Source organism: Mesoplodon bidens, assembly GCF_964165515.1.
Source record: "Mesoplodon bidens genome assembly, chromosome: 3".
Lineage (NCBI taxonomy): Eukaryota > Metazoa > Chordata > Mammalia > Artiodactyla > Ziphiidae > Mesoplodon > Mesoplodon bidens.
Genome location: NC_138178.1, coordinates 137234029 through 137378207, shown reverse-complemented (window position 1 = coordinate 137378207; position 144179 = coordinate 137234029). Strand labels below are relative to the sequence as shown.

General features: G+C 39.3%; 2 protein-coding genes across 4 annotated transcripts; one reads left to right on the top strand and one right to left on the bottom strand.

Annotated features, from left to right (window-relative positions):
* Window positions 1-81117: 81117 nt before the first annotated feature.
* On the top strand, window positions 81118-97811 carry DHRS7 (dehydrogenase/reductase 7). Its single transcript, XM_081230279.1, has 7 exons — window positions 81118-81343; window positions 87705-87857; window positions 89695-89801; window positions 90271-90510; window positions 93067-93189; window positions 94409-94624; window positions 97303-97811. The coding sequence occupies exons 1-7, from the start codon at window positions 81211-81213 to the stop codon at window positions 97348-97350; spliced, it is 1020 nt and encodes a 339-aa protein (XP_081086405.1). The 5' UTR covers window positions 81118-81210; the 3' UTR covers window positions 97351-97811.
* Window positions 83967-140808, bottom strand: PCNX4 (pecanex 4). 3 transcript variants are annotated; one of them, XM_081230276.1, is made up of 13 exons: window positions 140383-140808; window positions 130096-130840; window positions 126365-126544; window positions 125761-126275; window positions 125414-125514; window positions 125166-125288; window positions 120094-120454; window positions 117187-117290; window positions 113099-114135; window positions 112548-112734; window positions 102053-102131; window positions 85302-85522; window positions 83967-84661 (listed from the first exon to the last, which is right to left on the bottom strand). In XM_081230276.1, exons 2-12 carry the CDS (start codon window positions 130782-130784, stop codon window positions 85518-85520), a joined length of 3381 nt encoding a protein of 1126 aa, XP_081086402.1. In that variant the 5' UTR covers window positions 130785-130840; window positions 140383-140808; the 3' UTR covers window positions 83967-84661; window positions 85302-85517. The 3 variants fall into 3 exon arrangements, with proteins under 3 accessions (XP_081086402.1, XP_081086401.1, XP_081086403.1); XM_081230275.1 differs by lacking the exons at window positions 83967-84661; window positions 85302-85522 and having other exon boundaries at window positions 101422-102131; window positions 140383-140807; XM_081230277.1 differs by lacking the exons at window positions 83967-84661; window positions 85302-85522; window positions 130096-130840 and having other exon boundaries at window positions 101422-102131; window positions 140383-140807.
* Window positions 140809-144179: the final 3371 nt, after the last annotated feature.

Here is a 144179-nt window from a genome sequence, read left to right as displayed (position 1 = left end):
GGTGGGAGAAGAGTTATATTGCATATTACACAGCAAAATATTTCTAAGCTCCATGTAAAATCATCACTTATCCTAGAGTTTTGCTTCCAGCCATCACTTCCTCCATTCTCCTGCTTTTTCCACTCCCAGAAAACTTCTCTCTTCCCTTCTCCTAACACACTGTCCTTTCTTTTGGGCACAATCGTTATAAATCCCACTTAGCAAGACAAAAACTAACATAACACCTATCGACCCCCACCCCACATGTCCTTGGAGAGCCTCTGCAATTGGTACAAACAAGGCAGAGGTCTCTTTGTAGAGAAGCAGCAGGTAGTAGGAAGAATCAGGTTAGCATCATAGACTGAAAACTAAAGAGCCTGGGGCCAAGCAGGTGTACTCCACGTGTGAGATCAGGCTGGGTATAACACAATAGGCAGTGGTGAGAACTGTGGAGAAGGAGAGCATATTTATTCCATATGAAGACATCCAAAACGATAGGTGTTTAATGTTTTAAGCATGTTGGAACCAAAGAGGATATCCCAAAGCCTATCTCTGCTGTCTAGTCTGTGGACAAGTTGTTTAACCTCTCTCAGACTTGGCTTCCTCATCTGGAACATGGGAATAATCAACTTGCAGAAACAGATGAAATCCTACACTTAACGTGCCACATTGCCCTATACCATGGTGTGTAGACACACAAAAAGATGTAACCATTACTTTAAAGCACATCATGTGATATTTTTAACAGTGGCAACATACCATGCATGCAATATTTTCTCTCTCCTACAGGCCTAAGTCTAGGCCTGTAGGAGAGAGAAAAGTTGCCAGTTATAGGACTAAACTCATTGTTTTCAAGACTTGTTTTAACTTCTAGTTCTTTGGCTTGGTGAGGCCTGTGGGAACTTCTGCATGACCTATGACAAGGATCTTCTGCTGGAGGGTTCTGCCTCCCTGACCAACGTTGACCCTTTTCGTGTGAGTTTCTCCTTCACACCTCCTGCACCAAAGGCAACCGTTTGGTCCTGAACCTAAACTCTAGATTGTTCTTCTTACAGTGCTTTGAAAGGACTCCGAGCCCTATATTATATGTGTCATAGTATTTATAATTTTTATATTATATATTTGAGTCTCCATACATTTTATTCGATCAAAGCATCTTGAATATGCCAGGCATTCCTCTAGATCCTGGGGATATTGTAGTGAGAAAGAGAGGTAGTTTTCATGGAACTTACTCGGGGTCAATAGATAATAAGCAAGGTCATTGCAGAGGGATACGTACCATAAAGGATGTAAAGCAGAGTATGATGTGGGCAAGCAGTATGGGAGAGGGGGCCAAGGAAAGGTTACTTTAGACCGGTTGATCAGAGACAGCCTGTTAGAAGAGGTGGCAGTTGAGCAGGACTGAATAACGGGAGGAAGCCACCATGTGAAAATCTAGGGGAAGAGTGTCCCAGACAAAAGCAAAGGCTCTGGGGTGGCAGTGAGCTTGGCATGTCAAGGACCAGACAGAACTCTGGGATGTTTGGGGCATGGTCATGGAGGGAGAGAGAGCTATTTAGGCAGGGTGACTTTAGGCCACAGTAAGGATTTTGATTTTATCTTAAGTGTGATGGAAAACCACTGGTGGTTTTTATGTAGGGGAGTGATGTGATCTAATTTGTTTTGCTCGTGCTGCAGTATGGAGAAGAGATTTTAGAAAAGCAAAAGTGGAAGTAGAAAAATCCTTTCATGTCAGTTTCATAAATCCTTAAAGAGGAAGTGAAATTAGCTTTCAGCTTTAAATGGCACAGTGATTACATTTTGGTGGTAGGAATGTGGTCTTTTAGAGAGTTCTTGTTACTGGGGCTCATGTTTTCTTTCTCTGGGAACTATACTTAGATATTTTTACGAATGACTCATCCAGTAACCTTTCTTGGTAAGTTTAGTGAATTGTAGCAAAGAGTACCTTGCAGGAAAAGCCAAGTTAAGAGTAGGTAAAATAGACACCCACTTAAGTGTTCAATTTCAGGTGAATACTTAGTGTCCTCAAAAATATTCTCTAAGAACCTCATTACTCTCTCCCTCTCCACTCACCATGCTCCCAACACACACCTGAAGGCTGAAGACTAAAATTCTGCTAGTTAATTTATGCCTTGTGCTATCCAGTGAGGATGATAGTTTAGGCGTCCCTTACTTAAGGCAGACATTTACATCTTAATATGAAAGTTTTTACATCGTTTTCAGAGTAAAGTTTTAATACTCTAGAAGCAAGTTGCCTTGACACACATTGGTAAGATAGGGTAAAAGAAATTTAAGAAGGAATTTAGTAAAGACCTCAATAACACCACAGATGAATTGTATGTCCACAACCATACCCAGGTTCCCTCTTGCTCATGGAGCTGTGAAAGAAATACATACACTTCACATGTTCAGTCTTCTCATTGGATACTGGGTCTTCTTCATTTAATTTGATGGTCATATATTAGTTGTCTTCCAAGTAAACCAAGAATAGACCTTTGGGAAAGGACCATGACAAATTTTATGTTTAATCTTATAACTAGTACATTATAGATATCCAAGAATTATTTCATAATAAAAAGTATTATGGATATTATATACTATATATTACATTTGTAGAATCTGTAGCCTTCACATTGATGTGCCAAATAACAATTTCTGCCCATAGTGCCGAATTCAGCCTAGTACTAGGTGGTGTAAATCATAAGAACCTACCACTGGAAAGAATAATTCATCATTCAAAACCAAGTACTGATTAAAAACCTACCATGTGTCAAACTCCATTAAATATAGAGAGGGATACAAATAATAGCTGCCGTAATCTATTGCAAAGCTCCTATATACCAGACTCTTAAATATGGCATATAAATTCTATTAAAAATATCTGTTAGATATAATTTGTTGTTTAAATCAAATTTTATGGCAATTATAAGTTCTTGAAAGAAAGAATTAATAAAATATATGAAGCTGTTGGGCTTCCCTGGTGGCGCAGTGGTTGAGAATCCGCCTGCCAATGCAGGGGACATGGGTTCGAGCCCTGGTCTGGGAAGATCCCACATGCCGCAGAGCAACTAGGCCCGTGAGCCACAACTACTGAGCCTGCGTGTCTGGAGCCTGTGCTCCACAACAAGAGAGGCTGCGATAGTGAGAGACCCGTGCATCGTGATGAAGGGTGGCCCCTGCTTGCTGCAACTAGAGAAAGCCCTCGCACAGAAACGAAGACCCAACACAGCCATAAATAAATAAATAAAATTAAAAATATATATATATATGAAGCTGTACTTTTAAAGTACCATGTGTAAAGTACTTTTACTTGGGGGTCAGTAAAAGTACTGACCTCTGTCCAAGTAGGAAAGACATACAAAACTCTTTTGTGTTGTCAATCACAACAAAAGTATGGAAAGGTTAAAGGGAACAATGTGAGTACTTGAAACATGTGATGCCAAAAGAAAAATTTTGGCTTGATATAAAATACCAGTGACTTATACGGCCTAGTGAGTCATGTTTACCATATCTGGGTTATGTACCCATAAACACTGGCTTCAGGGAAGTCAGACTCTTTAGACTGTCATCACTAAACTCATCACGTGTCAGTCCTGCTTGAATTCAAAAGCAAAAACTAAAATACAGAAAAACATGGAATTGAGAACATATAAAATTTCTGCTGTTCTACACTTAAGATTCCCAAAGGCAATGTTACAAAAGGGTGTTTAAAAGGCCAAGATTGTAATTCTATCTAATTTGGGTTAGTTAGATCCTTCTTGGTTGTTTAATATTTCTTTGAAGCCTGTTAAGGGCAAGAACTTTTGCTGTCTTCTCAATAAAAATACTCTAATAAACCCCCACCTATGAAAAGAATTAAGTTAATCAAACACCAAATATAGGATAAAAACAAAGTATGTGACAAACCCTACTGAACATGGCAAGAGATACAAATAATAGCTACCATTTATTGAGCACTTTCTGTTTTCTAGAATCTTTATTTCTATAGTATCTAATTTACTCCTGACAATAGCTCCTCAAGATAGCTTTTATCACTATATTTTACAGACGAGAAATGGAGGCTTAGAGGAGTTAAGTCACTTGTCCAAATTCTTAGAGCAAGTGAGTGGATAAAATCTGAACGCCATATGACTGCAATTTTTGCTATTTTTTATAATGCAAAGCTGAAGGTTAACATATAATCTTGGTGTCTATTCAGGCATCGGGCTATACAAAAATCCTCTGGCCTGGGGTGTCAGAACACAGGGTTTAGTCTTGGCTCTGATGCTTCGCCACTGTGTGCAACTCAGGAGAGTCATTCCATCTTTTTGAATTTCAAGTTTCCACATATGTAAGATAAAGGTGGTGAACAAAGTAATTTTTACAGTCCCTTCCAGCTTCAACATTCCACCACTCTAGCAAGGAAAAAACCCTGAATCTGGAAATGGACATCTATTTCCCCAGACTAGTAACACATTAATCCACATTTCTTTAGGGGAAAACATCTCTTCCTCTCTCTCAGTATAATTTCTTCCTCTGATCTCAGAATCTGTTGCAGTTTGGGCACATGACCCAAGTGGACCAGTTAGAGTAAATCCCAGGAATTATTTGGGAGACATTAGAGAAAAGACACCCTATTTCTCTGTGATTGCTAGAAGGAATGATGACGAGAGTTTGGCGCTTCCAGGGGCATGCCCAAAGCTAGCTCCTTTTCTGGAATGTTCAGTTTCTTGAGGCAATAAATTCTGTTCTGTTAAGTCAGTTTAAATTGGGGTTTCTGTCTCTTGGTTCATAGACGTCATGATAGGGGTAATCCTTGAAAGATGGGTTAGATTTTCATTAGAAGGATACTTTTTTGTTTTGTTTTGTTTTTTGCGGTACGCGGGCCTCTCACTGTTGTGGCCTCTCCCGTTGCGGAGCACAGGACGCGCAGGCTCAGCGGCCATGGCTCACGGGCCCAGCTGCTCCGCGGCATGTGGGATCTTCCCGGACGGACCGGGGCACGAACCCGTGTCCCCTGCATAGGCAGGCGGACTCTCAACCACTGCGCCACCAGGGAAGCCCAGGAGGATACTTTTAAGTAGGGGGAAACTATGCCCAGAATCCTTGAGATGGAAATGACTCCCTTAACTGAATTGGAAGCAAAGTGTGGACAGGCAATTAGATATCTTGAAGGAAAAGTAGTATGAGACCAAACTATCAAAGGTTTTGAAAACCTCCTGGAGGACTTCAGACTCGATGGTTATGTCAGACTTATTTTTCAAAAGAGGCCCTTATGATATTTGTGTTTTGAAAAATTCTATTTCTCCTTTTCCAAGCCTTGCTATTCTCCCATCAAGATCTTGGGAGAGTCTTTACAACTGCCTCAACAAATAGGATATGATTGAAGTGACACTGCATTACTTCCAAGGCTAGGTCATAAAAGGCAATATAGTTTCTACTTGGTTCTCTTTCTCTCAGGACATTTATCCTTAGAACCATACTACCATGTTGTAAAGAAGCCCAGGTAAACTGGAGAGGCCATGTGTAGGTGTTCTAGTTGACAGCCTGTATAATAAAGTATTTGGCCTTTGTCCCCAGTTCCTGGGAAGTAGCCTCTAAAACTCTGGAATTTCCCCAGTAATAGCAGAGTCTTTGTTATTTGTCATGTTCCCTGATCGCTTATGCTGATGAGATGACTCTAATGGTAGGCGCTTAGACAGTTTAAATAAACGAGATGACTCAGGATGGAAGCTGCCTGGGCCAGAAAGACCAACCATGTGATTAGAGCATTGGGGTTTTGAATTGGGTAATATTATGCCAACCTATGGGAAGAAGAGGGGATCTGCAGATTGAGTCACATGGCCAAGGATTAATTAATCATGCTTATGTAATTGAATCCTAATAAAAACTCTGGACACTGAAGTTTGGGTGAGCTTCTACAGTTGGCAATACTCTGCATATCTTCACACATTGATGTGCTGGGAGAGTGACATGTCCTAACTCTGTGGGGAGAGGATAATGAAAGCTTCACATTTGGAACTCTCCCAAACCTCACCTTAAGTGTCTCTCCCTTTGGCTGCTTCTGATTTGTATCCTTTAATTGAATCATAAGTACAGCACTTTCCTGAGTTCTGTGACTCATACTAGTGAAGTACCCATCCTGAAGGGGTAGTGGGAACCCCTGAATTTGTAGCCAGCTGGTCGGAAATGAGGATGACCTGGAGATCCCCAAACTTATCACTGGTATCTGAAGTGAGTGTAGTCTTATGGAGGACTGTGCCCTTAACCTGTGAGGTTGGCCCAACTCTGGGTAGTTGGTGTCTGAAGTCATTGTACAGCCATAGCTAAGGTCCAAACTAACAGTAAGAGAATCAATCATCAGACATGAGAGTGAATAAGCCTTTAGCTGATTTCCCAGCCATCAAGTTACCCCTAGCCTCTGGGCCATCCAGCTGATGCCCTAGACAACATGGACCAGAGAGAAGTCATCTCAACTGCATCCTGCCCAAATTCCTTACCCATAGAATCCTTCAGCATAATAGAGAATTGTTTTATGCCACTACTTATTAGGGATATTTGTTACAGAGCAAAAGATAACAGGACCATATTTTTGTACTTCTGATTGGGGTGGAATTGTAACAAAACCTAAAACATGAGGCAATGGCTTTCAGACTAAGTGGCAGGCAGAAGGTGAAAGGACCTTGACAAGAGTTAAAGTCTAAAGGGTCTTGAAGACCCTGTTAGCGGAAGTTTGTGGTCCTCAAGAAGCCAATTAATAAAGGATTAAAGAAAGTGAGGAAAATGTTATTGGAAGCTAAAGGAAAATAGACTCTTTTCATGTGATGGCAGAAAATTTAACAACACTGTTGACTGCAGTAAAGTAGAACAAAGAGAATTTACCTAATTGACTGGATGATCTAGCCAAAAAGACTTCCAGGCAGAGTGATAAATATGACCCATGGCTTTTTCTAGGTGCCTTAGTAAAATGTGACAGGAGAGAGATAAGCTAAAGAAAGAGCTGTAAATATAAAGAGCCAGGACTTGCTGGGTTTAAAAAACAAAAACAACAACCAAAAAAAACCACAACAAAACTGTTTCTCATTCCGAGTGTCTCTAGACAGCAAATGATGCCAAAGTAAGAAATGGTTTCTTGGAAGAAATCAAATCAAGGGTTCTTACACGAAGATGCAGTCTAAAAAAGAAGTCAAAAGTGCAACTTTAAACGTTTTTTAAGAATTTAGAAAGATTTAATGTGGTGCCTCATAGACCATTTCAAATAATCACAAGACCATCTAAGAATCTTAATGGCATGCCCCACAGATCCTCTCCATTAAAAAATAGAGTGTCCACCTAAAGCAATTAGAGAAAGAAGATCAAAAAAAGTTAGCAAAGTTAGCAGAAGGAAAGAAATCATAAAGATCATATCAGAAATAAATGAAAAAGAAAAGAAGGAAATAATAGCAAAGATCAATTAAACTAAAAGCTGGTTCTTTGAGAAGGTAAACAAAATTGATAAGCCATTAGCCAGACTCATCAAGCAAAAAAAGGGAGAAGACTCAGATCACCAGAATTAGAAATGAAAAAGGAGAAGTAACAACTGACACTGCAGAAATACAAAGGATCATGAGAGATTACTACAAGCAAAAATATGCCAATAAAATGGACAACCTGGAAGAAATGGACAAATTCTTAGAAAGGTATAACCTCCCAAGACTGAAGCAGGAAGAAACAGAAAATACGAACAGACCAATCACAAGCACTGAAGTTGAAACTGTGATTAAAAATCTTGCAACAAACAAAAGCCCAGGATCAGATGGCTTCATAGGTGAATTCTCTCAAACATTTGGAGAAGAGCCAACACCTATCCTTCTCAAACTCTTCCAAAATATAGCAGAGGCAGGAACACTCCCAAACTCATTCTACAAGGCCACCATCACCCTGATACCAAAACCAGACAAAGATGTCACACAAAAAGAAAACTACAGGCCAATATCACTGATGAACATAGATGCACAAATCCTCAACAAAATACTAGCAAACAGAATCCAACAGCACATTAAAAGGATCATACACCATGATCAAGTGGTGTTTATCCCAGGAATGCAAGGATTCTTCAGTATACACAAATCAATCAGTGTAATAAACCATAGGAACAAATTGAAGTATAAAACCATATGATCAACTCAATAGATGCAGAAAAAGCTTTCGACAAAATTCAACACCCATTTATGATAAAAACTCTCCAGAAAGTAGACATAGAGGGAACCTACCTCAACATAATAAAGGCCATATATGACAAACCACAGCCAACATCGTTCTCAATGGTGAAAAACTGAAGCCGTTTCCTCTAAGATCAGGAACAAGACAAGGTTTCCCACTCTCACCACGATTATTCAACATAGTTTTGGAAGTTTTAGCCATAGCAATCAGAGAAGAAAAAGAAATAAAAGGAATCCAAATCAGAAAAGAAGAAGTAAAGCTGTCACTGTTTGCAGATGACATGATACTATACATAGAGAATTCTAAAGATGTTACCAGAAAACTACTAAAGCTAATCAATGAATTGGGTAAAGTAGCAGGATACAAAATTAATGCACAGAAATCTCTTACATTCCTATACACGAAGAATGAAAAATCTGAAAGAAAAATTAAGGAAACACTCCCATTCACTACTGCAACAAAAAGAATAAAATACCTAGGAATAAACTTACCTAAGGAGACAAAAGACCTGTATGCAGAAAACTATGAAACACTAATGAAAGAAATTAAAGACAATACAAACAGATAGAGAGATATGTCATGTTTTTGGATTGGAAGAATCAACATTGTGAAAATGACTATACTACCCAAAGGAATCTACAGATTCAACGCAATCCCTATCAAACTACCACTGGCATTTTTCACAGAACTAGAACAAAAAATTTTACAATTTGTATGGTAACACAAAAGACCCCAAATAGCCAAAGCAATCTTGAAAAGGAAAAACAGAGCTGGAGGAATCAGGCTCCCTGACCTCAGACTCTACTACAAAGCCACAGTAATCAAGACACTATGGTACTGGCACAAAAACAGAAATATAGATCAATGGAACAGGATAGAAAGCCCAGAGATAAACCCATGCACATATGGTCACCTTATCTTTGATAAAGGAGGAAAGAATATACAGTGGAGAAAAGACAGCCTCTTCAATAAGCAGTGCTGGGAAAACTGAACAGCTACATGTAAAAGAATGAAATTAGAACACTTTCTAATGGGGCTTCCCTGGTGGTGCAGTGGTTAAGAATCCACCTGCCAATGCAGGGAACACAAGTTCGAGCCCTGGTCTAGGAAGATCCCACATGCTGCGGAGCAACAAAGCCCATGAGCCACAATTACTGAGCCTGCACTCTAGAGCCTGCGAGCCACAACTACTGAGCCCATGTGCCACAGCTACTGAAGCCTGTGCACCTACAGCCTGTGCTCTGCAACAAGAGAAGCCACTGCAATGAGAAGCCCGCACACCACAATGAAGAGTAGCCCCTGCTTGCAGCAGCCAGAGAAAGCCCGCGTGCAGCAACGAAGGCCCAACACAGCCCAAAATTAATTAATTAATTAAAAAAATTTTTAATTTATTAAAAAAAGAACACTTCCTAACACCATACACAAAAATAAACTCAACATGGATTAAAGACCTAAATGTAAGGCCAGACAGTATAAAACTCTTAGAGGAAAACATAGGCAGAACATTCTATGACATAAACCACAGCAAGATCTTTTTGACCCACCTCCAGAGAAATGGAAATAAAAACAATAATAAACAAATGGGACCTAATGAAACTTAAAAGCTTTTGCACAGCAAAGGAAACCATAAACAAGACCAAAAGACAACCCTCAGAATGGGAGAAAATATTTGCAAACAAAGCAACAGACAAAGGATTAATCTCCAAAATATACAAGCAGCTCATGCAGCTCAATATCAAAAAAAACCCAACCCAATCCAAAAATGGGTGGAAGACCTAAATAGACATTTCTCCAAAGAAGATATACAGATTGCCAACAAACACATGAAAGGATGCTCAACATCACTAATCATTAGAGAAAGGCAAATCAAAACTACAATGAGGTATCACTTCACACCGGTCAGAATGGCCATCATCAAAAAATCTACAACCCATAAATGCTGGAGAGGGTGTGGAGAAAAGGGAAACCTCTTGCACTGTTGGTGGGAATGTAAATTGATACGGCCACTATGAAGAACAGTATGGAGGTTCCTTAAAAAACTAAAAATAGAACTACCATATGACCCAGCACTCCAACTACTGGGCCTATACCCTGAGAAAACCATAATTCAATGTTCATTGCAGCACTATTTACAATAGCCAGGTGATGGAAGCAACCTAAATGCCCATCGACAAACAAATGGATAAAGAAGATGTGGCACATATACACAATGGGATATTACTCAGCTGTAAAAAGAAATGAAATTGAGTTATTTGTAGTGAGGTGGATGGACCTGGAGTCTGTCATACAGAGTGAAGTAAGTCAGAAAGAGAAAAAGAGGGGCTTCCCTGGTGGCACAGTGGTTGAGAATCTGCCTGCTAATGCAGGGGACACGGGTTCGAGCCCTGGTCTGGGAGGATCCCACATGCTGTGGAGCGGCTAAGCCCATGCGCCACAACTACTGAGCCTACGCGTCTGGAGCCTGTGCTCCGCAACAGGAGAGGCCGCGATAGTAAGAGGCCCGTGCACCGCGATGAAGAGTGGCCCCCGCTTGCCACAAGTAGAGAAAGCCCTCGCACAGAAACGAAGACCCAACACAGCAAAAATAAGTAAATAAATTAATAAACTCCTACTCCCAACATCTAAAAAAAAAAAAGAGAGAGAGAAAGAAATAATGTATGCTAACACATATATATATGGAAGCTAAAAAAAAATGGTTCTGATGAACCTAAGGGCAGGACAGGAATAAAGATGTAGATGTAGAGAATGGACTTGAGGTCATGGGCAGGGGAAGGGGTAAGCTGGGATGAAGTGAGAGAGTAGCACTGACATATGTACACTACCAACTGTAAAATAGGTAGCTAGTGGGAAGCAGCTCCATAGCACAGGGAGATCAGCTCAGTGCTTTGTGACCACCTAGAGGGGTGGGATAGGGAGGGTGGGAGGGAGATGCAAGAGGGAGGGGATATAGGGATATATGTATATGTATAGCTGATTCACTTTGTTATACAGCAGAAACTAACACAACGTTGTAAAGCAATTATACTCCATTAAAGATGCTAAAAAAAAAATAGTGTCCAAGAATCTTAAGGGTGTTTCCCACAGCAGCTGTACAGACAGCCCAAGGTAGGGAAGGACTTACCTCAATGAAATGGATTCAGGTACAAACTGATACACAGAAATCCACAGAGTTTTAATAGAATTTTATCAGCTTGTAAAAAATGAGACAGAAACAGCAAAAAAATTAAAAGAGGACTCTGCATACCTGAACTTCTATGGGCCAGAAGCAAGCTGAGAAAATAATTTATCTGCAAATCCAAACTAATTATGAAAAAGGAAAATAATACAGAGAGTGGAACCGAGAGCTTAGGGAATAAAGCCAAGAGCTACGGAACATCATTTCTAGGTAAATGACTGAGCCATAATTAAAGAACTGGCAACATGTGCCCAGCTGGACTTCAGTATTACTATGGGCCAATGACTACTTTGTGCCTCTTATTTCTCCTTTTTTGAATGGAGCATCTATAGCAATTATCTTAATATTATACTTGAGGTATGTACAGGGCAGATAACTTGACTGTTTAGTTTGCAGGTCTGTAGATCAAAGGATCAAAGATACTCAAGGAGCTATGACTAAGGAGCCATGCACGAGAAATATCATCCATTCCTAGAGGTGATTTATATGATGAAATTCTGAACTTTAAACCTGATGCTGATGCCTTAATAGTAATAATATTTTAGGGGTTCTTGGGGAAGGGGTTAGGGAATTTTGCATGTGGGAGAGTTGTGAATTATTATGGTTAGAGGATGGACTGTGGCAAATTGTATTTTCCTAAAATAACCAAAACAATATTTCTAGTCCCATATGTTCTTCTAGAACCTCACCATTCCCCCATAAAAAGTCTCTTTTCCTTAAAATTGGTAGTGCTTTTATAACTGCCTTAATAAGAGAATATGGCAGAAGTGACACTATGTCTATTGATTAAAATGATAATCTTAGGTTTTAGAAGTTGCTACAAGATGCCAGTAAAAATGGTGGAGTAAGGACCTCTGAAAATCCTCTCCTCCATAAAAGCAATAAGAACACTGGGAAAATTGTCAGCATCAGTTTTTTCAGGACTCTGAAAAAAACCAAAGGCCTGAAACAGTCTTGGGAATATTTATTCAAGAAAAATTATTGAATCTTGGTAAGAACAGTGAGCTTTGTGGTGTTTTAACTTGCTCTATTCACATGCCCTCCTCTCCAGCTCTGTGGTAGCCTTGAAAACCAACAACCATGCAATTATGGTGAAAATCAGCAGCCTGACAACCACTGGAGGGGGTCAGAATAGGGCTGAACCTCCTTCAGAGTCCCATTCCCAGAGAATTGTCGTCATTTGACCTGTATGTTGGTTCCCTAGAAGACCCCATTCTCATGGTTGCCTTTATTTGACCTGACTCAAAGCTTGCTCAGCACAAATAACCATTTCTCTGGGGAATTTTGTCAAAAATAATCAACAACAATTGTTTAACATCATGGTAACCTGAAGCAGTTGATAAGAGTTGGAGCAAACATTAGGCCAATCAAAAAGATTAAAAGGAACAGTTTGGGAATGAAATGTCCATAAGGGGCTTTGAAAAGTGCCAACATACACTTGAGAATCTAGAAGTCCATGCAGATCCACATCTGCGTGCTGTGCATCTGCCCAGGGCTAAGTGCATATTCATGAAAGATCTGAGAAAGCCCTAAACTATCACCTCTGGCTAACTTTGAGTCTCCTCAAAAGCAGGCAGTAAAACCAAAGGCAAAATTGTGTACTGCCTGGTTAAGTGGGCCCCAATATGCATACAGAGACCCTTAGCAAACACTGGAAGACCTATCAGTCCCAGGCATTTAAGGAAATTTCTGTCCAGTGATTAGCTGACTTCTAAGCTAACTGAGCAGAGACTTCAGTGGCCACATGTGACAAAGAATATCGACTTTACAGAACTAGTTCAGAAAGTTGCTAAACCAACAGACAACAACCACCAGCAATAAAAACAAACCCCTGGGAAGAGGGGCAAATCTGATTTCTAGAGTTGCCATATTACATTATTTAAAATGTCCAGTTTTCAATAAAAAAATTATAAGATATGATGTATTAGTCAGGGATCTCCAGAGAAACAGAACCTATAGGAGATAGATATGTAGAGATTTATTACAAGGAATTGGCCCATGTAATTATGGAGTCTGAGGAACCCCACCAGAATCTCCATTTGACAGCTGGAGACTCAGGAAAGTTTGTAGCGGAGTTCAGTCTGAGTCTGAAGGCCTGAGACTCAGGAGAACTAATGGTGTTAGTTCTAGTCAGAGTCAAGGGCCTGAGAACTGGAGGGTCAATGGTATAAATTCCAGTCTGAGTCTGAAGGCCTAAGACCCAGGTGTGCTGATTGTGTAAGTCTGAGGGCAGGAGATGGATGCCACAGTTCAAACAGTCAGGCAGAGGGAGGGAGAGAGAGAGAGAGAAAGAGAACTCTCTCTTTCTGTACATTTTCGTTCTATTCAGGCCTTCAACAGATGGGATGATGTTCACTAGCATTGAGGGAGGCAGTCTGCTCTTTACTAAGTATGGAAAATCCCAAATATCCACAAAAAAGATACTAGGACAAATACATGAATTCAGGAAAGTTGTAGGGTACAGGATCCACAAACAAAAATTAGTTGTGCTTCTATACCCCAACACTGAATAATACAAAAATGAAATTAAGAAAACAATTTGATTTACAATAGCACCTCCCAAGAGCACTTGATTTCCCTTTTGGGGAGCCTTTTGTGTAGTCTAGGTCAGAAGTACTTGCATCTTGCTACAGAGCCTGAAAGGTCATCCTCCGTGGCAGTATAGTTGACATAGATTGGGCCAGTTTGATGCATACTTCCAGAACTCTGAATCTTGAACCATTAATAAATACTAATGCTAATCCAAATTATTTCCTCAGTTTTGTGCCTCCATTTTTTCTTCTGTAAAATGAAGACAATTTATCTTTCCATGGCGCCTGACAATCTGCTTCACAGGCATGTTTTATTAACTGGGAATCCATGTGGATAAGACATTTTGATAAGACATAGTTGAAAAGTGAGTGAAAAACACCATTTTAAAACAAAAAATATCATTGCTCTTGAAGTAGAGTCCCTAAGAGCCTATATCTTTACACCAGTTTCTAGATCTAGGCACTTTAAAATGAACAGCTGGCATCAAGGGAAGGCTACATTTGCAATCCAATACATGTAACGGTCTATGTCAATCTAGGAGCATCTTTTTTTTTTTTTTTTTTTTTTTTTGCAGTAGGCGGGCCTCTCACTGTTGTGGCCTCTCCCCTTGCAGAGCACAGGCTCCGGATGCGCAGGCTCAGCAGCCATGGCTCACGGGCCTAGCCGCTCTGCGGCATGTGGGATCTTCCCAGACCGGGGCACGAACCCGTGTCCCCTGCATCGGCAGGCGGACTCTCAACCACTGCGCCACCAGGGAAGCCCAGGAGCATCTTTATATCCTGATTAAATTCACTGTCTTTGCTTACAAATAGGGCCCCCAAAATTGTGCAGGCAAGACTGGCATCATGACCATGTGAGCTGCGTGGTCACACAGTTCTGGGGTGTCATGCTCAAAAAGGCCCTGTGCTTGATTTAATGCTATGTTGTCATCATCTTGGAATTCTTAATAACTTCTAAACAAGAGCCCCACATTTTCATTTTGTCCTGGGCCTAGCAAATTATGTAGCTGCTCCTGTGTATTAGACATAGATGTAATTTTAAGAATCACATGGAAGTGCAAATTTTTGTGTATATGATTTTTATTCATTTGTTTGTCCAGAGAGTTGGTCACAAATATTTATTGAACACTTACTATATGCTAGGGCCAGGAAATAATCAAGAATAAGACATGGTCTCAGCCCAATGGAGCTTATATTTTATTGTAGTGTTTTTCAAACTTTTTTTGGACTGTGACCTAGCACAAACATGTGTGTGTGTGTGTGTGTGTGTGTCTGCGTGTGTATGTGTGGAAAGAGCTAGAGAGACAGAAAGAGACAGAGAGAAAATTGCTTCACTTTACACATAAATATATGACATTTTAAATTTATCAATTTGCATAATATATATATACACATTTATATAAAAATAAACTGAAGAAAAATGAAACACATAGACACCCCTACTAGATGAGACAAACGTCGGGTTTTTTTTTTCTTTTTTTAAACTGAAGTATATTTGATGTACAATAGAACTCTGATTATTTTGTATTATCTTATTCTTTTAAACACTTTTGGTTATAATTTACTAATTTGATTTTACAACCCACTAATGGCTTGAAATACCTTGCTGTAGAGGAGTAATGGATGAATAAATGAGCAACTATAATAGATGCAATGTGATAAGATGGGGGAAAACTGAGTACTATAGGAACATTGTAAAATAAATATACAGACTCTTCTGAGATCAGAATAAATCAGTCACCTAAGCATACAATTATTATATAAAGTCCCATGACAGAAATATGCACATAAACTGTGGATTGAATCAAGTTAACAAGGAGGAGGAAGTGGTGGTGTGAGGGGGCAGGCAGGGGGATAGATTTCAAACAGAAATAGCATTTGTGGGCTTCCCTGGTGGCGCAGTGGTTGAGAGGCCGCCTGCCGATGCAGGGGACACGGGTTCGTGCCCCGGTCCGGGAAGATCCCACATGCCGCAGAGCGGCAAGGCCCGTGAGCCATGGCCGTTGAGCCTGCACGTCCGGAGCCTGTGTTCTGCAACGGGAGAGGCCACAAGAGTGAGAGGCCCGCATACCGCAAAAAAAAAAAAAAAAAAAAAAAAAAAGCATTTGTACAAAGTCTAGGGTAAGAAATCATGAAGTTCTCAAGCAACTTTAAATAATTCAATAATGCCTGGCTATTTTGTGTGGGAGGGTGGGCAAAGCGGTAAAAAATTATGGGGGAAAGGTGGGCCTCAGCTGGTCACTGAGGTCCTCGCATGCTATGTGCAAGTTTTACTGAAGGGCGTCGATGAGCCATACAAGAGTAAGCAGGGAAATGATGGGCTTAGATAAGCAGTTTGGGAATATTACACTGATGGGAATGTGGAATTTGGACTGGAAGGCAGCAATCCTGGAGGTATAACGTTATGCACACAGTTGGAAGTCATTGAGGAGTTTATCAGCATCTAAAAACATACTGGAAATGACAGGGTCAAAAAGCTAGCTGCGGGCCTCCCTGGTGGCGCAGTGGTTGAGAGTCCGCCTGCCGATGCAGGGGATACGGGTTCGTGCCCCGGTCTGGGAGGATCCCATATGCCGCGGAGCGGCTGGGCCCGTGAGCTGTGGCCGCTGGGCCTGCGCGTCCGGAGCCTGTGCTCCGCAACGGGAGAGGCCACAACAGTGAGAGGCCCGCATACCACAAAAAGGAAAAAAAAAAAAAAAAAAAAAAAAAAAAAAAAGCTAGCTGCATCCATTCCTGTAGTGATAATGACACACCCAGTGTGTCTGACAGCCAGAACTAAGGAAAAAGTCATAAAGCAATGGAACAGGAGGAGCCCAAGAAGCCCATCAGAAGTAGATCCCTATCTTTATACTTAACATCTGTAGTAGACAGCCTTCTAAGATGGCTATAACAATCCCCACCTCCGGGTATTCACATCTTTGAGGAATCTCCTCCCCTTGAGTGTGGGCTGGACTTAGTGACTGCTTTCTGACAAACAGAATGTGGCAAAAGTGATGAGATATCACTTCCAAGATTAGGCTACAAAAGACTGAGGTTTCTGTCTTGCTGGAACTCTCTCTTGCCCTCTCGCTCGTTCACACTGAAGAAGGAAGCTAGCATGGTGTGAGCCATCCTCTACATAGAGAGGTCCATTTGGCAGGGAACTAAGGGCAGCCTTCAGCCAACAGCAAGCAAGGAACTGAGGCCCTTTGTCCAACAGCCTGTGAGAAGCTGAATCCTGCCAACAACCACACGAATGAGGTTGGAAAGAGAGCCATCCCCGGTTGAGCCTTGAGATAACTGCAGCTCCAGCCAGCGTCTTGATAGAAGACTGTGAGAGCCCTTGAGCCAGAGGACCCAGCTAAGGACACAGATAACTGACCAGAAACTGTGAGATAAGACATATATGTTGGCTTAAGCCACAAAGTTTTGAGGACAAATTTAAAGCAGCAAAAGATAACTAATGTAACATCTGAGCCCGTGATTTCTACCCCACCTCCTAGCAATATTATAATGTATTGATGCTTGAAATTCTTTTTTTTTTGTAACACAGTTTTTTCTATCTCCCAAAATATATATGCCACTTTTTAAAAAAATTTAAGGTAAAAAAAAAATTCACCTTGATACAGTTTTGAAAATTTAACCACATCTTTTGAAGTAGAGAAATCCTGCAGTGTCCCAAACCCAGGCTCTGTAATTTTGAAAACTAAAATGGACTGAAACATCTCTTCTTTTCCAAAACATCCAACTAACTAGAAAGTTTATTCCAAAATTGCTATTTGTAAATTGCTAGCTCTTAATTGTAAATCAGAACGTAGAGAGGACAGCCCTGCAAGTTACCATAGGCATAAAGAGTCCAGAACTGTAAATAAGGAGGGTGTTGGTCATTAGTGTCTTACAATAATAATTCTTTAATTCAAAAAAATATATATATATATATTTAAAGCAAACATTCTTACACTCTGGTAAACAGATAATGGTCCTGCCAAAATGTTCACATCTAATCCCTGCAAACTGCAAGTATATTACCTTACATAGTACAAGAAACTTTGCAGAAGTCTTTAGGTTAAGTATATTGAAATGGGAAGATCATCATGAATTGTCCAAGTAGGCGCAATGTAAGAGGGGGACAGGAGGGGCAGAATCAGAGGACAAGTGATGATGGAAGCAGAGGCCAGACTGATATGAAGAAGAGGTCACAAGCCAAGGAGTCAGGTGGTCTCTACAAGAGGGAAAATGCAAGGAAACTGATTCTTCCCTGGAGCCTCCAGAAGGAACACGGCACCACAGACAGATCTTACTATTTCTGACCTACAGAACTGTACGATAATAAATTTGTGTTGCTTTAAGCCACTAGTTTATGGTAATTTGTTACAGCAGCAATTGGAAACTAATATATATACTTTACTCCTTTTGGATCTTGGTTTGCTTTTTATTGCTATCAGGTGATATTTTCAAATCTAATTGAATAATGTCCTTTTATTACAGAAAACCCTCTGATTATCAAAATCACTTGGAAAGCATTTTGAACATACATTTTCCTGAGCTTCATCCCCAGAGATTCTAGGCTGGGAATTATTTTTCTTAAATAAGCACTGATGGAAGGGAGAGTCCACTCTAATAGGGTGATGGTTAAAGTGTAAATGGCAACTTTAAGCTCATTTATGGTTAGGGTATATTTTTAATGAGACTTTTACAATCCTACTGATTTTTTTTTTTAAACCTAGGATCTGGACTTCTCTAGCATTCACAGACTTTCTTTATAATCATCTTTCTCTGATGAGTGAACTTGGATGCAAGAAAGCATCACAGAGGGCAGCTGATTGCAATCCAGTGATGGTAAAAAATACCTCGAGGGGACTGTTAATAGGTACTGACACAGCGGTACCAGTGCCACACTGCAGAGGGGATTGTGTTACTTTCCCAGAGCTACCACAACAAAGTACCACAAACTGGCTGGCTGAAGCAACCAAAATTTATTGTTTTACAGTTTGGGAGCCACAAGTCCAAAATGAAGGTGTCCTCAGGGCCATGCTCCCTCCAAAGGTAGGAGGCAAGGATCTCTTCCAGGCCTCTTTCTCCCTGTTTGTGTCTGTCTCCAAATTTCCCCTTTAGGAAGATACCAGTCATTTCGGATGAGGGGCCCACTCTACTTCAGTATGACCTCATCTCAACTCATGACATTTGGGTTATTTCCTAATAAGGTCACATCCTGAGCCACTGTGGGTTAGGACTTGAACACAGGAATTTTGGGAGGACGCAGTTCAATCCACAACAGACACGTAGGTCCCCGGAGACTAAAAACAAGGCTTGTCAAGGATGTGGGCAGCGTAATAATAACAGCTACCTTTCATTCTCCCAGGGACTCTCTGAGACAGGTGTCTTTAGCTCAGCCTCAGAGATGAGGAAACGAAGGCTGAGAGGGGCTAGGCAATTTCTCCAAGTTCACACAGTTTGGTAGGGCCAGAGCAGGGTGCATACCCAGGTTTGTCTGGCTCCAAAGCCCAAGCTTTTCATTACTTTGCTCTGCCATCTCCAGGAACAGTCAAAAGAGCAGAAGACCTGGTTTCCAGGCTCAGCTCTGCCACAGAGTGAGCATGAGACATTCAATAAATCATTTACCTTCTCTAGGGCTTAGTTTTCTCTCCAGTAAAATGAGCCTAATAATAATATATGGGGAAGTACAAGTACTTCATAAACTGTAAAGCATTCTGCCACTGTAATAAATGTTATTAAGAGCAGCATCAGCATGAGGGAAAGACAATTAACATGTTCTCAGTGGAAAATTATGATATATTTGTGTTCCCTAGGTTTTTAGAGTTTGTGTTGCTTCTATGACTATCCACCCTTCCTACGTGGGCCCTCCAACTGTCCATACGCCTATCTTCTGATCTTTCCCCCAGTTGAGACCTCCTGCCTTGAGCAGACAACTGAATTCCAGGCTACTTCTTTTTAAAACAAGTTTTCTAAGTTAAAACTATTGTTTTATTGAGACAGTTCTTTTGGCAGTTGTGAAAAAAATATAGTATCTTAGCTCAGGCTGCTGTAACAAAGTACCTTAGACTGGGTGGTTTATAAACAACAGAAATTTATTTCTCAAAGTTCTGGAGGCTGGGAAGTCCAAGATCAAGCTGTCAGCAGATTAGGTGTCTGGTGAGGGCCTGCTTTCTGGTTGACTGACTTTTCACTGTGTCCTACATGGCAGAAAGATTGAGAGAGCTCCGTGGAGTCTTTTTTATAAGGGCACTAATCCCATTCATAAGGCCTTCACTCTCATGACCAAGTCACCTCCTAAAGACCCCACTTCCAAATACCACCACTTTCAGGCTTAGGATTTCCACATATGAATTTTGGGAGGATGCATACATTCAGTCTATAGCATACAGAGAATGGAGTTTAGGTCCCTTTAGAAGTTTGTTAAAGGTGTTCCTGTCCTTTGCAAGTTGAAGCTCTATTACCAAACTGCTAAAAGCAAACACACAACCAAACAAAAGACCAATTAACCCACTGGACAATTTCAAATAAATCTATTTTTTAAATTTAGCTTTTGTTTACTTTTGTGATATTGGCAAAAATACACATTCATTATAAAGGATTAAAAGATACACAATAAATGAAAGGAACATAAACCTTACCAATAATCCCATATCCTACATTTCTTTCCAAGAGAAAGTGACTGTTTACATTTTAGTTATTTATGAAAAATTGGACTTTCACTGAAAATCGCCTTTTTAAATAGTATAATAAGTACTATTTTCACATCTTTTAATATTCTTTAAGAACATGAGTTTTAATTACTATATAATATTTCACACTACAGATGTATTATTACCCATTTAACCAATTCCCTATGGTAGAACATTCGGATCATTCCTGTGTTTTCGTTATTCTAAACATTTAAGTAAAAGGATATTTTAAGAAGAATACCCTTTTACTTAAATATGCACATTTCTAGTTATGTTCTTAGGATATGTCCTGAGAAGTGAAATTATTGGATTGGAGAGCTTTCTTTATTTATTACTATACCAGACAAGCAGCAGAAACTGCTGCAGGAATTTACCGCAAGGTGCTGGGCAGCCCACAAATTTGTCAGGAAAGCTACAGCCTCAGGCTTAGATAATGGGCAGGAGCAGAGGAAGGCTGTGCAGCCAGAGCTGCAGCCAAAGCCTCCCCACAGAGCCAGTGAGCAAGGACTCCTCTGCCATTGCCACCGAGGCTGAATGGGAGTGTGCACTTGCTTTGCTGCCACTTCTGGCACTGAGCCTGGACATTGGACACTGGATATCAGACACCATGCTGGCACCACTGCCCCAGCAGCTCCTGGAAACTGGGTGTTGCTGCTGCAGCCAGAAGGAGTTCTGCTCTCTCCCACGTTCTCAGCATGACAAGGAACAGACACACAATCTTGGGTCATTACATCTGAGTGACCCAGCTTAGGGACTGAAAATGAGAGTATCTTGTCTTTGCACTTTCTATAGAGAGAAGAGCCCTGCCTTCCACCAAGATCTGCAAGGTAGGAGAGTCCACTCACTGTCAATATTTTTTTTTAAACATCTTTATTGGAGTATAATTGCTTTACAATGGTGTCTTAGTTTCTGCTTTATAACAAAGTGAATCAGTTATACATATACATATGTTCCCATATCTGTTCCCTCTTGCATATCCCTCCCACCCTCCCTATCCCACCCCTTTAGGTGGTCACAAAGCACCGAGCTGATCTCCCTGTGCTATGCAGATACTTCCCACTAGCTATCTATTTTACTTTTGGTAGTGTATATATGTCCATGCCACTCTCTCACTTTGTCCCAGCTTACCCTTCTCCCTCCCTGCATCCTCAAGTCCATTCTCTAGTAGGTCTGCATCTTTATTCCCGTCTTGCCCCTACGTTCTTCTGATCTTTTTTTTTCTTTTTTTTTAGATTCCATATATATGTGTTAGCATACGGTATTTGTTTTTCTCTTTCTGACTTACTTCACTCTGTATGACAGTCTCTAGGTCCATCCACCTTACTACAAATAACTCAGTTTCATTCCTTTTCATGGCTGAGTAATATTCCATTGTATATATGTGCCACATCTTCTTTATCCATTCATCCGATGATGGACACTTAGGTTGCTTCCATGTCCTGGCTATTGTAAAAAGAGCTGCAATGAATATTTTGGTACATGAATCTTTTTGAATTATGGTTTTCTCAGGGTATATGCCCAGTAGTGGGATTGCTGGGTCATATGGTAGTTCTATTTGTAGTTTCTTAAGGAACCTCCATACTGTTCTCCATAGTGGCTGTATCAATTTACATTCCCACCAACAGTGCAAGAAGGTTCCCTTTTCTCCACACCCTCTCCAGCATTTACTGTTTGTAGATTTTTTGATGATGGCCATTCTGACCAGTGTGAGATGATATCTCATTGTAGTTTTGATTTGCATTTCTCTAATGATTAATGATGTTGAGCATTCTTTCATGTGTTTGTTGGCATTCTGTATATCTTCTTTGGAGAAATGTCTGTTTAGGTCTTCTGCCCATTTTTGGATTGGGCTGTTTTCTTGATATTGAGCTGCATGAGTTGTTTGTATGCTTTGGGGATTAATCCTTTGTCCGTTGCTTCATTTGCAAATATTTTCTCCCATTCTGAGGGCTGTCTTTTGGTCTTGTTTACGGTTTCCTTTGCTGGGCAAAAGCTTTCAAGTTTCATTAGGTCCCATTTGTTTATTTTTGTTTTTATTTCCATTTCTCTAGGAGGTGGGTCAGAAAGGATCTTGCTGTGGTTTATGTCACAGAATGTTCTGCCTATGTTTTCCTCTAAGAGTTTGATGGTGTCTGGCCTTACATTTAGGTCTTTAATCCATTTTGAGTTTATTTTTGTGTATGGTGTTAGGGAATGTTCTAATTTCATTCTTTTACATGTAGCTGTTCAGTTTTCCCAGCACCACTTATTGAAGAGGCTGTCTTTTCTCCAATGTATATTCTTGACTCCTTTATCAAAGATAAGGTGACTATATGTGCATGGGTTTATTTCTGGGCTTTCAATCCTGTTCCATTCATCTATATTTCTGTTTTTGTGCCAGTATCATACTGTCTTGATTACTGTAGCTTTGTAGTATAGTCTGAAGTCAGGGAGCCTGATTCCTCCAGCTCCGTTTTTCCTTCTCAAGATTGCTTTGGTTATTCGGGGTCTTTTGTGTATCCATACAACTTATGAATTTTTTTGTTCTAGTTCTGTGAAAAATGCCAGTGGTAGTTTGATAGGGATTGCGTTGAATCTGTAGATTGCTTTGGGTAGTAGAGTCATTTTCACAATGTTGATTCTTCCAATACAAAAACATGGTATATCTCTCCACATATTTGTATCATCTTTAATTTCTTTCATCAGTGTATTATAATTTTCTGCATACACGTCTTTTGTCTCCTTAGGTAGGTTTATTCCTAGATATTTTATTCTTTTTTTGCAATGGTAAATGGGAGTGTTTTCTTAATTTCACTTTCAGATGTTTCATCATTAGTGCATAGGAATGCCAGAGATTTCTGTGCATTAATTTTGTATCCTGCTACTTTACTAAATTCATTGATTAGCTCTAGTAGTTTTCTGGTAGCATCTTTAGGATTCTCTATGTATAGTATCATGTTCCCTGCAAACAATGACAGCTTTACTTCTTTTTTCTGATTTGGATTCTTTTTATTTCTTTTTCTTCTCTGATTGCTATGGCTAAAAATTCCAAAACTATGTTGAATAATAGTGGTGAGAGTGGGATCCTTGTCTTGTTCCTGATCATAGTGGAAATGGTTGCAGTTTTTCACCATTGAGGATGATGTTGGCTGTGGGTTTGTCATATATGGCCTTTATTATGTTGAGGAAAGTTCCCTCTATGCCTACTTTCTGGAGGGCATTTATCATAAATGGGTGTTGAATTTTGTTGAAAGATTTCTCTGCATCTACTGATATGATCATATGGTTTTTCTCCTTCAATTTGTTAATACGGTGTATCACGTTGATTGATTTGCATATATTGAAGAATCCTTGCATTCCTGGGATAAACCCCACTTGATCATGGTATATGATCCTTTTAATGTGCTGTTGGATTCTGTTTGCTAGTATTTTGTTGAGGATTTTTGCATCTATGTTCATCAGTGATATTAGCTTATAGTTTTCTTTTTGTGTGACATCTTTGTCTGTTTTTGGTATCAGAGTGATGGTGGCCTCGTAGAATGAGTTTGGGAGTGTTCCTGCCTCTGCTATATTTTGGAAGAGTTTGAGAAGGATAGGTATTAGCTGTTCTCTAAATGTTTGATAGAATTCGCCTGTGAAGCCATCTGATCCTGGGCTTTTGTTTTTTGGAAGATTTTTAATCACAGTTTCAATTTCAGTGCTTGTGATTGGTCTGTTCATATTTTCTATTTCTTCCTGATTCAGTCTTGGCAGGTTGTGCATTTCTAAGAATTTGTCCATTTTATTGGCATAGAGTTGCTTGTAGTAATCTCTCATGCTCCTTTGTATTTCTGCAGTGTCAGTTATTACTTCTCCTTTTTCATTTCTAATTCTGGTGATCTGAGTCTTCTCTCTTTTTTTCTTGATGAGTCTGGCTAATGGTTTATCAATTTTATTTATCTTCTCAAAGAACCAGCTTTTAGTTTTATTGATCTTTGCTATCGTTTCCTTCATTTCTTTTTCATTTATTTCTGATCTGATCTTTATGATTTTTTTCCTTCTGCTAACTTTGGGGTTCTTTTGTTCTTCTTTATCTAATTGCTTTAGGTGTAAGGTTAGGTTGTTTGAGATGTTTATTGTTTCTTAAGGTAGGCTTGTATAGCTATAAACTTCCCTCTTAGAACTGCTTTTGCTATATTCCATAGGTTTTGGGTTGTTGTGATTTCATTGTCATTTGTTTCTAGGTATTTTTCGATTTCCTCTTTGATTTCTTCAGTGATCTCTTGGTTATTAAGTAGTGTGTTGTTTAGCCTCCAGGTGTTTGTCTTCCTTACAGACTCTTTCCTGTAATTGATATATAGTCTCATAGCATTGTGGTCAGAAAAGATACTTGATACAATTTCAATTTTCTTAAATTTACCAAGGCTTGATTTGTGACCCAAGATATGAGCTATCCTGGGGAATGTTCCATGAGGACTTGAGAAGAACGCGTATTCTGTTGTTTTTGGATGGAATGTCCTATAAATATCAATTAAATCCATCTTGTTTAATGTATCATTTAAAGCTTGTGTTTCCTTATTTATTTTCATTTTGGATGATCTGTCCATTGGTGAAAGTGGGGTGTGAAAGTCCCCTAATTTGATTGTGTTACTGTCTATTTCCCCTTTTATGGCTGTTAGTATTTGCCTTATGTATTGAGATGCTCCTATGCTGGGTGCATAAATATTTACAATTGTTATATCTTCTTCTTGGATTGATCCCTTGATCATTATGTAGTGTCCTTCTTTGTCTCTTGTAATAGTCTTTGTTTTAAAGTCTATTTTTTTCTGATATGAGAATTGCTACTCCATCTTTCTTTTGATTTCCATTCACATGGAATATCTTTTTCCACCCCCTCACTTTCAGCCTGTATGTGTCCCTAGGTCTGAAGTGGGTTTCTTGTAGACAGCATATATACAGGTCTTGTTTTAGTATCCATTCAGCCAGTCTATGTCTTTTGGTTGGAGCATTTAATCCATTTACATTTGAGGTAATTATCAATATGTATGTTCCTATTACCATTTTCTTCATTGTTTTGGGTTTACTATTGTAGGTCTTTTCCTTCTCTTGTGTTTCCTGCCTATAGAAGTTCCTTTAGCATTTGTTGTAAAGCTGGTTTGGTGGTGCTGAATTCTCTTAGCTTTTGCCTGTCTGTAAAGCTTTTAATTTCTCCATGAAATCTGAATGAGATCTTTGCTGGGTAGAGTAATCTTGGTTGTAGGTTTTTCTCTTTCATCACTTTAAATATGTCCTGCCACTCCCGTCTGGCTTGTAGAATTTCTGCTGAAAGATCAGCTGTTAACCTTATGGGGATTCCCTTATGTGTTACTTTTTGTTTTCCCCTTGCTGCTTTTAAATTTTTTCTTTGTATTTAATTTTTGACAGTTTGATTAATATGTGTGTTGGTGTGTTTCTCCTTGGATTTATCCTGTATGGGACTCTCTGTGCTTTCTGGACTTGATTAACTATTTCCTTTCCCATATTAGGGAATTTTTCAACCATAATCTCTTCAAATATTTTCTCAGTCCCTTTCTTTTTCTCTTCCTCTTTTGGGACCCCTATAATTCAAATGTTGGTGCATTTAATGTTGTTCCAGAGGTCTCTGAGACTGTCCTCAATTCTTTTCATTTTTTTTCTTTATTCTGCTCTGTAGTAGTTATTTCCACTATTTTATCTTCCAGGTCACTTATCCGTTCTTCTGCCTCAGTTATTCTGCTATTGATCCCTTCTAGAGAATTTTTAATTTCATTTATTGTGTTGTTCATCTCTGTTTGTTTGCTCTTTAGTTCTTCTAGGTCCTTGTTAAATGTTTCTTGTATTTTCCCCATTCTATTTCCAAGATTTTGGATCATCTTTACTATCATTATTCTGAATCCTTTTTCAGGTAGACTGCCTCTTTCCTCTTCATTTGTTAGGTCTGGTGGGTTTTTGCCTTGCTCCTTTATCACTGTCAATTTGATGGGCAAAAATTAGCACCTAGCCTTACTTTAATTTGCATTTATTTGTTTGCTAGAGAGGATGGACATTTTAGATCGAACTATTGGTTGGTTGTGATTCCTCTTTTGTTAACTGCCTAATCACATCTTTTGATGATTTTCTACTGGAATAGTTAGCTTTCTTTTTTTTTTTAATTTTACTGATGTATAGTTGATTTACAATGTTGTGTTAGTTTCTGCTGTACAACAAAATGACTCAGTTATATATATTCTTTTTCATATTCTTTTCCATTATGGTTTATCACAGGATATTGGACATAGTTCCCAGTGCTGTACAGTAGGACCTTGTTGTTTATCCATCCTGTGTATAATAGTTTGCCTCTGCTAATGCCAAACTCCCAATCCATCCCTCCCCTACCCACCCCCCTTGGCAATCACAAGTCTGTTCTCCATATCTGTGAGTCTGTTTTTGTTTCATAGATAAGTTCATTTGTATCATATTTTTAGATTCCACATATAAGTGATATTATATGGTATGGAATGGTTAGCTTTCTGTTGGAGCATATATCTATCCTTTTTGTGAGTGCTTCTTTAACAGTAAGATCATCAACTCTTTGACAGCCATGTATGTTTTATCTTTTCCCCAATTTGTCCTTTAACTTCATTTAGGAATTTTTAATTCTAGCCACCAGAAGTTTACCTACTTTATAAAGTTAACTCTCTCACCTTTTCCCATTATGTTTTCTTACTTTGCTTTCAAACTTAGGCCTTCCCTGATCAGGAGTTAGGTAACTATTCACCTACATTTTCTGGCTAATCCAAATAAATATAATTTCTAAATCTTCAGGTGAACTGGTCAAACTGTCATAAAGTTGAAGAAGGGAGATCTGCATCCTAGAATGTGGAAGGAATCCACCAAAATTCAGTAGAGGCAACACAGGAGGGATGTTCTTTCTCTTTTGTTGCTCCTGAGGGCATGTCAAAGCCCCCTGCAAAAACCGCACACCAGTAGTAGCTTGGTCAGTTAATAATGTACTCTACTACGACTATACTTTAGTCAGATTAAGTGTTGCAACAAAGTGAAAAAATAAGTGGCTTCTAATTCAGAGTAGTGTTTTGTGTGTGTGTTTTTAAGGTATACCACTATATAACTATCTGACATTTGAGTCTCCATGGCAAAAACTCCCTTTACTCTCAGGATATGTGTGGATGACCCTCAGGGTGGTAGGGTGGATATAGTAAAATATTAAAGAGGGTTTGGATAGTATTCATGTTGCCAGAGAAAAAAAGGGAAATCCTCAAATATTATTTTTTATTGACCTGAAAGAGGTTGCTTCTGAATTTCTCCCATGTTGTCAGTGTTGTAAGAGTTGGTAACATGCTGAGTGTAAAGCATTGAAGGTGGGCAAGTATGGGAAAATGCGGCCTACAGCACTCCAGAGGGGCAGCAGAAGGAGTGAAAAGTCTGCAGAAACAGGTGCAGCTTAGGAGTGCTGAGAAAGGGGCACAAGAACACCCATTTCAGGAATGATGTGGGCATAGCTGTTTTAATCGCCTCCTCTTCACCCCACTGGTGAGGGAGGGATTCCTACCCTGGGATTATGGGGGTGGCCGCACACCTAACGCCTGACACTGTACAGATGTGATGAACTGCACCTTCTTAGTCATACATACTTAAAGCCTGGGGGCGGAGAACACTGCCTGCTGTGCAGGGCCACATGGGGGTTGTACTTGGGGACAGGGTGAGCAAGCGGGGGCTGTGGGAGGCAGGTTTTGTAGCATCAGGAGGGTGAGGTGTCCCCTGGTCCTGTGGAACAATGTGACTGGACTGGCTGGATAATTCTGTGAGCTGGCAGGGACTGAAACCTGCTACTCAGGGATAAGTAGGCACTGGGCCTGGTCCCTCTGATAAGGCATGTTGTTTGGCTAGGAGGTTTGGTCCCAATGAATAGTGACAGGAACTTGCAGTTAGGCCATCTGAGGACCCCTGGACTTTACAGAATATCAAGGCAGTATATAATATTGAGCCTAATTTCAAGGCTTACACCACAAGAGCACTTCAGGACATTGGCTGATGGTGGATTCCAGTGGTTAGAAGAAGAGAAAATTCCAAGAGAGAAACTCAGGTCCTGGGCAGAAGTTACTTTATACCTTCAGAAATCGGGGATCTCACAACAAAATGGCAGAAGAGAGACAAATTCTCAAGACAAGTTGGGAGGGGGTGGAGTGTGGGCAAAATGGGTGAAGGTAGTCAAAATGTACAAACTTCCAGTTATAAAATAAATAAGTCATAGGGACGTAAAGTACAGCATGGTGACTATAGTTAATAACACTGTATTGCATAGTTGAAAGTTACTAAAAGAGTTGATCTTAAAAGTTCTCATAAACAGAAAAAAAATTGTAACTATGTATGGTATGTGGGCATAGCTGGATGGTTGGATGGATGTTAACTGCAGACGGTCCTAGACTTATGATGGGGTTATATCCCAATAAACCCAGCTGAAAATACCATAAGCCAAAAATGCATTTAATACACCTAACCAACCAAACCCCGTAACTTAGCCTAGCCTAACTTAAATGTGCTCAGAACACTTAGCCTATAGTTGAGGAAAATCATCTAACACAAAGCCTATTTCATATTAAAGTATTGGATATCTCATGTAACTTATTGAATACTGTGCTAAAAGTGAAAAACAGAATGGCTGTATGGGTGCAGAATGGTTGTAAGTGTATGGGTTGTTTACTCTCATGACCGTGTGGCTGACTGGGAGCTGAGGCTCAGCACTGCCACTGCCCAGCATCACGAGAGAGGATCGTACTGCCTATTGCTAGCCCGGGAAAAGACCAAAATTCAAAATTCAAAGTACAGTTTCTACTGAATGCGTAATGCTTTCCCACCATTGTAAAGTTGAAAAATTGTAAGTTAAACCATCATAAGTCAGGGACTGTCTGTAGACTTCGTGTGGCGATCATTTCACAATATATACAAATATTGAATCATTACATTGTATACCTGAAACTAATATAATGTCAATTATATGTCAATTAAAAAACAAGAGAAGAAAGAGGGGAAATAATGTAGGTTGGGAGTCAGATGATTGAGCTAAGATGGATCCCACCCATGGTAGCAGTCAGGAGACTGCTTATTGCCCCAAACCCGTACCCAGCAAATTGGGCAACGGAGACAGTGTCTGTCTGTAATTTAACCTACCTTCTACAAAAAGTATGTACTCTTCAGTCAACAATGTACATGTTGCACTGTGAGGAAAGGGGAAGAGAAAATGAATTCCATCAGCCTGGTCTCTACAGACCCACATATCCTGCCACAGGTAATGGCAGCAGTAGAAAGCAGCCAGAGAATTTCTAGGGGCTTCCCAGGGATGTTTTGTCATAGTTTGATGTAAGGTGTTGGATGGTACTTTCCAAAGGAGCCAGCCCTATCTTGGACACAGGGCTAGCAGCATAAAGTACAAGGTCCCACATTATTCAATATTTCATCAAGTATTTGATGAGTTCCTACCAAATACCCAGAATTCTGTGTAGGACAGAGTCCCTTTCCTCAAGGAGTTCCTAATCTTCTTGGGAAAATAACATAATTTTATATGAAAAAGAAATATAAGAAAGTGTATAAATATGTTCCAAGATGAAAAGAATGGAAAATATAGTATATTTTTCTTATAATTACAGTAGGCCCTCTGTATCTGCAAGTTCCACATCCACAGATTCAACCAACCACACTGATGGAAAACATTTAGAAATAAAAATTCCAGAAAGTTTTGAAAAATGAAACTTGAATTCGCCATACACTGGCAACTATTTACATAGCATTTACGTTGTACTTACAACTATTTACATAGCATTTGTATTGTATTAGGTATCATATAGAGATGATTTAAAGTATACAGGGTGATGTGTATAGGTTATTTGCAAATACTATGTCATTTTATACAAGGGACTTGAGCATTCACAGATTTTTGTGTCCACAGGGGTGCTGGAACCAATGCTCTGAGATACCAAGGGACAACTGTATATTGCTTATATTCTACACATTAACTTATTATACAAAACACATCATGTGGCAAGACACTTTCTTGACCTATGAGCTGAATCTCTCATGTACCCACAACCAATAACGGCTAAAGTTTCCTGTTGCTCTAGCACGTGTCCATTTTAGTCTAAGTACATATAGCCATGGTTAAGACAGGTACAGCAGAGAAGTCTCCTCACTCACTTCTCACTTTGTTCTGCATACACCGTTTGACAGCCCCTGAGCCTGGGGGTGTTCAATCTCTCCAGTCCATCAGCCAACCTTGCTGTGGCCATTCTCCTTGATCTCTCCCACCCCCACCCCAAAGCTGCTCTTCGGAGATACCTGCGGACAACCATTAGAGGAATAAATGGACTTTGGGTCATTTGGAGGATAATTCAGTTAAATCTAGAAGGTTTAATCCAGTTGGAGACTTTCCTAATATATCTTTTCCCACTTCAACCAAACTCCTGTCCAAGGGTACAATTTGAATCCCACCTGGTAGGTTTCTGTCCTTTCCATCCATAGAACCTAATGATATCAGTGTCAGCCCCAGAGAATTCTGCCCCAACTCTGGGTCAGTCTTGGTCCCTTGGTCACTGGTGGGCAGTCACCTGTGAGGGTTTTAACTATACAGGCCAAGTTCCTGTCCCTGGAGTTGCTGATTGGGGAGACTGAGGCTTGCCTATGAAATCTCTACGTGTCAGGGTTGAGATGAAGAGCAGGCATCCAATTAATGGAAAGGGAAAACTTTAAACAATTATAACCGATTGATAATGTAATCCTTTCTGTGAACTCATTGTTACTGGATATTTTCCAGCAGAGGCCAAATTTATGAACAATTACTCCTCTTTCTTTATCATAAAACATAACTATACCCTAAAGCATCTTTCTACATTTCCTCATTAATCTGCCCGTGTCCTATGAGATAGGTGCCATTATTATTCTCATTTTGAAAATGAGAAAAGTGAGACGCAGGGAGTGTAAATGACTTGCCTAAGATCCAATAGCCAAGAAAAGATGACAGCAGGACTACCCTGAGGATTATTCCTGATCTATTACCCATGTGGTCTCAATTCTGAAGACATGCCCTGGCCCAGGAAGGTGGCTGACAGCCTAGGCCACTTGTCAGTTCATTCAGAGACCCTTAGATCTGATTGGAGATCAGAGTGGGAATGGCTGGGGTCACCAGAGCCAGAGACACACTGCTGCAGATTTTCTTTGCTAGTCCTTCCTGCTTATTTACCTCGGGCACTTGACTGCTTAGCAGTCACTGACAAAATCTTTCCTATCATTTATTAAGGGCTTACCATGTGCTCAGAACTTTGTGAACTGATTTATATGAGGTCACTTAATCATTACAACAATCCCAGCAGATAAGTATTAGATCCACTTTACAGATGTGGAAACTGAGGCTGAATGTCTTACGCACAGTCACGTAACAAGGCCATGAATCAAACTCAGATGTATGCATGTTCAAAGCCTGTGTCCTACAGAAGGGTTGCTTTGGGGGCAGTGATATTTTGAAGGGCAGGTAGGATCAAAAGGAATTAGTTGCACCCTTGGAGTCTCCCGCTCTCTCCCTGAGTAAGCCAGTGGGCATTAGCATGGTTAGCGCAAGGGAGTATCCTGAGGGATATTTCAGCCCCAAAGATGACATACCATTGGGGTGTCTCCAACCAGAACCATTACCATATACAAGAGGCTCCAGGGTTCCTGGAACTCAGCTGGCTCTTAGGGCCACAGCAGGCACAAGATGCAATGTGCTGAAATGGAAAGAATTGTGTGTGTGTGTGTACTCATACACATGCACACATATGCATACAATTGTACGGTGTAGAGGATGTCAGGAGCACGGAGTTCTGGCCCCGCCCACCACTCTACATTTAAGAAAATCCAGAGCGGAAGTAGGGCAGACCTAGGGCTTTTTGAGGACGGGCTTTTACTCTACAGATGAAGCAGGCCACCAGACTCTGAGATCTTCTAAAAAGCCTTGAAGCCAACTCCCCTCTCCTCACCCTCCAGTCTCAAGCACTCTTTGGAAGCTAAGAATCTCCTTGGGCCACATCCGTATCACCAACCCCTCTCTCTGTGAGCCCTGGAGCTTCCCAGAGCAGGTCCGGGGTCTGCAGTGCAGGCATGGAGGCTCCTGGGAGGCCACAAGCTTATGCTCCTGGGGTGTCTAAAGGCCTCTTTCAGGGCTCAGAACCATAGGGAAATCAGGACCTCAAAAGGGCACTCTGGGCTTCCCTTCTCCACTTGGGAGCACAGCCTAGTTTACAGTATGAAGTGGAGAACTGTGTCCACTTTTGGTACTTAGAACTGTACTTCGAGTCCTGAAGGGTGGCTTATGGTGTCCTACTCCCATGCTTTCTAACACTGAATGTGACATCTGTGTCTGTCATCCTCCGGACACAGAACCCTTCGGGAACTAGGTGCTCTGGGAGGGAACGCATGATGTCACAGGCCTTCTGAGCAGGCAGTGGTCTTCAGAAGGATGTTAGTTTGCCACATGGTTTTGGACTCAGACAGACTTTGAGTTTAAATCCAGATTCTGTCCCTGAGTAGCTCTTGGGAAGGTCACATGCTCCTCTGACCTTTGTTTCCTTTCCTGGAGAAAGGGGGCACTAATGCCTGCGGTGCAGCCCAGGACCTGGCAAATGCCCAAGGCAGCGGTGGTGTGATTTCAGCAGCACTGAGAAGGACACTCGGACAAAAACAAATCCTTCCCCAGCCAACTTCCTGACATGATCTGGCCTCTTCGCACCTCCTTAACCTCCGCCAGGAAGAAGGCTCTCAATCTACTTCCTTGAATAGCACCGTGCTTCCTCCTGTTGCCCAATATTTGTCCCTGCGTCCCCTCTTTCTAGAACATTGTTCCCCTCAAACTTCCTCCCCATCATCTGGTTAACACCTGCCTCCAGGTGTCCTCAGTCACCTGGAAGAGAACTTTTCAGGGCTGCCCTGGCCATGGCCATATCCTTGCTTGTGTGATTATTTTATTAATGTTTATTAATTAATTATACAACAAACTGTAGGGGAGATGAACTGATTAAAGAATATAAGCTTCATGAAGGTGACTATTTTACCCATTGGTGCCTGGCACACACTGGGCCTCAATAACCATTTGTTGAAAGAATGAATGAATGAGAGGTGCATTCATTTAACTTAAAGAAACATGTTTGTCACAGTGCTAGTGCCCCCTGAAAATGTTAAGTGATTCTGAGGGCACAAAGAGGTCCATGGTCAAATAAATTTGGGTAAAACACTTGTGGTAAAACAAAGTTAGGCAGGTTCCTTTTCTGTGGGACTTCTCAATACCTTAATATGCTAATGTGGATTGTGAATTTCCAGTAGGAGGAGGGTCAAAACCGAACAAGCAGCCACATTTATCACTTACGCCTCATTGTGAATGAGTTTAATCAAAAGCTTGCCCACGGAGTGAGTAATGAGGAAGTAGAGATTGTGGGCTCTGAAGGTGAGGAGCTCTGCCAGTCTCTAGCCTGCGCCCAAACCCAGAGTGCCTGGAATCCTGGGAGCAGAATCAAGTCATCTGGTATAACCGAATTAGGTGGGCTGTTCACAACTCACCCTCCACAACTGAATCTTGGCCCAGCAATCTCAACCTGGACCCTAGTTCTCTTTACTACTATTCTTACCAAAAGACGTCTTACGTCAGTGATGGAGGGAATTTATCTGTTTGTCATCTTCAGTAAAAAGTGACTCTGGCAATGTGGTGTAAGGTTGATATGTCCTAAGAAATGGACCCGTTCTCTGTCTGGTTTTGTTTTCTTTTATTGCTTTTGAAATCCAGCATTCCTCTTTTCGTTGCTGGCTCAGGCTACAGGGCAGTTGATTGAAGTTGGAGTTGATTGAAAAAACAAAACTGGCTAAAAGAAGGGTCAGGCCAGTCCTAGAGATAATTACAATAGAAATAAAAGGATGACACATAAACTGGACGGGTATCCAAAACCTGGTTGCTTTCTATATTTCAAATACTGACTTCTGAGAAGCTGTGTTTGAATGTGAGCATGGGGCAAGTCCTGAAACCTCACAATGGATGCAGCGTGTGAATGAGGTTGAATAGAACAGAGCTGAAATGTTGGCTCTGATCCCTGGTGCTTACAAGATGTCCCCACAGTATCAGGGAGAATGTTTACAGGCTGGGCAAAACTGCTAAGTAGGAAGAGTTTGTTACCAGCCCTTCTTTCCCACATCCAGCTGGAGAACTCAGGCTGCTTGCTCCCTCACTAAAGGGGCTGTAGCTGCTTCCCACCTCAGCCTGACCCAGCAGCTAACTTATTTCCATCTCATTCATTCAATGTCCTGAATCTGCTTTTAAAACTAGTGCTTTAAACATATGACTTTCTCCTCCAAAAATATTTGAATTTTAACAAGAGTCTTCTGGCTGAAACCAGGCGAGTCACTCTAGTGGGAAGTCAGGCAGCAGGATAGATACTTCAGGGCAGATTGTCCTTTAGTTCCCTTCAGGCCCTACACAGAGGCAGCTGTCTGCTCTGGCTTGTAGGACTGGTGCAGCTTCAGATCTTTGCTGTGCAGTAAAGGTAGGTTAAAGGGCAACAGGGCACCAAATGGAACCGAGAATAGCAAACAGCACATGGAGATGGTATTTTGTCCATGGATTGGGGATTACTATCCTAAGCTGCCAGGATTTTTCCAGTAGAGTTTTACACAATAAAATAAATGTGTTCTGCACTTTTAGTGTTTAAATAAACATGGAGGATTTATTTCTAGCCATAATGTAAATTGGTGATGTGGAAAGTTATGAGAATGCATGCTAAAACTTCAGACCTCCTGGTTTCTGTCACCGCTCTGTGTGCTTAAACAACACTGATTTCTACATAAATAACTTACCTCTTATACAGTATTTGTATAAGAATTTACCCACCCACCTCCACTTAAAAAAAAAAAGCTGTTAATGTGAACCAAGGTTTATGGAAACTAACATAAGCAAACCAAGGCCAAAGTGCAATATATGTATAGATTTATTTTTTTTCCCTGTTGAAGCTTTTGATTTCCTATATTTGTGTTTAAAACTACAATTGAAAAATGTGACCCAAGATAGCCCTTCCTAAAATACACCCTGAAATAATGTCTTTCCAAACTTCTTTGACTTTGACCTGAAATAATAAATCTATTTTAGCTTATGACCCAACACACACACACACACGACTGAAATCAAAGTTTCATAAAACAGAATTTACTCTTATTATGTGCAATGTACTCTAGTATTTTCTATTTGCTTCTATTTATTTTTCTTTCTTCTTTTTTAAAAAATTGATATTACTAACCACCAGCAATTTGGGACCCACAGTTTGAAAAACACTGCCTTAGAGAAACTCTTTTGCACACATATCAAAATGTTCATAGCAACACTATTTGAAATAGCAAAAAAGTGGGAAAATGCATATGGCAAATGATCAAGATTGTGTATAGAGTAATGGCAGGGGTAGAACTTGGATTGCGATATTAGGAAAGGATTTTCTGAGGAAATGACATTTAAAATCAGACTAGAAGACAAAGCTTGGCAAAGAGTATTGTACACTGAGCAGGCTTTGAATAAACAAAGAACTTGGCACCCTCAAGGAACTGAAGGAGGCTAATGCGGTTGGGTCAAGGCGAGAGCTGAGGACAGAAACATGTGATGAGATTGGGATGGTAGGTTGGAGATAAATTATGCAATGCCTTGAAGGCAATATTAAAGATAGTGGATTTTTATCGAAGTGCAATGGGTTGCCATTGAAGGGTTTAAACTGGGAAATGGCACGATCAAGTTTATCTTTTCAACCATTGCCCCAGCTCTTGAGTGAAGAATGGTTTAGAGAAAGGATAGAGGAAAATCAGTTAAGAAGCTATCGTTAAAGTCTTTGGTGGTTTGGTATGGACGAACTTATTCACAAAGCAGAAAAAGAGACACAGATGTGGAGAACAAATATATGGATACCAAGGGGGGAAGGAGGGGGTGGGGTGAATTGGGAGATTGGGATTGACATATATACACTACTATGTATAAAATAGATAACTAATGAGAACCTACTGTATAGCACAGGGGACTCTACTCAATGCTCTGTGGTGACCTAAATGGGAAAGAAATCTAAAAAAGAGGAGATATATGTATATGTATAACTGATTCACTTTGCTGTTCAGTAGAAACTAACACAACATTAAAGCAACTATACTTCAGTAAAAATTAATTTAAAAAAAAGTCTTTAGTGGTTTGAATTGTGGCTAGGAGTGGAAGCAGAGAGAAGTGGATTGATACAGGGAATATTTTAGAGGTATAACATATAGGACCTGGAGATGCCTTATTTGGGATTGAAGTTGGGGTTGAGGGAAGGAGGTGAGATTGAAGATAAGGGCTATGTCAAGGATGACGCACCCACTGTTCTAGCAAGGACATCTGAGTAGATGAATGTCATTTATTGATGTAGAAGACCAAAGGAGGAGCTCCTCTGAGTGAGTCAAGATTAAGAGTTTGGTCTTGTAAATCTTAAGTCTGAGATGCTTGTGAGCTATCCAGATAGAGAAATCAGGTTAGCAATGATCTATGCAAAGCTGGAGCTCAGCAAGCAGATCAGACTGAAGTTATATTGCCAAAAAGTTCATTCCGGTTTTCCCATAAGATGTTATGGAAAAATCCGAACGAACTTTTTGGCCAACCTAATACATTTGAGAGTTAGCAGCCTATACAGATCATTCTGGGATGACAGAGTAGAGAACAAGAAGAGGAGACAGCCCAGGATAAAGCCATGAGGAGTCCTGATGTTCAGAAGCAGCTTGAGAAGAAGGAATCAGAACAGGAGTCTGTGGAGCCAGAGCCACAGGCTTGGTAGTAAGCCAGGAGTGTGTGGTCTTATAGGAGACAAAGAGAATAATTTAAAAATTGGTCAGTAATCAACAGCGTCAAATGCTGCTAAGAAGGTAAATATGACGAAATCGAGAAGCGTTAGATTTAACAACACGAATGTCATGGTGACCTTAGCAAGAGCTGTTTTTCTAGATTGGTGGGGTAGAAGAAAGAAAGGAAGGAGAGGAAGTAGAGTTAGTGAGTGTAGATAACTCTTTGAAACTCGGCTGGCAAGGAGAGAAGAGTGATGGGAATACAGGCAGAGGAGAATGTATAATCAGGAAGGTATTTTTGTTTGTTTGAGGGTGAAAGGTATAAGAGGATGTTTGAAAGCTGTTTGGAAGGTTTGGGTGGAGAATAAGAGGCTAAATATTCAAAATAGAGGATAACAACCAGAGCAATGTCCTCAGATGAAAGGCAAACCATGGGTGGCTGAATGGCTTTGGACCAGAAGAGGGATGTTCTCCTCCACTGTGGCAAAAGGAGAGAGAGTGTGTTTGGGTCCAGGAAATTCTGTGGGATTGATGGTGGGGAGTTACTGTCTGACGAATGCAAAGTGAGTCAGTTTTGGATGGTTTGGCTGCAAGAAACAGAATATTCAACCAAAAGAGGCCTAAACAAATAAAGGTTTATTTTTCTCCCTTAATATAAAGTCCAGAACTGAACAGTTAGAATTGTTAGAATTGAATATCTTCATCTGAAATGATGAAGTCAGCTTTATATCCTACATTGCACTTAATGAACTTATTGTCCTACACTTGCATATAGGTAGAAATTCTACTTTTCAGAGTGCAGTTGAATGTACTTTGTGAAAATTTACAGAAAGTAAGAGAGAAAGAGGAGTGAAAGATAGCAGGCCCTTGTAAATTCAGTCTTACAAAAGGATCATTAGTGATTGTTGTTAATAGGGCTGCCTGGAAATTGTGCCCCCTGGGGTTGGGCAATGTTGCAGCACTAGCTGTTAAGCGCATAGTAGAATCCACTATGAACCCCTGTAGGGATAGTCCAGAACATGGAAGAGGATGGTAGGTATAAATAAACTAGCAAGGAAGTATCTGTTGCTGACAGCCAGTAGGAGGTGTTCAATTAAGGAAAAATGAATGTGGATTTACAATATCCAATAATCTTTTGGTAAATATTACTGAAAATGTTTTCCTACTCGTCTGAGTGAAAAAAAATTAACTTTGATCCACGTCATTTTACTCTAAGTTCTATTGCTTATGTGCGGGAAGTCAGCATGGAAATTTCCACCTCTTCTTCCTTGAAATCCAACAAAATATGCAACTGAGGCACAATCATAGACACAGATAAAGAAAAGCATTCATCTGACACTTTCTCACTACCGTGAATGGTGAAGAGTCATAGAGACAAGCTTTGATGCAGATTGGTATTTGCCAGCATGCTTTTTACAGCCTTGAGTACATGAATTCCAAGATAGACAGAAATCCTGGAGCCTTGCCATGGATAAAATAAGGTACGCTGTATTCAACATTTCTTCCATATCGTTAAATGAAAATTGTCATTTCTCCCACTGCCACACTCTACAATGTATCTTAATTCAAAACATCCCAATGTAGGCCAAATGCCCCATTTCTAAATCTATGCTTCACTCTTAATGGAAATATGTTATAAAGACATGAATCCCTATTATGAGTTTATGGTGCCTTAATTAAAAAGAAAGCTTCTCTGATATCAATATTTCAAAATATCCCTTGATTTAGTATATCAGATTTTGTATCACTGTGTAATTCCCCACAGTAAGATTTTTTAAAGGTGAAATGTATAAATTTCTTCTGCAAAGTTGAAGAAGAGTATTGTGATACTAATCCAGATTGGTTTTGTGATTTTTATGACAATACTCAGTTGCTCAGGCATTGACACAGGAGGTGGACGATGGAGTTCATGCAGGACTGGGGTCAGATGTTGTGAAAGAAGAGGCCAAGTGAACCCAGCATATTTGCAATAGGATAATTGTAATGATGGCCTAGGAATCTAAGCTGGTGTCAGGGTAGGGAGGGCAAAAGGGTATGATGAAAAAAAAAATAAAAAGATGAAAGGATCCATGGATTGAAAATGTTTGATGATGGGATTAACATATATACACTACTATATATAAAAGAGATAATCAGCAAGGACCTACTGTATAGCACAGGGAACTCAACTCAATATTCTGTAATGACCTATATGGGCAAAGAATCTGAAAAAGAATGGATATATGTATAACTGAACCACTTTGCTGTACACCTGAAACCAACACAACATTGTAAATCAACTATACCCCAATATAAAATAAAAATTAAATTAAAAAAAGAGAAAAAGCTCAATGAGGCCAAGTAGAAAAGCTGGAAAGAGGAGGTTGTGGCTGAGAATGGGATGTTAAAAGTTGTGATTTGTGAGGTGTTGAGTTTCTGGTGGTATAAAGGAGCAGGGTGTGATCATGGGTGGCTGTGGAGGAATGGAGGAGATCATCAGGAATCAGGAGGTTAAGGAACTGAGATGCAAGGATACTGGATGGGTCATGCCCTTGCATAATGAGATCTTCAAGGGTAATGGTGGAAGCAACGTGGAGAGGAGGGCTGTAAACCAGTCCCTCAGTCAGTGTGAGCAGGAAGCAAAGGAGTGAGCAGCAGATGGTTGTTCCGAGGTGGGTGGGCATGTGTAGTCTGTACAGGGTGAACCTTAGAGAAGAGCTTTTTATAAGAGCGTAGATGGAGAGGAATAGTCTGAAAGTGGCTCTAGAGAACAAGAAAGAGAACTTGTTCACTTCCCAATCCTAAGCCATATGGTGCTTACTGGATTTCATAAACTCTTTATATGCTAAACAGAATCCCACTTCCCTTCCTATAGATGAAGTATACTGTGATTGTAGCTCTCATGGGGCTAACCCTGAAACTTTGCATACCCAACACTGAGAAATAAAATCTAAGTGGAAAAGATATTTAAAAATTTGCATTTTCCAAATGTAGAGAAACAAATGGAAATGTAATGGACAGGTGTTTATTTTATAGAGACAACACGAGGAAGGTCCCTATATTTTTCAATTTTCAGTCATGTCTTTGGTACCCTTTTTTCCTGGATTTAGGTAAGACTTAGGCCTTCTCATTCAATGGAAAGATATTGAAATACAATTTATTTTCTTCAATTTCTGACAACAGAATATTTTTGGATTCAGTGGCCTGTACCTACTTCTTCCTGTACTTACATGAACACTTGGTGAATGCCAGGTACTATGCTAGGCACAGAGTCAGCAGTTAACAATACATAGTCCTCCCCTCAAGCAGCTTAATCTAATAAGAATGATAGTGTAGATTACCATAAGATATCTCATTAATTTATTTACCTATCCACACATTGATTTATCCATCATTCATCCATTCAACCATTCATCAACAAACATTTATTAATCACCCAATTTGGGCATAGCACTGCCTTAGCAACTTTGACCACTGTGCATCTACAGAGATCCATAAACTGTCATTGTGGGTCTGATCTGTAAAGATAATTTCTGGTATTCATTAAGGTAAAAAGAACATTTTATTAATACTTGACAGTGGATAAGGAGCAGGTGGATGATCACAAAAATGCTCTAGGAGGCAGTATAATGTGGCTAAGAGCCTGGACCTTGAAGTCAGATAGATTTGGATTTAAATCTTCAGGCACGTTTAATCGCTATGCTCTTCAATTTCCTCATCTATAGATTGAGAATAATACCTATCTCACAGAGTTGTTGAAATTCAGTGAGATGATATCCATATAGTACTTAGCAAAACAGTGCTTATTAAATGCCATGATGCCATTGAAAAATCATTGTGGCAAATAGAAACAGACAAGACTGTATGGCAGTACTCCATCACTCCTTCCTTGTCTTCTTGAGTGTCAAATTCAGTGACAACCACTTTGAAAACAAAGTGTATGAAAACACACACATGCACACACACAGTGCACATACACACAAATTTGTGAATCCACAGGTAGAGTGGAGAGCCCTGACAGCCCAACTGGTTCATGTAACCTCTCTGACAAAAGGCTTTTTCCATTTTACTAAGGGATGAGTTGTTCAGAGCACCAGTAGTAAAATTCAGTTGTCTAACAGAATTAGAATTCCATTGGTGAGATGCTTTACCTGGGACTGAGAAAGCCACCGGTTCACAGCCTGCAGTGTCAGAATTTTGCCACATATCAGTTGGTAGGTGCTTCAGCATAAGATGTCCTGGCTTCCACCTGATAATGATAAAATTGAGTGGAGGTTATACTTTCTGTGGGTTAACTAATACATTAACTTTCACTTGAGTAGAGGCTTTACAACTTGCCTGCACACTGGAATGGCTGTGGAGCTGTTAAAAAGTTTGGATGCCAGGTCTCATCCCCAGAGATTCTGACTTAATTGGTCTGGGATACAGCCTGGAAATAAGGATTTTTTAAAGCTGCGCAAGTGATTCTAATGAGCAGCTAAGGAGAGAACCCCTGCCCTAAAGCCTAAGCTCCAGCTTAAGGCACAGAGGAGTTCCCATCTATATTGCATGAAGCAGATGGTGCCTGTACACACACACACACACACACACACACACACACACATATACAGACACTCCAGTCACCTGCTATCCTGGTAACCTTACTGAGAAGCCACAAGGTTTGTGTCTGGTCAGCAGGGCGGTAGAGTGCAAGGCTGAGCGTTTCCATCTTACTATTCGGCACACAGAAGAGGAGCTCAAGGCATTATCATTCTCAAGTTTTTCTCTTGAGCTACAATTACAAAAGTGCCATGAGCAACAGTAGCTGCTCTCGGCATGAGAAAAACCATCAGAGTCTCTTCACAGGCTGTGGGGAAGACAGGGCATATGGACTGTGAGGTCCAGATTAGTGGCAAGAGCTGGATAGAAGAGGTGTATGTTTGATTTGACTGTAGGAGCCATCTTGCTTTGGTCAGAGCTAGACATGGTTCTTTTTATGGTTTATAATGGGAAGCTGCTGATACTCGTTGGGGTAAATGCTACAGTGCAGAATCCAGACAATTGTGGATATAGAAATCTCTTGGGGGGGTACTCATTAGAGTGCAGATTCCTGGGCCTCACCTTCTCTTCACATTCTGATTCATTAACTCTAGGACAGGGTCAAAGAGTCAGCATTGTAACAGGTGCAATAGGTGGTTTTTATGCAGATGGTCCAGGATTCACTGATGTTGGAGGACCCTAAGCAAATCAGTTGTCAATTATATTTGATACATTGAAAATATGAAGTTGCTTTTGAGTAGCATACAGTCCAGTTGCTGTTAGAGGATCTGTGTGTATGAGTGTAAGGAACAAGGACCTTATAACAGTAGATAGGATATGATGACGGCCATACAGAGATGCAAACCAACACATGGGCAGTGAAATGAAACAGATGTCACATTTGACTGAGAGGATCGCAAACACTTCATGAAAGAGGTGGTACTGAATTGGGTTTGGAAGTATGAGTAGGAATTCTATAGGTAGCAATGGGATAGAGCAGAGTATTGCTGTACCAGAGACGTCAGTCATTTCCTGCCCACCCACAGTCCCTTCTAAGGGAACCTGATCCACCTACAGCCCTAGCTGACTGGGCAGTATATCACGTGGTTTCACCTTCTGGTTGGAGTTGATTGGACCACATATATCTACTTGATTAGGGCTAGCTCACTTATGGGCTTGCCAGCTGTCTGTCCCTGATGTGGCCGGGCACACGAAAATGTGCTCTTCTCTTGGGAGTGGGGAATTAGGAAACTGAGAGACTGAATCACTTAAAAGCAAGGTCATGACAAGGTAAATTATTTGGAGTTATTGAGAATGATTTTGGGACATAAAAAGCAATTCATTTTCTGGAGGATTTTAAAAATTATTATTCCGTATATTAAAGTTATACAACTGTATTAAATGAGGTTTGATTAAGTAGGACAAATATAGGAGGATATTCTGATGATAGCAAGACAATTGGGAGGCCACTGTGACTGTCTAAGGAAGAATTAATTACAGCTAGCATTTATTTAGCATTTATTAGATTCCAGGCATAGTACTTGACAAGTGTGATTAATGCCAACAACAACCCTATTGGGAAAGGCCTATTATTATTTCCATTCAAAATGGGAAATGAAGCTCAGAGCAGGTAAGCAATTTGCCCAAGGTTACAGCTTATAAGTAGTGGAGGCAGAACCAGAGTCTGAACCCAATATGCCTAATTCCAGAACCTGTGCTTGGAACCACCACTTGATGCTCCCTAGATTGCAAACTGAGGGCCTCATGGCAAAAGTGACAATGGATACAGAAAGAATGACAGCAGGAGGCAGCATCCACTGCAGCACTGCCATGAGTACAACGGTGGAATGTAAGGGTGGAAACAGATGTTAGAGTTCATCTAGCACCACAGCCTCCCTATGGACAAGGCTGTAAGACCCTGAAAGGAAAACACTTCTTCCCCCATGAGCTCATCAGGCTACAAGAAAAGTCTTAACATGAAAACTAATGTCAGGGCTAAGGGAGAAGGTAGAATCAACAATACTTCTGAGGTTTGGCATCAGATTACCAAGAAAATAGAGGTCGGGGCAGACAGTGATGAGGTACTGAGAGAACATAAAGGTTGAGATGTCCCATGGACTATAGGCTAAGTTTAAAGATTCACTGAAGTCAGAGGAAAGGTTAGATCATTGGAAACACCTAAAAGAGAGAAATGAAGAGCCAGGGCAGAGTGAGGGAGGATGACAGAGAAGGATCAGTGACAGAGAAAGGAGGATATTCAGAAAGCGTATGGTCACTAAAGACAACATAAGAGACATTTCATGAGGGAGAGGATTTAGTTTCAAATCCTGCAAAGAGCTAAGGGAGGGTGCTACTGAGAATGGGCCTTTGCATGGTGAAGAGGACAGGTTTCTTAGCAACAAACAATGCAAACCAACTCTGGCTAACTTCAGCAGAAAAAGGTGTCTTGGAAGAATATTGGATAACTCAAGAGAACCAGACTGAGAACACTGGCAGGAAACCAAAGAAACTGGGGAATCAAGGAACATGGCTGGGGTCTTGCCCAAGAAATTGTCTGGTGAAGACATTGCCACTACCTTCCCCACTCTGAGGTATTCACTGCATTCACCAGAAACTTCAGTGTCACCCCTCCTGTTATGACTAATCTCTAACTGACGTTGTGTTCTTGCTTCATGCTCTCCAAAACCAAATTTCCTTCCGCAAATTTGGCCAATCCTATTGGCCAAACCTAGATCATGTACTTACACTCTAACAGGGAGAAAGACAAGTCTGATCCTCTTCAACGTTCATAAAAGGCCAAAGGAGTCTGCATCCACCAGTCCTCATGAATAGGAGAGTTCTCACATATGAAGCTGTTTCTGTGCTGAATATCCTGGAACGGCCATCATATCACTTGAGACATTTGAAACCATAATTTCAAACAAGGCTCTAGTGGCAAAGTCTGGTTAAAGAGTGAATACATACTAAGGAAGTTTTTACTATGGTATAAACTATTCCCCAAAAAGGGAGGACATAGTTGAAGGAAGAAATTCTTTAGAATGGAGAAAGCCTGAGACAGTTTGTATGCAAGGGAGAAGGTATTCACAGAGAGAAAGGAGCAATATAGGTCTCATTTGCCACTGGATTTTCAGCACCTAGAATGGGAAGAAGGAAGGACGGAGAAGGAGCAAGAAGAAGAGAAAGAAAGAGAGGGCCATAAGAAGCAAAGATGCACAGATTTATGAAGTCTTTCTGGGAAGAGAGAAGATGCAGTTGATGTTAGGCACATATCTGTTGGGTTGCCATCACTTGAATTTGTGACTTTCTTCGGCAGCCCCACCTCAACATTGTCAAGAATAATGAAACTTTTTTTGCAATACGTGGGCCTCTCACTGTCGTGGCCTCTCCCGCTGAGGAGCACAGGCTCCGGACATGCAGGCCCAGCGGCCATGGCTCACAGGCCCAGCTGCTCCACGGCATGTGGGATCCTCCCAGACCGGGGCACGAACCCATGTCCCCTGCATCGGCAGGCGGACTCTCAACCACTGCGCCACCAGGGAAGCCCCAAGAATAATCAAACTTTTGACTGAGATTTTGAAGACCCTCCTCCCCTGACTCAGCACATTTTCTTTTTCTCTCTTTTTTTTTTTCCTTCTCCTATTGATTTTACAATAGGCACCATGGCCTGATTCTCAGTCCAGTCCAGCTGAGCCAGCAGTCCATGAACTGAGCATAATACGTGCTAATTTACTCTTACCTTATGCTGCTACTCTTTGAGTGGGACCAATAGATCTGCCCAGGTGCCATCCACGTGGTCTTGGTTGGGCTTCTCCTATTCTCCAGCTCTCATTTATTAAGTCTGGCAAGGTTTAAATGTATAATAGGCACTGAGGAAGAAAATGCAGCTAAGTGACCCAGGAAGAGATTACATACAATACTGTGTGTGCAGCACAAAGGGGAAGGGCAGTCATTGGTCTCAGAAGCTCTGAACCAGATTCTCTCATGTGGTCCAAGATAATCAAGCCTAAAAACGTATACTTGTCTCCCTAACTCATTTGCACCAAAACAGTCTTAAGGCAAATTCAATTATATGTCAATGAACACCGAGCACATAGAGCTTCACTCCTCTGTTGCGGTAGCCTTTTCATGTACATTTCTCATGTTCCAGTATCTTGATGTCTGATGCTCCTAGAAAGATTTCTTTAAGATCTAAAGAATAAAAGATACTCCTAAATTTGAGAATCTCTGAGTATCCTATTAACCTGACAAATGTTCTACCAACTGTGAAATGCAATCAGGAACAATAGGAGGAGTTTAAAATGATTCCTGATAAAAGCTGAACATGACCAAAAGTCATGGCAAAGGATATAAACAAGAACCAGAGATATCAAAATATGTAGTAAAATTTAATATGTGTGTGATTTGGTTTAGCAAATATTTTCTTAAGAAGTTAATACTTTGGGAGCAATCAGTTCAAGGATAATGTATAATAGAAAGAAATTGTAATGACCTAAATGTCCATCAGCTGGGTTTGTTGAATAAATTAGGGTACAGCAAATATAGTGGAATACTATGGAACGATTAATAAAGTTGATGGAGTGCTACATCTGTTGAAACAAAGAGGTATCCACAGTATTATGCTAAGGAAAAATGTCGATGGCAGAACAGTGTGATACAATTTTGAAAAATCTGGAAGAGACCCATTACAATGTGTAGGTTGAGAAGAGAATCTCACTTTCTTCATTTTCTATGTCATTGATTTTTTACAGTAAGCATTCATTGCTCTGACAATCAGCAGAGCCACTAAAGTTGTTCTACATACAACCCCATAAAACAAAAAGAAAGAAAAAGGGTCTGTGTGAGCTAGTAAGCATTTACATAAAAGGTGAGCTACAACTTTTTTCCCAGATATTGGAATTCAAGGTCAGCACCACTGAGGCAGTGACAAATGGGGGAAGGGTTGTTAAAGGCATGATGTTCCGAGAACTTTGCTGAAGAAATTCACAGGCCTGAGGATCTGAAGAAAGTCTAAAAAGCTGTCTCCTTTTATGGTGCTGTGTGTATGTTTGCATGCCCTTAGACATAACTTCTCATGCATCTTTTCCAATGAACCTCAGAGCCTCTGGGTGAATGTCAAGGGTGTGGACTCTTTTTTCACATTCCCTCCCTCCCTCCCTGATCCCCAGAGGGATCCCCTCCTTTTAGAATGCTCAGCTCCACCCGGCATCAGTCCTGGGAGAACCTCGAGTAGAGGAGGCCCTCCTCACATCCTCTCCACGGGACCCTCTTCCTCCTCCCAACCTCCTCTCTCACCGCCCTCTGTCACCTGAGGCTATTCTCCAACTGCCTGCTTTTGTCAACTGTGGTCTCCCACCACGTGTACCTTCCTCTCACAGCCCCCCTTCTCTCCAGGCTCCAGAGTAGCATTGCCTTTTATTCCCATCTCCCTGTGGGACCACAACACCTCCTATTATGTCGGGACTCGTTTCTCGGTTAGGAGCAAGGGAAATCACACCACAGTATAGATAATCCATACCCTGACAAGTATTATGTCACTAGAGCTAGTTACGTCTTAGAGAGTTAACCTAGAGTAATCAATCTCTAAAAGTGGAATTTTAGCCAGAGTTACAGACTAGTTAGGAAGATATTTTAGGTGGGGGGAAGCTTGTTAGCAACAAAACAAGGACTAGAAGCCTTGTTTCCCTCTTGCCCAGTCCAGGACCCTTCTGGTAATAGGTGGCTGCCTCTTCTTTTCCCCTTTGTTAAGATTCAGCACTCTTAGCACTATTTTATAATTTAAAGAAAACTCCATCTTTCATCACTTTAAAGGGAAACAATATATTGCTATAGAATATGCATACGAAGCTGATTTGAACAGTGTTTTTAGGCATCGTGGTGTCTCAAAGGCTTATCCCATTATACTAGTATTTCCAGTTTAAAGCAAAAAAATCAAGATAACATGAATCCCTGCTAAACTGTTTGACAGATAGTGAGCTCTGGAGCCAACTGCCTGGATTTAGTGAGTATATTATATGCAACAGCTAGCTGAGCCACAGGCTGGCTTTGTGACCTTGGGCAAGTTTACTTCACCTCTCTGTGCTTCCATTTTCTCTTCCATTAAACACAGAAAGAGTACCCACCTGATAGGGTTACTGCTAGCATTAAATGAGTTGATGCATATCAAAACACTGAGAACAGTGCCTGGCACAAGCAGTCAATAGATGTTCCCTATTACAAACAGCAGTTGAAGAAATCTAAGCATAGGTTATACCTACATATATGTTTAGTTGGACGCTCGAGTCAGCAAAAAAATCTGTCAAATATATTGGTGAATATATTATAGATATAAATGGTGAAAATAGTCAGGAAAAGTTTTAAAAGAACAGTAATAAAATGAAGGCTTGGGCTTCCCTCGTGGCGCAGTGGTTGAGAGTCCGCCTGCCGATGCAAGGGACACGGGTTCGTGCCCCGGTCTGGGAAGATCCTACATGCCGTGGAGCGGCTGGGCCTGTGAGCCATGGCCGCTGAGCCTGCGCGTGTGGAGCCTGTGCTCCGCAACGGGAGAGGCACAGCAGTGAGAGGCCCGCGTACCGCAAAAAAAAAAAAAAAAAAATCTTCCAGCAACAAAAGTCCAGGACCAAATGGCTTCACAGGCGAATTCTATCAAACATTTAGAGAAGAGCTAACACCCATCCTTTTCAAACTCTTCCAAAACATTGCAGAGGGAGACACACTCCCAATTTCATTCTACAAAACCACCATCACTCTGATACCAAAACCAGAAAAAGTTCACAAAAAAAGAAAATTATAGACAAATATCACTGATGAACATAGATGCAAAAAATCCTCAACAAAATACTAGCAAACAGAATCCAACAGCACATTAAAAGGATCATACACTACGATCAGGTGGGGTTTATGCCAGGAATGCAAGGATTCTTTAATATGCACAAATCAATCAATGTGATACACCATATTAACAAAATGAAGGATAAAAACCATGTGATCATCTCAATAGATGCAGAAAAAGCTTTTGACAAAAGGCATAACCAACTTATGATAAAAAACTCTTCAGAAAGTAGGCATAGAGGGAACCTACCTCAACATAATAAAGGCCATATATGACAAACCTACAGCAAGCATCATACTCAATGGTGAAAAACTGAAAGCATTTCCACTAAGATCAGGAACAAGACAAGGGTCTGCCTGCCGATGCAGGGAACACGGGTTCGTGCCCCGGTCCGTCCGGGAAGATCCCACATGCCGCGGAGCGGCTGGGCCCGTGAGCCATGGCCGCTGAGCCTGTGCGTCCGGAGCCTGTGCTCCGCAACGAGAGAGGCCACAACAGTGAAAGGCCCGCGTACCGCAAATAAATAAATAAATAAATAAATAAATAAATAAATAAACTAAGATTAACATAAAAATCAGAAACTAATCAGTTGCAGACAGCAAACCCCAAAACTACCATTGCTCCCAAAGTCCACCGCCTCAGTTTTGGGACAATTCGTTGTCTGTTCAGGTATTCCACAGATGCAGGGTACATCAAGTTGATTGTGGGGATTGAATCCGCTGCTCCTGAGGCTGCACAGAGAAATTTCCCTTTCTCTTCTTTCTTCGCACAGCTCCTGAGGTTCAGGTTTGGTTGGCCACACCTCTGTGTGTAGGTCACCCTCAGGCATCTCTTCCCCACCCAGACAGGAGGGGCGTAAAGCCACGGCTGATTAGGGCGCTCTTGCTCACTCAGGCGGGGGGGAGGGAGAGGTATGGTAGTCATAACTGGAATGCGGGGCGAGCCTGCGGCAGCAGAGGCTAGTGAGGTCCACCGTGTGTTCTTCCAGGGAAGTTGTCTCTGGATCACGGGACCCTGTTAGTGGTGGGCTGCACAGTCTCCTGGGAGGGGGTGTGTGGATAGTGACCTGCACTTGCACACAGGATTCTTGGTGGCAGCAGCAGCATTAGCGTTTCATGCCCGTCTCTGGGGTCCGCGCTGACAGCCGCGGCTTGCGCCCGTCTCTGGAGCTTCAGGTGTTGCTCTGCCTTCTGTGGGCACAAGGGGAAGCAATCCCCTCTCCTCGCACACCCCGAAACAATGGTCTCTTGCCTCTTAGGCTGGTTCAGACATTTTCCCAGACTCCCTCCCGGCTGTGGCGTACTAGCTCCCTTCAGGCTGTGTTCATGCAGCCAACCCCAGTCCTCTCCCTGGAATCTGACCTCCAAAGCCTGAGCCTCAGCTCCCAGCCCCCATCTGCCGAGAGCTTCCTAGTGAGTGGAAACGTTTCCTCCTTCACAGCTCCCTCCCAGAGGTGCAGTTCTTTTGTCTCTGTTTTTTCTTTTGCCCTACTCAGGTACGTGGGGGATATTCTTGCCTTTTGGGAGGTCTGAGGTCTTTTGCCAGCGTTCAGTAGGTGGTCTGTAGGAGTTCTTCCACATGTAGATGTATTTTTGATGTATTTGTGGGAGGAAGGAGATCTCTGTCTTACACCTCCACCATCTTGAAGATCCCTCGCGTCTTGCACTTTAAATGATCGATTTCAAATGCACAGGTAATCGATACAAACTTGGGGTTCTTGGCCGATTGTTTAGCTTGGGGCTGACCATCCAGTCGATGCTGACCAATCAACGAATAAATTGCTAAGTATTTGCTTTCCAAGTCAGTTTGAGGAAGGCTTCATAAGCTTCCCTTAAATCTTCCAGGGCAACAGTTTCTAATGAGGGCAGTGAGTCAGGTGTCTACATTGGTCATGGCAAAATATAGTGACAACTCCCTACTGCTTACTACTCCACCATTCTAGGTTCCATTTAAAATTGTTGGAATCCTGTCTCCAGGCTAGCAGTCCCTGAGATGTTTTCCCCTACATCTCAGAGCACTTTCATGGGCCACAAAGCCCTATGGGGATTGGCCAGTTAGAACACATGCCTGTGTTCATGACTCTTCATGACAGCAATGGACAACCCTAATTCAGATCCAGAAGCTGCAACCTCAACTTCTCTGTTGTCCGGAGACGGCAGTGGCGTGAACTAAAAGAGGACTCCTTCTCCTGGGGCACCAACCTTCAGGACCTGCACGGGGCTCTCATTTCCACTGTTTGGAGCCTTTCAAATGCACAATTCCTGGTGGTCTATCTAATACCTTGTTTGCGGAATTCAAAAGCTTACATTTATTCATGAAGTAGTGTTTCTGAGCCATGCTCCTGGATAACCAGCTCCTGGAGGTGGCTCCATTTCATTAATCAAGGTCTCGACTAACTTCTCCACCCTTCAACCTCTACTTCAATGAAATGAAGGTGGTTTCTGTTTCTAGAAGAGGTGCCTTCTCAACCTCCTCAGCCCTGACAGACACCCCTGACACACTAGAGTCTGCTCTCTTTCTTTTTTTCAAAACATGAACTATCGTGTACACAAAGAAAGGAGTGTAAAACACAAACGTACCACTGTTTAATGTGAAATTATGGAGTGAAAATCTGCAAAACACCATTAATCAAGGAATAACATTGCCAGCCCAGAAGCCCCAGTGTGCCCCTTTCCAAACACAACTCCTTCTCCCTCCCCAGAGGTAACTACTATCTTGACATTTGAATTCATTATTTCCTTACTTTACTTTGTAGTTTTACCAATTTTGTATGCATACCTAAATAGCATAGTTTAATTTTGCCTACTTTTAAATTTTTTATGAATGCAGTCATACCATATATCTTGCTTTTCATTCATCGTTATGTTTATGAGCTTTATTCATTTTGTTGAGTCTAAATGTAGTTTGTATATATTCATTGTCCCATTTTTTATTCATTCTACTGTTGATGAACATTGACATTTTTTCAGTTTTTAGTGAATAGGAACATAAACTGTAAAGATTCTTGCACATATTTACAGGTGCAAATGTGCCAATAGTTTCTCCAGGGTAAATACCTAGGAGTAGAATTTCTGGGTCATAGTGTAAGGATATCTCTGACTTTAGTAGATAATGCCAAAGAGGTCTGCCAATTTACTCTCCCAGCAGTCCCCGTAACTCCATGTGAGCAGTTATATTTTTAGAGTTCTGATGGAAAGGCCTATGTGGCTGGTGATTTCATGGAGTAATGCTTTTTGCCTTTGCTCCCATGGATCCATGCATGTCAAAAGTAGCCAGGTTACCCAGAGCCCAGATTGAGTATAACTCCACTAAAAGACAATAGGTGTCAAAGTCAACCTCACTGAGCAGGTGGCCGTATTGCCACAATATCATGGACACACTGACAAAGAAAAGATATAATTTTGAACACTTAAGATAATTTTGTAAAGCATAAAAATATTTGTTGCATTAAATGATATTAGCAGAAAACAAGAACAAAATATTTATTGACAATTCTGCCACTCAACGAATCATATTGTCTTTCTGTGTTTCCTTCCAGACCTGGCTCAATTTACTATTATCATTTTTTTACACTACTGCAGTCACAACATAGATATAATTTTGTGCTTTGCTCTATTCCCTTCACAAGATACCATGAGCACTTTTTTCCTACCTTGCTATATAAACTTCCTAATAATTATTTTATTCACTGTGCATTATACTGCCAATAGTGGCAGCTCTGGAGCATAGTTGGGGCAGGTTTTAGTGCCCCCCAATTCCATTCTCCATTCCCCACAGAAAGCCTCAAATAAATATTTAGCCCAAGTAAAAAGAGCATGCGCTCTGTTGAAATGCAGCTTTTTTTTTTTTTTTTTTTTTTTTTGCGGTACGCGGGTGTCTCACTGTTGTGGTCTCTCTCCCGTTGCGGAACACAGGCTCCGGAAGCGCAGGCTCAGCGGCCATGGCTCACGGGCCTAGCCGCTCCGCGGCATGTGGAATCTTCCCGGACCGGGGCACAAGCCCATGTGCCCTGTATCGGCAGGTGGACTCTCAACAACTGCGCCACCAGGGAAGCCCTGAAATGCAGCTTTAAGCCCCCAACCTCCCTCCAACAAAATTGTGTATCCCAAACCCTTATCATGCAGAAATGCTGAGATTCTACTGACTACCAAGGGTATACCATAACTGATTTAATTGTTCCCCTGTTGGTGAGCCTTCAGGTTGTTCCTAATCCCTAGAAATTTTAAATCATGCCCATTCATAGGGCCATTTTCCTTCTTTTGGGCTATTTCTCTAGCATAAATTCTTAGAAGAGGGTTAATGAGTCAGAGATGAATGTTTTTTCTGGATCTTGATATATAATACTACAGCACTTTACAGAAGTGGTGTTGCAATTTATATTTGCATGGAGAATGTATGAATGTGTGTACTATATTAATCAAAGTCTTTAGTTGCAAACTAAAGAATTACTGGCCCTTCCAGAGGTCCAGGGAATATGTCTTGGAGGCTCCACAGCCATGAAGAATGCCTACACCACACTATAGGACAGTTCCAGAGAAGATTCTGTTGTTGTCATCAGGAGACACCACTGCAGCTCACCTGCTGAGTCTGGGTACTGGTTGGTGATAGAAACTCTGCTCTCTCCAAAGCTGTACACCTCTGCTGTCATCTCCATCAGAAAGTGAATTCTGTGCATTATCTGCTTCCTCCTGTTTCCCTCTTCTATACCAAGTTCTTAATTGGATGTATTTGTAAGTTACAAGTCTATATCCCTGTTGCAAAGGAGCTTGGGAAAATGAGTTCTGTATTTTCCCTTAAGAGGTAGGACTTATAACTTGACAACTTCCTCAAATATAAAAAGATTGTTCAAAAGATGCTGGTGGCCACAGACATAATATGAATATGTGTCTGCCTCACCTTCCATAACTGCCAGCATTGCTTTTGCTAACCAGTTAAAAAATCGTTCTTTTTTCATTTATCTGATTACTAATTAAATTTTCTTTCAAGTTTCTGTATACTGTTTTTATATCAACTCACATAAACTATCAGTCCACCTTCTTCATCTTTTAGAAACACCTGTGAATATATTTATTAATACATTTCTCATGGATGTAGAGGAACTTTTATATGCGATAGAGATTAACCTTACAGGTCAGTGTTTTCATCTCTCAGCATCTAAATGTCACACTCATTTCTATGCAGGGCAAAGGTTAGGTAGGCTCAGCTTATTTGGCCTTTGTGCCCTTTTATTGCCAAGATATTTATTCTAATAAGCAGCTAGTCTCTTGATAAATGTCCAGAGAATTCCAAGTAACTCCAAGAAGAGAAGAAAAAAAGAATCCAAAAATCGCAAATACTTGTTTTAAGCCTTTGCACATTTCATGGATCTAGTTATTCTAGGAGGCATGAGAACACTGTGCGCTTAAGTGGCTGAGATGGATTCTCATCATGTCTCAGGTGGTATTTTTTGAACCAGACAGACAGACTTGACCTTGACATTTTTCTCCCGTTTTCATTATAGATTGATGAAACGAAGGAAATAATATTTGTTCTTTATGTCCAATCTTTCACCCAAAGGATCATTAGTTTACAAACATTGACCTCAAGATGAACCCAAGCTCTAATTCTACACTCTGTAAGGGGCCATTTTACATATGGGGGAAAACAGCCAAGTTATTTTATTAAGGTTATAAATACTTTATCAACAGAGTCAGGAATTGTCCCTTTCTCAATTTTGGTCGCTTACTATTATTATCTCATATGCCCCTTATACAGAATTGTACAACTGCCAAATCACATTCTCAATGGCCAGGGAATTACGCAGCATTCTTTGGATACTCTAGGACATGATTTTCTCCTCTACCATAAAAGTACAAAAGGTGCAGCTTACCTCATAGACCACTGGACAAATGCCTAAATCTTTCTGGATTAGATATGCCCATGTTTTCTGACACATATGGATTTGCCCTAGCTAATGCTGCCCATGATTGGGAATGTCTCTGGAAGGACTCTGACGGATGAATGGCTCTTTCCACTACTTGGTGAATTGTGTGCTCCCATGGATAATAAAATAAATCCAACCGACAAGACTGCATTTTAGAGGAGGGGTGGCAGAGGAGTAAGCAACCAATCAAAAGTATCTAAAGTACCAAATTATGCCCCAGAGGAGTAATCCTGCATATCCTTGGTTCTGTTTCCATGGTAGTAAGGAGTGCTTGGGATATTCAAAGGCAATTTAAATGCATTTAGGCCACAGCTTACAAGGGGATCATCTTCGGAAAATAAGAAGTGAATAAACATTAACTGCTAGTAAAAATAAGCAGTATTAAAAACGACACTCCGGGCTTCCCTGGTGGCGCAGTGGTTGAGAATCTGCCTGCCAATGCAGCGGACACGGGTTCGAACTCTGGTCTGGGAAAATCCCACATGCCGCGGAGCAACTAAGCCCGTGCACCACAGCTACTGAGCCTGCACGTCTGGAGCCTGTGCTCCGCAACAAGAGAAGGCCGCAACAGTGAGAGGCCCGCGCACCGCGATGAAGAGTGGCCACCCGCTCAACGCAAGTAGAGAAAGCCCTCGCACAGAAACTAAGACCCAACACAGCCAAAAATAAATAAATTTATATATATAAAAAAAAAAAAAAACGACAGTCCATCTTGCTCGCTTTTTTATTTAGTGAAAAATAAACAATTTTTTGACATCTGGAAACTTATGTTTGCTTCTAACTTGGGCTTAGGATGACTCATTTCAAGAGAGTACCGCAATTGCCATATGCTAAAATACAGAAATTTGAGGCCGCTTATTTTTTTAATTTAATTTTTAAGCTCAAAACTATTAACTTACATTACCATTCTCCCCAGGGCCAGCATCAGGAGTGTGAGACCAGGTACAGGAAGTGTACCCCCACCTGAAAATACAACTCCTCAGTGATGTGTCAGTGTTGGAGATTCATTTCTTTAAGCTCTGGTGACTTTCTCAGCCTTTCAGAGTCTCTGTGGAATTCAAAGTCTCCTCTAGAAGAAGCTTATCCAGGCACCTTAAAACATTACCAGTTGTGATCCGCTAACACCCTGGTAGGAACCTTGAAAGGGGGCTAAAGATGAACATGGAAAAAGGAAGAAGGGATTGAAAGAAGGAATTGTGGGTAGGAAAGACAAAAAGCTTACTTCTGAATTTTTCCCCTAGGGCGTTGTTTGATTGCAATAATGGGACCAAAGCCTCATGTTGTTCTATCTATTTTATAATTTTGTTTAACAAATACTTTCATAGCACTCGCTAGATGTTAGACACTATTCTATGCACTTTACAAATATTAGCTCATTTGTATCTCATAACCATCTTAAGAAGCAGGCATTTTTATTATCTCAGTTGGATAGATAAGGAAACACAGAGACTGAGGTGAGGGTACCAAGGGTCCTCACAAGCCAGTAAGTGGCAGATCTAGCTCCAAACTCCCCACTTTTAATCGTTCCACTCTGCTCATATACAAACTATGCATGTTTTCAGCTCTCTTTGAGAGCTTTGGTGGTAGGGGATGCGGACGAGGAGAGGTCAGGTTAATGGTAACAGCTAGCTCCCAGGATTCAGCTCCCAAGTGGAGAATATATAATAATGTCTACAGAGGACTCAGGAGACATAAATCTTGGAATTTGATTCTTTCCTTTGCTTTGTGTAACCTTCTGAGAGCTACAGCAACTCACTGCCTCTGTATTCATCTTTGAATGGAGATTTTGATGTTGATCAGATAAGAATTCTAATTTTCATATAAAAGAGAGGCTGAACTCCCCCAGGGGGCGGTTGGGCATTAGCATGATGGCCTGTGAAGGAAACTTTACTTTTTGCTCCTTTGAAAGCAGAGAATAGTTGGATGGTAGAAAAAAGTAGGGAACTCAAAGTATTTTGTGGAATCTGAAACTCTTCTCTGTGGCTGAGTATCAAGGGAATTTTCTTGGCCTGTGCTATGAAGGTAGCATGACCCTCTCTCTATGAGGGATGTGAGTTATTCACTATTTCCAACCATACAATTGCTTCATTATGTCCACACCCACATTTTTCTGTTTACAGCCAAAGAAAAGGCCCATTGTTGATGCCAAATCAGCACCTGAAAACAAATGTATCATAATTCACCTAAAACGTCTTAGACTGTTCTGAGGAACAGTATATTTTATTTGAAACTGGAAAGTAATTTTCAATCATCCCTTATTTAAGAAAATGGTGTTAAATCTTTCTAGCGTATTAAAATACCTAGATCTTTAAAGGTATTCAGTCTTTAAAGGTATTGCAAATAATCTTTCATTACCCTCAAAACTGTGTTTTCCTTTAAAATGTTATGTTTTTGTGTCTTCATAGTTTATCCACAGAAGCCTGGGTTTCTGGCTTTTGAGAGCTGCAGAGGCCTGAAGTGGCTGTAAGCCATTGTTCAGAGACCATTGCATTCCAAAGCCTCAGTGGAGAGAGATTTTGGTCCCTCAGGGGACATTTCCTTGGCTATAAACAGAAAACTGGCAGTGGGATGTTGTTACTGGCATCTAGCGGGTTGAAGCCAGAGATGCTGCTAAATATCCTACAATGCCCTGGACAGTTCCCTACAACAAAGAATTATCTGGTCTAAAATGTTGATAGTGCTGGGATGGAGAAACCCTGCAATAGAGATGTTCAAAACATTATTTGTAGGACTTTTTACTTAGGCCCTTCATTTTATGCTGCTTGCCTTACAAACCTCCTTTATACATAACTAGTCAGTCCATCTTGGAGCTTACCAGCTCGCAAGGGTGCCCGGCAGGACTCCTTGATCACAGAGGATCAGAGAAGCTCTATTTCAGGGCTTAAGGTTCCAAGTCACACTAAAAGCAGTTCTGTAAGCTAGTCCAAGAACCTAACCCTCATTTATAATTTAGAACAAGTATTTGCTAAGTCCTAGTCTTAGAATAAACTTTTAAAATGTACCTGTTTGAAAACTGGGTGCTGCCTTGATGGTATTTCTTGGTTCAGGTCACTGGGAAAACAGTGGTGTATGCATTGTTCAACTTCATGCTCTTTAGCTCCTGGAACTACTAAAGAATAAGTCACTACTAGTAAGATCTCTGTCTGAAGAGGACGAAGTATCACGGGGTGGGGTAAGATGATGGGCTTTGGAGCCAGTGTCATTGCTTTCGGATGTGTGGTCTTCGCGGCTCTAATCCTCAGTATACTCATCTGAATATACCAATTTTTACAGACTTGTTTGAATGATATGAAATGATTTAACCAAATCATGTGCTCCAGTACCTGGCACATAATAGATGTTCACTTAATGCTAATTTTCTTCTCCCCACCTATTTTTCTTAAGGAGAACTCTTCCTTTCCTCTCCTAGCTCATAAAAAATGAAACATCCACCATTTTGCAAGCAAGGGGAAGGGAGTTTCCATCCTTTCTTCCATCTGTTGAATTCTTCTCCAGGGAAGGGGGAAAGACTCATCTGATTGGCGAGATTTGAGGAAAGCATATGTAGTAGAGCCCCATGAGTTCACATGGAGCTTTTGTACAAATGAGACAAAGGTCCCTCTCTGGATGGACACAGCCCTTTAAACACAGGGCTTGACAAGCAAATGGTATTTTTTTTTTTTTTTTTATTTTTGGTGTGTGGTATGCGGGCCTCTCACTGTTGTGGCCTCTCCCGTTGCGGAGCACAGGCTCCGGATGCGCAGGCCCAGCGGCCATGGCTCACGGGCCCAGCCGCTCCGCGGCATATGGGATCCTCCCAGACCGGGGCACGAACCCGTATCCCCTGCATCGGCAGGCGGACTCTCAACCACTGCGCCACCAGGGAGGCCCGCAAATGGTATTTTTATTCAACACAGACTCAAACCAGTGTGCCCAGCTTGGCTAGCAGAGTGTGAGCTGGATTTCAGCCCCCTCCTGCCCCTCAGCTGGCACCACATGCAGAGAACAACTTACACTAAAACATGCATTCTCAGGACTTCCCTGGTGGCGCATTGGTTAAGAACCCGCCTGCCAATGCAGAGGACACAGTTTCGAGCCCTGGTCCGGAGAGATCCCACATGCCGCGGAGCAACTAAGCCCGTGTACCACAACTACTGAGCCTGCGAGCCACAACTACTAAGCCCGTGCGCCTAGAGTCCATGCTCAGCAACAAGGGAAGCCACCGCAACGAGAAGCCCACACTCCACAAAGAAGAGTAGCCCCCACTTGCTGCAACTAGAGAAAGCCCACATGTAGCAACAAAGACCCAACACAGCCAAAAATAAAAACTTAAAAAAGAGCATTCTCATTTTTATAACCGGCTTCCCTGCAAAAAGCACACATTTCCCTCTGCCCTTGATTCTGTGGGTAAGCACACCTGGGTCAAGGCCCATGGACGAGCTTCCAGAGGCAGGCCTCTCTCTACTCTACATGTGATAGGCACAAGGCAGGTGGCCACTTCCCCTGTGGGATAATGGCTGCTCAGCAGATCTTGTCTGACTTCCAGGGCCTAGAAATCTAAACTTCAGGGGAGAAATAGGAAGCCTGATCCTGGCTTGTGGGTTCCGATGTCATACTTCATCTGATTCCTAACTCTGTTGCTCCATAAAGGAAAGAGGTGAGAGTACCATTATGGAAACTCCAAGAACATATTTATTAATCCTTACCTCTATTCATTTATTCCACAAGTGTTTTTCAGTATCCTCATGTGGCAAGTACGATGTTAGAACTTGCAGGTAAAATCTGAACAAGACAATCTCTGCTCTAAAAGTACAGCCCAGTGGGAAAGAGAAACAAGTCACAACAGGGTATAACCAGTTCTCTAATAGACATATCTGCAGGGTGCCTTGGGAACATGGGACCAGATTGAGAACTTAACTCAGCCTGAGAGGACCAGGGAAATCTAGGTTCTTCCCAGGAGAGGAACATCTACTGAGTTGTGAAGGCAGAGGAGTTTTTCTTGTTTTGTTTTGTTCTGTTTTTTGCGGTACGCGGGCCTCTCACTGTTGTGGTCTCTCCCGTTGCAGAGCACAGGCTCCAGACGCACAGGCTCAGCGGCTATGGCTTACGGGGCCAGCCGCTCCGCGGCACGTGGGATCCTCCCGGACCGGGCCACAAACCCGCGTCCCCTGCATCGGCAGGCAGACTCTCAACCACTGCGCCACCAGGGAAGCCCGGCAGAGGAGTTTTTTAGACACATGGAGGTAAGCAGGAGGATGGCATCTAGGGTGATGTTGAGGTGTCTGGCTGGGACAACTAGGTGAATAATGGTGGCAGTAATTAGGAAAGAGGATGTAAAGGGAGAAGAATCTTAGACATGTTGCTTAGAATTGATGACCTGTGTGTCACCTGGAGTTGTCTACTAACCAGGTAACTATAAGAATTTGGAGGAAAGGGAAAAGAGAACACCAGTTTTGTTGAAAACCTAATATATGCCAGATACTAAGTGATTTACATGCTTTATTTCATTGAACTTTCCTCAGACTCTGTGATTTATGTCTTATTATCTCCACCTTGCAGATAAGGAAAACAAGGTCTTTCTCAAAGCCACACAATGGCAGAGCTGGAATTTGAATCCAGGTTGTTTATGCTAAAGCCCCTGATCCTTCCAGGATCCGGGAGAGATGATGGAGGTCAGGGTTGGAGAGTCTGGTTTGGGATTTTTAAACCAGAAATGATGGTTTATTCTGAATTTGCATTTGTCTTATTATGGCTGCATCCAGGTGTTCCTGTCAGGACAATTTATGGCACATAGTGTAATTTACATTAGGTTTTCCTTTTTTTTTTCCTTGCAAGAACTATTCATGTAGTAGTATCTTTTAATTACTATTTTTTTTCTTGTAAGTCTGAATTTGGGCTAGATATCAGTTGGTTTTCATGCTGTTACTATGTTGGATACAGCAGTTTGCTGGCTGACTCTCAACCAACAACAATTCTATCAAAGCATAACTTTTTCACGGCAGGAGAACCAATCATTATAGTTGACCAAGCTTACAGCTTAAATTTTGTCTCAAGAAGATAAAAAGTTTATCTCATGAGCTAGAATTAGCATACACATTGTAAGAACTGCAGCTGGTGATGTCACAAAGAAAGCATTTACTTGAGTTTATTTTTGAGGTTGCCAAAGTAGGAAACCAGTACCCGTTTACTCTGATGAGAACTGGCCCTCCTTCTCTGCCTATCTGTCTCTGTCTCCCTGTCTCTCCCTGTTTCTTTCCCTCATCTCTACCTCTGTCTTTCTGCCTCTCTGACTCTTTCTCTTTGTTGTTAATACATTGGAATTCATTTTTTAAACTTGCAATTCTCAAAATTAGAAAAAGAAGCCTCCTCTTTTTTTTTAAACATCTTTATTGGAGTATAATTGCTTTACAATGGTGTGTTAGTTTCTGCTGTATAACAAAGTGAATCAGCTATATGTATACATACATCCCCACATCTCCTCCCTCTTGCGTCTCCCTCCCACCCTCCCTGTCCCACCCCTCTAGGTGGACACAAAGCACCGACCTGATCTCCCTGTGCTATATGGCTGCTACTAGCTATCTATTTTACATTTGGTAGTGTATATATGTCCATGTTACTCTCTCACTTCGTCCCAGGGAAGCCTCCTTTTTGAGGAACATATTATTTGACCATACTAATAGGCATGGAGGAATATCCAGACAGCTCGAATGTCTTAGTTTCCATGCAGCTTTCACTGAAATTCAGAAAAAAAAAATCAAAGATTCTATTTAGGGCTTCCCTGTTGGCGCAGTGGTTGAGAGTCCGCCTGCCGATTCAGGGGACACAGGTTCGTGCCCCGGTCCGGGAAGATCCCACATGCCACGGAGCAGCTGGGCCCGTGAGCCATGGCCACTGAGCCTGCGCGTCTGGAGCCTGCGCTCTGCAACAGGAGAGGCCACAGCAGTGAGAGGCCACAGCAGTGAAAGGCCGCTTACCACACACACACAAAAAAGATTCTATTTAAATCACCTTGGACACAATTGAGTAGTAAACACAGATTATCCAGTAGAGGGCGGTGCTGATTTATTCATGGATGCCTTCCATAGAAGATGCAAAATTTAGTAATGAAAGCCCCTCACCCACTTTTGTTTACTTTAAAGGAACCCCCTGATAGACAATAAGTAGTTTTACCCGAGATCCTTTGAATTCAGCAAAAGTGCCTTTGTTAGAAAGAAGAAGTGTGGTCATCAGCTTTAGTCTCTGAACACCTAGGTTCTGGTGCTACCTCAGCCCAAGTACCGATGAAAAGGTACATTTCTGACGGCTAAGCCTAGACTAAGGTAATGTAGACTCCACGTTCCCCCACGACTCAAGTCCCAGCCCCCATCAGTGCCCCTTCATAGGCTCTGCTTGGGGACTTGTGCTGGGGAAATGATTCAGCATATCCGTGGTGCCTGCTGTCCTTAACTGGTCCACAGGCTGGTTTACAGCTCCCATGGAGAGAAGGGTTTGATGCTGATAGGATCTGGTAGACTTACACTAGCTTTGTGAGACTGAGCACAGGGAATAGTACATAAGGCATGGGGGAGGAAGGAGATGCTTTCCTTCCTTCTTCAGGAAAACGGGGACAGTCTTGCAACCTACAGATAGAAACCTTGGAAACAGAAGCCTGGACACCAAACTTGATGTTCTTGCAATGGTGGGTGGAAGCAGTGAGGTTTCCACAATTCATTCTGCAAAATCATTTAAGGACAAGTGGGAGCAGAGGCAAAAGATTAGTGCAGATGAGTTGTGGTTGTTGCTGACACTCTGCTTTGCAGGTCCATGTGAATCTCTTTTTGGGGGACACCCGACTATGGGTGAGAGACATCTTTTTTTTTGAATTAGTACTTCATCATATTTTTACAAATTGAGATATAATTGGCATATAACATTATATTAGTTTCAGGTGAATAACTTAATGATTTGACATTTGTATATATTGCAAAATGATCACCACAAAAGTCTAGTTAACATCCATCACTACAGTTACAGTATTTCTTCTTGTGATAAGAGCTTTAAAGATCTACTCTATAGCAACTTACAAATATACAATGCAGTACTACTAACTATAGTCACCATACTGTACATTGCATCTACATGACTTATTTATTTTATAAGTACTTTTGACTATCTTCACTCATTTCGTCCACCCCTAGCCCCTGCCTCTGGCAACCTCCAATCTGTTCTCTATATCTATGAGTTTGTTTTTTGTTTCTTTTTATTTTACGTTGCACATGTAAGTGAGATCATGCACTATTTGTCTTTCTCTATCTGACTAATTTCACTTAGCATAATGTCGTTAATTTTCTTTCATCCATGTGGTTGCGAATGGCAGGATTTCCCTTTTTTCTATAGATGAATAATGATCCATTGTATTCCACTATATGTATATTTCACATTTTCTTTACCTACTCATCCATTAGTGGACACTTAGATTGCTTCCATGTCTTGGCAATGCTGCAGTGAAAATGGTGGTGCCATTTCCACTAACTTATTCGAGTTAATGTGGTTATTTTTAACATCTTTATTGGAGTATAACTGCTTTACAATGTTGTGTTAGTTTCTGCTGTATAACAAAGTGAGTCAGCTATATATATATATATACATATATCCTAATATCGCCTCCCTCTTGTGTCTCCCTCCTACCCTCCCTATCCCACCCCTCTAGGTGGTCACAAAGCACCAAGCTGATCTCCCTGTGCTATGTAGCTGCTTCCCACTATCTATTTTACATTTGGTAGAGTATATATGTCAATGCTACTCTCTCACTTCGTCCCAGCTTACCCTTCCCCCACCCCATGTCCTCAAGTCCATTCTCTACGTCTGTGTCTAAATTCCTGTCCTGCCGCTAGGTTCATCAGAACCAATTTTTTTTTTAGATTCCACATATATGCATTAGCATACTGTATTTGCTTTTCACTTTCTGACTTACTTCACTCTGTATGACAGACTCTAGGTCCATCCACCTCACGGCAAATAGCTCAATTTCATTTCTTTTTATGGCTGAGTAATATTCCATTGTATATATGTGCCACATCTTCTTTACCCATTCATCTGTCAATGGACACCTAGGTTGCTTCCATGTCCTGGCTATTGTAAATAGTGCTGCAATGAACATTGTGGTACGTGACTCTTTTTGAATTTTGGTTTTCTCAGGGTATAGGCCCAGCAGTGGGATTGCTGGGTCATATGGTAGTTCTATTTTTAGTTTTTTAAGGAGCCTCCAGATTGTTCTCCATAGTGGCTGTATCAATTTACATTCCCACCAACAGTGCGAGAGGGTTCTCTACCTCCACACCCTCTCCAGCATTTATTGTTTGTAGATTTTTTAATGATGGCCATTCTGACCGGTGTGAGGTGATACCTCATTGTAGTTTTGATTTGCATTTCTCTAATGATTAGTGATGTTGAGTATCCTTTCATGTCTTTCTTGGCAACCTGTATATCTTCTTTGGAGAAATGTCTATTTAGGTCTTCCACCCATTTTTGGATTGGGTTGGGGTTTTTTTTGATATTGAGCTGCATGAGCTGCTTGTATATTTTGGAGATTAATCCTTTGTCTGTTGCTTTGTTTGCAAATATTTTCTCCCACTCTGAGGGTTGTCTTTTCATCTTGTTTATGGTTTCCTTTGCTGTGCAAAAGCTTTTAATTTTCATTAGGTCCCAGTTGTTTTATTTTTGTTTTTATTTCCATTACTCTAGGAAGTGGGTCAAAAAGGATCTTGCTGTGATTTACGTCAAAGAGTGTTCTGCCTATGTTCTCCTCTAAGACTTTTATAGTGTCTGGCTTTACATATAGGTCTTTAATCCATTTTGAGTTTATTTTTGTGTATGGTGTTAGGGTGTGTTCTAATTTTATTCTTTTACATGTAGCTGTCCAGTTTTCCCAGCACCACTTATTGAAGAGGCTGTCTTTTCTCCATTGAATATTCTTGCCTCCTTTATCAAAGATAAGGTGACCATATGTGCATGGGTTTATCTCTGGGCTTTCTATCCTGTACCATTGATCTATATTTCTGTTTTTGTGCCAGTACCATGCTGTCTTGATTATTATTGCTTTGTAGTATAGTCTGAAGTCAGGGAGCCTGATTCCTCCTGCTCTGTTTTTCTTTCTCAAGATTGCTTTGGCTATTTGGGGTCTTTGCGTTTCCATACAAATTGTGAAATTATTTGTTCTGGTTGTGTGAAAAGTGCCATTGGTAGTTTGACAGGGATTGCATTGAATCTGCAGATTGTTTGGGTTGCATAGTCATTTTCACAATGTTGATTCTTCCAATCCAAGATTATGGTATATCTCTCCATCTGTTTGTATCGTCTTTAATTCCTTTCATCAGTGTTTTATATTGTTCTGCATACAAGTCTTTTGTCTCCTTAGGTGGGTTTATTCCTACCTATTTTATTCTGTTTGTTGCAGTGGTAAATGGGAGTGTTTCCTTAATTTCTCTTTGAGATTTTTCATTATTACTGTATAAGAATTCAAGTGATTTCTGTGCATTAACTTTCTATCCTGCTACTTTACCAAATTCATTGATTAGCTCTGGTAGTTTTCTGGTAGCAGCTTTAGGACCCTCTATGTATAGTGTCATGTCATCTGCAAACAGTGACAGCTCTACTTCTTCTTTTCTGATTTGGATTACTTTTATTTCTTTTGCTTCTCTGATTGCTGTGGCTAAACCTTCCAAAACTATGTTGACTAATAGTGGTGAGAGTGGGATCCTTGTCTTGTTCCTGATTTTAGAGGAAATGGTTTCAGTTTTTCATCATTGAGAACCATGTTGGCTGTGGGTTTGTCATACATGGCCTTTATTATGTTGAGGTAAGTTCCCTCTCTGCCTTTTTTTCTGGAGAGTTTTTATCATAAATGGGTGTTGAATTTTGTTGAAAGCTTTCTCTGCATCTATTGAGATGATCATATGGTTTTTCTCCTTCAATTTGTTAATATGGTTTATCACGTTGATTGATTTGTGTATACTGAAGAATCCTTGTATTCCAGAGATAAACCTCACTTGATCATGGTATGTGATCCTTTTAATGTGCTGTTGGATTCTGTTTGCTAGTATTTTGTTGAGGATTTTTGCATCTGTGTTCATCAGTGATATTGGCCTGTAGTTTTCTTTTTTTGTGACATCTTTGTCTGGTTTTGGTATCAGGGTGATGGTGGCCTTGTAGAATGAGTTTGGGAGTGTTCCTCCCTCTGCTATATTTTGGAAGAGTTTGAGAAGGATAGGTGTTGGCTCTTTAAATGATAGAATTTGCCTGTGAAGCCATCTGGTCCTGGGCTTTTGTTTGTTGGAAGAGTTTTAATCACAGTTTCAATTTCAGTGCTTGTGATTGGTCTGTTTAAATTTTCTATTTATTTCTGGTTCAGTCTCAGAAGGTTATGCTCTTCTAAAAATTTGTCCATTTCTTCCAGGTTGTCTGTTTTATTGGCATATAGTTGCTTGTAGTAATCTCTGATGATCCTTTGTATTTCTGTAGTGTCAGTGTTACTTCTCCTTTTTCATTTCTAATTCTGTTGATTTGAGTCTTCTCCCTTTTTTTTCTTGATGAGTATGGCTAGTAGTTTATCAATCTTGTTTATCTTCTCAAAGAACCAGATTTCAGTTTTATTGATCTTTGCTATTGTTTCCTTCATTTCTTTTTCATTTATTTCTGATCTGATCTTTATGATTTCTTTCCTTCTGCTAACTGGGATTTTTTGTTCTTCTTTCTCTAATTGCTTTAGGTGTAAGGTTAGGTTGTTTATTTGAGATGTTTCTTGTTTCTTGAGGTAGGATTGTATTGTTATAAACTTCCCTCCTAGAACTGCTTTCACTGCATCCCATAGGTTTTGGGTCATCGTGTTTTCATTGTCATTTGTTTCTAGGTAGTTTTTTATTTCCTCTTTGATTTCTTCAGTGATCACTTTGTTATTAAGTAGTGTATTGTTTAGCCTCCATGTGTTTGTATTTTTTACAGATCTTTTCCTGTAATTGATATCTAGTCTCATAGCATTGTGGTTGGAAAAGATATTTGTTATATTTCAATTTTCTTAAATTTACCAAGGCTTGATTTATGACCCAAGATATGATCTATCATGGAGAATGTTCATGAGCACTTGAGAAGAGAGTGTATTCTGTCATTTTTGGATGGAATGTCGTATAAATATCAATTAAGTCCATCTTGTCTAATGTGTCATTAAAGCTTGTGTTTCCTTATTTATTTTCATTTTGGGTGATCTGTCCAATGGTGAAAGGGGGGTGTTAAAGTCCCCTACTATGATTGTGTTACTGTCGATTTCTTTTATGTTGGTTAGCATTTGCCTTATGTATTGAGGTGCTCCTATGTTGGGTGAATAAATATTTATAATTGTTATATCTTCTTCTTGGATTGATTCCCTTGATCATTATGTAGTGTTCTTCTTTGTTTCTTGTAATAGTCTTTACTTTAAAGTCTATTTTGTGTGATATAAGAATTGCTACTCCAGCTTTCTTCTGATTTCCATTTGATTGGAATATCTTTTTCCATTGCCTCACTTTCAGTCTGTATGTGTCCCTAGGTCTGAAGTGGGTCTCTTTTAGACAGCATATGTACAGGTCTTGTTTTTGTATCTGTTCAGCCAGTCCATGTCTTTTGGTTGGAACATTTAATCCATTTACATTTAAGGTAATTATCAATATGTATGTTCCTATTACCATTTTCTTAATTGTTTTGCGTTTGTTACTGTAGGGCTTTTCCTTCACTTGTGTTTCCTGCCTAGAGAAGTTCCTTTAGCATTTGTTGTAAAGCTGGTTTGGTGGTGCTGAATTCTCTTAACGTTTGCTTGTCTGTAAAAGTTTTAATTTCTCCATTGAATCTGAATGAGATCCTTGCTGGGTAGAGTAATCTTGGTTGTAGGTTTTTCCCTTTCATCACTATAACTATGTCCTGCCACTCCCTTCTGGCTTGCATAGTTTCTGCTGAAAGATCAGCGGTTAACCTTATGGGGATTCCCTTGTATGTTATTTGTTGCTTTTCCCTTGATGCTTTTAATATTTTTTTCTTTGTATTTAATTTTTGATCATTTGATTAATATGTGTCTTGGTGTGTTTCTCCTTGGATTTATCCTGTATGGGACTTGACTGACTATTTCCTTTCCCATGTTAGGGAAGTTGTCAACTATAATCTCTTCAAATATTTTCTCAGACCCTTTATTTTCTCTTCTTCTTCTGGGACTCCTATAATTCGAATGTTGGTGCATTTAATGTTGCCCCTGAGATCTCTGAGACTGTCCTCAATTCTTTTCGTTCTTTTTTGTTTATTCTGCTCTGCAGTATTTATTCCACTATTTTATCTTCCAGGTCACTTATCCATTCTTTTGCATCAGTTATTCTGCTATTGATTCCTTCTAGAGAATTTTTAATTTCATTTATTGTGTTGTTTATCATTGTTTGTTTGCTCTTTATTTCTTCTAGTTCCTTTTTAAACACTTCTTGTATTTTCTCCATGCTATTTCCAAGATTCTGGATCATCTTTACTATCATTACTCCGAATTCTTTTTCAGGTAGACTGCCTATTTCCTCTTCATTTGTTTGGTTTTGTGGGTTTTCACCTTGCTCCTTCATCTGCTGCATATTTCTCTGTCTTCTCCTTTTCTTTAACTTAGTTTGTTTGTGGGTCTTCCTCTGTAGGCTGCAGATTTGTAGCTCCCATTGTTTTTGGTGTCTGCCCCCAGTGGGTAAGGTTGGCTCAGTGGCTTGTGTAGGCTTCCTGGTGGAGGGGACTGGTGCCTGTGTTCTGGTGGGTGGTGCTGGATCTTGTGTTTCTGGTGGGCTGTGTTGCACCAGTGTTGTGTTTTGGGTTTTCTGTGAACTTAGTATGATTTTAGGCAGCCTCTCTTGTAATGGGTGGGATTGTGTTCCTGTCTTGCTAGTTGTTTGGCATGGGGCGTCCAGCACTGGAGCTTGCTGGCCGTTGGGTGGATCTGCTCTTAGCACTGAGACAGTGATCTCTGGGAGAGCTCTTGTCTATTGCTATTACGTGGGGCCGGGAGGTGTCTGGTGGTCCAATGTCCTGAACTCGGCTCTCCCGCCTCAGAAGCTCAGGCCTGACACCAGGCCGGAGCATCAAGGCCCTATCAGCCACATGGATACAGCATATTTCTGAAGCTGGAAAAATTCTGAGGGGCTGTGGTGGGTTCATTTTTCCTGGTTTGTCGTGGTGGTGGTGAGGAGATCACACACCAGGTGAGAAATTCTTTATTCAGGTGTTTGGCAGAATTTATGATTCAAATTTTCCACATGGCATGTTTCATTATAAAATACCTCAGGCTTTCAAAATATGCAATCTGTCAACATGAGACCACTGTGGATATGGGTTTGTAGTTTCAATAACGTATTAAAGCATGCAGTGTGATACAGGCGAAGGCTGGGCACATCTCTGAAGTCAGAGCAACTGCTTTTCTGGAGAGGCACTGGGACTAGCCAGCTATCAGGATCCTTTCCAATTCACATGCTCCACTCAGTCAGAAGGCCCCCGCACAGCTCGCCTTCTCCAGAGGAGTGGAGCTTCAAGAACTCTGCTCACAGCACCTCCTCCTCCCTACTTCCACCCCCTTCCACACAGTCCATTCTAACTAGTGTCTTCGAGTTAATGTTTTCATTTCTTCAGATAAATACCTAGAAGTGGAACTGCTGGATCATATGGCAATTCGTTTTTGTTTTGTTTTTGTTTCTTCTTTTTAATTGAAGTATAGGTGATTTACAATGTTTCAGGTGTACGGCAAATGGATTCAGTTATACATATACACACACATATATATATATTCTTTTTCAGATTCTTTTCCATTAGAGGTTATTACAAGATATTGAATACAGCTCCCTGTGCTATACAGTAGGTCCTTGTTGTTTACCTATTTTATATATAGTAGTGTGTATCTGTTCATCTTAAGTCCTTAACGTATGGCACCCCCTCTTTCCCCTTTGGTAACCATAAGTTAGTTTTCTATGTCTGTGAATCTATTTTTGTTTTATAAATAAGTTCATTTGTATCTTTTTTTTTTAGATTCCACATATAAGTGATATCATATGGTATTTGTCTTTCTCTTTCTGACTTACTTCACTTAGTATGATAATCTCTAGGTCCATCTATGTTGCTGTAAATGGCATCATGTCATTCTTTTTAATGGCTGAGTAATATTCCATTGTATATATATTGTATATACCACATTTTCTTTGTCCATTCATCTGTCGATAGACATTTAGCTTGCTTCCATGTCTTGGCTATTGTAAATAGTGCTTCTATGATCATAGGAATGCATGCATCTTTTCAAATTATTGTTTTGGCTGGGTATATGCCCAGGAGTGGAATTGCTGGATCACATGGCAACTCTATTTTTAGTTTTTTGAGGAAACTCCAAACTGTTCTCCATAATGGCTGCACCAATTTACATTTCTACCAACAGTGTAGGAAAAAACATTTCTCCACACTCTCTCTGGCATTTATTAGTTATAGACTTTTTAATGATGGCCATTTTGACTAGTGTAGAATTATTGTAGTTTTGATTTACATTTCTCTAATTAGCGATGATGAGCATCTTTTCATGTACCTATCGGCCATCTGTATGTCTTCTTTGGAGAAATATCTATTTAGGTCTCTGCCTATTTTTCAATTGTGTTTTTTTGTTTGTTTGTTATTGAATTGTATGAGCTGTTTTTATATTTCGGAAATTAAGCCCTTATTGGTAAGTAATTTAAAAACTCCCTACAAACAAAAGTCCAGGACCAGATGGCGTCACAGGTCAATTCAGCCAAACATACAAAGAAGAACTTATACTGATCCTTCTCAACTCTTCCAAAAGACTGAAGAGGAAGGAACACTCCCAAAGAGATTCTATGAAGCCACCATCACCCTGATGCCAGAATCAGACAGAGACACTATCAAAAAAGAAAATTATAGGCCAATATCTTTGACGAATATAGATGCAAAAATTCCCAGTAAAATATTAGCAAACCAAATCCAACAACACATAAAAAAGATCATACACCACGACCAAGTTGGATTCATTCCAGGGACACAAGGATGGTTCAACATACACAAATCAATGTGATACACCACATCAGCAAAAGAAAAGACAAAAACCACATGATCATCCCAACAGATGCAGAAAAAACATTTGACAAAATCAATATCCATTCATGATAAAAACTTTTACCAAAGTGGTTATAGAGGGAACATATCTCAACATAATAAAAGCCACCTATGACAAACCCATAGCCAATATAATACTCAATGGTGAAGAGCTGAAAGCCTTTCAGCTAAAATCTGGAATAAGACAAGGATGCAGACTCTCACCACTTCTCTTCAACATAGTATTGAAAGTCCTAGCCACAGGAATCAGACAAGAAAAAGAAATAAAATGTATTCAAATTGGAAGGAAAGAGGTAAAATTGTCATTATATGCAGATGACATCATACTATATATAGAAAACCCTAAAGACTCCATACAAAAACTACTAGAACTGATAAATGAATTCAGCAAGGTAGCAGGATACCAGATTAACATACAGAAATTGGTTGCATTTCTTTACGCTAACCATGAAATATCAGAAAGGCAATGTAAACAAAAAAGTCCCTTTTAAAATCACAGCAAAAAAAATACTTAGGAATAAACCTCTCTTATAAGCTGAGAACTACAAAACATTGATAAGCAACTTGAAAATGATTCAAAGAAATGGAAAGATATCCCATGTTCTTTTTTTTTTTTTTTTTTTTTTTTTTGCTGTACGCGGGCCTCTCACTGCTGCGGCCTCTCCCGTTGCGGAGCACAGGCTCCGGACACACAGGCTCCGCGGCCATGGCTCGCGGGCCCAGCCGCTCCGCGGCATGTGGGATCTTCCGGGACAGGGGCACGAACCCGTGTCCCCTGCATCGGCAGGCGGACTCTCAACCACTGCGCCACCAGGGAAGCCCTATCCCATGTTCTTTGATTGGAGGAATTAATATTGTTTAAATGGCCACACTACCCAAAGCAATCTACAGATTTAATGTGATCCCTATGAAATTGCCCATGACATTTTTTTACAGAACTTGAACAAATAATCCTAATATTTATATGGAACCATAAAGGACCCAGAATTGCCAAAGCAATCCTGAGGAAAAAGAACAAAGCGGGAGGCATAACCCTCCCAGATCACAGACAATACTACAAAGCTAAAGTAATTACAACAGCATGGTATTGGCACAAAAACAGACATACAGATCAATGGAACAGAATAGAGAGCCCAGAAATAAACCCACACACCTATGGACAATTAATCTTAAAGGAGGCAAGAATATACAATGGGGAAAAGACAGTCTCTTCAGTAAGTGGCACTGGGAAAGTTGGACAGCTGCATGTAAATCAATGAAGTTAGAACACACCTTCACACCACACACAAAAATAAACTCAAAATGGCTTAAAGTCAGGCTTCTGTGGTGGTGCAGTGGTTAAGAATCTGCCTGCCAATGCAGGGAACATGGGTTCAATCCCTGGTCCAGGAAGATCCCACATGCCGCGGAGCAACTAAGCCCATGCACCACAACTACTGAGCCCACGTGCCACAACTACTGAAGCCCGCGTGCCTAGAGCCCCTGCTCCACAACAAGAGAAGCCACCACAATGAGAAGCCCATGCACCACAAGGAAGAGTAGCCCCTGCTTGCCGCAACTAGAGAAAGCCTGTGCATAGGAACGAAGACCCAACGCAGCCAAAAATTACAGCCACAACTGTTGAAGCCCGCGGGCTCTAGGCCTGCGGGCTTCAGCAGTTGTGGCTCGCGGGCTCTAAAGCACAGGCTCAGTAGTTGTGGCGCACGGGCTTAGTTGCTCCATGGCATGTGGGATCTTCCTGGACCAGGGCTCAAACCCGTGTCTCCTGCATTGGCAGGCGGATTCTTAAACACTGTGCCACCAGGGAAGCCCTAAAGTGAGTTTCTTATAGATAATATTTAACTGGGTCTTGTTTTTTGATCTACTCTGACAATCTGTGACTTTTAATTTTTGTTTTTAGACCACTGACATGCAAAGTGCTTATTGCTGTAATTGGACTAATATCCACCGTATTTGTTATTGTTGCTCTATTTATTGCCTTTGTTCTTTGTTCCTAATTTTGTCTTCCACACTTTTTCTGCCTTTTGTGGTTTTTAACTGAGTATTTTATGAGTCTATTTTCTCTCTGTGATGGTTAATTTTATGTGGTAATTCGACTGGGCTAAAGGGATGCCCAGATAGCTGATAAAACATTATTTCTGAGTATGTCTGTAAGGGTGTTTCTGGGAGACTGCATTTGAATAAGTAGACTGAGTAAAGAAGATCACCCTCACCAATACAGGTGGGCATCATCCAATCTGTTGAAGGCCTGAATGGAACAAAAAAGCAGAGGAAGGGTGTATTTGCTCTCTGCTTGAGCTGGAAAAACCATCTTCTCCAGATCTCAGATATCAGCGCTTTTGGGCATTTGGACTTGGATGGGGACTTACACCACCGGCTCTTCTGGTTTTCAGGCCTCTGGCTAAGACTGAATTACACCACTGGCTTTCATGGTCCTCCAGCTGGCAGGTGGCAGATCCTGGGACTTCTCGGTCTCCATGATTGCATGAACCAATTCCCATAATAAATGTCCTCTTACACACACACACACACACACACACACACACACACACACACACACATCTTATTGGCTCTGTTTCTCTGAAGAACTGCCTAATACGCTCTCCTGTATTAGCATATAAATTATATTTCTTTTTTGTTAACTTTTTAAAGTAGTTGCCCTAGAATTTGCAATATACATTTATAATTAATCCAAGTCTACTTTCAAATAACACTACTTTAGAGCAAGCATGTTATAACAAAATATTCCTACTTTAAAATGATGATAGATTCATAGGAAGTTGAAAAAATGAAACAGAGAGAGGTTATGTTTACCCTTTACCCCGTTTTCCCCATTATTGTTATGGGGAAATTTTGGGGGAATTTGGGGAATTTATGGGGAAATTATTATATGTTAAAATGGTAACATTCTATATAATTTCAGAACAATGATAGAGCCAGCAAATTGATACTGGCACAATCCACAGAACTTATTCAGATTTTGCCAGCTTTACGTGGGTGCGCGCGCGTGCTCAGGCATGCATGTTTAATTCTACACAAGTTTACCACAAGTGTAGATTTGAGTAACCAGCACCACTGACTAAATGATTTACTGAGATATGTAAAAGGAAGTTTGAAATGAGGCATTCAATGAGAGAGAGAGATGGAAACAGAGAGAGGGAACCATATGGTGAACTTTTCATGTTTAAGAGACTCAAGATAATCTTGAAATCAGCTAATCTAAAGAAATGCAATGATATGCAGAACAACATGTGGCCAGCAGTGCAGTGAGATGTTCCTACTGAGGAATCCCATGAGATTATCAAAGAGAAGGAAGCAACTTCTATAAGAGATGCAAGACCCTTCAGGTAAGACATTGTCTGCCTGCAGAATATCAGGATACTAAACAGTAACCCGAATGCTTGTACATGCAGTACGGCGCAGCAGATGCACAGGGTGTGGAGGAATCCTTCCCTTAAGCAGGGGATAGACCACGAAGCCTCTCTCCACCATGGCCAGGCTGCAGTATTTCTGGACAGGCACTGTGGGCATTTTGGGCCAGACAATTCTTTATTGGGTATGTCTTTACATGCTGCATAGATATTTAGCACACCTGGCCCTTGGCCACCAGGCACTATGAAAACAAAGCACGTCCAACAGATTTCCAAAAGTATCCAGGGGTTGTAATCATGTCTGCAAGCAAAAGCCACAAACCCCTTCTTATTCTTGAGGGAGAATATTCTCTCTCCAGACTTCCTCAGTCTCTGTTTCCACTCACAGGGTCTTTCTTTTTTCTTCCCCCAGACACTGCCAATCTTGGAGGATCTGGATTTTCTAAGTTATTTTTAATATATGCTTTTATTATGGAAGGTGACAATTTTCTTATACACCACTGCTTACATCTTGGCTGATCTACTTTGATTGGTCCTGAGCCCATACATCAAAAGTGACCATTACTAAAAGGAGGGAAGGTGGGGTATCATTCTATCACAGCTGGAATTAAAAACTAAGGTTACAGATTATACAAAAGGCCTTGCTTGGGACTTTATTCAAAGCATTTTAATGACACTAGGAGAAGTCTGAATTATTAAATTCTAGGAACTCTCATTCTAATATCAACTTGAGCTGAGAACTTCATGGAGGTTTAACTTTTAAAGAAAGGAGAATTTAATTCAATTTGGGGCTTACCATTTGTTATATTTACACTAAGCTAAATATTGTAGACTCTTCAAAAGAAACATTAGCTTTGCTACTTTATCTCAAGGAGCTTAAAGTTGCATTGAAGCAATAATATATTAACCTTAAACATAATTAGAGATATCAGACATAGTTCCAATCAGAAGTAATTGTAAAAAGAGGTAAGACTAGGGAGGAGGTGATATCGCTCCAGATAGCCAGAAAAAACTTTCTAGAGAAGGATGGGAGTGGGCAGGGGTTGGTGGAGGTTTGCAATGGGATTGGAAAGAGACAAAGAAGAGCCGTTTAAAGAAATTTAATTATTGCAAGCAACATTCTTCAAAACCTTTTGAAGATGAAAGAAAAGGAAGTTTCATAACTGGAAAATAAAACATTGAGGAAGGAAGCTGCTATCTCACTTTCATGATTGTTATAAAGTTATATTTGGCTTCTGCCAAAGAACAGCCTTCGACGTCAGAGCATACAAGGTATTGCAGGAGTTAGAATGGAAGCTCTGTTGCATCAATGCCTAGAACGTTATCCATCTGACTATATATTGTCATCAACTATGACCTCGTTTCTCTGCATGCTACCTGGGCCCCCATGAGGCTTGTGGATTGAAACACCTTTGCTTTTAAATGCTTATGAATAAGAAAGTTGCTGCTGTTGATGCTTGTCTAACATATGTAGGTGTTTAGGAGGAAGCAATTAAATGCTTTGAAGCATATTTCTAGTGGAAATTAATCAAGAATAGTATCTTAATGTTTTGTGAACTAGAGTGGTGTTTTGATTACTTTCTGTTTTCACTGTATTGTGAAATTTAGGATGTGAATCATGGCTTAGGTACGGGATGATTTAGCACCAAACTAGGATTTATTTGCCAAAATGGACACTTTTGATGAGAGTAAGTTTGTGTGTTTGTAGAATCATGTTGTAAGGTGCTGAAATATATTGGGTTGGCCAAAAAGTTCCTTCAGTTTTTAAGTAAAAATAAAAGACACATTTTTCATTTTCACCAGGAACTTTACTGAAAGACGTATTCACTCTTTTGTTCCACTACCTTCTGCCATTTACCAGGCAACTTCATAATTCCATCTTCCCAAAACTTTTTATCCCTCTGAGCAAAGAACTGTTCCAGGTGCCTTTTACAGTATTCCAGGGAATTGAAATTTTTTCCATTAGGAGAATTTCGTAAAGACTGAAATAAATGGAAATCCGAAGGTGTAATGTCTGGTGAATATGTTGGATGAATCAGAACTTCCCAGCCAAGCTCTAACAGTTTTTGCCTGGTCATCAAAGAAACATGCGGTCTTGCGTTATCCTGATGGAAGATTATGAGTTTTCTGTTGACTAATTCTGGACGCTTTTCATTGAATGCTGCTTTCAGTTGGTCTAACTGGGAGCAGTACTTGGTTGAATTAATCATTCGGTTTTCTGGAAGGCACTCATAATAGTGGACTCCCTTCCAATCCCACCATATACACATCACTTTCTTTGGATAAAGACTGGCCTTTGGTGTGGTTGGTGGTGGTTAATTCAGCCTGCCCCATGATCTCTTCCGTTCCACATTATTGTACAGTATCCACTTTTCATTGCCCATCACATTTTTTTTTAAAACAGAACGTTGTCATAACGTTTAAATAGAGAATTCCATGCAGAAATACGGACAAGAAGGTTTTTTTTACTTAACTTATGTGGAACCCATATATCAAAGCGATGAATATAACCAAGCTGGTGCAAATGGTTTTCAATGCTTGATTTGGATATTTTGAGTATGGCGGCTACCTCCCACGTGCTATAATGTTGACTGTTCTCAATTAATGTCTTGATTTGATCGCTATCAACTTCAACTGCTCTACCCGACTGTGGAGCATCAACCAGCGAGAAATCTCCAGCACGAAACTTCGCAAACCACCTTTGACATGTTTGATCAGTCACAGCACCTTCTCCATACACTGCACAAATCTTTTTTTGCATTTCAGTTGCGTTTTTACCTTTCTTGAAATAATAAAGCATAATATGCTGAAAATGTTGTTTTCCTTCCGTCTTCAATATTAAAATGGCTACACAAAAATTCACCAATTTTGATAAGTTTTTTTAAAAATGCACACTGATATGACAGCTGTCACAATACAATCTAACAAAATTGTTTTGAATGAAGTTAAAGACAACTAAGCGCTGCTAGAGCCATCTTACAGAAAAAAACCAAACAAACCTTTTGGCCAACCCAATAGTATATGGTTTCAGTCTTTTTTCTCTAATTGTGAAAGGCCCCTGTCCTAATTGAGGGACCACTGCCTTGGCTCGTGGGGACTTAAGTGATGGCCACACTCATCAGTGCTGTCCTGACCTCATAAAAATATACTGAGACTTGAGGAAAGGAGAAGCCACTGCTCTTTCCAAATGGGAATGACATAGGGTCTGAAGTGACAACGATTCTCTCCTGGTCTCTTGGCAATTGTTTAAATTGCTCTGTTCACAGAGGAAATAATGTAGCTTATGTTTGAGTACGTTTTTTAAAAAATTAGTGGAATGTTATATTTCAGTGGTTAAAATGTGGTCAGCCCATGAATGGACTGATTCAGGAGAGGCCAGATTTCCACTGCTCTGCCTCTCAGGCCCCACTGGCCTCAGAAGAGTCCCTTCATTTGTTCATCTGTCTTTCATTTGCTTTGAGCACTTTAGCTCCAAGTTTTAAGGTAAATTCTGTGCAAAATGGGAAGAGGCAACCCTAATGGACACTATTTATGAAAAGAATTTGCTGAGTATCTTCACCAGAGGCAGCAGATCTGAAGTTGGATTTTTCTCACTGGTAAATAGAACAAGTGAGGACATTTTCTATTGCAAAGATGTTAGTTATAATAGTTATTTTTTCTGATGATAGTAACTAAATCTTTAGACATATACTTGAATTCCAAAATGAATTATGCCTCTATTCAGGTAAAATAAAATTTCTGATGTGGAAATGTATACATTAATTTGTTGTTTTCATTTTCCAATGCAAGAACTGCTGGTGAGGTGAAATGACTGTGTGGTTTTATTATAGCTTGTGTACTAGTTAGGGTTCTCCAGAGAAACAGAACCAATAGGAGATACACACACACACACATATACCTATACCTATACATATACAGAGAGAGAGAGAGAGAGAGAGAGAGAGAGAGAGAGAGAGAGAGATGTATTTTAAGGAGCTGACTCACACAATTGTGACGGCCAGCAAGTCTGAAATATGCAGAGCAGGCCTGCAGGCTGGAGACTCAGGGAAAAGCTGACATTGCAACCCAAGTTCAAAGGCAGTCTGGAGTCAGAATTCCCTCTTCTCGGGACCTCTGTCTTTTTTTTACCTAAGACCTTTAACTGATTGGATGAGACCCACCCACATTATGGAGGCTAGTCTGCTTTACTCAAAGTCTAGCGACTTAAATATTAATCATATCTAAAAAAAATACCTTCACAGCAACATCTAGACTAGTGTTTGACCAAAAACTGGGCACCATGGCCTAGCCAAGTCAACACATAAAATTAAGCATTATAGCTTGTTAATTAATAAATGTCCATAAGTTTACAACAAGTACATAGGCTGGAATGAATGAGACATTCATACTGCACCAAATAATCAGATTAAAAGACAAAAACACAGGGATAGATTGGGAGTTTGGGACTGACATGTACACACTGCTATATTTAAAATAAAATGCTTTTCCGTTAAAAAAAAAAGACAAAGACATATTTTTGAGACTTAGATGTTCAGAGCTCACACAGACCTCTTACTCACCAGCGATGGGCAGACCAAAGATCATATTCTTTGGGCCAGTTTTTCCCAGCCCTGGGCCTGCTGTCCCAGCTCCCACTCCCATAATTGCCATCTGCAGACCTGTCCCCTTTCACACACACACCCCACCCCCCCCCAGCTGGAGTTTGTGATGGAGAATAGAGTGTGCCCATCCATGGGTATGGTCTGGCTTGGGACATTAAGTCTAACTCAACCATTTCATTTTACAGAAGGAGAAAAAGGCTCAGAGGAAACTCTTGAAAAGAATTTGTTCACTGTAGTAGTATTGAAACGGAGCAGGACCCTGCGGGGCCCTCCCAGGTACAAAAGCGCTTCCATGTACAAAAGCGCTTCCATATTATCCCATTTCTTGTTTGTAGAAAAGCTATAGTCTCTCAGGCCTCCCCTGAGTCGCAAAAGAGCAGGCTCAAGCAGTTCATGATTAGGACAATGGAGTCACAGAATCTTTAGTTCCTCCCTGAAGAACATAGATAACAGTGTCTGATGTACATTCCTGAGTTGTTTTCCAAAATACTAAAACCACTACCATATGGAAAAAGCTAACTGCATGATGACTAGACTATAGCCATGACATAAGCTGCTCCATCTTACACAGTTTCCAAGAACTGGCCTCAAGGAAATGGAGGCAAATCGACCTGGAATTGAAGATTAACTGCACTTAAAACAATCAAGATGACACTGACCAGACCACCACATGACCAGTTTCAAGATGATTGTCGGAGCTGACTGTGCTGTTCTGCACACTCCTGAAACTTCCCCGTTTTTCCCTGTAAAACCCTTTCCCTCTAACTGACAAGTGGGAAATGGTTTTGGGGTTGCTAGTCCACCATCTCCCTAGGTTGCCGGCTTCCTGAATAAAGCATCTTTCTATTTTCACCAACCCTTGTCTCTTGGAACACTGAGCAAGAGCAGCTGAACCTGAGATCGGTTCCAGCTCCAGCTGGTAACTATTTTTAAGCACCTTATGTGAAAAGTCATTTGTCATAAGGAAAATAAAACCCATATTGTAAAGGTGACAAGGCAATAAGGGTAACTCTTGAGCAATATTATTCCAAGTTGTGATCAGGATAAACTATCAGTCAGGGTCAAGGTTTAGCTAGGTAGGGCACATCTTCCTCCAGGAACCCAGAACAATATCACAACAATTTCTGATTCAACACAGTGTAAACATTCTTATGGCTTTCAGGTGTAAGGGAACTCTATAGGTGCAGAATATAGAGTTTATAAATAAAGCCCTCACCTTTCAGGTTGGAGTCTAAGAAATGATAATTATACTAGAAACAATAAATAATAATAATAATTAATTCTAATAACTACAAAAGAAAGAATGAATATAATTACTGTGTATGAGCCACTGTGCTCCTCTTACAGGCATTTTTCTCATTTAAATTACATATTCTTGGGCTTCCCTGGTGGCGCAGTGGTTAAGAATCTGCCTGCCAATGCAGGGGACATGGGTTCGAGCCCTGGTCCGGGAAGATCCCACATGCGCGGAGCAACTAAGCCCGTGTGCCACAACTACTGAGCCTGCGCTCTAGAGCCCGAGAGCCACAACTACTGAGCCCACGTGCCACAACTACTGAAGCCTGCGCACCTAGAGCCCGTGGTCCTCAATAAGAGAAACCACCACAATGAGAAGAAGGCGCACCACAACGACCCCGCTCACCGCAACTAGAGAAAAGCCCGCGCGCAGCAAAGAAGGCCCAACGCAGCCAAAGATAAATAAATTTGTTTTAAAAAAATTACATATTCTTTGTGGGTACAGATAAGGAAAAATTTTACTCAGGGTCACTGAGGGCTCAGCTACCCGGGCTCCAACTGAGTTGGCTCAAGTCCCCAGTCCGTGCTCCTAGCACTAGACTCAAGTTGCCCAACCTGCACTTTCTCATTCAGCAATGGGGCCAGGGTCATTTTTCAAGGTGCCTTCCAAATTTAGGTGGACACGGGGCCAGTCCTACTCAGCCACTGGGTTAATTCGGTGAGGGGGTGGGGGTGGCGTGGGGTGGAAACAAATTTACGGTTTGTTGGGTTCATCTAGTTAAAGAAAGAAGGGGGAGGAGGAGGTCGAATTCATAGGTTGGAATATTTGTGCTCTTTCTGAGCTTCGAAAACTATTTGCCCTCAAAACAACTGTAAAAGAATCGTTCTTGAGATTATAAATGCTGTGACTACCGTACCAACAGGAGTTTCGCCAAGTCCTTAAGTCATCCATGCCGTCTGTTCCTACTGCAACCCCTTATTAGGAGCACAAGCAGGCAAAACCTGCGCAGCGATCGTCGGGCGGGGCGCTGGGCGGGCATCGCCCACGCCCAGCGCGCGCAGCCGAGGGGCGGCTCCCGGCCGCCGGGGGGCCGGTCTGGGCGCACCTGGCCACTCCTCCCTTCTGCCTGCTCTCTGGGCGGGCCCGGGCCGTGGGCGGGCCCGGGCCGAGGGCGGGCGCGGCGGCGGCTGAGGCGGCGCTGAGGCACGAACGCTGCCGCGCGGCTTAGACTCGGGCGGTGGCTCTGTTGGTCGGTCGGTTTTCGTCCTGCGTAGCGGGGCGCGCGCGGCCGCGATGAGCTGGGACCTGCTGCTTTGGCTGCTGGCGCTGTGCGCGCTGCTCGCGCTCGTGGTGCAGCTGGTACGCTTCCTGCGGGCCGACGGCGACCTGACCCTGCTGTGGGCCGAGTGGCAGGGGCGACGCCCAGGTGAGGACCCGCAGCCGCCTTTCCGGAGTGGGAGGCCGGGCTCCGTGCGGTCCGATTTCCGCTGCCTTCGCGTCCCTTGCGAAGGGTGGCGTGGAGCTTCCGGGAAGCGAGGCTGCCTCTTTCCCTGGGGCTGCGGTTCGGGGAGGAAGGGGCCGGGGCCTTTTGTCTTCTGTCCTGGTCCATATGGACTTGCCTGGTTGCCAGCGTAAGAGAGCATTGTGGGGCGCCCACAAATCTCAGAATTCTCAACCCCGCTCCCAGGGATTCTGATGCAGCGTTGGAGGACAATACTTTGAGAAACAGTGCGTTCGTAAAGGAGACTCCTTTTGAGGCTACTTTGTGCAGTTGTTTATCTGCCATTTCTCACTCTACTCAGAGTAGCGAAATAAAATTTGAGGTAATCCAGAGTCACCCACATACCTGCTTACTCAATGGGATAAAAGTATAACCATAGAAAGAACTAGATTGGCGTTTTGCCTGGAGGAAGATCATTACTGGCATACTAAAAGGTGTTCTGCCTGTCTCACTTTTATCTTTGCACTGCTTAATATTTGATGGTCGTTTACTAAACGCATTCTATGTGCTAAGCACTGGGCTAGGCCCTTTTCACACATGACAGGTCACCTTTACAGTGACTCTTAAGCTTATTTTCCAGATAGGGAAACTAATGCTCAGAGAAATTCAATAGACTGCCCAGAGCTAGGCTTTGGATCTGTAAGGGCCAGGGGGGAAGTGGGATTTCCCTGGACCTAGTTTCCTGTATGAAACTATCCAAATCATGTGAGGAGGTTTGCTTGGAAGTGATAACTAGTATGCTTTAAAAATGGAGCCAGGCATATACCCTGAGAAAACCATAATTCAAAAAGAGACATGTACCCCAATGTTCGTTGCAGCACTATTTACAATAGCCAGGAGGACATGGAAGCAACCTAAATGTCCATTGACAGATGAATGGATAAAGAAGACGTGGCACGTATATACAATGGAATGTTATTCAGCCATAAACAGGAACGAAACTGAGTTATTTGTAATGAGGTGGATGGACCTAGAGTCTGTCATACAGAGTGAAGTAAGTCAGAAAGAGAAAAACAAATACCGTATGCTAACGCACATATATGGAATCTAAATAAAAGGTACTGATGAACCTAGTGGCAGGGCAGGAATAGAGATGCAGATATAGAGACGGGACTGGAGGACACGGGGTGGGGGGGGGTTGGGAAGCTGGGACGAAGTGAGAGAGTAGCACTGACATATATCCCCTACCGAATGTAAAATAGGTAGCTAGTGGGAAGCTGCTGCATAGCACAGGGAGATCAGCTCAATGCTTTGTGCCGACCTAGAGGGGTGGGATAAGGAGGGTGGGAGGGAGGCTCAAGAGGGAGAGGATATGGGGATATATGTATACCTATAGCTGATTTACTTTGTTGTACAGCAGAAACTAACACAACAGTGTAAAGCAATTATACTCCATTAAAACTGTTAAAAAAAAAACACCAAAAACTGGAACCAGGGAGGGAAGAGGAGCCATATCACTTACACAGGGGTGAGAACTGGTTCTTGGGGACAGAAAAAAATCTTAGATCGTACAATGTTTTATGCCCCTCCAAAGCTCATCTCTATCCAACAAAATATTTTTCCTTAGTATTTCATTTTTCTTCTTGGGTTTTTGGGGGTATAGCATGTGTAGGGCTGACATTGAGTTTATGGAAAATACATAACACATGTGCAAGATCAGGGCTACAGAACTATGGTAAATAGATGGCTGTGATTGGTAGACTTTCTCTTAGTCATTTGCTCCATCTCAACAGATGGAATGCATGTGCCTATTGGCTGCTTTGTGGATGTTTGTGTTTGATCCTCAGTGCTTTTGTGTTAAATTGGACTTTGAGAATTTCATAAAAATATCTTATATTTTATTATTCTATAAAAGTTATTCAACTGATAATGTCAAGTGCTGAAAAGGAAAAATGTTGACAATATCTAGCAGCTAGTTAAATGAAAAGTTATTTTAACATATCAAGTAAAAGTTAAAAGTTAAGGTGGCTAAAGGTAACTTTTAAGAAATTCATTTAGTTTTTTCAGTGTCTTACTTTTGCTGGAAAAGTATCAGTTTTGAAGGGTTTTTTAATACATTTAATTACTTTGCTATTATTATGTAGCTGTATAATTTGCCAATTTACATATGTAATATAATACATTACAGTTGAAGTAAATACAAGTTATTTAGCAAGATAACTTGTAAGTTTACAGTTGTAAAGTTAAATGTTAATAGCTTTTAAATTTTAACTTAACTTTTAACTTAATTTTTAAATTTCACCATTCTTAATCCTGCATTGACTGAAGAGTAAACTTTATAGAACTCCTTTTATGTAGAAAGCACAGATAGATATATGTAAATACATAAACAGATATACAGTATATCTGTGAAATTAAAATGTCTTGGAGGACTTATTAGGAAAAAATGACTAAAAAGACATTTAGGGGCTGGGGGTGGGGGTGAGGTGATAATGAAAAAAAGTTAAAGGAACATGAAGATAGACTCAAGTTCCCAAAACAGCTCAGCCTGCAAAGATGGGCAGACTCTTTTAAGGTTAAAAAAAAATTATCCTCTTTTTCTTCTCTATAGGTTTATTACTTTAAACAATAGACAATATACTCACATAAGGCAAATTTTAAAAATACAAAGGGTTGTATGGTGACAAGTAAAGCTCTCTTCCACCCTTGTCTCCCAGCCACCCAGTATGCCTCTTTGGAGGCAACCACCATTTCCTGCCTTTTATGTATCCTTCTGGAGATAGTCTCTGCATTTCCAAGCATGTATCTCACATGGTGAAATTTAAGAGTGACTAATTTTAGGTATTGCATGTAGATCCAGAAAAATCCATGGCACCAGTCCAGAGTAGGAAAAGTCTCAACAGCAGCACATGTGAGGAAGACTCAGATTTTAGTTGGCAGTAACCTCGATGTGAGTCAACTGAAGTGCCAGAAAAGATTAGGCAATCCTGGGAGATGTTTAGTGTCTGATGGAACAAACTGCAAACAACAACAGATGTTTTCTGAATACCTGCTTGTGTTGGCCTCTGTGCTGGGCACTGGGGACACAGCAGTGACTGAGCCAGCCACTGCCTGGGCTCTCACGGAGCCTCCCTTCTGAGGGACAAGGGAAGCGATTTAGTCATGTCACCTTGCTCTGAACTGTCCAGACCCCATGGGAATCCTGTGTCCTGCTTTGGCCAGCTCCTTTCAGTAGGAACACTGACCAGCTAGAGCTTGTGCAGAGGGTGTGAGCAGAAGAGAGGAAATCGGATGCCATGTCATCTGAGGAAAGGTAGCAGAAATTGGAGGTGTTTAGCCTTAGAGAAGCAAGAGATGAAAGGACGTAGGGAGGACATAACAGCTGTCTTCAAATAAATGAGACACTGTCATGTGCAAAACAGGCTTGATTTATTCTTCCTGACACCACAAGGCAGAACTGCTTCCAACGGCTGCTGGAAGTTAAAGTTATCAGTATATGGAAGAATCCCTGAACCCCTTGAATGATTAGACTTGCCTTAAGAAGGAACCGGTGCCTCAGAGATAACTAGCTTACTCTTCCTGTGAGGAAATTAAGTAGAGACTAGTCAACAGCCTGAGGGGAGAATTCTGAAACTGGGTTGGGGGTTGAACTCTTAAGTGTCCTTCCAACTCCAAGAATCTGCTTTCAGAAGCTCTTTAGGGGAGGCCAGTTATGTATGCCAGATTCTGTTGAATTGTTAAACAAAAGTTGGTGCTGAATAAAAAAGTTTTCTTCTCCAGAGTGGGAGGAAGGGTGCCAGAACTGCAGGTGTACTAAGGTAAATGTGAGCCTGCGGATTTTCATTGTTGCATTTAAATCATGTTTGCATATTGGTATACAAATGAAGAAATCTTTGTTAGTTCTGTGCTAGTTAGTAAATAGTTACAAACAAATTATATTCACCTTGGAGTCTTGTGTATTGCAGAACTTTGGAACAATGAGTAGTCAATGAATGACTATCTGAATATACATTCTGCTATTCCTGATAAAGTCCTTCAGGAAGGTTGCTCAGTTGAGCCTTGCCACAAAAGTACATCAGATGTGGGAGTTCCCTGGTGGTCTAGTGGTTAGGACTTGGAGCTTTCATTGCCGTGGCCCAGGTTAGGGAACTGAGATCCTTCAAGCTGCAACCAAAAAAAAAAAAAGAAAAAAGTACATCAGATGATAGGAAAGCATTGTAGCCCAGACACAGTATTTGGGATGTTTCTGTCCTTAGCTCAGATATTTACATGACACCTCCTTCCTGAGGACATTTTCTTGAATGGCTGAGACAGTTGGGTTCTAAGATATTGATCTTATTAAAACGTGGTCAGTGTAGGCTAGTGATCAGAGTGTGGGCTTTGGAGCTAGATATACCTGGACTCCTATCCTAGCTCTGCCAGGGTTCCTGGGTGTTTATTCAACAGTGATTTATGGAGTGCTTTCTCTATGCGAGTCTCTGTGCGATGCACTGAGGACACAGCAATGGATAAGGGAGTTAGGGTCCTATAGCCTTAAGGAAATTTACAGTCTAGTGCTGTAAACCTCAGTTTCCTTTTCTATAAAATTGAGAGAATTCTTGTTTCATAAGGTCCTTGTGAGGGTTTTAATGAGGTAATATTGTTTAAGCACATAGGAAGCAATGAAAAAATGTTAAGCCATTAAAGTTAGTAACCCCATTGCCCCTGGCTGGAGATATTATAACATACAATGTGTTTTGCTGCCAAAAAGTCCATTTGTTAAACAATTTTAGCAACAATTACAGTTGACATTTTATTAAGCACTGAGTATGTGTCACACACTGCTCTGAGTGCTTTACATGTTTTAACTCATTTCTCTCAACAGTCCTATGAAGGAGGTTTTATTATTAATTCAGTTTTCCAGGTTTGGAAAATTAAGGCACCGAGTTCTCACGTGGGAGCATTTCATTGCTGTGTGTGACACAACTGGAATTTGAGCCCTGATAGTCTCCAGAGCTCGTACTGATTACCTGCCAGTTAGGTTTTAGAATTGTTTGACTAAAACAGTAAACTAGTTTCCTGATTTTAACTTTTCTGATCTAAAATCAGCAATGTGTATCTTAAATAAAACCTTGTTTGCTATTTTTGATAAATAACACATTTTAATAAACAAGGCACACAGGAACACTGCACTACAGGGACTCTCTACGAATTCAGATGGACGGTGGCTATCGTGTGCTTCAGGGCAAATAAGTTTTTCACTGGAGAGTAAACCACTTGTCATTGCTTTATTTTACATTTTTACAATCTTTAACAAGATGATACTTGGGCAAGCAGAGTACATTTCATTGCTCATATGTATTTCTTCTTGGATGAACTACTAGATTCTTCTAAGATGAAAGCTCAGGCATTTGGGGGGCACTAGAAACCTTTAGTTGATAGGCATCAGATATGATTGACAAATGGGGAAAACATGACTTTAAAAATCCAGGGTGATTCTACCATACCCTAGAGTAGAACTTGGTATATTTAGATTTGCAAGAAATTAGAATAACAGAATTGAAAACTGGATGGGACTTTTAGTGATCATCTTATCTGAATCCCTCATTTATGAATAAGGAAAGTGAGAATGTGAGTCCAGATACTTTCTATTTACTTACCCTTACTTTTCTTGATCAAATATACAGATAAATAGAGCCTTAGAGTCAGACCATGGAGTTATACCTTGAAGTAAAGTCTGGAAAACTCACCAAGAGTCTAGAATACACAAAATAACATGTTAATAACTGTTACTAATACGATTTGTACCACTAGGTAGGAAGTGTTTCCTTAGGATATTTAATTAAAAAAAATTTTAAACCACTTTATTGAGGTATGATTATCATATAAGAAACTGTCCATATTTAATGTATATAACTGGATGAGTTTGGGGATAAGTATACACCTGTGAGACCATCACCACAATCAAGGCTGTAAACATAGGATATTTAAATTTTTAAGCGCCACACATTATGTCTTCATATTCTGTGATATTGTTTAAAACTACTTTTTTCCGGGCTTCCCTGGTGGCACAGTGGTTGAGAGACCGCCTGCCGATGCAGGGGACACAGGTTCGTGCCCCGGTCCGGGAAGATCCCACATGCCGCTGAGTGGCTGGGCCCGGGAGCCATGGCTGCTGAGCCTGCGTGTCCGGGGCCTGTGCTCCGCAATGGGAGAGGCCACAGCAGTGAGAGGCCCGCGTACTGCAAAAAACAAACAAACAAACAAACAAAAAAAAAACCTACTTTTTTCCTTTGGTTAATCTTTGATTTACGGATGTAACCCATAGCTTATTTTCTCCCCTCAATCCCCACTCCTTTTTCAATAGAATGGGAGCTGACTGATATGGTGGTGTGGGTGACTGGAGCATCAAGTGGGATTGGTGAAGAGCTGGCTTACCAGCTGTCCAAACTAGGAGTTTCTCTTGTGCTGTCATCCAGAAGAGTGCATGAGCTGGAAAGGGTGAAAAGAAGATGCCTTGGTAAGTAAATCTAAAATAGCAGCAGTGCTTCCTAGAAGTAAATCAGAACCCAAAGTCAAAATTTGGGAATTTTAGAGGGAAGAGGGGAATTCTCCTGGGCAGTAGACTCTGTTTCCAAATGCTCTACGTGCTTTGATCCAAGTCCTCTTTCTTTTGTCATCTCTTAGTCTGCTGGCCTGGCCTTTTTCTTCTCTTTTTCTGCCACATTTCTACTTTTTTTTGGACACTGGTTCTTAGCATTAGGGAGTGACCATCAATTCTCTCAAATGCTAGTGGATTTTTAGTGACCAAATAAATGTCTTATATTTTTGTCTTAGAGAAAGAACGGTTTGGTTCTTATGTATGATATACATGTATGTAACCAGAGAAATTTAATTGACATTTTGGTAAAACATCAGATATTAAAATCATATGAAATGGTATAAGATTTTTGTTACCAGGAAAAAACAGGAATAGAGTTAAATTTTTTTTTTTCGGGCACGCCACACATGTGGGATCTTAGTTCCCGGACCAGGGATCGTACGCATGCCCCTTTGCAGTGGAAGCATGGAGTCTTAACCACTGGACTACTAGGGAAGTCTCAGAATAGAATTAAGTTTGAAAAATGCAACTTGAGGTTGCATTTTTCATAATTTTTATTTTATTTTTATATTTATTAAATATATTTTTATATATTTAAATATATTTCATATATTTTTCATATATATAGGACAACAATGTTTTTGTCTGTTTGGGTTTTGGTGTAGTTATGTTCACAGTGAAAGCAGCCTCAAGTAATAAAATTATTATTTCTCATGGGACATTTAGTATCTACACTGAAATAATTTTGAATTTTCCGGTAGACCATTTTTTTGGTCATTTACCTGTCATTCTTTAAAAATCTTTCTTTCACTTTGCTGATTGCTGATGGAACTAACCACCCAGAAACAGAGTTAGTTGCCAAGGCCACAAGCCCTCTTTCACGATATTGCTTTCAAAGGCTTCTTGTGTTTTTGAACTGGGCCACTTCTTATGGCAGTTGCTCCTCCTCTGTTGAGACTTGCACTGGCAGAAATGAACCATAACAGCATTTCTTAGCTGGAATAAGGCTGTTTCCTTTTATTTGTCAGATCATTAGTGCAAAGTATTTCTTTTAAAAAACAGTTACTGTTTCACAATTTACTCCTTTGCCCATAAAGCCTTTACACCTCTTGTTTTCTCTACTTACTTGTTTTTCTTATTGAAACACAACCTTGTTGTATTTCAAGGTTAGAATTCAGGAAATTAGTTTCAGTTGCTCTTTTGATGAACAGAAATAGAAAGGGCCATTACAGCACAACTTGTTTCTTGGTTGTGAATTTCAGGACTGTATCCTTTTCCTAGTTTGCCTCCTGGAATCCTTAGCCTCTGGAAGGAAGCTTCTGTGTGTCATGTGACTGGAGGACTCAACTTCTTATTGATTTTCAGCATAAAATTTTAAAAAATATGTTTAAAAATCAAGTAGTGAACCTATCATATAACAGCTGTACAGATGTACCTCTGTACTTATAAAGAAATTGCTCTAAAATTTTTGCTTTTTTTAGTTTGTAGTATAATCTTGATTTCTTCTGGAGTCTGTTCCAATATTAGGCTGTATATATTCAAGCTGAAGAGAGGAATTCTACTTCCTGTGTACCCAGCTTTTTGTCCGATATGTTGCCATATCACCACCAGCCCTCTTCTTGGTCACTGAAGAGAACCTCATCCACAGGGCCACCCAGAAATGAGTTCATTGCCAAATGTGGTTGTAGGGTGGGTGTTAAATGTTAATGTAAATAGCACATGACTTCCATATTAATTTTTAAGTGTCTTTATTTAGAGAATGGCAATTTGAAAGGAAAAGATATACTCATTTTGCCCCTTGACCTGACTAACAGAAGTTCCCATGAAATGGCTACCAAAGCAGTTCTCCAGGAGTTTGGCAAAGTAAGTAGCATTTTGAGTGCATGAATCTTGCTTTGAAGTAGCTGCAAAAGAGATTCCCATCTATGGTGCTGTCATTCAAAGGGCTTTAGGCAAATGGGTTCATGCAGTGTGATGAAGGCCCATGAGTTGGGCCTCTTAATCTCTGAGTCTGTGGCTTTATGTAATTAGAACTTTTCCTCCCTTCACAAATACTAACTCCTCCATGTAGAACAAAAGAAGCTAAAAATCCACTGTGCCTATTATTTTTGTGACATATTATTTTCCATAAAAAGTCACTTAAGTTGAGAATTTAGATCCATAGGTGAATTCTGATTTTCCTTTTATCTATTTTATTGCTGACTTCTGGAAATATACCATCCTGTTCCATTGATTCATCAAGTTAACAATATAACCAGCCATCCCTGGGAATTGCAACAATACATTTACAGGTCATCTCTAAAGTGCCCCTTTTCTGATTTTCTTTAATTAGATTGACATTCTGGTTAACAATGGTGGAGTATCCCAGCGTTCTTTGTGTGTGGACACCAGCCTGGACGTCTACAAGGAGCTAATAGAGGTTAACTACTTAGGGACGGTGTCCTTGACAAAGTGTGTTCTGCCTCACATGATTGAGAGGAAGCAAGGAAAAATTGTTACTGTGACTAGCCTCCTGGGTGTTATATCTGCACCCCTTTCTGCTGGATATTGTGCCAGCAAACATGCTCTTCAGGTAAGGCTGCCAAAACTCAACTCGGATAGAACTGATCTGAATGTGTATATGGGACATATGGCCTTCACTGCAAGAGATCATCGGAACTGGGTAGTGATGTATGGAGACAGAGAGAGACCCAAGGAGATCTCGGGTAGAAGACTTACCCAGATGATGCTAAAAAAGACTTGAGCCTTACATGCTTCTTCCTAATTTAGCAAACATGTCTTGAGCACCTACACTGTGTCGTACACTGCAACAGGTCCTGGAAGTATAAAGATGATAAGATATGATATCCTTGCCCATGAAAACTGTATAGTCTAGTTGACATGTCACCCTTTACCTTATCCTCATTTCTAACACATCTTCATGGAAAATTTGGGGTCTACCCCTTGTTTCTTCTACACACATTTCAGGATGTACTTGTCCTCATTTCCGTGACTTCTTTTTCCTTCCCCATTGTTGTTGGTGTTATTTTACCTGAATTTCTAAATATACATGCATGTCAGACATAGGAACTGCCCACTGAATGATGAGCCCTGTGTTCATATCCCTACTGGGACTAGCCTTGACTCTGTTTACTCTGATTTCATTGGAAGAAGAAAATCTAGTTAAGGCAGAGTCTCAGAGAAAGCTTAATTTGGCTTGCATAATTTATGAGATGTGAATATTAGAAACGAATGAATTTTTAATGCTGGCTTAAGAGTGGATAAGAAATGTTACTAAACTATAACATGGAGCAAACTAAATCATAAGGCCAATAGGAGGAGAATGATTAAGAAAGACAAATGATTTATAATTAATGCTGTTGAAGGTCAGTTTAAGTAGAATGTTTCACTGTTGGAATAATGAGATGCAATAGTTGAATGGTCATCAGTTTCATGAAAATTTGAAGCTTTGGTTCCTTAGGATCCTCTTTCTGCTGTGAAGAGCAGACAGTTGCAGAGTGATGAAATGAAATACGGGAGTGATGATTTCCTCATATTTGGTAGTGGGGTATCAGTTACTTCCTGCAGAGCAGTTGGGCAAGTCTAAGGCAGGCAGATGAGGGAAGTTGGCCATTCCATCTGTTTTGCACTTAGTATCTCATAAGACATGCAAGATGCTTTCAATCAAACACAATATGAGTTGTCTGGCCTGCCCTCCAAGACTCACTGTTTTATTATTGGATTTGATCATCTGATACCATGTGGCAGGTTGAGACTCTGGTTATACCAGTAGCTGAACACTGAGACCAGGAGGCGCTTTTTTTTTTTTTTTTTTTTTTTGCGGTACGCGGGCCTCTCACTGTTGTGGCCTCTCCCGTTGCGGCTCAGCGGCCATGGCTCACGGGCCCAGCCGCTCCGCAGCATGTGGTATCTTCCCGGACTGGGGCACGAACCCATGTCCCCTGCATCGGCAGGCGGACTCTCAACCACTGTGCCACCAGGGAAGCCCCAGGAGGCTCTTTTTGAAGAGCACATTTCCTTCCCCGATACCCAGCAAGCTAGAGAGTGAACTTATTTGTCATTCAGAAGTTCACACACTATACTAGATGTGATTGCAAACAAGAGAGGTTTTCGTGTCTGGTGTATTGGCTTTCATGGTGTCCTCTCCCCTCTTTTGCTTAGAGTGGCAGAAGGTTAAGGATGCAGGAGTTCATTCATGAAGGCTTTTTTCCTGTCCATCTGAGTCAGGCACTGTATTAGTCTCTGACAGCGTGAACCCTCAAAGACCCTGTGTTTGTTAGGCATCAGCATTAAAGGCTGGTAACTGTTTGATGTTATTGGATCATAAATGAATGTACCCTGGGTTAGCTGCTTATTTAGGCTTTTCAATTAATTCAGTTTATCACAATGTAGTCTTGGAATATTTCCTGATTTAGAGAGGAGGTGAAGGGATATAGATGTTTACTCCCTATTTGGTTTAGAAATGGGCAGTATCTTTTAAGTCTAGAGGGTCCAGCTTGTTTTTACAAAAGCCATTGAGTAAGCAATCATACTACATTTTTAACTAGCCGTGTACTCTCTTACTACCCCCAAAATATAAATCTTTGCTGAAACTAATTATCTATTCAAATAGTAATTGAAAAGGTTGAACTGTACCTCTGTGATAGTTTCGGTTTAGTACTAATCCCCGCTTGCTCCCCCTTGCCCCAACATCTGCACTTTAGGCCACTTTGAGGGAGGAAAAGAAACCCAGCCTCAGTGATGCTCAGTGGAGAACATGCAACCCTTGTGGAGTGGGGAGCTGGCGGCGACTGGGTGGGAGGGTGTATCAGACCCTCCAGGGGTAGTCTCTCACTTACCCAGTGCTAAATCACTGGTGGCACGAGCTGCCACTGCCAATGCGGGGATGAACCATTCATACCTGGGAAGAGCTGAGAATGCCTCTTCTAGATTGCTTTCAGACTTACACTTAAAAATGCCTCATCTTGCGTAATTACATTTCCTATCCTTTACTCAGGCATTTCAGAACATTTTCTGCTGCTGTTGTCCTTCATAAAAAGTTGAAGAAAAGTAATTCAGTGCTATTAGTGAACATGAGATATGTGACTGTATTTAATTTTACTTGTTGGTTTTTTTTTTTGCCTTTTAGGGATATTTTAATACCCTCCGAATTGAACTTGCTACATACCCAGGTATAACAGTTTCTAACATTTGCCCAGGACCTGTGCAATCAAATATTGTGAAGAATGCCCTAACTGAAGAAGTCACAAAGGTAAAAATTTCTAGTTGGGGAATAATTTGAATGCTTTAGTAGTTATACACTGGCATCATATCACTATGCCTCAGGGTTTTCATGTTGGAATTGCTTATGAACTATTTACAGAACTTAACTCAGCATTAGGAAAATGGTTAAGGTTAGCTGATAGGGCTTTGGCATCCAGTTTTAATAAAAGCTAAAGAAATTACTAAGATACTGCTTATAAGTAATCCACTATTATGTGCACTATCAGTATTTTAAAAACCCAGTTTTAATCAATTCACAAATTATAGCAACGTTGAAAGGTTCTGTGTGGCTGAATTTTAGTACATTAAATCTTACTGGGATTTTAAAAAGGGATTATGGTGAAGGAGCTTAGAAAAAAGCTTGTTGAGTTGTACTAATTTTAGGTTAGCCTCACCCAGGCCTGTGCTTCCCTCAGCTCATATACACATAAGTGATCTATCAAATGAATGGTGAATGTCTCATGAAGAATCCAGTATCACTCACTAATACAAAAATCTCTCTAAAGGCCATGAAATTTTCCTTCTTCTCCACTAATATTTCAATTGAGATATAAATGTATATATGCTTCTATGTAAATGTTTACAGTTTACATTTTCACATTTTCTGTGGAGGCACTATGGTAAAATAGAATAAGCACTCTATTATAGGAATCAAGGGACTAGGAATATAGAACTGGCTACTACTAAATGATCTGTGTGAGCACAGATAAGTTACTGCCTTTCTGGGCCTCAGTTTATTTGTACAATGGTAATGGGTTAACTAGAGTAGCAGTACCAGATTTGTTCAATACCAAGAAACCGCTTTTATCTTCTTCCTCCATTTCATCCCCATGGACTCCATATTTTATAGAATTTCACTTGCTAAATGTATGTATTAATAATTTGTTTAAAATTTTTTACTATTAAAGTGACTTGGAATTATCATTAAGTACTTTAAGATGGTACAATTCTAATTAAAAGCAGAGAACCTTTATCTTGTAGTTAGCGTGCACAACCTTATCTGGTTAAGTGTATGAATTCCATTAGGCTTTTTGAAATATTACAAATAGCTTATAGGCACCCATTAGTACCTGTCGGGACTCCTAAGGGGCATGAGGCCACATTAAAGGAGTCACTCAACTAGATGTCTTCTGGGTCCTTTCTAGCCTAAAAGTTCTGTGAGATAACTTGGATAAATACACATCCCTAATTTTTCAAAATTTTCTTAGACTACAGGCAGCGATGCAGATCAGTCCCACAAGATGGCAGCCAGTCGTTGTGTGCAGCTGATGTTGATCAGCATGGCCAATGATTTGAAGGAAGTTTGGATTGCGGATCAGCCTTTTTTGTTAATGGCATATTTGTGGCAGTATATGCCAACCTGGGCCTGGTGGATAACCGACAAATTAGGAAAGAAAAGGATTGAGAACTTTAAGAATGGTGTGGTAAGACCAATTTATACATTTCTGAATACATATCAACCTTGTAGGAAAGTAAGACATCTTCTAGTGCTTGAAAACTTTTCTTACTAACTTTCCACCAACCTCATGATATAAATACAAAAGGTATAAAAAGTTTTCCATTCCCCCATGCCTATCTGTTGGTTTACTATAAATTACTACTGGTCTTGGAGAAAGTTTTCTACAAGGTAAAATCAAATCAAGGATTGCCATTTTTTCTTCTATACTTACTGTTTGGCTAGTGTATGGGCCAAAATGTATTTTCTCTACCATGTGTCCCCACAAACTCCAACCATCCTACAAGTCTACAAGTGTCACCTCCTTGGGTTGATACCTGGCCTCCCCTCCCATTTCTCCCCAGGACTTGGTGTACCTCAGCCCTGTGCCTACCTCCGTCAAAGCACTTCCACACTATTAAAAGAGATGCACTCTTACATGTAGTGCTGGTTCCTTTGACTTTGTTCCAGAAGCACTTTGCACATCTGAGATGTGTCTAGGAAAATACGCTGATCGCTCATTCTTTCAGCACTCATTCTTCCAGAAAAGTAAGGAATGTTATAAACTATTTCTGAGAAAATTGTGACCATCAAAAGAGTTTAATGTATAAACAGCACAGGATATGTAATGAGTTAAGCTAAAAATTATAGATCATATAGATATGATTATGCAAAGAAGCATTATATCTGTGGATGGTTTTTACTGTTAAAGTATTTCTTTCAGTGATTACTACCTTCTTTTAGAAATGTTAGCAAGGATTGTATATAAGGAGAATTATAAAATGGGATCATACCATTTGTATCATTATATAACCTACCACTATTTAAGCAATCACAAATTGTTAGACATTTGTTCCAGCTTTTTGCAGGACAGTGAAAATGAATTAGTGAAAAAAGCAAAAAAACAAAAGAAAACAAAATACTTAAAGAGACTTAAAGGTTATAAAACTTTCAATATGCACTAACATGTCTAGAGCTTGAAAAATCATGAAGGGGGCTATTCATTTTCTACTAACCAGTTTGCTTTGGGCCAAAACATTTATAAGTGTTTTGGTAACATTAAGTCCCAACACTGGGACTTGGTAGTGTGGGATGGTTCCAAAGGTAGAGCTTCATCAAATATTACATCTGAGTTTGAAATTTAGAGGACAGCAGATATAGTGGCATTGTGCCCAGTGATGGATAAGAGTTGAGAGGGAAAGGCCACCTTACTAAAGAGGTAACACAGCATCCTGGTTAAGAGCATGGAGCCTGGTGCCGGTCTACCTAGGTTGAAATCCCAGCTCTACCCCATACTCGTCCCATGACCCCAGGCAAGTAACTTCTCTTTCAGTCTCCCCATCTACAAAATGGAGATTACTGATGATAATAGCACCTAGTCATAGGATTGTTATGGGGAGTAAATGACTTAGTATGTGGAAAGCTCTTAAAATATACCGTGGAGTGTTATGATTATTAAGTATTAGCTGTTAATGCTTTTGTTTTGACGGCAGGAGGATATTCAGCAAACAGATAGTAAAGATCAAAGAGTTAAATAATATGGCAGAGAGAGAATGCATTATAGAAATAATTGTTTCAGAGGGCAAAGGACTAGGGGCTAGAGTTTCAGTCCCACTGTAGCAGCTGTTCTTTCAGGAATGTCCATAAGGATTTTTTTTTGTTTACAGAATACCTAACTGTAAGATATAAACATCACTCAATGAATCTAGGCACTTCATTACATCTCACATTTGCTAAAAATGATGACCTCTCTCTTCCTACCGACATCTTTAAAATATTGCTTATTACGTGGTCTTACTGCTTTATCACTTTATGATAAACTGGGTATCCTTTCATTTCCCAGAACCATTTCTGAGATATACCTTATTCTTTACACAAAACCCTAGAAACTTTTAAAAGTTGTTCCTCTTTTTTTTTACTTAATTCTCTCCTCCTTGCTCCTTTCCGCCCCACGGTTATTTTGTATTGTATATATCCATCTCCTTATTGAAATTTGTTTATAAGCATCTAAGTTAAGAGATGCCAGTATTATCCCAAACTAAATGTACTTGTTGATAATACTTGAATTTGTTTCTGTCATTTAAGCTAGGAACATTATGTCTGGAACTTTGTTTTGATGAATCGTTATTAATTTTAGGCATAAAGAATTGCATTGAATTTTGTGTTATAATTAATTTTTGTCTTACTTAGTGCAAATTCTTGAAAGCGGTAAATGGATATCTTCCCAAATGAAATGTTAACTCTTAGAGACTGAGTTGCCTTGTTTTACTCTTTAAGCAATGTACTCAAAGTCCACAAAAGATTTTGAAGTTGTCTGTCAATTATTTTAATTCTAAAGATACTGTTCTTTGTATTTATTAAGGCAAGTCAGTGTAGGTGTGACATGCTGATCCAGAAGAGTAATAATAGAAATTTCAGCATTTATGAAATGGCATAGTCAGATGCTAACAAATGACAGGGAAATAACTATGCTAAGCCCATTAGAGATATTTTTGTGTAGATCTAGAACTTTGGCTATGATTTTTATTCTGATTTAAGAATTTGCCCAGGTTTTATAAGGATTCTCAACAGTGAATCATAATGATATAGCTCCTCAAAATAGAAGGAATTAATTGTAAAAAACAAGGGTAGAAGAGACTGATTCATGTTTCTGTCATTCTGTTATAGGATGCAGATTCCTCTTATTTTAAAATCTGGAAGACAAAATATCAGTGAAGGAGTACTTGCATTTTTCAAGCCAATGGAAAGAGAAACGGAAAACATGACAACAGCAATTTTCTTATGCACTGAAGACTTTGTGATTTTACTTCTTAATAGATACAACTTTCCTTTCAACGTGTAATAAATAAGATTGCCAGGAGTCTTGCAATAAGGGTATTAATACATACTACATTCCTGGATTAAAGAGCATTTTAACATACTCTAGCATGTATGCTTAAAATCGAGGTGAGCAGAATGCCAACCAAAGAATTACAGTAATCTATTTAGCATAAATGCATGGAATATTACATGAAGCAGAGTGCTGGGGAATGGGCAGATATAAAGAAGTGTCTGAAATGGCCTGCCTCCAAGGTGCTTACACTCCTGGAAGAGTTGACAGGTACAAATGACTGGAATTTGAAGCCGTAGGTAGGACTCATAGCAGCCATAATTGATTAAAAATCTATTATATGTCATTTGCTGTACTGAGGTGCTTTGTAATTAGTTAATTCACTTATTTCTCATAACAGCCCTCTAAGATAGGTGGTATTATCCACCTTAATAGATGAAGAAAGAAATGCCCAAAGCAAGTAGGTGTTACTTTCCCAAGGTCACAGAGCTCATAAGGGGTAAAGCCTGGGTTAAACTCAGCTCAGGAAGACTCCATTGGCAACTTCTTATTTTAGTTATTATCATTAATTTTACTTTAATCTTTAGCACCTTATAGTAGAAAACATGCATAGGCCATAATAGAAGGGAGAAGAACAGGGGAAGAAAAACATGGTTCTTATGTATAAGCAGTTCACAGTTTACCTATGGACAAGGTAACACCCATAAAATAACTGGAACAGTTGGTGGAGAAGTTGGAGACCACCCTGGTGGCTACCTTTGGGAAATGGGGAAGGTGTAAATGGTGGAGTGACACCATGAGGTACAGCAAGTAAAAGCAATGGAATAAATGCATACATGGCAAGATGGATATATCCTAGAAGCACGGTGATGAGTGAAGAAAGTAAATGATGACTATAACAATCCTGTTTACATATACTTTAATGTATGTGCACAGAAGATAGTGCTCATTTTGTCCACAGGGGATCCCAGATAATGGAATTATTAAACACAGGCTTGAAAATTAGGTTTGGTATATTTAAAGATATAAAACACAAGATTGAGAATTTCAGCAGCAACCTAAGTGTCCATTGATGAATAAAGAAGATGTTGTGTATATATATACAATGTAATATTACTCAGCCATTAAAAAAAGAAATCTTGCCACTTGATACAACATGGATGGATCTAGAGGGTATTATGCTAAGTGAAATATGTCAAAGAAAAATACCACATGATCTCACTAATATGTGTAATTTTAAAAAAGAAAACAAAAAACAGACACACAGCCACAGAGAAAACATGGGTGATTATTGTGGGGCGGGGGCAAAATAGGTGAAGGGGACTAAGAGGAAAAAGCCTCCAGTTATAAACCCCTGTGGGTTTGTTCCTATTGTCTGTTGTTTCTCTTGGATTTTGCTCATGTTGTCTTATCTCCTCAGGTGCTTTATTTTAGATTGTCCAACATAAATATGAAAAATTATAAAAATAACTTAAAAGGTCCAGAGAAGATGTACATTTGCTCTGGGTAGTAGCTAGGTACACTACAAATCCAGGGTCACCTTAATCCAGTTTTAGGGATTGAAAAGATTGAAAATGCATCTATTTTTTTTGTTCACCCTCCTTCTTTGGAGAGCCGTGGGCTCCATTTTTTAACCCTCTAACTTAGTAGCAAGTCTGCCAAAAGTGTTAGTTATCTTCTCAGCCACCTCTTCCTTAATTGGCAAATGTTCCTAGAAGAAAAGCAGCTCAAATGCTGAGCTCAGGTCTCTTAAGTTTCATTTTGCCTTGGATCTTGGTTGGTGATATAATTCTTCACTGTCTTCTTGGTTCTCTGATACCTTTAAACAGACTTAAAAATATTATTTTGCCCAGCTTTCCTAATTCTCTGTGAGATGTCTCATGTGAATTACCTAGGCAGTACTAAGGTAGAAGTCAGAAAAGCTGGTATTAGGGCAAGTTCAATCAGGTCAGATATTTTGAATATATGAGATGGAGATAAATAGTTACATATACAGGTTCAGTGCTAAGAAGAGAGGTTGAGTACATGTATTTGAACATCATCGACTTACTGATATTTTAGGTCTTGGGAGTGAATGAGATTGTCTGTGGTGAAATGTAGAGTAAGAAGAGGGGGCCTGAACCAGTTGTTAAGAAATTCCAAAATTTAGACGTCAGGTAGAAAAGGAAAAGCAGCAAAGGTGATTGAGAAGGAGTAGTCAGGGAGACAGGAAGAAAATGAAGATAATGTAGTGTCAGGGAAGCCCAAAAGAAAAAAATTCAAGGAGTTGTCAAATGTGTCAAATGCTACTTAGAGGACAAATAAGACGAGAATATAAAAGTAACTATAGTTTACCCTCGAATAGTGCTGGGATTTTAATCTGCATATAATTTAGAGTGGGCCCTCTGTATCCGTGGTTTCTCCTTATCTGTGGATTCAATCGATTTTGTATCTTAGTATTCACTACTGAAAAAATCCATGTACAAGTGGACCTGCACAGTTCAAACCCACGTTGTTCAAGGGTCAGCAGTAGTTGGTTTGACAGTATGAAAGTAAATAATGACTTTAATAAAAACTTTCTTTATTTGGGGGGATAGTAGAGATGGAATCCAGACTGGAATGTTTTTTTGTTTTTTTGTTTTTTTTTTTCTTTTTTTTGCGGTATGCGGGCCTCTCACTGTTGTGGCCTCTCCCGTTGCGGAGCACAGGCTCCGGACGCGCAGGCCCAGCGGCCATGGCTCACGGGCCCAGCCGCTCCGCTGCATATGGGATCCTCCCAGACCGGGGCACGAACCCGTATCCCCTGCATCCGCAGGCGGACTCTCAACCACTGCGCCACCAGGGAGGCCCCAGACTGGAATGTTTTGACAAATGGATGAAGATGAGGAAACTTGGCCATGAAAAGAAATGGAGGGACATGGCGGCAGTTTGAGAAAAATTCATGGTAAAGGGAAAGCATGGCTTGGCACTATTATAATACTGAAAGTCTTTAAACAACTTAAAATGCCCATTATTTAGGGGACAGTCTAATAATTTGTCATATCTATCAATGTTATACAGTCATTAAAACTGATAACTAGTGTTTTTAATGATATGAGAAAATTTCCCTAGGTGACAAAAAAGGTATATATATATATATATAATTTTCCAGCTAATAAATCTGTTACATAAATCATAAGCCTGAGATCTGAACTCAGATGTAACACCAAACCCTATCTTATCAACTGTACTATATTGCTTCCCCCAAAATGACTTAACACACGAATCTCATGAATTCATTAATTGAAATTAGTCCAAAAAGCTATCCTTTAACACTGCTGTATTGAACTGTTCCACTTAATAAAGGAGTAATAGTAATAAAAACCTAATTGGTACATTGCAAATAATTTCAGTCATTACTAAAGAGAATGTATTACTGTACTACCTACTCAGGAGGCTACTACAGATTAAATAACGGGTACTATAGATGGAAATAAATAAGGTGTAGAGGAAATTCATGTCCCAAATGATGCAGATTCATTGTTCATCCTCCTTATAAGTACCTATAAAAAGTTCTAAGCAGCAAAACAGTGAAAATATAAAAGCCTGATCACATTATGAAAAAATTTCTCCGATCTCTTTCTGCCTTTAGTTCAAACACCTTAAGACACTAGTAACTGGTAGTCCTACCGGATAAGTCGTTCTTCCAAAGCAGTATATTCAGTTGAAAAGAAATGCATAAGGAGCCAGATCTACAGAATGGCCTCTAACAGTCATAATCAGATTACCTTAATGTTGCTGATCCTGTGAGTATTCACATGATGAATGGGATGACCTTTTCCTTTCAAACATATCAAAAGGATACTTGGAAAAAAAAAAGATTTTTTTTGGAAGAGATTTTATTGAAAATTTTTAAGGTTTCTGAATTGAAGTATATGAAAAGAAAATGAATGGATTATATGGAAACAGACCCTGTTAAATATTAAAATAGCACAAAGTTTCAAAATACTATAAAATTTAATATTTCAAATAAATATATATACATTATGTAACCTTCAGTAGGATCCATTATCTTGACTTAAAAACACTGAGATGTGTATCTTTTAAGCATGTAAAAATTACATAGTTGTTGACTTCTCTAAGGCAAGTCACTTATCACACATTTAAGAAAGCATTAAAAAATTCATTATATAATCTTACACAAATGTTTTATATTTACCAAAGCCAACCACACGCAATAGGGCACAAATACTGGCCAACTAACTTTAACTTCTATGTTAGACATAAAGTTGTTGTTTTAAACCATTAAGATACCTAAGAGAATCAACTTTATAGAGCTTAGCTTTTCTTAGGCATCTGACCTGTGGGAGGAGAGAGAGAAGTCCAGTGAAGTTATGAGGAATCATATTAATTTTCTAGACATCTCATTTGCTCACAATACAAGTTAAAATGGGCTCTAAAACAAATGTATATGGAGAGGTTTTGAAGAATAAATTGGATATCCCAGGGGAGGATCAGCCGCTTGTACTGTAAGGTTTCTTAAAAGTAGTGCATGAGCTTGTATACTATAACGTTCCTCATCATCATTGGTGGCATAAAGCAATTCCCATGAAAGATTGGCCCACTGACCTCTAACAGCTTCAGCATTTAACTTCCCAACTTGGATCAATAATTCTTGAAGGGTAAGTACTCTCCCAGTGTAAACTCCCTGTAAAGAATAAACGAGGTGGGAGGGAAAGCAAAAGAAAAGAGATTATATTCAGGCCTTTATTTATAAAATGAGAGAAAAATTCCATTGTAGTTAGGCAAACTTAAACAGAAAGTAGTGTATCAAAATGTACACGAGTTGCTTGTCTTCAGAATCAAGAATCACATCTATCTGATTGCTCTCCAAATAAGTGCAAGAGAAAAAAACTTCCTGATAGCCACTGCACTCACTTCTCTTTACTTTCCTCTCTATTCCCTCATCCCATCTGGCCTCAGCAATGCATAAGTCATAAATAATAGTGAACGATCATCCAGTAGGCTCTTTTCAAAAGCAGCTTTATTGAGATATAGTTCACATTCCATATAATTTACTGATGTGAAATGTATATAATTCAATGACTTTTTAGTATGTTCAGATACATACAACTATCTCCACAATTGTAGAATATTTTCATGACCTCAAAAAGAAACCTTGTACTCTTTAGCTATTATCCTGCTATCCCTTAATTTCCCCAGTCATTAGCAACCACTAATGTATTTTCTAATCTAATGTATTGATTTGCCTCGTCTTGGAAATTTTACATGAATGGAATCATGTGGTTTTTCGTGACTGGCTTCTTTAATTCAGCATGTTTTCAAGGTTGATTCATGTTGTAGCATGTATCAAGTAATTCACTCCTTTTTATGGCCAAATAATATTCCATAGAATGAATATACCACGATTTGTTTATTCATTCATCAATTGATGGACATTGGGTGTGTCCATCTTTCAGCAGTTATGAATAATGCTGCTATATTTGAATTTTCATGTGGATTTATGTTTTCATTTATCTTGGGTATACAGGAGCGGAATTACTGGATCATATGGTAACTCTATGTCTAGTTGAGAAAATGCCAGAATGTTTTCCGAAGTGGTAGTACCATTTTACATTTCTGCCAGCACTGTATCAGAGTTCCAGTTTCTCCATATCCTCACCAACGCTTATTATCTAACTTTTTGATTTCAGACATCCTACTATGAAGTGATGTCATTGTGGGGTTTTTTTGTTTTTTGGGGGTTTTTTTGCGGTACGTGGGCCTCTCTGTTGTGGCCTCTCCTGTTGCGGAACACAGGCTCCGGACGCGCCGGCTCAGTGGCCATGGCTCACAGGCCTAGCCACTCCGCGGCATGTGGGATCCTCCGGGACCAGGGCACGAACCCATGTCCCCTGCATTGGCAGGCGGACTCTCAACCACTGCGCCACCAGGGAAGCCCTCATTGTGGTTTTGACTTGCATTTTGCTGATGATGAATGATGTTGAGCATCTTTTCATGTGTTTATTGTTCCACTTGTACATTTCCTTTGAAGAAATGTCTATACAATCCTTTGTTATTTTTAAATTGGGTTAAGTTATGCTATTTATGGTCTAGCCCTCTAGTATATTTTTCATTTAGTTCTTTTTTATAATTTCTATCTCTATTGATATTCTTTCCCTACTTGATGTGAGATTGTCATCATACCTTCCTTTACCTCCCTTTTTAAATTGAAATACAATTGACATATTAGTTTCAGGTGTACAACATGATTCAATATTTGGATATATTGTGAAATAATCACAATAAGTCTAATTAACATCCATCACTTCTTGAGATGAGAACTTTTATGATCTACTCTCTTAGCAATATAACAATATACAATCAATATTATTAACCACACTGTGCATTGCATCCCCAGGTCTTATTTATTTTGTAACTAGAAGTTTGTACCTTTACCAATTGCACCCACTCCCACCCTCTGGCAACCACCAATCTGTTCTCTGTGTCTGTGAGTTTGGTTTTTTTCTTTTTAATTTTTTAGATTCCACATATAAGTGAGATCAAATGATATTTATCTTTGACTTATTTCACTTAGCATAATACCCTTAAGGTTTATCCATTTTGTCACAAATGGCAAGATTTCCTTTTTTATGGATGAATAATATTCCTCTGTGTGTGTGTGTGTGTGTGTGTGTGTGTGTGTATTTTTTTTATCCACACATCCGTAGGTATACAGGTTATTTCCATGACTTGGCTGTTAAAAATAACGCTGCATTGAGCATGGGGGTGCAGGTATGGTTCTGAATTAGTGTTTTCATTTCCTTTGAATAAACATTCAAAATTGAAATGGCTGTATCATACGGTAGTTCTGTTTTTAATTTTCTGAGGAACATCCATATTGTTTTCCAGAGTGGCTGCATTAATTTACATTCCCACCAAAGAAGGATTCCCTTTTCTCCACATCTTAGCCAACACTTGTTATTTCCTATCTTTTTGATAAGAGCCATTCTAACAGGTTATGAGGTGATAGTGGTTTTGATTTGCATTTCCCTGATGGTTAGTGATGTTGAGAACCTTTTCATATCCTTGTTGGCAAACTGTATATCTTCTTTGGAAAAATTCATATTCAGTCTACTCAGATCCCCTGCCCATTTTAAAATCAGATTTTTTTTTTGCTATTGAGTTATATGAGTTCTTTATGTATTTTAAAACATAATAACCCCTTATTAGATATATGTTTTACAAATATTTCTCCCACTTTGTAGATTGTCTTTTCATTTTGTTGATGATTTCCTTTGCTGTGCTGAATGAAGATTTTTATTTTTTAATTTAATTTTTTTATTTTGCTGAGCCACACAGCATGTAAGATCTTAGTTCCCCAACCAGGGATCAAACCTGTGCCCCTGCAGTGGAAATGCAGAATCTTAACCACTGGACTGCCAGGGAAGTCCCTAAATGAAGCTTTTTAGTTTGAAGTAATCCCACTTGTTTATTTTTGCTTTTGTTGTCAAATCCAAAAAATCATTACCAAGACCGATGTCAAGGAGCTACCACCTATGTTTTCCTCTAGGAGTTTTATAGTTTCAGGTCTTACATTTAAGTCTTTAATCCATTTTGAGTTAGCGTTTGTGTATAGTATTAAGACAGTGGCCCAGTTTTCATAACACCATTTATTGAAGAGACCATCTTTTCCCCCATTGCATATTATTGGCTCTTTTGTCATAGATTAATTGACCATATATATGTGGGTTTATTTCTGGGCTCTCTATTCTATTCCATTGACCTATGTGTCTGTTTTTATGCCAATACCATACTGTTTTGATTACTATGGCTTTGTAATATAGTTTGAAATCAGGAAGCATGATGCCTCCAGTTTTGCTCTTTCTCAAGATTGCTTTGACTATTTGGGATCTTCTGTGGATCCATACAAAGTTTAGGATTGTTTGTTATATTTCTGTGAAAAATGCCATTGGGATTTTGACAGGGATTGCACTGCCTCTGTAGACTGCTTTGGGTCGTATGGACATCTTAACAATGTTAATTCTTCCAACCCGTGAGCATGGAATATCTTTCCATTTATTTGTGTCTTCAATTTCTTTCATCGATGCCTTATAGTTTTTAGTGTCTTTCACATTCTTTCAAAAATTTACTCCCAGGTCTTCCTAACTTGCCTTTCTGATCGTTCATTATTAGTGTGTAGAAATGCCACATATTTCTGTATATTGTTTGTATACTGCAACTTTACCAAATTCATGGATGCATCCTAGTAGTTTTTTGGTGGTGTCATTAGGAGTTTCTATGTATACTATCACATCATCTGCAAACAGTGAGTTTTACTTCTATCTTTCCAATTTCGATTCCTTTAATTTCTTTCTCTTCTCTGGTTGCTGTGGCTAGGACTTTCAATACTATGTTGAATAAAAGTGGTGAGAGTGGACATCCTCGTCATGTTCCTTATCTTAGAGGAAATACTTTCAGCTCTTCAGCACTGAGTATGATGTTAGCTCTAGGCTTCTCATATATGGCCTTTATTATGTTGAGGTATGTTCCCTTTATACCCACTCTGTTAAAGAGTTTTTATCATAAATGGATGTTGAATTTTGTCAAAAGCTTTTTCTGCATCTATTGAGATGATCATATGATTTTTTTAAAAACTGAAGGTATAGTTGATTTACAATGTTGTGTAAGTTTCAGGTGTTCAGCAAAGTGATTCAGTTATACATATTCATAAATACATATATATAATATATTCTTTTTCAGATTCTTTTCCATTATAGGTTATTACAAGATATTGAATATAGTTCCCTGTGTGATATAGTAGGTCCTTGTTGTTTATCTATTTTACATATAGTAGTGTGTGTCTGTTAATCCCAAACTCCTAATTTATCCCTCCTCTCCTTTCCTCTTTGGTAAAAATAAGTTTGTTTTCTATGTCTGTGAGGCTATTTCTGTTTTGTAAGTAAGTTCATTTGTATTATTATTTTATATTCCACATATAAGTGATATGATACTTGTCTTTCTCTGTCTGACTTACTTCACTTAGTATGATAATCTCTAGGTCCAAACATATTGCTGCAAATGGCATTATTTCATTCTTTTTATGGTTAAGTAATATTCCACTGTGTGTATATATCTATGTATGTATATGTATGTATGTGTGTATGTATATATATGTGTGTGTGTAAATTGGGTTGGCCAGAAAGTTCGTTGGGGTTTTCCCATAACATCTTACAGAAAAACCTGAACAAACTTTTTGGCCAACCCGATATATACTACATCTTCTTTATCCATTCATCTGTCAATGGATATTTAGGTTGCTTCCATGTCTTGGCTATTATAATAGTGCTGTTATGAACACTGGGGTGTATGCACCTTTTTGAATTAGAGTTTTTGTATTTTCCAGATATATGCCCAGGAGTGGGATTGCTGGATCATATGGTAACTCTAGTTTTAGTTTATTAAGGAATTTCTATATTGTTCTCCATAGTAGCTGCACCAGTTTACATTCCCACCAATAGTGTAGGAGGGTTCCATTTTCTCCACACCCTGTCCAGCATTTATTGTTTGTAGACTTTTTGATGATGACCATTTTGACTGGTGTGAGGTGATATCTCACTGTAGTTTTGATTTGCATTTTTCTAAAGATTAGCAGTGTTGAGCATCCTTTCATGTGCCAGTTGGCCACCTGTATGTCTTCTTTGGAGAAATGTCTATTTAGGTCTTCTGCCCATTTTTTGATTGGGTTGTTTGGTTTTTTGATATTGAGCTGTATGAGTTTGCATATTTTGGAAATTAATCCCTTGTTGGTCTCATTGTTTTGCAAACATTTTCTCCCAAACCATAGGTTGCCTTTTAGTTTTGTTTATGGTTTTCTTAGCGTGAAAAAGCTTTTAAGTTTAACTAGGTCCCATTTGTTTATCTTCCTTTCATTTCCATTGTTCTAGGAGACAGATCCAAAAAATTTGTTGCGATTTATCTCAAAGTGTTCTGCCTATGTTTTCCTCTAGGAGTTTTATAGTATCTGCTCTTAAATTTAGGTCTTTAATCCATTTTGAGTTTATTTTTGTATACAGTGTTAGAGAATTTCTAATTTCATTCTTTTATATGCAGTTGTCCAACTTTCCCAGCACCACTTATTGAAGAGAATATCTTTTCTCCATTGTATATTCTTGCCTACTTTGTCGAAGATTAATTGACTATAAGTGTATGGACTTATTTCTGAGCTTTCTATCCTATTCCATTGATCTATGTGTCTGTTTTTGTGCCAGTACCATAGTATTTTGATTACTGAAGCTTTACAGTATAGTCTGAAGTCAGGGAGCATAATTCCTCCAGCTCGTTCTTCTTTCTCAAGATTGTTTTGGCTATTCAGTGTCTTCTGTGTTTCTCCATACAAATTTTAAAATTATTTGTTCTAGGTCTGTGAAAAATGCCATTGTTAATTTGATAGAGATTACACTGAATCTGTAGATTGCCTTGGTTAATACAGTTATTTTAACAATACCGATTCTTCCAATCCAAGAACACGGCATATCTTTCCATCTGTGTTGTCTTCAATTTCTTTCATCAGCATCATACAGTTTTCAGAGTACAGGTCTTTTGCCTCCTTAGGTAGCTTTATTCCTAGGTATTTTATTCTTTTTGATGCAATGGTAAATGGGATTGTTCCCTAAATTTTTCTTTCTGATATTTGTTTTTTTTTGCGTACAGAAATGCAACAGATTTCTGTATGTTAATTTTATATCCTGCAACTTTACCAAGTTCACTAATGAGCTCTAGTAGTTTTCTGGTGGCGTCTTTAGGGTTTTCTATGTAATGTATCATGTTATCAGCAGACAGTGATAGATTTACTTCTTCCTTTCCAATGTGGATTCTTTTTCTTCTCTGGTTGCTGTGGCTAGGACTTTGAAACTATGTTGAATGAAAGTGGAAAGAGTGGGCATTGTCTTGCCTGAAAGTCCTTGTCTTGTTCCTGATCTTAGAGGAAATGCTTTCAGCTTTGCACCACTAAGTATGATGTTAGCTGTGGGTTTGTCATATATGGCCTTTATTATGCCATATAATAAAAGACCCCAAATAGTCAAAACAATCTTGAGAAGAAACAAAGCTGCAGGTATCACACTCTCTGAATTCAAAGTATATTACAAAGCTACAGTAATCAAAAGTATGGTACTGGCAAAAAAATGTACATAGACCAATGGAACAGAACAGAGAGCCCAGAAACGAACCCACACATATGTGGGTGATTAATCTATGACAAAGGGGACAAAAACAGCGGGAAAAAGACAGCCTCTTCAATAAATGGTGTTGGGAAAACTGGACAGCTACATACAAATGAATGAAACTGGAGTGTTCTCTCATATCATAGACAAATTCAAAATGGATTAAAGACTTAAATGTAAGACCTGAAACTATAAAACCTCTAGAAGAAAACACAGGCAGTAAGTTATTTTACATGAGACTTAGCAATACATATTTTTGATATGTCTCCTCAGGTAAAGGAAACAAAAGCAAAAATAAACAAATGGGACTACATCAAACTAAAAAGCTTTTGCACAGTGAAGGAAACTATAAACTAAACGAAAAGGCCACTTACTGAATGGCAGAAGATATTTGCAAATAATATACCTGATAAGGCATGAATGTCCAAAATATACAAAGAACTCATACAACTCAACATCAAACAAAGAAACAACCCAATTTAAAAATGGGCAGAGGACTTGAATAGACATTTTTCCAAAGAAGACGTATAGATGGCCTAAAGGCACATGAAAAGATGATCAACATCACTGATCATCAGAGCAAGGCAAATCAAAACCACAATGAGATATCACCTCACACCTGTCAGAATGGCTATTATCAAAAAAACAACAAATAACAGTGTTGGTGAGGATGTGGAGAAAAAGGAACCCTCATGCACTGTTGGTGGGAATGTAAATTGGTGCAGCCACCATGAAAAACAGTAAGGAGAGTCCTCAAAAAATTAAAAATAGACCTACCATATGATCCAGCAATTCTGCTCCTGGGTATTTATCTAATTAAAAGAAATATAGGACTTCCTTGGTGGCACAGTGGTTAAGAATCCACCTGCCAATGCAGGGGACACGGGTTCGAGCCCTGGTCTGGGAAGATCCCACATGCCATGGAGCAACTAAGCCCATGGGCCACAACTACTGAGCCCGAGTGCCACAACTACTGAAGCCTGCATGCCTAGAGCCCATACTCTGCAACAAAGAGAAACCCCCTCAATGAGAAGCCCGCGCACCGCAACAAAGAGTATCCCTCGCCCCCTGCAACTAGAGAAAGCCTGTGCACAGCAACAAAGAACCAATGCAGCCAAAAATAAAAAATAAATTTTAAAAAAAGAAATATGTGCACCCCTATGTTCATTGCAGCATTATTTATAATAGCCAAGATATGGAAGCAACTTAAGTGCCCATCAATAGATGAATGAACAAAGAAGATGTGGCATATATACAATGGAATATTAATCAGCCATAAAAAAGAATGAAATCTTGCCATTTGTGACAACATGGATGGACCTAGAGGCTATTATGCTAAATGCAATAAGTCAGACAGAAAAAAGACAAATATGATTTTGTTTATATTTGGAATCTAAAAAACAAATGAATAAACATTAAAAAAACAAACAAACAGAAACAGAGTTATAGACATAGGAAACAAACAAGTGGTTGCCGGAGGGGAGGGAGAAGGGGAAGGGGATGGAGAGAGGAAAGAAATAGGTGCAGGAGATTAAGAGGTACAAACTTCCAGTTACAAAAAAAATTTATTCCTAGGTATTTTATTCTTTTGATGCAATTATAAATGGACTGTTGTCTTAATTTCTCTTTCTGATTGTTATTATAGAGTATAGGGTTTTCTATATACAATATCACATCATCTGCAAATAGTACCAGTTTTACTTCTTTCTCTCCAATTTGGATGCCTTTTATTTCTTTTTCTTAACTAAAGTGCTCTGGCTAGGACTTCCAATACTATGTTGAATACAAGTGGTGAGAGTGGGCAACCTTGTCATTTTCCTGATCTTAGAGGAAATACCTTCAGCTCTTCACCACTAAGTATGATGTTAGCTGTGGGCTTCTCATATATGGCCCTTATTATGTTGAGGTAGGTTCACTCTATAACCACTTTGTTTCCCACTTTGTTTAGTTCTTTAATCATAATTTCCTTCAGTCCTTTGAACATATATATAAAATGGTTACTTTGATATCTTTGTTAAACCTGACATGTCGTTGATCTCACAGGCCATTTCTGTCATGTCCCCCCTCCCACCACCCTACACATGGGTCAGACTTTCTTGTGATTTTTTTGTTTCTTTTCATATCGCCTAATTTTTGTTGAAAACTGGACATTTTAGATAACACTGCAGCAATTCTGGGTACTGATCCTCTCTACCCCACACCCCAGGGCTTGTTATTATTATTTGCGTATTTGTTTAGTGAATGGCTGGATGACTTTAGTGAAGTTAATCCTACCTCCCGTTCAATTGTGAAGTCTTTGATATTGCTCCTCAGGGAGTGCAGCCTTGTGAGTGCCCACAGTTATGATGGGATGGCAGTGGTTTTGGCAAGGTTCTCTTTGTTAAATGCTCACACCCAGCTGGTTGCTCTACATTTTCAACAATGACTTGGGACCTAAGTTGCTCCAGAATGATCCAATTAAATTTGGGCTCCTTTGAAAGAACAGTTTTGGAGGTCAGTGTTTGAGATTTGTTTTGACCCCAGGAGGGCTCTTCTCCGCTGTTTCTTTCCCTGGTTCTCTGTGTTAATCTACCTGGCCTGCAGTTCAGCTGAGACCTCTAGTGATTTTACCAATTGCCTCTAGTAACTTTCACCACCACCTCCACTGTTTTTTGAGGAACATCTTAAGCTTCAGTGTGTCCACACTATGTGCAAATGAAGTCACTTCCTTTGATAAGAGATCTAGAGCTTTTTTTTTTTAATGGTCTGCTTCTCCCAGTGGGCAGAATCTCTGAGCCAGAGCGCTGGAACTGGGGTGTAAGACAATGGCGCACTTCTGAGCAACACCTATGCTTCAGGACATGTGTTTGGTAGAGGAGGAGCAGTAAACTCAGGTCTTCTTGGCTTGCCTCTCCCACTGTGGAACATCCACAGACAAGGGGGATCAGGGCCCGCTATTGTCAGTGGCACCAGGCCCAGGTAAAGCCTCCATCCAACAAGTTGGGGGTGGCCAGAAGGGAGTTCCAACCTCTTGATTACACATGCCCAGAACCAAGCCTCACAATAGGCAGGTGGGAGTAAGATGAGCAATGCTGAAGTCCTTCCTCTTCTGGGCAAACAGTCCTCCAACTGGGAGCTGAGGGGAGAGGGAGCCCTGTGTTCTTGGCCATACCAGTCTGAGTGGAGTTTCTGTCTTGCTGAGCTGGGAGGCAATGGGTCTTGGTTCAAATAATGTAGTCTCTAACTGTTCTTAGGTTTTAGAAGATTTTCTTTAATAAATGTTTATTTGCTGTATGCCCTTAGGACCATTTCTAAGACTTTAAATGGTTGTTTTTTAAAAATAACTTTCATCATTTTCCTTGGGAAGCACATGTGCAGTAACACCACATGTGGAACCCACAATAAGCTCATAACACTGAATCTTTCATATTGTGCACACTCAATGACATTTTAAATGCAATGAGAACAAGTACTAAATCTTAAAAAAGGCATTCCTTATTTAGAGTCTCTGAATTTTCACAAGTCAGACTTGCTTACAAATTACAAATTAATTTTTCTTCTAGGATTCAAGTCCAAAGTAATAATTCATACACTTGAATTTGCCATATAAATACAACCCATTTAGTCAAATATGCTATAGCAAATTACATTTACTTGACTATCTTATAGCTCAGTTACTGCATAATAGCTACACAACATTCTTTATTGGCTCCTATTAGCTTTGCAAAAGTAAATAATCAGTCATTCTAGGACTGGATTATGTTGGCCACAAAGTCATGATTACAAATACCTTAATACTATAATTAATATATTTATACCTAGAATGTTATCTCTATCACTTAGGTTAAATACTTTATAACTGATTTCTATTCTTTAAGGTTAATATACAAAAATGTTTAAGAACACATTTTTAACCTTACCATATTAGGATCATACCCCAGAGAAAACAAGTATGGTTTTTCTTGTAAAATTGCTTCCTTCCACTTTTCATCAGATACCAAACCAATGTACCAGTCACTTTCATATTCTTCAAGGCAGTTAGTCAGCTCTTTAAAGTCTTCTATTGGACCTAAACTTGCTTTATCAATCATTAGTTTCAGAGTATACCTAAAAATGGAGAAACAAAGAATTTTAGAATTTTTAAAATCAACTTTATAGATGAAATAGATTTTTAAAGACACTGAACTGAAATCATACATATTTCAGAAAAAAAGATCTGGGAGAAATGATAAGAGTTAAAGCAAAACAATCCAGTAAGTCATACAAAAAATAGGTTCTCCACATAAACAAAAAGAAAGTACAAATTTAAGTGTGCTCCCGATATAATCAGAGTACCTACCAAGCATTTTTCATTTTTTGGAAAGTGATTATTTTTTAAAATTAGAAATGAAAGAGCATCTCCTTGTAAGTTATAAAAAAATCAACATTTTTTGGCCAACGTTACAACTTGTATGTAATCAAAATGAATTACCTGAAAGCTTTTAGGGCTAGTTGGAACAGTTCTGGCTTTTCTGTGAGCCAATCCAAGGCAAGAGACCAAGGGAAAACACCACTGTAGACTCTCAATATATGACCAGGACTAGGAATCGTATTGTCTACTCCAAACAAAATAAAATAACAAGTCATTACTGCATGAACATAAAAGTCTTTTAAAACTCTGTCCTTTGCAATTTCTTCCACTACATTTGAGGCATTTTCTTCTGAATGAAAACATTCCAACTGCCTTAAAACAAAGTGGTACCAGTCTTCTGGAAATAATGAGCTCATCTCCTTCATTTTGGAATTAGGCAAACAATTAGATATCCACTCTTCGGGTAAGCTTAACAAGTGAGAATGAGAACAACTGAACTCCATGAGAGGGATGTATGCCACGGCTTCTTGTTTTCCTTTGTCAGTAGCAGGGTATCCCAATGCAACTGCTTGGTAAAGACTATTTTCAGTAACTGTGCCTGTAGAATGTTTACCAACCCTCTGTGATTCCACTGATCCTGGAATAGGCAAATTTATACCTGGCAAAACTTTCAACTGATCTTTTTCTTCTTTTCCTTTTTTGATAGTTGGCTCTTCACCAAAAACATCATCAGACCAGTCATCCAAATTTTCTGAATTTAAACTATCTGTGTCTTCTGGGGATTCGGTTTGTGGTGAAGTATTCAAAGGAGGCAGGATTATTAGAGATGCTTTCCCTTTATTTTCAGTTTTGTGAACATTTTCCTGCATGTTGGATCTTCTGGAACAGTACTGAAGAAGTATCCACACAAGTACTTTAACAAGGTCACCTTTAAATTCTTTTAAGTTGTCATGGGAATCAATTATGCCAGACAGGACATTCCTGGCATCAGAATAGAGTTTCACAGGCAAAACAGTACAGGGTGTCAAGACATTTCCGAAGTGTTCATTAATGGAACATACTCTTGCATATTCTTCTTGCTCAAAGGCACCTTCAAAAACTTCGTCAACTCTTCGAGCTTCAGCAGTATGACAGGATGTCTCTTGCAATTCTAACCCCTAAAGAGGAAATAAGAAAATACTTGAGTTTATGATCACTTATTACACAGAGAAAAGTAACTAGTTTTGTAAATGCTCATGGATTGGATTCTCAAAATAAAAATATGTTAAAAGCAAAAAATGTCTTTAACCCAAGAGCTACACCTTAATTCAAACTTAATGACACTTAATACATATGATGTTGGATACAGATATGAAAAATAATGCTATATTTTTAAAGAAATTTTAGAAATTCCACTGGAAATTGGCAAAACAATTTTAATGAGTATGACCATAATTTTAAGACTGTACATCAAGGTTGAATCACACTTGTTAAAAACTTTTTAAAATTATACAAATTTGGGGGGGAGCAAAATTGGAACTACACAATATGCACATTAGCTTTGTATCCTTTCCATCCTACTTTATATGAGAGCAGTATTCTACTATATGGATATGCCATAATTTATCTAACCATTTCTTTGTTCCAGTTTAAAAATTATAATAACATAATAATAATACAGATTTATGTATTGATTATTATCTATCTCCTCCAACTACAATATAAACTCCACAGAGCAGCTCTCTTTTGGTTACTACTGTATCCTCAGTGCCTAAACTAGTACTTGGCACACAGTGAGGGATACAACAAATATATGCTGGAAGAATGAATATTATGAATATGTCCTTATATAAATTTTAAACCCATTTTGATTACTTCACTAGAAGGAATCACTTGAAGAGGATACATCAGGTCACTGTTTACTATTACTATTATTATTATTTTTGCTCATTTATTTATACATCTTTACAAAACTACCAGTGATTTTAATAAAAGGCAATGCTGTTAGGTTGTATTATGATCCAGGGAAAGAACACGGAATGTGACATCAGAATCTGCTTTTAAATCATGGCTCTGCCTGATGCTAGTACACAATCGTAAGTAGGTCACTTACCCCCTGAGATTCCTTTTGCTTCTCTTTCAAAGAAAAATAACCCTGGCACATAGGGTTGTGAAGAGTAAAGCAAGTAATGAAAGTGCCTTGTCAAATTTAAAGTGTTATATAAATGTTAGTAGATGGTATAGCTAAGCAAGCTTGTGTCCGGAAAAATGAAAAAGAAAGAAAAAAAGACTGCCACCAAAAAGTATATATATTTCATGGAGCACAAAAGATCAATAAAAGGACCCACATTATTAGGTATTATAAAACTGTACCATTAAAAAAACAGAACTAAATTAAGCAATGAAAATGTCCTCCATATTCTGCATGATTTTTCGCCTTTTCCTACTTGTACATGTTAGACTAGAGCAGTAGTTCTCAAACTTTAGGTGAGTCAGATACACTGGAAGGCTTGTTAAAACACAGACTGCTGGGCACTCCCCCAGAGTTTCTGATTTAGTAGGTCTGGGGTGAGGCCTAAGAATTTCCATTTCTAAAAAGTTCCCAGGACATGTTAAAATTACTAATCTGGAGAACTGCATTTTGAGAACCACTGGACTAAAGGAACAGCTTTTTAGTCACCAGCAATTTTATCCAATCTGCATTAAGACAAAAAAAATTCATTTATTCACTACTCATTCAACAAATATTTATTAACGGCCTACTAGGTGCCAGGCACTGTTCCAGGGGCTCAGGATATATTCTCCAAATAAAAACAGAGATCCTTGCTCTTGCAACATTTATATTAGAGAGTGGAGGAACACAGGTAATCCACAATAAAATTAATAAGTAAGTTACATAGTTTGCTAGAAGGTATAAGTGTTATGAAAACAGAGAAAAAGTAAAGCAAGCAAGGAGGATTGGAAGTGCAGGCAGGAATGGGAGTGGGTATTCAATTTTAAATAGGATGCCCACAGTAGACCTCATTGGGAAGGTGACATTTGAGCAAAGCCTTAAAGGTGGTGATGGAGTTAGCTGTGTGGCTGTCTGAGGAAGAGTGTTTCAGGCAGAGGGAACAGCCAGTATGCTGGAGTAGGGTGAGATGGTTAAAGGAGCAGATGAGACCAAATAGGGAGCCTGACCCTTTAGGGCCTTGGCTTCTACTCTGAATGAAGGAAGATATTCACTGTAGGATTTTGAGTAGGGAAGTGACATGATCTGACTTAGATTTTAAAGATCATTCTGGTTGATAATAGGCTGTAGGGGGCCAGAGGCAGAAGCGGAGAGACCAATTAGGAAGTGATTGCAGCTATCCAGGAAAGAAATGAAGGTGTCTGAAAGGTAGGGTGGTGAGAAGTGTTGGGATACAGGATATGACTTAAAGGCAGAGCCAACAGGATTTCTTGTTGGATTGGATGTGCGGTATAGAAGTAAACAAGGAGTCATATATCACTGGACTAAAGCCCAAATGTTTTTGATCTGAGCCACTAGAAGGATGGAGTTGTCAGCAAGGACTGGGGCAGTCTGATATTAACAGGTCAAGGAAAGAGAAGGAACCATCAAAGGAGACTGTCAAGGATTAATCCGTGAAACAAGTGAAGAGGTGAACTCTCAAATTCTGCTTACAGGTCAAGAACGGGTCTGAGAATCAATCCTTGGATTTAGCAATGCCACAGCCACTGGAGACCTTGACAACAGCGGTTTTTACTAGAGTAATAGGTAATAGGGTCAAAAACCTAGAGTAAGTTGAAGAGAAAAATGGAAGAAATGAAATTGGAGATGTGATTATAAGTGACTCTAATAAGGCATTTTGCTCTGAAAGGAGAAAAACAGAGTATTAGCAGGTAAGGGCAGTGGGGTCAAAAAAAGGTTTTTATATTAAGTTGAGAATGCTTATATGATATAGGAGTGAAGAAAATATTACTGAGTCACCTTTTTGAGATGCTCAACTAGATAGGGATAAAAAGAAAAAGACTGGATAAAAAAGGGGCAAGTGTATTTTGTTACTATGCTCTATCATACAGTCAACACTAGTCTGTCTATCACTATGTACATATTGAAATACACTTTAACAATCCTAAGTGTTTTCACAAGTAAAAAAATACTCTTCCAAAGTGAGCTATTAATTCTTTGATGTGTGCATAACAAAATTTTTACACATGTATTAGAGAGGTTTCAAATGTACATTGACCTTAATGTTAATACAGCAATAAGTATAGCCACATTCTAGAATCATTATCCATATTAAACGATCCTGAAAACGGCCCAAGTAATGAGACCCAGGTAAGAGGAGACCTAAAACAAATTAGAAAAAAAAAAGTAAGTAATTGTTAAAGCTTGTTTTATTTTGCCACGTGAATCTTTAAAATTAATAACACACTTGGAACTAATTAATAATTATTAATAATAATTCTTTCTACCCTCTTTTTAGGTCAAGAATACAAACAACTATCCATTGCATATCAGGAGGCATTAAATTAAGCTCTTTACAGGAACAGTTGGAAGAGAAAATCTACAGGTGATAATTTAAAAGAATTAAGAATATATTTTCCAGAAAAACTACAAATTAGAACCTGTTATGTAAAACCCTAAATACATATTAAATATATTAGGAAAATATATTAAATATATAAAAGCCAACTTCACATTAATGATTTAAAACATTCTGGACATTTTTATATACATGCCTATAAAAGTGTTTTGTGGTGTTAAAAATTTACATAAAATGCTATCTACCACACTGTACAAATACCCTTAAAACTCAGTTTTTCTCTCAACATTGTCTCTGAGACATTATATATTGACTACAAAGCTCCTTCACTGTAACTATACTGAGAATTCATTGTATGAATATGGCTGAATTTAAATATTCATTTCCCTGACAACAAACATTTCAGATGTTTTCCAATTTTTCACTATTATAAATAATGCTGTATAAATTATCTTTGTACAAGTCTGCTTGTACAATGTATTACGTAGAAAGAGTTAACATAGCAGAAATAACTGCTGTCTGTTGAAAGGCCTGCTTACAAAGTTGGCCCTTGGCTGGAAACTGGGAACTTGTATTTCAAAGGAGCTCTCACCACCCTAACCAATAAACAGTCTCACATTGTGCCTAAACTGTCTGTGCAAAGAATACAGTTTATACTGAGCACTTGCTTTCCTTTTGTGAGTCTGAAATTTTGGTATTTGGTAGGCAGCGGGTGCCTACATGACCAGCCCTCAATATAAGCCTTAGGCATTGAGTCTCAAATAAGCTTCCCCAGTAGTCAACATATCACACATACTGTCACAAGGCGCTGGGGAATTAAGCACGTTCTGTGTAAGTCCACTGGGAGAGGATACCTGGAAGCTCTCACCCAGTCTCTCACCCCATGTGACTTTTCCTTTGCTGTATTTGTTCTGCATCCTTTTGCTATACTAAATCTTAGCTATGAGCACAACTATATGCTGTCCTATGTGTCCTCCTAGAAAATCATGAAATTTGGGAATGGTCTTGGGGACCCTCAAGATACACGTGCAAGAGTTTCTCTAGAATTGCAATCACTGGATCATGGAATCTAAAACTGGAATCCCTAGGCCATGGGATATGTACATCTTTACTACAGACTATTAAGTTTACTCTTCAAGGTAGCTGTATGAATTTACACATTCCCTTTCAACAGGTTTTGAGAGTTCCTGTTCCCCACTCCCTAGCCAATACTTGTTAATGTCAGACTTTTTTTACATTTTTGCCAATCAGATGTGTGTGAAATGTTACCTCACTGTTTTCTGTTTTTCCCCCAGGAAATACTTTACAACACACTTACTGGTTGAATATAACTGACTTAATAATAACGTATAATTTCTACCTTATTACTAAGGTATTTATTATTTCAGATGTGAGTTTAACCTTACAGGCATTTTAAAAAGTGGCACTGCACTATATAATAAAAATTAATTGGAACTCTATGAAAGTATTAAAAGTGTAGAGTATTTCCTATAAGAAAGGAAAATGATTATTCATAAAAAATTTGTATTGCAAAAATAAAATTTTTCCTAAATTATCTCACATAATAGATAATAAGAAAAGTTCAACCCAAATAAACATTTCATTAAAATTCTAATTTTAAATTGCTACTCTCTGCTAGGGGAGTCAGTCTGCTAGGAAGTCACTGGACATACCTAAAACAAGTTCAGGGGCTAAAGCATACAGTAGGAGACAACACACTATTGTCATCGGCCTGTACTTTATCTAAAACCAACCCTGAGAAGTACAATATAGCGGAATTTACAGTTAGTTATGATGAAATTATAAAATTATCACAAAATTATAATTATAATATTAGCTCATTCTCATCAAAAATCTTGCTAATATTCATATAGCACTTCATTTTGGGAGGTTACCGATCACTGACCAAAGCTTCTTTTTTTTTTTTTGCAGTACACGGGACTCTCACTGTTGTGGCCTCTCCCATTGCAGAGCACAGGCTCCAGATGCGCAGGCTCAGCGGCCATGGCTCACGGGCCCAGCCACTCCGCAGCATGTGGGATCTTCCCGGACCGGGGCACGAACCCGTGTCCCCTGTATCGGCAGGCAGACTCTCAACCACTGCGCCACCAGGGAAGCCCCTGACCAAAGCTTTTATGTTACCTTACCCTGTAACCTTGTCAGACAAGTTGCTAGACATTAACTAATAAGATAAAGCAAACTCCTTTAAGCTCTTCAATCTGATATTTATATAATGCTAGTTTTCACTCTTTATGGGCCTAAGCTGTTACATCTACTTGACATGAACTCATTAAAATTCATGAAAATTTTGGGATAAGGTGTTTTCATGTTTCATGGGGGGACTATAACTTGATTTTAGTCAAGAAAATGTTTTTTAAAAATTGTCAAATCACCTAAATGAAATTTTCACTTGGTATTTTTATAACTTTATTTCCCTCAAAGTAAGGAGTAGGAGATGTACTCCTTCATATTTAGTCTTTCTGCCTGCACATCAAAGTATTAGAATCTGTATAACAGTTGGATCAAAAGACTGTTTTTCTGTGTGTTCATTTTTTTGTATTTTAAATACATTTGTGAGGATTTCTTAAGCACAACCCATTTACTTACCTAAACTTCCAGCTGCCATTGCAGACTGCAGGGCAGTGTTCAAACTCGGGACCATCTGGTAGTAGTACACTGTATCTGCACATACACAGGCTGTGGTACCCACAACTCCAGGCCAACTCTGAACAGGTCGAGGAAACCCCACCAAGAACAAAGGAAGGGTAAAGAGGGGGAGTAAGGGAGAGGAGAGTAGTGTAGAAAAAACTATGAAGACCAGCACGAATGGAGAGAAGACAATGTTGAGTACACATAAAGTGGTAGTTGATTTTCTACGTTTTTTCTCTGTCCATGATGCCAAGAGTACGGTCACAGCAAACTGCAATTTAGAGATGAATTGAATCAGACGATCACGCATGATACCAACCTGCAGAGACATAAAAATGAAGTTTTTATTCTTAAATATCTTTCATAAATTTTCAAGATCATATAAGAAAAACAGTATAATTTTATTACTCCAATATTTTTGAGGAAATAGCCCTTATATGAGATCCTTTGTTATAATTTTCTCCAATCTCACAATTAATAAATGAGACTAGGGCCTCCCTGGTGGCGCAGTGGTTGAGAGTCCGCCTGCGGATGCAGGGGATACGGGTTCGTGCCCCGGTCTGGGAGGATCCCATATGCCGTGGAGTGGCTGGGCCCGTGAGCCATGGCCGCTGGGCCTGCGCGTCCGGAGCCTGTGCTCCGCAACGGGAGAGGCCACAACAGTGAGAGGCCCGCATACCGCAAAAAGAAAAAATAAATAAAAAATAAAAAATAAAATAAATGAGACTACATTTTTAGTTTCTGCTCTCTTAAAAAAAATGTAGTACTAAAGAGAACAGAGTGCTATGTGTATCTTAAGGTTGATTAAGCTTTGCATTACATGCTTGTTAAGTCATAAGAACTAGCACTAGTAAACAGTTAAGCAACTATCCTTAATTTATCCTTATTTTAGAGAATATTTTACAGATTAAGAAACAGACATCATGCCATAAGACAAACCTCAATAGACTGAAATCATACTAAGTGTATTCATACAAATCATGAAAAGTATGTCCTTCAATCAAAACTGACTTAAATCAACAATAGAAAGAAATCTGGAAATTAGAAGACAAATTCCTAAATAACCAACAGGTCAAAGAAGAAATCACAAGATAAACAAGAAAACATTTTCAGATGAATGAAACACACACCAAAACTTGTGATACAGCAAACCCAGTCCTCAGAGGGAAATTTATAGCTACAAATGAAAGAGCAGAAAGATCTTAAACCAATAACCTAATCTTCCACCTTAGGAAACTAGAAAACAAAGAGCAACTAAATCTCAAGTAAGCAGAGGTAAGGAAATAATAAAGATTGGAGTGGAAATTAATAAAACAGAGAATAGAAAAATAATAGAGAAAAATCAATGAAACCAAAAGCTGTTTTCATTTTTTGGTTTTTTTTTTCGGTACGCGGGCCTCTCACTGTTGCGGCCTCTCCTGTTGCAGAGCACAGGCTCCGGACGCGCAGGGTCAGCGCCCATGGCTCACGGGCCCAGCCGCTCTGCGGCATGTGGGATCTTCCCAGACCGGGGCACGAACCCATGTCCCCTGCATCAGCAGGCAGACTCTCAAACACTGTGCCACCAGGGAAGCCCGAAAAGCTGTTTTTTTGAGATCAGCAAAACTGACAAACCTTTAGCTAGACTAACCAAGAAAAATACATAGAAGACTCAAATTACTAAAATCAGGAAGGAAAGAGATAATATTGCCAGCAATCTTACAGAACAAAATAAAAAGAATTATAAGAGAATATTATGAACAATGGTATGCCAATAAATTAGATCACTTAGATGAAACAGACAACTTCCTAGAAAAAGACATAAATTACTGAAACCAACTCAAGAAGAAATAGAAAATCTGAATATACCTATAACAAGTAGAGAAACTGAATTAACAATTTAAAAGCTACCCAAAGAGAAAAGCTGAGGCCCAGATGGCTTCCATACTACAAAATACTACATAGTACAGAATATTTTAAGATACATACTGAATACTACAAACATTCAAGATTATTGATATGAAATTCCCAACTCATTCTATGAGGTCACTACTATTCTGATATCTAAACAAAAGATAAGAAAAGAAAGCCACAAATATATACATCAGACAAAAATTCTCAACAAAACACTAGCCAACTGAATCCTGCAACATAAAGACAAGACTATACACCAAGACTGAGTGAGATTTATTATAGGAATGCAAGATTGGTTTAACAACTGAAAATCAATATATTACACCATGTTAGTAGATTAAAGAACCAAAACCACATGACTATTTCAATAGACACAGAAGAGGCAAAATCCAACTCCCTCCAGGATAAAAAAGTTTAACTAGGAATAGAAGGGAACTAAAAGCAGGAATGGTAAAAGACAGACATCAACTTAATGGAGAAAGACTGAATGCTTTCCTCATAAGATGTCCACTCTTACCTCTTCTATTCAACATTATACTGGAGGTTCTAGCCAGGGCAATTAGGTAAGAAAAAGAAATGAAAGACATTTAGATTGGAAAGGAAGAAGTAAAACTATCTTTACTATATCTAATTTGCAGATGACATGATCTCATATACAGAATATCCTAAGAAATCCACTAAAAACCTATTAGAAACAAAAAATATTTCAGTGAGGTTTCAGGATATAAAATTAACATTAACTAATCAATTGCAGTTTATACTTGAGCAATAAACAACCCAAAAAATTAACTAAGAAAACAATCTACTTACCATCAAAAAGAATAAAATACTTAGGAATAATATTTAATAAAACTGTAAAACTTGTACACTGAAAACTACAAAACAATGTTGAAATAAAGAAGATATAAATAAACATGAAGACATGTCATATAGATGAATGGGAAGAATTAATATTTTTAAGACAGCAACGAAGCTGAATCTAGCCTCTGTATCCCGACACTGAATTGAATCTCGGAGACAAGAGTTTTGGGTGAAGTAGAAAAGAATAGTTTTATTGCTTTGCCAGGCAAAGGGGGCCACAACGGGTTAATGTTCTCAAAACTTTGTGTCTCAAACCCGGGGGTGGGGGTGGTGGAGGTGGGGTGAGGAGTTTTATAGCCAAGGGGAGCAGGGTTGCTGGTAATGATCAGGGTGCCTTGCTGCATTCCTTCAATCCAAAGATTATCTAGCATCAGGTGATGATGGGCAAACTGTGACCTTCTCTGGAATGAAGAGTGCTTCATCAAGTAGTTAACACCTTCCATTCGGTGGGGGTTTTAGTTCTGCAGAAGAGCTCAAAGATATTGTTATGTGTATCCCTTGAGTGGGAACCAGGACCCTGCTCCTAAGGCTGCACTATTGTTTCTTGACTGCTCCTCACTTGTCTCTCCATCCTCTCCCTTCCCTGATTAGCAACTGTTTGAACCTGCCCTTTGGAACTCAGGGAAGGGGACACAGAAAGGCTTTTGTGCCCAGGAGCCCCACAGGGTCCTGCTCGGTTTCAGCAATATTCCCCAAATTTTATCTACAGATCTAAGGCAATCCCTATCAAAGTCTCAGATGCCTTTTTGAAAAACTTGAAAAGCCAAAACCAATATTTCTATGGTAACACAAAGGTACAAGAATAGTCTAAACAATCTTGAAAAAGAACAACAAAGTCATAACATTCACACTTCCCAATTTTAAAACCTACTACAAAGCTACTGTAATCAAGACAGTGTAGTACTGGCATAAGGATAGACATATAGATGAATGGAAAAAAGAATAAGAGCCCAGAAATAAACCCTTACATTTGTTTGATTTCTGGCAGGGCGCCAAGAAAAGTCATTAAGGGAAGAATAGCTTTTTCAATAAATTATGATGAAACCATTGTACATCCATATACAAAAGAATGGATTTAGAATCCTACCTCATAACATATACAAAAATTAACTCCGAGTAGATCATAGACCCAAATATAAGAGCTAAAACTATAAAACTCTTAGAAGAAAACATAGCAAATCTTTACGATCTTGAATAGGCAGTGTTTATTAGATATGACACCAAAAATACAAGCAACAAAAGAAAAAAATAGATTGAATTTCATCAAAATTAAAACTTTTTTGCTTCAAGGGACATTATCAAGAAAGCTAAAGACAACCTACAGAATGGGAGGAAATTTTTGCTTGTCATATATTTGTCAAGGAACTTATATCCAGAATATATAAAGAACTCTTAAACTTAACAATAAGAAGTCAAATAGCCCAGGTAAAAATGGGCAAAGAATCTGAAAGACATTTCCCCAAAAACATACACATAGGGCCAATAAACATACGTAAAGATGAATCATTAGTATTCAGAGAAATGCAGTATCAAAATCATGAAAAGACCCATGAAAATGCTATAATGAAAAAGTCAGACTACAACTGTTGGTGAGAATGTAGAGCAATTAGAATCCTCACACACTGCTGGTGAGAATGTAAAATGGTGCAATCACTTTGGAAAAATGTTTGGCAATACCTTGAAGTGTTAAGACATAAAGTTCGGGCATAACTGAAATTCCAGTCCTAGGTAAACATACCTGACAGAAATGAACCCACATGTCCATATAAAAACTTGTACTTGAATGTTCATAGCAGCATTATTCATAATAGTAAAAAAGTGGCGACAACCTAAATATCTATCATTTAATGAATGAATCAACTAAATGTGATATATCCATAAAATGGAATATTTTTCAGCAATAAAAAAAGAATACTGATATATGCTACAACATGGATGAATCTTGAAAACATGTGAGAGAAAGAAGCCAGATGCAAAAGACAACATACTGTATAATCATATTCGTGTGAAATGTCCAGAATTGGCAAATCCTTAGAGACAGAAAGTAGATTAATTGTTGCTGGGGCTGGAGTAGGGAGTAGATGAGATGGAGAGCAGAATGGAAATGACTGTTAATGTGTATGAGGTTTCTTTTTGGGATGTTGAAAATATTCTAAAATTAGATTGTGGTGATGGCTGCAAAGTTCTGAATATACACTGCAGAACTTTACACTTTAAGTGAATGATTTTATGGTATATGAAATACATCTCATTAAAGCTGTTAAAAATGTATTTACCAGTAAGAGTCTGATTCCTGTATCCAGGTTTCGGTTCCACCATATGTCTGTATTGGAGATCAACAAGTGCACTGATGATACAATGACTGTCTCCAATAAAGCATTTTCTGTATTCTGCCATACCTGCAGTACACAAATTTACCACTTTATTAGGCAGAATTTGATAATCTAAGTAAACTGTTAGAGTAAATAAAATCATAATTAAATTTGGGAATAGGAAAATACTATTAAGTGCATATTAGCATTACCATTCTAAAAGCTCTTGTGAATCCAATGGAGACAGACACAGAATGGAGTCCTTGTAAGGAACTGTCCAATGAAAGAAATGCTATCATAGTAAAAGGTGACACTAAGGCAAACAAAAAAAGACAAATTTAATGAAGGCAAAATAACCCCTTCTACCATATTTTATTTTGGCCTATGAGTATTTTTATAAGCACATTTAAGCAATGAGCTAAAAAAACCGATAAATAAACCAAAACATAAAAGAATAAACACTTGTATGCAGTATAACATTATACAAATACAAGAATTCCATAATATTTTTGTACACTTCCTAGATAAAATACAAGTTTATTAATATTTGTCTTCCTACCTAGATTTATCAAAATCCGTCTGACAACACCAATCTTCATGAGCTTTGTTTGCTTCTCTAGGAATAAAGTCACAGTCTGCACATGCTTTGGATAGATAGGGTTCCGGAAAATTCCAAATATATAGACACTTTGAATTTCTTTAAGTATCCATAGTATTATAAATAATATCATCAAAATATAGCCAACAATAGCCTGGGGACTGTTTTTGGAAATCTGTGAGAAACCAGCAAAGTGATGCAACAAACCAGTTTCTAAGAGAGCCAAGACTAATACAATGCTGTAGAAAAGGTATTCCTTCCAAGTAAACTGTTTTTCCAAACCATTGGGTAAAGCCTTAGATTTGGTTCCAACTCTGTGTCTGGTCACACTGTGTTTGAAGCCAAAAACCATCTCACTTAGGTTAAGACTCAGTAAGAATCCAAGTCCAGTCATGAAAAGAACCACACCAACAGTGCTGGGAATGAAATATGATGTTACAGCTGTTCCAGTAGAAATGATGAACATTATTAACAACCTGCAGAGGGGAAAAAAAAGATCTGCTTGAAAAGAAAAAATGTTCTTTGAGAATGAATTACATATCACTATAATATTTAAAATAATTACCGTAGGTTGGTTGACATAGATGAGCCTCCAAGGCCAAACTCTAAAACCTGCTCCATTGCCCATAAGAAAAGTGCATCAGGTGGGGGTAGGGTCCCGAGTGCCCACAGAAAGGGTAAAAATATAAACAAGATGTGTAAAATCTGATTCATTTGTTCTAGAACTGGTATATTTACCATAAACCTACAATAAAAAGAAAATATTTAAATCATACAAAACAATAAATAGAAGATCTTTAAAGGAAAAACAAAACACATACACCTCCCTCTATAACCCACCTCTGCCCTGAAACAAAAGAATATTTACAGGAAGGTCCCAATCCCAAATTGCAAAAGATCAAAAACATAAATTGTGACCCCTGTCCTTCCTCTATACCAGCAAGTACTCAATTGTATACAAGTGTAGTACAGGGCGAAAATATTTCTCCCTTAAATCTTTAAACTACATTGGCTGCAATTCCACCAATGATTCTATAGAGTTAAAAAATTTTAAATTTAAAATTGCAAGCAACCCTGGAAAAGCCAAAGCCTTCCTGCTGTTCATATCTTAGCAGCCAGCAAAGAGAGTAAGCTCTTCTCTTTTTCCTACTCTCTCCTGTACTGTCTTGCTCCCAGGTCCTGGAATTTGAAATCAATATATTTAAAATCAGAGGTCAGCAACATTAGGTTATGAACATGTCTCTGTGGGTTAGCTTGGGAATTTAACAAACATATAATATTGTTTCTATTTTGTATAAACAGTGGTATGGATTTGAGAACACAAACTTGTACAACACAGTCTCATAAAGTAGTGAAGGCTTCTATCTTAAGTGGAGAAACTGGTTTTTGGTACAGCACTTACCAGTTATACCTAACATTATCAAATTGTTTCAAATAATTTAACAAAAACTTTAAAGCACAGAGGAATAAACATTATCAATATGTTACTAAGTTTTTGGAATAAGGTTAGCCAAACACCTTGCCTGGAAACCAACAACGCTGTAGTACTTATGGAGTTCCAAAGACAACTTTCAAAAGAGAAAACTAAATCTCAAAACTTATAGCATAATAATTGTACTTGAATATCTGAGCTGCTAGGAATCAAAGTCAAGGAGAAAGGCAACTAATATTTATACACTTAAGTGTATGTTAATAGCCAAGAAGCAAATGCATAGCAACTCTGATTATAATAATGGTATAATGTGCTTCCTTACACAGATATCAGGACGATGCCAGCTAATGCACTCTGCTTCATAATGTATGTCCTTCAAATTTTTATAAGCAGAGAGAATTAACGAACACAAGGTTAACAATGTGATGCTAAATTAGAGGATACTTTCTGTAGTGTAGTTTTAAAATAAAATTCATTTCATTCTGAGAAGAAAACACTCCAGTAACAAAAAAGAAAATCAAACCATACACAATAAACCATAGGAAGGTCAAGGAAAACATGTAGATTTGTACAGTTTTCTTTTTTTAAAGACAACACTTCTCTTGCTAACATATTCAAGGAAAGGATAATTTGTGTAAAAATATGTATACTTAGGAAATGTTACCCAAGTTCTATTTTATCCCCCAATAGTACAGAAAAGTGTTTATACACAAGGAGAGCACAATATAAGAATACATAATTGAAATAACCAAACATTGTGATTACTTTCCTATGTGTATGACTCAGGATGATCAAACAGATGATTACTGTGGTTCTTTTATAACAGAAAAATGTTTAAATCCTAAAATTTCTGACAACGTAACAGTAATTTTCTAGAGCAAAAAAATCTAAGCCCGCAAGAAAAAACTGTTTTTCTAATAACCATAAAAATATTTCAAATTCTGTACACTCACTAAGATCCACATACCCAGAAAAAGATTTTTCTAATATGTAGTGGCTAAGATGATATAAACATGCATCATTCATTCAAACAGTTCCTGAGAATCTATGAATTAAGCACTAAAGGTTTCACACTTGTCTTTGATAAAAATGCATAGAAAAAGTCATTTAAAATTATTAATATACAACTGTACTAGGTAGACTAAAGAATGCAGGAAGAGAAAAGATCACTCAGAAACTCTTCACTGAGCGACAGTCCAGCCACACCCCTGGTGTTCCCTTCAGAACATGCTTTCTCATTTTTTGCAATATGGATAGACTGAAAATTTCCCATATCTTCAAGTTCTGGTTCCATTTTGTTTAGCAATTGCTTCTTCAATTCATCTCTCTCCTTTTATATTTTACTATAAGCAGTCAGGAGAAATCAAGCTGTTCATTCAACACTTTGCTTAGAAATCTTCTCGGCTATATATCCAAATTTATCACTCTCAAGTTCTACCTTTCACAAAATATTAGAAAATGATTCAGCTAAGTTCTTTGCCACTTTATAACTAGGACTGCCCTCTCCTCCAGTTTCCAATAACATGCTCTCACTGCTGTCTTGAGACTTCACCAGAATTACCTTTAATGTCCACATTTCTAGCACACACTTCAAAACTCTTCCAGCCTCTACCCATTACCCAGTTCCAAAGCCGCTTCTACATTTTTAGGTATTTGTTAAGGGAGCACCCATCTTCTTGGTATCAAAATCTTAGCCAGCTCATAATGAAATACCATAGTCAGGTGACTTAAACAACTGAAATTTATTTCTCACAGACCTGGAGTCTGGAAGTCTGAGATTAGAGTGCCACCATGATCAGGGTATGGTGAAAACTCTCTTTCTGGCTTGAAGACAGCTGCCTTCTCATTTCATCTTCATATGTTGGAGGGAGAAATCAGGCTCTTTAGTGTGTCTTCCTATAAGGGTACTAATCCCATCATACCAGGGCCCCACCCTCATTATCCTAATTAGCTCCCAAAGACCCCATCTCCAAATATCACCATGTTGGGGGTTAAGGATTTAATATATGAATGGGGGTGGTACAAACACTCAGTCCATAAAGTGGTGCCAGTACATTTCTACCTGTGATAGAGAAAGCTGCAATCTATAGGAACAGAGAAAGAAATGTCAGATTTAGAAAAGGCAAGCAAAAGAAGTCATCGAATAATTTTGTTTAAAATTGCTATTTTCTATTTTTCTTCCATAGCAAATTGATTTAAAAAAATCAATATTCTATATAATTACTATAACAAAATTGAGTAAGTTATTCTATTCATCTTAAATCCACTCAATCTGTGCATTAACATTTATGTGTATAAATTCTCTATTTTCCCTTCACAGGAAAGTTCCATCTCATTTCACAGGTTTCACCCAGGCTATCTTACAGATTCATAGCTCCTTATTTAAAGTAAAACACAGGACTGAAATTTTGCTTATTTATCTTATCTTATAAAGGGTTTTCTTTTTACTCTTCAACAAGATTTAATTACTGCTTTAGGATGAATGTTTAACAAAGATTAGTCCTGGGGCTTCCCTGGTGGCGCAGTTGTTGAGAGTCCGCCTGACGATGCAGGGGACACGGGTTCGTGCCCCGGTCCGGGAAAATCCCACATGCCGCGCAGAGGCTGTGCCCGTGAGCCATGGCCGCTGACCCTGCACGTCCGGAGCCTGTGCTCCGCAATGGGAGAGGCCACAGCGGTGAGAGGCCAGCGTATGGCAAAAAAAAAAAAAAAGATTAGTCCTATGAGATTATTCATCAAAACAACCTATCACCCAATGGTTTGGTGACTTTTAATTCATAGATTCTTTTCTTTTAATACTAAGGAGAATGCTCTTACTATGTATGCTTAAAAATAAAGTTATAAAGTATTTGATAACTTATTACCTGTGTGCAAGATCTATAGAAACAAAGAAAAAAATATAAAGAGGTCTCATAAGAGGAGTGATTTCATAAGTATCCTGGGTTTGGAAAGTTGCAGTCTCTGTAGCTGTGTTTACAATTAATGAATATTCTCCTATACACAATGTCATCCATCCAAAGAAAAATAATAGAACAGTGCCTCCTGCACTGCCATACAGCAGGGTTATTCTATTCGGAAGCAAATACCACGTTCCAAGACCACACACTAAGCCAGCAAGAACAGAATGAAAAACGGTATTGGCTGTATGTTTTTTGCCAGGAATTAGAAATTTGATGGTCTCAGCACCAGCACAACTTGTAAATTCATGCTCATCTTCCTCTGCTAAGATATCTGTGGTCAGCATTCTTTCCACTGTCACCGATCTGCTTCTGGCGTATAAACTTGTGAATTGGATGACAAATGCAGTGAAAAGCATTAGTCCACCTGAAAGTGCTGCTGTATAATAGTCTTCCAGGATGCCTAACTGGTACAAAAGTGTTCCTATTCCACCCAAAACCCATGGCATCAAAAAAAGGATAATCTGATTAACATATATGTAAGGAGGGGCACAATAGCCTAACTTGAGTCGAGGGCCTCCAAGAACAGTCTGTGGAAAGCGCTTCAGAAAGAAGTCCTGTTTGTAATCATTCAGCAGAGGCACATCTGGACTCATCCTTCTCACTCAGGATTATTCTGAAAGTCACATCCTTTTCTGTAACACAGCGGTCTCTAAGAAAAAGAAAAAAATCACTATTTGAAAATATCATACTTAAAACATGAGGGAGAAAAATCCCATATTTCCATTAGTTAGTTCCTTAGTGCAGGATTTGTAACTTCACTTCTCTAGCTCCTTCCCATTGCCTGACACATACTTGGCACAAAACAAACAGTTGCTAAGTACTTTTTTTTTAATTTAGAAAAAAGTCATATTCACTATTAATTTATCTGGAACTTAGATAAACTTGGAATTTCTTAAGTAACCCACATTTTCAGATTTTGAGGTCAAAGGAAAGTTCAAAAGCCAGTACTCTCAACTCAAATCTGCTAGTGGTTTAACCGATCATTTCCCTGAGTGCTTCTGTTGTTTGTTTCTTAACTTTTCTATTACAAGGGTGAGCAAAATTTTTCTATAAAGGGTCAAATAGTAAATATTTTTCTGTTACAATGACTCAGCCCAGCTGTTGTTGCAGAAAAGCAGCCATAGATAAGTGGATATTAGTAGCTGTCTCCCAATATAACTTTACAGTATTTATATACAAACAGGCTATGGGCCAGATTGGCCTGTGGGCCATAGTTTGCCAACCCCTGCTCTATAAAATAAGGATATTCTCTATAATTCCTTTGACTTGAAATGGAAATAGAAGTGGAAAATGGAAATACTAAGTGTTAGTCACATCACTTAACAATTATAGTAAACTTAGGCTTTTCTGATAATTCAAAAAGTCAAACCCTGCTAAAATAGTAGCATTTCAATAAAAAGCCACTGGCAGCTCAACATGCAGTAGGAAGGACAATGAACTGGAAACCAAAAGACTCCAAGAGTCAGATTATATGCTTATTATTAAGCATATTATTACTATGTTACCACATGCAAACCACTTCATGACTCAATTTTTAGTCTCTCTTTCTCTTGTCAGTTTCCAAAATCTACCAGAACTAGCAAAACATGAAATAATAAAAGGACCCATATATGCTTTAGTCTAGATTATTTTCATTTAAGGGCCATAAAAAACTAAGGATCAAATAATATGGATTTTGTTCTCTTCAACTTTCCCTTTTCCTGTTTCTGAAAAACAGTTACCTGTTAACAAGATCAGCTAGTGAAGCATTACCTCAGGGGTCATATACTAAGTTAGAAATGAAAAGTTAAGTTTAAAGCCATTTTCATAAAGACAGACATATAGACCAAAAGAATAGAATAAAGCATCCAGAAATAAACCCTCACATATACAGTCAAATATTTGACAAGGGTGCCAAGACCATTCAATGAGGAAAGAATAGTCTGCAAAAAATGGTGCTGGGAAAACTGGGTGTCCACATGCAAAAGGATGAAGTTAGATCCTTACCTAACACCATATACAAAAGGTAACTCAAAATGGATCAAGAGCTTTAAAGTATAAGACCTAAAACAACAACACTCTTAAAAGAAAACATAGGACAAAGCTTCTGATATTGGATTTGGCAATGACTTCTTGGGTATGACACCAAAGGTACAGGTAACAAAAGAAATAGACAAAATGGACTTCACAAAAATTAAATCATGTGCATCAAAAGACACTATCAACAGAGTGAAAAGACAATTAACAGAATGGGAGAAAAAAATAAGTTATGAATATCCAGGATATATGAAGACCTCCTAAAACTCAACAACAGAAACACAAACAATCTAATTCAAAAACTGGCAAAGAACTTGAACAGACATTTCTCTAAAGAAGATACACAAATGGCAATAAGTACATGAAAAGATGCTCAACATCCTAATCATTAGGGAAATGCAAATGAAAATACAATGAGATAACACTTCATGTTCATTAGGATAGCTACTATCAAAAAAAAAAAACCCAGAAAGTAAGTGTTGCCAAGGATGTGGAAAAATTGGAACCCTGTGCACTGTTGGTAGGAAGGTAAAATGGTACAGTTGCTGTGGAAAACAGTATGGTAGTTCCTCAAAACATTAAAAATTGAATTACCATATGATCTAAGAATTCCACTTCTTGATATATACTACAAAGAATTGAAAGCAGGGTCTCAAAGAAATAATTTGTATACTCACGTTTACAGCAGCATTATTCACAATAATTAAAAGGTGGAAGCAAACCAAGTGTTCATCAAAGGATGAATAAATAAGCAAAATTTAGTATATACATACAATGGAATATTATTCACCCTTAAAAAGGAAGGAAATCTTGCAAATTGCTATATCATAGGTGAAACTTTAGGACATTATGCATAGTGAAATAAGCCAGTCACAATAAGACAAATACTACAGAAATCTACAAGGTACTTAGAGTAGTCAAAATCACAGACAGAAAGCAGAACAGTGGTTGCCATGGGCTGAGGGGAGAGGAGAATGGGTCGTTACTGTTTAATTGGTATAGAGTTTTACAAGATGAAAAGAATCACGGGGAGAGACAGTGATGATGCCTGCACAACAATGTGAATGCACTGAGTATCACTGAACTGTACACTTAGAAATATGGTCAAGATGGTAAATTTTATGCTCTGTGTATTTTACCACACACAAAAAATTTAAAGCCATCTTAAAGTAACCTTTCTTCCTGTCAGTTTAAGAGTCTTTCTGCAAGTCACTTCTACCCAACCAACATCAGCCATAGAGGGAGCTTTTGGGTATCACAAAAGGTTTTTTGGTCATCACTAAGAATTACTACCTTAGAGCACCTCTTGCTATACTTTTGGGAAATTCTTTATACTGTAAACATTTATCGTCTTATATCTTCCAGCTACTAGCCTTAGTTCTATATAGAAAGTCATAGCTTTTACTCACATGACAGCCCTGCAAGTACTCACAAAACAACAGAACCACAGGGCCAGATGGAACCTTAATGGTTGATGGTTTAATCTCAGAAAATGAAGATTGCCTCCCTCCCCTCTGAATGAGCATATCTCCTGTACCGATGTTAGTGATGTCAGTGTATTGTACTGATATGCTTGTTCAGTACAAGCCATAGGTAAGAAAGGACATGCCCCTATGAGTGTGAGTGAAGATTCTGATTTCAATTATCTATGGATGATGCTATCAGACAGGAAATCGAGCTTGGATGGATGTACCTGAAATTTCCCCAGGGAGTTAGGTAAAAGCTGGCCCCTCCTTCTCCACTGAGGCAAGTGAGGAACAAGGTGAGATGGCTCGCTGGGAAAGGAAGCCAGAAATTGAAGATATCTTATAAACTAGATTATCTAGCTGCATGTTACTACCCATATTCATTAACCTTTTAGTACTTCTGAGTCTTTTGTAAATTTAGTTTAAATGTTCTTATCCATTTGATGGAATACTCTGTGATGATATTCCAGACAGTGGAATACTCTCAAGATCTACTGTTGATTTGGAAACATGGAAAGATGCCCACAATATATTGCAAAGTACAATAAACACACTGACGATCCCGTTTGTATTAGAAAAAAAAAGTACACACACTTGTCTGTATACATGGTTATTCAGTGTGTATAAGTGTAAAAAATTTCAGAAGTCACACTCACTAGGCTGTGTTTGTGTGTATTTTACATATAACATTTTGACACCTCTTTAAAATACCAAATATCCCCTAGAACTCTCAACCCATGCCCTGCAAACACATCCTGTGGCCTTCTGGGTGCCTATGTTCATACCCTTTCCTTTGCCCAGGATGTCTTCTCCTTCCATCCATAATTACTAATCTTAGTCAACTGTCAAGATTCAGTCTAATCCTTTCTGAAAATTTTGCAGAGCACTTAGACCAAACTATGCCTCTCTCCTATCTGTGTATCAAAAACATTGCTTGTTCATAGTACTCATCTTGTAACATGTATCAACAGAGGGCATTTCTTGTATTGTTCACCTCTTTACATGTTATCTTTTCAAATGTTTTTCTTTTCTCTACTATTAAGTTATCTGTGGGTAAGGGCCAAATCTTGAGGTACTTCTGATTCTCCATAATATTTAGTAAAATACTGTACCTTGGCACAGAAAGGCATGTATTTATTACATTACTGGCATAGCTTAAGTAAGATGATTAAAGTTGGAGAACATTAAATATTGTTGTTAAAAGGGAAGTTGGATGTTATTTACTGTTTTTGAAAACTTCTTCCGGCATATCCTGCCCCATTCAAAACAGTAAACCCATAAACTCTTTATTCCCAGTTTTTAAATGTTTGGAAAGTATCTTCATATATTTTTCTTATGGACTAAATAATGGCGTCTAATGATAGTACTATTGGCTCAGAGAAGATTTTGCCTAGAGCAGTATAGTATCCCAGTAATACTGGAACAGGATGGGCCTGAGGGAGAAACATGGCTAGGTTTCTCCCATGGAGAAGGAAATGGCTAGAGGATTTTAACATGTCAGAAGTCCAATTTTAATTTGCTCCTTGTCTTATGCTACACTTTAATGTCCTTCATTACCAGGAAGGAGCAGCTAGTTCTTACTGGGAGAGAAAAACAGGAAGAATGGCAGACACAAGAGGCAAAATAAGGCAGGAGCAATAATAAAGTGAGGGCAGACGAAAAAGTATGAAGGGTATAAGTTCCCTCAAGAAGCCTTAGGAGAATGGTGGAGGACACTGGGATGGCCATTTATTTTAATGGAATATAAAAAGAAAGGCTGAAGGATACAGGATTGTTTGCCCTACAGAATGTTTTTTGAAAAGGTGTCGGTGGTCAAAGAAGTTTGAGAAACTATACACCAGACTGTAATCTTGAAGAGTCACAATGGGTATCAGCAGACTAAAGACTCTGAGACATCTTCAAGTTAAAAAAAATACCACTGCAAATCTGCTTAAAATATGTCATTTGAGTTTTCCAAACTTATTTGTCCTTGGAACCCATTTTTCCCTTGATATCTAATAATAGATCATGTGTGCAGTGTTTTATGGAAACTGCTTTCAGAAATATCAGCCTGGGCTTCAATCACAACTTTAAAGATTTAGGTAGGTGAAGGAGAGTTAAAAAGATACACCAGTTAAGGAGGAATGTCATGAACAAAGGTACACAAGAAAAAAAATTATGGAAATTTGATAGGTAGCAAGTACATCAGGTTGTTTTTTCTAGTATTTTAAGGATAAAAGAGGATTACATGACAGATACTGTAAATTTGTTTAGGCAAAAATTATGATAAATTGGTACTGTTTGACTTAAACTTTAATTACAGATCCTGGAATACTTCAAAAATATTTTCTTTGTATGAAATGACAGTTACATTTCTATAGAGAGATCTTCTAAGTCCTAATCTGGATTAGTAGCATGAAAAAATAAAATCAGAATTAAAACTAACTCCCTGAATGAGAATTTGGCATATGCTCTGAAAGACTGTTAAAGACAACAGATTGATGCATTTATATGGCTGCTACCTCCAACATGTTAAAATGAAAAATGGCTCAAGGCTTAGAGAAAAAAATTTTTAAGCTGTGAAAAGAGAAGTTAAGGGATAAAGGGTGGCATCACAATAATCATTTAGGCCATATGCTTTCTTCATATGCTACTCTGAAAGCAGGCCAACAAAATAGCCATAGAAATGTTACTTTTTTTGGAATTTGAGCCACATTTCTTACCCATTATCCAAAAGGGTAGGAAACAGAGATCAATTTAGCAATGACCTAGAAAGGAGTACCTAGTTACCAAAACTTTAACTCAGTAATCATGCAATATATCAGCCTGAAAATCCCTTAAAACAAAGAAAGAGATAACAAAAAGTGGCAGTTTTGGGGGATTATACTGAATTTATAGTACTCTAAATTTGGCAAAAAGAATTCCTAGAAATAGAAGTTTTAGCAATTGCCTGATTTTGGTTAGCAAAGGTTACTTTGGTTTTTTTTAATCTAGCATATTGTTTTTATTGTTGGTTGACTTCATTCATTGAGTCCACACATTTATTTTCTGTTCTATTACACTAGATTTTTTTTTTTATGGCAAGGACACTTAACATATGATCTACCCTCTTAAATTTTCAATCGTACAATACAGTATTGTTAACTAGCAACACAATGTTGTACAGTAGATCTCTAGAATTTATTTATCTTGTATAACTAAAACTTGTTAAACAGCAACTCTCCATTTATTCCTCCCCCAAGTGCCTGGCACATCATTCTACTCCCTGTTTCTAGGACTTGGATGATTTTAGATACCCCATATAAGTGGACTCATGCAGTATTTGTCCTTCTATGATTGTCTTATTTCATTTACCATGTCTTCAAGGCTCATCCATGTTGTCACATATGGCAGGATTTCTTTCCTTTTCAGGGCTTACTAATACTCCATTATATATATATACTACATTTTCTTTATCCATTCATCAGCTGATGGACACTTCGTTTGTTTCCACTTTTTGGCTATTATGAATAATGCTTCAGTAAACATGAAAGTGCAAATATGCTGAAAGACCTTGCTTTCAATTCTTTTGGATAAATACCCAGAAGCAGAATTGCTGGATCACATGGCAGTTCTAATTTTAATATTTTGAGGATTCCCCATACTGTTTTCAGTAGCACTGTGTTACTTCTGTGTGATGTGCCATTTTGTATTCCCACCAACAGTGGGAAGCTTCCAATTTCTCCACATCCTCCCCAACACTTGTTATCTTTTGTTTTTTTATAACAGCTATCCTAACAGGTGTAAGATGATATTGAATCCACACATATTTACTGAGCACTTCTGCACTGTACCTCAACTATAGTTTTGTTGTACTTTCAGGAAACTTATTATGTTTTAATATACTTGTCAAATTTTACTAAATCTGGCAAGATATGAAACAACTTAATTTCTCAGTTACTCTGGATAGAAATCATCTGTCATCACCAGAACACATATGTGTACTTTTTAGATAGCCAAGTACTAACTGTTGAGGGTACTAACAGGAATCTACAGATGCAAAGATAGTTATCCCTGTAATTATGAAAATACTCTATGGGATCTGAACCAAATGCTATGCCATGGATGAACAGCTAGATTCTTGAAGAGTCTTTTGAAAGACCTTTGGTGCTTAAAGATGAAAAATACGTTGCGTGTTTTAGTTTATCAGTTATGTAGTAAGCACACTCCTCCCTTACCAGTAAAAGGAAAATCTACCCAAGCACCTAAAAAGAACAAGGACGTTAACATCTCTTTGGCTATACAAAATGGTAATTTTTCAAATTCCAGATTTTGAAGGGTCTTTCAATTTAAGAGTTTTCTGTAAATTCACAGGAAGTGGTATGTAGGGAAAACTGACTGGATGGGAGGGGTGATTAGATAGCTCAAAGGATCTATTTATTGCAGATTATGTATTGGCAATGCTTCCCAGGTGGAATGATGAGTTGTTGGTTCTATGAGTCACACTTCCCAAATGTATAACACTAGAACATGAACTGATAGCATTCCATTACTTACAGAAAACTAAGATGGTAGGAAACAGCCAAAGGTCACATCAAAGCAGCATAAACGTGCAGCACTGCCAGTAATACTTCTGCTCCTATCCCAATCTACCCTTCCCACACCTCACACATCTCAGCCATTATAAATTCAAATGGATTAATAAGCTCTTCCTTCAAAATCAAGTACCAGGCAAATGAAGTCTACCACTCACATGAATTACCAGAAATAAATCAATATATTTTACAGAAAGTAAAACTGAGAACCAGTGATATTAAGTGACTGAACCAACACATAATGTCAGCTGGAGGAAGACAGAGTTTTTCAATCACACCAAGCTACTGACATATGAAAGGGAAGTTTCTTTTGTGAATTAAGAAATAGAAGGACAAATTTGGAAAAAGGGTTTTCAGAGGAAGGTGGACCTAAGAGAAATATACAAATGTCAAAATAGGAAACTTTTGTTAACTAAGCCAGCATGGCCATGGCAGGTAGGACTGCTTGATAAGACATAAACAAACACAAGGGGGGAAAGTGTCTAAAAGAAAAGGTTCTCACCATGAAGAAACTGAAAACAACTCACAGAATGGGAGAAAATTATTGCAAAAAATATATATGTTAAGGGACTTATATCTAGAATATAGAAAAATCTCTTACAACTTAATAATGAAAAAACAAATAATTTAAAAATGGGCAAAGGATCTGAATTTCTCCAAAGATAATATACCAATGGCCAGTATAAGCACACAAAATGATGCTCAACAACATTACTCATTGGGGAAATGCAAATCAAAACCACAATGAGATATCACTTCAAATCCACTTGACTGGCCATCAGAAAGACGGACAATAACAAGTACTGCCGAGGTTATGGAGAAATCAGAACCGTCAAGTGATAGATGTAAAATAGTGCAGCTGCTTTGTAAACAGTATGGCAGTTCCTCAAAAGGCTAAACATAGAGTTACCATATGACTTAACAATTTCATTCCTAGGTATTTACCCAAGAGAAGTCTACACAAAAATTTGTACATGAACATTCATAGCAGAAATATTATTAATAGCCAAAAAATGGAAACAACATAAACGGCCATCAACAGATGAAATAAAATGTAATATATCCATACAATAGAATAGTAATAGACTATAAATGACAATGAAGTACTGATGCATGCCACAACATGAATGAACCCTGAAAACAGAACGCTAAGTGGAAGAAGCTAATCACAAAAGGCCACATATTGTATAATTCCATTTATATGAATTGTCCAGGACCAGCAAATCTATAAAGACAGAAAACAGATTAGAGTATGCCTGGGCTGGTGGATATAGTGAGGACTGGGGGCAGGGAGAGTGACTGCTAAAGGGTACAGTGCTTCTTTTGGGAGTGATGAAAATGTTTTAAAATTGAATTGTATGGAATGTGAATTTTTTTCTCAATAAAGTTCTTATAAAAGAAAAAGAAACAGAAAAGATCCTCAACGTGGTATTTTCTGTGGCAGTTAATAACTAACAGGCATCTCTTTAAGTAGGAAATTTTAAAGCAATGGTCAGGTGCCCAAACAGTTAAATTACTAAAATGGCAACATCTGAACTGGCTTTGGATGCTATGATAACGGTTTGGAAATTTGGCATAGGTGGTAGTAGACACCCAATAATATAAAGGATGGTCTTTGCCCTAAATGAAGGAATGAGCTAACAAAGGAAAAATCCACCTAATATTATACAGCTGAATAAGAGAGAAAATTAATTCAGAGGCCTGATAAATGACTTCTGATGGAGTAGGCTTCATCGAAGTAAATGTTGGTCCTTGATAAACAGCGGGCTGTGGAGAGAGGATGCAGATCAGTGGGGAAAGGGTTGTTCCTGTTCAGGGGTCCATGATTTGACCATTATGGGGCAAAAGGGGAGATAAAGAGAGAATGAACACAGTAGTAAGGGGCATAGTGTGTAAACTTTATTGGGATAACAAAGTCATCCCTAAACTAAGACTGAAACGGCCATTTTCCATTTCGCAAGTGTCTCTTAGAAATAAAATGTTAAAACTCAACAGGCTAACGATGCCTTACGAAAGAAAATTAAAATCACACCAGATTGATGCCTCTAGCGACTGAGTTCATCTCACGTCTTAAAAAGTGCAATAATCACTCTGCACGGGCTTGGAAATTAAGGCTACCAAGAAGTTCCCAGGTGGGTGTCGGGGATCTAACGTACCTCGAGTCACCTGAAGGAAGGGGCGATGCGAAGGCATCCCGGGGACTGCGTTTCTGCAGGTAAACCCGTATAGGGCGCTCCCGCCGGGAGGCTGCCTGCGGTCCGAACGCGGAGGCAGAAGAGCTGTGGCGGCCGGGGTAACCAGCTTACCGCGGTGGCGTCGCGACCCGCTCCCCGTTTCCATGGCTAACGTCAACTCCAGCGGGCGCCACCCGGCGCGGAACGGAGCTCGCGTGCTCAGGGGAGGGCCGGGCGCTCGGCTCGCCCCGCCCCTCAGCCTGAGGTCGCGTCTGAGCGTCCAGCCTCCGGCCCGCCAGGCGAGGCCGAGCGCAGGGAGAGGCGCGCTTCGTCCGCTCCCAGGCCCGGGCCAACGCTCGGCTGGCCGAAAACCTTGGGAGTCGCTTGGGTTCCGGCCTCGCCTTGGGCCCAGACGCGGCGCCAGGGTTCGCAGCCTCAGCCCTGAACTTTCACCCGCGTCGCGCCCTTACGCAAGAGCGTCGTTGCCCTGATGACGTGACGTTCCTCTGGGGTAGTGCTCTCTGGTGGATAGAGGCGCGGCCGCCATTTTTAGAGCGTGAGGTGCCCAGTGTTCTGACTGACGACGAGTCCGGGCCGTGGTGCGACTCCAACCGCTCAGGGTCCTGCGACGTACATTAACCACAGCCGCACTTTGGCCGTCACCACCCAACACACCGACGGTAATAAATGCTTTTAAGTGATACTTCATACATATACGTGTTCGCTGTCTCCCCTTTATTGAATTTTTCCCCCCATTATTGGATTTGTGACTGTATTTTAAATACTAGGAACCAAAATACCTATAAGTGAAACATGCCACTAAAGTATCTGTTTATTAATAAAATAAGGCAGAGTTACCGTGTTCCATCAAAAACAAAAAAAAACTGGCAGACGATTATTAGTGGTATTAATTTCAGGGCCGGGAATCTTTACAGGGTGCCCGCGAAGTCCCCAGTTTTGCTAGTTTAAAAATTAAACACATGCCCATCACCCACTGCCTCCATTTTCCACCAAGTTTCATTGCTTCTCCAAGTTCTGGACACCTTCCAAGTTGCCAGTTGGGAGCCCAGGAGGCGGCCCCTGAGATCTTTAAATTGGTCTCTAACGATTTAGAGGTGCGAGTACCGGAACGTTGAAGCCAATTTGTCGGTATCAAGGTACCCGAGTTTTCCCACGTGATTGATAACCTAGCAGTTCTGCATACACGAGACTTCTGATTGGCTTGAGGACCGTCTTTAGATAAGGATCTCATTATCTAAAAACTATGAATGCGCCCTTTTTTGTTTCTTTTGTGGCTTTACTGAAAATGATGGCTTAGTTCTTAAGCACTTAGGTTTTCAGGCCATAATGGGGAAAACCTTTTGGTATTAATTAAAAGAAAGCCAAGGCTTATAAAAAAAAAAAAGAAGATATAAATCTATCTAGAGGAAAAATGTAGTTTGTTGAAAGCATATGGAAGAAAACCCTGGGTGCCATCCATGACAATGAGGTATATACATACTTGCTTTCGAGGATACAATTTGCAGATAGGACTTTTCCTAGTTTGGTGTGAAGAGGAAGTGTGCATTTGGTCCATCCCTAATGTTTTCCAGTCTTTTGGGGAACCTCAGTCATCATGGGTCACGGTACCACATTAAACATCTCTGAAGCATCAGCTACCGCTAGGAAGTCAGTATAGAGTGGTTAAGAGTAGAAGCTCTGGGGTCTGGAAGCCTGAGTTAGAACTACTGGGGCCTGGGCAGGCCACCCCAAAATATCCCTCAATGGCACATTGATTATTTTGAATTAAAGTTATTTAAGGAATGGCGGATGCAAGAGGGTCCTTTGAACCTCCTCTCAGTCTCCCTGAAACCAAGGAGCTCCTATGTGAAATTTACCCTCCCTGTACCCTCCCTGTATTCTACATTTTTTAAAAAGTTGAAATCACAAGATTGGAAGAGAATGCCAAGATTTGGATATTAGTGGCTGCAAAGAAAAGCATCAGGAGAGAAGACGAAAGGGACTATAAAATGATTGATTTCTTACATGGCTTGTTGAAATTTATCTCATTGTTTTTATATCACAGATTGTGATATGCACGTAAATGTATACAAAGGCCAAGTGAATGGGCATGTGATGGGTAGAAATTTTAGTATGTCCCAGCATATTCACAGGCACGTGAGTTGGGTGACATTGAGTTATGAGGATATTAAAGACAGGGAGTGACCACTTGTTAATTGTGAAGTTTCATACTGAAACATCCTTTATTATAGAAAATATCTCATACCACACAGCATTCATCATAAGTAGAACAAATAATGTATAATATAATCATAGATTTGCCATTAATTGGTTTTAAGCTTTGTTATAAAAGACAATATATTTTAAATTACAGTTCTGAAAATCTTACAGTAATTCCTGTAGGGTGAAAGGATAGAGTTTCTCAGGTTTTGATTTTGATGAAGAATTTTGAATTTTATTGTGTAGCTTTTAAATTTAATTATTTCACATCAGTAACTTCATAGATTACATTTTTAATTCTAGAGGTGTTTCAATTAATATTATTTTAGAAAGTTATCACCACTGGAACTTACTTTACATAGTCATTTAAAAAGGAACACAGAATTATTAGTAGCCTGGAAATCACTAAATTGCAGTATTTAAAAGGCTAAAGTTTCATTTTTTAAAGTTATGTTACATTTTGTAAAAGTTTGTGAATATAACTTCACTGAAAGATCAAATTTTAAGCGTAACCAAACTCTATAAATATCCCCAGGCATATTTACAATTTCACTCTTTACAAAAAGTAAGTTACATGCAGATCTGAATAACAATGATTCCCTTTTATTTTGGCATATATAAATAAGAGTTGACTCTGCAGATTTCATAGTCTTTATCCCCAGTGTCCTGTATTAAGTTTGGAACATCAGTTAACCTCTTCTGTTGACAGTGTTACCAAGAAAAAGATGTCTTATTATTAGTAACATTAATTTCTAAAGCTAGAACTGAAGTTAGTAACCTCAAATAGGTGTCCTTTCCCTGGCATTTGCCTGCTAACTTCTTTGTTTATAAGTGTACCAATTGTTTAGAATTGTGTGAACATTATTTTCACTTTCCTATAGAATGAATATATAAGGAAATGCAGTAAACAGTTTGCCTGATAAAATTTCTGTTTGAAGTTGCAATTAAATAAGAATGTGGCGGTGGGGGAGAGTTAGGTGTAATTTGCCTAAAGGTAGAAGAAAGCTTATGTACCCTCTCGTAATGTTTCCAGACTCATGATACTATTGCTGTTGAATGGGAAAGTCCACACTGGTTAGAATTATTTCCTAGAGCTTGCATTGTGATGCCCTCTTCATGTTAATATATTTAAAAGCATGAAAATTGGAGGTTACTCACAGATAAATAATTTAGGGGATATGAAACCACATTTGGCAAATAAAATTATACAAAAAATATAAATAACAACAGCAATATCAGCAATAACCAGCTTTGGTGGGATGGCAGTTTAGAGGTACGTTTTGAAACTTAGCTTGGCTCTATCTAGCAAAATTTTAAATGCAATTCTCTTTGACAGAGAAATTTTATCTCTAGAAACATGCCTTACAGATATCTTCCTTTACAGATATCTCACCTAAGTAGGTAGCAATATTTGTACAAAGATGTACATAAAACATTTGCAATAGCAAAATGCAAAACGTTCTTAAATAGGGAACAGTTTTAAATAAATTAATTTAAAAAGGATGTACACCTACATGCACTGCTATGCAAGCATGTCCAACTTATATTAGGTATGAAAT

Coding starts and splice junctions, on each gene's coding strand:
- PCNX4 (XM_081230275.1), bottom strand. CDS start 130,784: ATGAGTCCAGATGTGCCTCTGCTGAATGATTACAAACAGGACTTCTTT. Junction 126,545..130,095: donor TCTATAGATCTTGCACACAG/GTAATAAGTTAT, acceptor TTTTTATTGTAG/GTTTATGGTAAATATACCAG. Junction 120,455..125,165: donor CAGGAATCAGACTCTTACTG/GTAAATACATTT, acceptor ATGTCTCTGCAG/GTTGGTATCATGCGTGATCG.
- DHRS7 (XM_081230279.1), top strand. CDS start 81,211: ATGAGCTGGGACCTGCTGCTTTGGCTGCTGGCGCTGTGCGCGCTGCTC. Junction 81,344..87,704: donor GTGGCAGGGGCGACGCCCAG/GTGAGGACCCGC, acceptor CTTTTTCAATAG/AATGGGAGCTGACTGATATG. Junction 89,802..90,270: donor TTCTCCAGGAGTTTGGCAAA/GTAAGTAGCATT, acceptor TTCTTTAATTAG/ATTGACATTCTGGTTAACAA.